This window comes from Pseudophryne corroboree, chromosome 1, assembly GCF_028390025.1.
Source record: "Pseudophryne corroboree isolate aPseCor3 chromosome 1, aPseCor3.hap2, whole genome shotgun sequence".
NCBI lineage: Eukaryota > Metazoa > Chordata > Amphibia > Anura > Myobatrachidae > Pseudophryne > Pseudophryne corroboree.
In genome coordinates, this window is record NC_086444.1 from 422,954,834 (window position 1) to 423,099,012 (window position 144,179).

The window sequence follows — 144,179 nt, forward strand, 5'->3', positions numbered from 1 at the left end:
GTGGTTGCAAAGTGCTCACCTCCTGGAGGGTCGCAGGTTCGGAATTCAGGATTGGATCCTGGTTACCACGGACGTGAGCCTCCGAGGATGGGGAGCGGTCACACAGGGAAAAAAATTTTAGGGTCTTTGGTCAGACCAGGAGTCCTATCTACACATCAATGTGTTGGAACTCAGGGCCATTTACAACGGCCTTCGACAAGCGGAGAGTTTTCTTCGAAACCTTTCTGATTCAATCAGACAATGTCACAGCAGTGGCTCATGTGAACCGCCAAGGCGGGACAAGAAGCAGAGTCGCGATGGCGGAAGCCACAAGGATCCTTCGCTGGGCGGAAAATCATGTAAGCGCTCTGTCGGCTGTCTTCATTCCGGGAGTGGACAACTGGGAAGCAGACTTCCTCAGCAGACACGATCTCCATCCAGGAGAGTGGGGACTTCATCAAGAAATCTTTGCAGACGTAACACGTCTTTGGGGAACTCCTCAAATAGACATGATGGCGTCACGTCTCAACAAAAAACTTCGGAGGTATTGCGCCAGGTCTCGGGACCCTCAGGCAGTAGCAGTAGACGCTCTGGTAACACCGTGGGTGTTCAAATCGGTCTGCGTGTTTCCTCCTCTTCCTCTCATCCCAAAAGTGTTGAGGATCATAAGACGAAGAAGAGTACAGACGATACTCGTTGTCCCAGACTGGCCTCGAAGGGCCTGGTACTCGGATCTACAAGAGATGCTCACAGGAGATCCCAGGCCACTTCCTCTGAGGGAAGACCTGTTGCAGCAGGGGCCCTGTGTATTTCAAGACTTACCGCGGTTACGTTTGACGGCATGGCGGTTGAACACCGAATCCTAGCGAAAAAGGGGATTCCGGAAGAGGTCATCCCTACTTTAATAAAGGCTAGGAAGGAGGTGACGGTAAAACATTATCACCGTATCTGGCGAAAGTATGTGTCTTGGTGTGAGACCAAGAATGCACCTACGGAAGATTTTCATCTGGGTCGTCTTCTCCACTTCCTACAGACAGGAGTGGATATGGGCCTAAAGTTAGGCTCGGTTAAGGTACAGATTTCGGCCCTATCTATATTCTTTCAGAAGGAATTGGCTTCTTTACCAGAAGTCCAGACTTTTGTGAAAGGAGTGCTGCACATCCAGCCTCCTTTTGTGCCCCCAGTGGCACCCTTGGACCTCCGCTTGTCGAAGGCCGTTGTAAATGGCCCTGAGTTCCAACACATTGATGTTGCAGTTCCTAAAATCACACTGGTTTGAACCGCTTAACAAGGTTGAGTTGAAATTTCTTACCTGGAAGGTGGTCATGTTGTTGGCCTTAGCATCAGCAAGGCGAGTGTCAGAATTGGCGGCTTTGTCACACAAGAGCCCCTACTTGATTTTTCATGTGGATCGAGCTGAATTGAGGACACGTCCGCAATTTTTGCCTAAAGTGGTTTCTTCGTTCCATATGAATCCAACCTATTGTGGTGCCTGTGGCTACAAGTGACCTGGAGGATTCCAGATCCCTGAACGTAGTCAGGGCCTTAAAAATGTATGTAGCCAGGACGGCTAGAATTAGGAAAACCCAGAGGCTCTGTGTGTCCTGTATGCGGCCAATAAGATTGGCGCTCCTGCTTCGAAGCAGACTATTGCTCGCTGGATCTGTAATACGATTCAGCAGGCTCACTCTACGGCTGGATTGCCGGTACCAAATTCGGTTAAGACCCATTCCACTAGGAAGGTGGGCTCTTCTTGGGCGGCTGCCCGAGGCGTCTCGGCATTACAACTTTGCCGAGCGGCGACTTGGTCGGGGTCAAACACTTTTGCTAAATTCTACAAGTTTGATACCCTGGCTGATGAGGACCTAGCGTTTGCTCAGTCGGTGCTGCAGAGTCATACGCACTCTCCCGCCCGATTGGATGCTTTGGTATAAACCCCATGGTCCTTACGGAGTCCTCAGCATCCTCTAGGACGTAAGAGAAAATAAGATTTTAAACCTACCGGTAAATCTATTTCTCCTAGTCCGTAGAGGATGCTGGGCGCCCGTCCCAGTGCGGAAACTCTGCAAGACTTGTATATAGTTGTTGCTTACATAAGGGTTATGTTACAGTTGACATCGGTCTTGGACGGTTACTGTCGTTTGTTCATACTGTTAACTGGTTATGTATGTTCCAGGTTACATGGTATGATTGGTGTGGGCTGGTATGAATCTTGCCATTGGATTGCTAAATCCTGCCTTGTATTGTCCATCTCCTCTGGGCACAGTTCTCTAACTGAGGTCTGGAGGAGGGGCATAGAGGGAGGAGCCAGTGCACACCCATAGTCAAAGTTTTTTTTTAGGTGCCCTATCTCCTGCGGAGCCCGTCTATACCCCATGTCCTTACGGAGTCCCCAGCATCCTCTACGGACTAGGAGAAATAGATTTACCGGTAGGTTTAAAATCTTATTATATGTGTGTAATGTGACTGACGGATGCTACCGCGCTGCGTAATGTGACTGACAAGTACTATTGTGCTGCGTAACGTGACTAACGGACACTACTGTGCTGCGTAACGTGACTAATCAGTGCTACTGCGCTTTGTAATGTGAGTAACAGGCGCTACTGTGCGAAGCAATGTGAGTAACGGGCGCTACTGTGTGGTGTAATGCGAGTAACGGATGCTACCATGTAGTTTAACTTGACTAACGGACGCTACCGTGCAGTATAATGTGACTAACAGGCACTACTGTGCAGTGTAATGTCAGTAATGCACGCTACTGTGCGGTGTAATGTGACTAATGGGTGCCCCATGAAGCCGCATCCCTATTTTTTGATGCGCGCAACTAGCGGGGTGTGATTGATTGGGGGGAGGGGGGGAGCGATTAAAGTGAATTTTAAAACATGGCAGGGGGGGGGCGACGATGCTGTTTCTTGCACACAGTGCTAAAATGTCTAGGTACAACACTGCTGTGTATGGATGATCATGACTCGTGGCTCAACCCTCTCACACTTTTTCACTTTTCAGCTGGACTGGTGAGGAGGCATTGTGTCAGTGTGCAGTGTATTTGGCGCTGTGGGAGTGTAGGGGTGGAAGTAGTATTGCATTGCCTTCTGAGGAAGAGCTACAAAGCACGAAACAGTGACCTATTGTGTTAGTAAATTAAAACACGTGCTCCAACTAGTTAATCTGTAAAACATGCATGATTAGGGAAACATGAGAACTGACTTTGAGCAACATTGCTCTAAAGCAGCGGTCGCCAACCTGTCGCTCGTAACGGCTTACTAGGTAGCTCGCGCAGCGGTGGGTGCATAATATGGTGCCGGCCGTCAGCCAATCCGGGCTCGTGATTGGCTGCCAGTCCGCAAGCTTTGATTGGCTCTCGAGCCAGCGCCATATTTCAAATGGCCACTCGGCCAGAGACGTCAGCGCCAGGACTTCAGTGAGGGTCAGGAGACTGAGGCGTGTGCTGTGCTATTGCGCTCTCCTCCCCTCAGACACACAAGCGAGTGGAGGCAGAGCCCAAAAATGGTGAGCACTACTTGTGTCTCACTAATGGGGGCATTACATATATCTGGCACTGCTGAGAGTCATAACTTGTGTATCTGGCACTGCTGGGGGGCATAACATGTATCTGGCACTGCTGGGGGGCATAACATGTATCTGGCACTGCTGGGGGGCATTACTTGTGTATCTGGCACTATGTAGGGGGACATTACTTGTGTATCTGGCACTCTGCTGGGGGCATTACTTGTGTATCTGGTACTATGCAGGTGTACATTACGTGTATCTTGTTACGGTCCTGACTAAATCACTTATGTTCTGTGACTTACCTCGGTATTTTCTGCAAGCCTGCATCTGTTCTGCAGCCCAGTATATTTTGCAAACCTGCTTCACAGTTCAGCACACAAGATGCTGTGTAAACTCCTAATCAACTCGCGTGTTCCTCTGTTCAGCATCTGATTCTCCATAGTGCTCTGCTTACTGGTGTTTAGGCTTCAGTTTTTCCCAGCCTGCTGGGCCTCAATCCACATCAGAGCCTAATCTGGATTACTGCTGTGACAGGTTCTGATCACCCGACCATGATTCATCCATTCCTGAGCCAGAGACTCCCTTGACTCTATCCACCAATCATCAAACACCAATGGGTATAAGTAAGGAGACCTGAGTTTCAGAATCTGCCAGTCCCATGAGTCACACAGCTAAGTGTGTGAGCCTAGTAGCTCAGCTCACCAGAGTTACAGATATTACCTTAATACCTTCAATCTTTTGTACAGTTGCATGCCAATCCGGTTTGTCCTGTTCCAGTCCAGTTGCACTCCAGTCTGGTTGCACTCAAGTCCAGTTCCAGTACAGTTGCATTCCGATCCGGTTTGTCCTGTTCCAGTCCGATTGCATTACAATCTGGTTCCAGTACAGTTCTCCTAGTTCCAGCTCGGTCAGCCCTCCAGTTTGGTTTTTATCCAGAAGTGTCATCATTGGTTCCAGACGAACCTTGGTCCTGTTAACCCTCGCTCATCACCCTGCCGTGTTTCTTACCAAGTAAGGAGAGTGTTGTATTATTACCCACAGTATCCATCCAGTACTCAGTCGGTTAATCCACTACTACACGCCTCCCTACTACATTTACCATTCTGTCATCAACACCAAAGTCCCTGGTGTTCCAGTGGTCAGGAATCTGCTCTCTGCTGAGACACGGGTTCGATTCCTGGTCAGGGATTGCTCTTTACCTCTCCATCGCACTGTTCCCTTCAGACCAGCTAACTCCACACACAGTCCTCCAGTTACCCGCTCAGACTTCACATAGACTCTGGGTTCACAAAACAAACAGTCATGACAGTTGGAACAGGCCGCATGGACTCGGACGAAAGTGTTTGTCACCAGACCGTCTAAGCAATATTGCAGGATTTCTGAAGGGTATGGAGTCTACTCAGCATTAACTGGCAGTGTCTGCAGCAGAACTCTTTCTCCAGATGTTCTCGGACTCTCTGTACTTATTCCAGATCAACTGCGTAATCTTTATCAGATGTTAAGATGGCTACAAGAACGTTTGTCTAGCATTCTTTCTGTGATGCCTGAAGTCCTTAGAACTGTGGATTAAAAAACCCTATTCCGAGTTGAGTATCCGTAAAAGAATGTTTCAATCGCTTAAAGTCACAGAGGCGCCTGTTCCCGCAGCCCAAGGAGGGGCGCCTGTTCCCGCAGCCCAAGGCAGGGAGTCTGTTTCGCAAAAATTAAACAAAAAAACATTTGTTTAGGGACCCCTAGACTCAAGCAAGGATAGCCTGAACTGTACTGCCAGAGTTTGGGAACTTCTGCCCTAGAAATCCTTAAATTATCCTGTCTGACACCAGCAATCATTCAGTGATCCAAGTCACTTAGATCGCCTGTCCTCGACAATCTGGCATTTGGTCTGAACCACATCAGAACCTCTCCACCATGTATTTTGTTCATTGCGTTGCTGCCACTTGATTGGCTGATTGGATATTTGCCGTAATAGTTTGTAACTTTATTAGGTATACTTGCCTGAGTATATTTATATATAATTATGAAATATCAAAATATCTTTATATTAGTTTGAGTTTGATGCCATTACTTTACTCTTAAGCTAGCTATGCACTACACGACTATTGGGCCGATTTATTGTGTATTGGCCCTCATTCCGAGTTGTTCGCTCGCAAGGCGATTTTAGCAGAGTTACACACGCTAAGCCTCCGCCTACTGGGAGTGAATCTTAGCTTCTTAAAATTGCGAACGATGTATTCGCAATATTGCGATTACAAACTACTTAGCAGTTTCAGAGTAGCTTCAGACTTACTCGGCATCTGCGATCAGTTCAGTGCTTGTCGTTCCTGGTTTGACGTCACAAACACACCCAGCGTTCGCCCAGACACTCCCCCGTTTCTCCAGCCACTCCCGCGTTTTTTCCGGAAACGGTAGCGTTTTTATCCACACGCCCATAAAACGCTGTGTTTCCGCCCAGTAACACCCATTTCCTGTCAATCACATTACGATCGCCGGAGCGAAGAAAAAGCCGTGAGTAAAAAAACTATCTTCATAGCAAAATTACTTGGCGCAGTCGCAGTGCGAACATTGCGCATGCGTACTAAGCAGAAAAACACTGCGATGCGAAGAAAATTACCGAGCGAACGACTCGGAATGAGGGCCATTGTGTAGGCATGATGCATTTGCAGAAACCTCAATAAAATGGACCAGATATGCAATGGGCTGATTTCTCCTATCATTTAGAATTCCTGGAACCACTGGCGTAACTACCACCCCCGCAGCCACTGAGGCGCTGCCGAATAGTGTTGCGTGTGAGGCCGGAAAGGAGGGCACAGCGCTCGCCTCTCCTGTGTCTCTGGCAGCAGCTGCGTGTCTGTCAAATGAAGCGCAGGTTCGTAAGCCAGTCAGAGTTCGCGGACCAGCAGCCAGTCAGGAGCTGCAGCTGCCGGTCCGAGAGCTCTGATTGGTTAACGAACCAGCGCTTCATTTGACAGACACGCCGCAGGAGTACGGATACAGTAGAGGCGTGCGCTGTGCCCTCCTTCCCGGACTCTCACACAGCAGCGGTGAGCGGGGGGAGTACCTGGCACTGGGGACATATGTGTATCTGGCACTGGGGGGGGGGGGGTGCATATGTGTAGTATCTGGCACTGGGGGGCATATTTGGCACTGTGGCATATGTGTATCTGGTACTGGGTTGGCATATTTGACACTGGGGGCATGTGTATCTGGCACTGGGGGGGCATATTTTTATCGGCCACTGTGGGGGAATATCTGGCACTGGAAGCACACTCCTAGCAACAAGCATCACCCCCTGGTAACAAACGCGACACCCAGCTCATGAAATCCCTGGCAACAAGCATGACACCCAGCTCATGAAATCCCTGGCAACAAGCATGACACCCAGCGCATGAAACCCCTGGCAACGAGCATGACACCCTGAGCATGAAAACCCCTGGCACCGTGCATGGAACCAAGAGCATGAAATCTCTGGCTACGAGCAGGTAATTTAAAAGTAATTAGAAGCCTTACTGTAGGGCTTAATGTGTAATGGGCATTGTGGTGTGTGGCATAATGTATCATGAACCTTGCGGTGTGTGGCATTATGTTTCACAGGCATTACGGTGTGTGGTATACTATATCACGGGCATTGTGGTATGTTTTATAATGTCTCGGGGGCCTTGCAGTGTGTGGTGTAATGTATAACGGGCATTGCGGTGTGTGTCATAATGTGTCACAGGCAAGACGGTGTGTGGTATAATGTGTCAAAGGGCATTACGGTGTGTGGTATAATGTGTCACAGGCATTACGGTGTGTGGTATACTATATCATGGGCATTGTGGTATAATGTCTCGGGCATTGCAGTGTGTGGCATTATTTATAACGGGCACTGTGTGTGTGTGTGGCATAGTGTGTCACAGGCATTACGGTGTGTGGCATAATGTGTCGGGCATTACGGTGTGTGGCATAATGTGTAAGGGGCATTACTATAAGGAGGAAAAATTACAAATAATGTTAGAGGCATGAATCAGGATTAATTTTTATTTCCTGTGGTGGCCGATGTCTCGGCGTACAGGTTGCAAAACAGGGGTATAAGGTAGTCTCTTCCTGCAATGCCATGCCCCTTTCAGTGAAGCTACACCCATTTTACTGAGGCTATGCCCCTTTTTTGGCGCACGCATATCTTCACTTTTTTTAGTGCCATTTATGCGGGGGGGGGGGGGGGAGACCAGATAATTTTTTGGCTTGGGGGAGAGAAATTTCTAGTTACGCCACTGCCTGGTACTACAAATAATATCTGGGTGCTAGTCTGATGCAGGTTCAAAAATGGGGAATGGACAAATTTATGTGCAGCTACTGCTAAAGGATTACTGCAGTCATTCTTAATGAAGATCACACAATAAGAAATGTTGCAGTGCTTTGCGCAGAATAATTACATATAAGCTTGAGTCGTAGGAATTTAAAAAAGAAAAAACAAAACAATTTAATCTAAAATAGGCCCTACACACTGGGCGACATGAGTGACAGATATGAACGATTTCGTTCATTAATGAACGAGATACTGTTCATATCTTTCAGTGTGGAGGCACCAGCGATGAATGGTGCGCAACTCCCGCACTCGTTCATCGCTGGTGCCCCGTCGCTTGTGCATGCAGGCCAATATGGACGATCTCATCCATATTTGCCTGCAATGCTATGGAGCCGGGTGACTGGGTGAGTGAAGAAACTTCACTGCATCCCCGCCGACGGGTTGCCCGTCGGCCGTAAAGAGTGCACACTTAAAATAAAATATACACATTTAAAAGAGAAGATATTCACTTTAATATCCATTTTAGATTCAAATGCCGGGTCACACCTGACTACAGTTGTGTTTTACTACATTGCTGCAACTGAACATTGTCAGAGCCTGTTCATAACCTATTCTGGGTACAGTGTGCATAGCACATAGACCGCACATGATGTATTGCCAGTAAATCCTGTTGCATCCGATAAACTGTAACGAGGCTGAAGTTAGCTTCTTATTCGGCCAGCTTCTTATTCACTTCTTATTCAAGCTCCAGCTTCTTATTCAGATCATTCAGTTTTGCAAGGGTTAATGTGTCTTGGGCAACACATTTGACGCCTGAAATTCACAGAGTAGGGTCCCTTTCATATGACCCACCTGTATTTTGGCTTGCCCAACGCTGGTTTGGGCATGAAATACGCTGGCAAAGTGGGCACATACACTATAATTCACCATTTTGAATAAGTAGCTGTAGTTGTGCAAGGGTTAACGAGTCTCGGGCAAGAATTTTGACACCTGTAATCAACTGAGTCGGGTCACTTGCATATGACCCACATGTATTTTGCCTTGCCCAACACTGGTTTGGGCATGAAATACGTTGCCCAAGTGGGCACCTCAACACTATCATTTTCTATTATGAATAAGTAGCTGTAGTTTTGCAAGGGTTAACGAGTCTCGGGCAACAATTTTGACACCAGAAATCAATAGAGTCGGGTCACTTGCATATGACCCACATGTATTTTGCCTTGCCCAACACTGGTTTGGGCATGAAATAAGTTGCCCAAGTGGGCACCTTAACACTATCATTTTCTATTATGAATAAGTAGCTGTAGTTTTGCAAGGGTTAAAGAGTCTCGGGCAACAATTTTGACACCAGAAATCAATAGAGTCGGGTCACTTGCATATGACCCACATGGATTTTGCCTTGCCCAACACTGGTTTGGGCATGAAATACGCTGCCCAAGTGGGCACATACACAGTATTATGAATTACTAATTTGAATAAGTAGCTGTAGTTGTGCAAGGGTTAACGAGTCTCGGGCAAGAATTTTGACACCTGAAATCAACTGAGTCGGGTCACTTGCATATGACCCACATGTATTTTGCCTTGCCCAACATTGGTTTGGCCATGAAATAAGTTGCCCAAGTGGGCACCTTAACGCTATCATTTTCTATTATGAATAAGTAGCTGTAGTTTTGCAAGGGTTAACGAGTCTCGGGCAACAATTTTGACACCAGAAATCAATAGAGTCGGGTCACTTGCATATGACCCACATGGATTTTGCCTTGCCCAACACTGGTTTGGGCATGAAATACGCTGCCCAAGTGGGCACATTCACAGTATTATGAATTACTAATTTGAATGTGCCCACTTGGGCAGCGTATTTCATGGCAAAACCAGCGTTGGGCAAGGCAAAATCCATGTGGGTCATATGCAAGTGACCCGATTCAGTTGATTTCAGGTTTCAAAATTCTTGCCCGAGACTAGTTAACCCTTGCAAAACTACAGCTACTTATTCATAATAGAAAATGATAGTGTTAAGGTGCCCACTTGGGCAGCGTATTTCATGCCCAAACCAGTGTTGGGCAAGGCAAAATCCATATGGGTCATATGCAAGTGACCCGACTCTATTGATTTCTGGTGTCAAAATTGTTGCCCCGAGACTTGTTAACCCTTGCAAAACTACAGCTACTTATTCAAATTAGTAATTCATAATACTGTGAATGTGCCCACTTGGGCAACGTATTTCATGCCCAAACCAGTGTTGGGCAAGGCAAAATACATGTGGGTTATATGCAAGTGACCTGACTCAGTTGATTTCAGGTGTCAAAATTCTTGCCCGAGACTCGTTAACCCTTGCAAAACTACAGCTACTTATTCAAATTAGTAATTCATAATACTGTGAATGTGCCCACTTGGGCAGCGTATTTCATGGCAAAACCAGCGTTGGGCAAGGCAAAATCCATGTGGGTCATATGCAAGTGACCCGATTCAGTTGATTTCAGGTTTCAAAATTCTTGCCTGAGACTAGTTAACCCTTGCAAAACTACAGCTACTTATTCATAATAGAAAATGATAGTGTTAAGGTGCCCACTTGGGCAACTTATTTCATGCCCAAACCAGTGTTGGGCAAGGCAAAATACATGTGGGTCATATGCAAGTGACCCGACTCAGTTGATTTCAGGTGTCAAAATTCTTGCCCGAGACTCGTTAACCCTTGCAAAACTACAGCTACTTATTCATAATAGAAAATTATAGTGTTAAGGTGCCCACTTGGGCAACGTATTTCATGCCCAAACCAGTGTTGGGCAAGGCAAAATCCATATGGATCATATGCAAGTAACCCGACTTTATTGATTTCTGGTGTCAAAATTGTTGCCCGAGACTCGTTAACCCTTGCAACACTACAGCTACTTATTCATAATAGAAAATGATAGTGTTAAGGTGCCCACTTGGGCAACGTATTTCATGCCCAAACCAGTGTTGGGCAAGGCAAAATACATGTGGGTCATATGCAAGTGACCTGACTCAGTTGAATTCAGGTGTCAAAATTCTTGCCCGAGACTCGTTAACCCTTGCAAAACTACAGCTACTTATTCAAATTAGTAATTCATAATACTGTGAATGTGCCCACTTGGGCAGCGTATTTCATGGCCAAACCAGTGTTGGGCAAGGCAATATCCATGTGGGTCATATGCAAGTGACCCGACTCTATTGATTTCAGGTGTCAAAATTGTTGCCCGAGACTCGTTAACCCTTGCAAAACTACAGCTACTTATTCATAATAGAAAATGAGAGTGTTAAGGTGCCCACTTGGGCAGCGTATTTCATGCCCAAACCAGTGTTGGGCAAGGCAAAATACATGTGGGTCATATGCAAGTGACCCGACTCTATTGATTTCAGGTGTCAAAATTGTTGCCCGAGACTCGTTAACCATTGCAAAATTACAGCTACTTATTCATAATAGAAATTGAGAGTGTTAAGGTGCCCACTTGGGCAGCGTATTTCATGCCCAAACCAGTGTTGGGCAAGGCAAAATACATGTGGGTCATATGCAAGTGACCCGACTCAGTTGATTACAGGTGTAAAAATTGTTGCCCGAGACTCGTTAACCCTTGCAAAACTACAGCTACTTATTCAAAATGGTGAATTATAGTGTATGTGCCCACTTTGCCAGCGTATTTCATGCCCAAACCAGCGTTGGGCAAGCCAAAATACAGGTGGGTCATATGAAAGGGACCCTACTCTGTGAATTTCAGGCATCAAATGTGTTGCCCAAGACTCATTAACCCTTGCAAAACTGAATGATCTGAATAAGAAGCTGGAGCTTGAATAAGAAGTGAATAAGAAGCTGGAGCTTGAATAAGAAGTGAATAAGAAGCTGGCCGAATAAGAAGCTAACTTCAGCCTCGTTAAACTGTACCTCGCGGTTATACTATATGCATAATCCAATAGACTTTCATTGTCAGTGGTTGGTTAAAATAGTTCTGTACTATGAGTGCACCTGCACGGTAGATGCTAGAATCAAGTGGGCTAAGGGACCTTTTCCGTAAGGGGGAGGAGTTACGACACAAGGGGGAGGAGCTAGGCCAGCGGGATAGTTGCTCTACTATCCTCGCCACCTGATCAACCATGAGTGCACTACACTGGCCGGGGCCGTATTTCCGGGTGTCAGGTACTCAACAGCTGCGTCCTGTGTTGTCATAGTGACCCTGGCCGGGCAGCCGACCTTTAACATGGGTGCCGTGATGGGCGGAATGAAGAAAGGCAGAGTCGCCCAGGTAAAAACTCTCGTGACCTTTTCTCATCAATGGGACATGATCGACCTGTCTGAGGATTTCCAGTACTTAAAGGAAATCAATTAACAAAGTGTTTTCATTACCAACGATACTCAGGCTAACTAGTTTTCATCAGTGGACGATCTCATCTTACTGAGTGAAGCAGAGTGACTTCTGGACTGTAGCTGACATGTACTGCAATGCCCAGCGACGGTCAGGTCCAGTTTTCACCGAATCCCTGCAGAGCGTGTAAAACCACATGCAAAGACTGCATTTGGTTGTTTGTTTGTTTTTAACATAAATTAGCAGTATATTTCGAGTAATATACCACGTGTGTCCCATGAAAAGTGTAGAGATGTAAAATGTCACGTTTCGTACAATGCTTTGTTTCTTTTCATAATCTTCCCAAACTAAGGGGGTGATTCAGACCTGATCACTGGGCTGCTAACTTTGGTCTCCTGCGTTCAGATAGTCGCCGCCCAAAGGGGAGTGTAAATCCGCCATGCAAGTGTGTGATTGCATGTGTACGCCGATCTGCAAAAACCCAGTGTGTGCAGTCTCTGCACAGCGCAGGACTTTACTCCTACAGTGCGATCACATCAGGCTGATCGTGACGGAGCTGACGTCAGACACCCTCCCTGAAAACGCTTGGGCACGCCTGCGTTTTTCCGGACACTCACAGTAAACGGTTATTTACCACCCACAAATGGCCTTCTCCTGTCAATCACCTTGTGAAAGCCCGTGCGATGCCCATTGTTGGCTAAGGCGCGTGTGAATTGCGGTGCATGTGCAGTCTATTGCTGATCGCGATCAGATCTGAATCACCCCCTAAAATCTTTTGCAGTGTCTGTGTTAATAGGATAAAATCAATGATGTGTAACAAGCAACTATAGTGCATTTCTATGGAAGCCCTGTGCCCGTTTTTACTGTTGATGTCAGATTTGTGATAGTTTTTAAATACTTTCATTTCTTACATTAAAATGCCTGCTCTGCTGATATGTTATCTACTGTATCAGGGCTGTAACTAGGGGTGGGCGAGCGGTGCCTCGATACTGCCCTCCAGCACCTGCACATGGCTGGCAGGGATCCTGGAATGGCACCCTGCAGCCAGTAGCGGATCTTGCTACGGGCACATGGGATTTTTGCCCGAGGCGCCGCCATCCGGAGGGCGCCGCCGTGGCAAGATCTGCTACTGGTGGTGCCCCCTGGTGCTGTGCAGTCACTGCTGTGCGGTGCGTGATGACGTCATTGCGCACCACACGGCATTGTGGTACCGGCACATAGACGCTAGAGGTCATAATTGACCTCTAGTGTCTATGCTGTGCTATGGGAGAGACGTCATGACGTCTCTCCCATAGATCAGAGGAGCGGCGCCGGAGACGGAGGGCAGCAGCGGTCGGGAATCAGGAGCGGGGATGGTGAGTATTAATTTATTTATTTTTGTTTTATTTATTTTTTTGGAAGCAGCACAAACTAGGGGGCACAACTCTACAGGGGGCATAACTAACCACGCCCCTTTATGAAGCCACACCCCTATTTTCGCCCGGGGCGCAACAAGGGCTAGAATCGGCCCTGCTTGCAACCAGTAGCACTACTGCAGAGCCGCCTAGAGCTCTACAGGCATGCAGCCTGTGGATCTGCCCAGAGTGTGTTTAGCATTTTCTGGACACAGCTATAGTTCACTTCCCAGGGCTGGCAGCACCACCCCCAAGGCATGACATCATGAGTTTAGGGGGTGGGAGTGGGACTAGTCCGGGCGCACTGTATATAATAGAGCTGACTTATGATAAAAAAAAAAAATGTAATTATGTTGGTATGCAATGGCATACCTCCCAACTTCTGTAATATCTAATGCGGGACATGCCGTGCCGAAGGTGCGACCGCAACCGGAAAAGGGGCGGGAACTCGTGTGAGAGGGCTGGGCATCACATTACGATCCCCGGGTTTTGCCGTTTTGGGGGCGTGCCCTGCGCTCCTTCCTCTCCTCCCTGCACTGTTTAGATGCGCACGGCATCTATTCAGTGATCACCGGCTGCTTTGCAAAGCAGAGCAGCAGTGATCACTGGTTTCCCCAACTGCTCCCCCGCCCGCGGGACACTGCGACCCGCGGGAGGGACAGCGGGACAGTCTCCAAATAGCGGGACTGTCCCGCTGAAATCGGGACAGTTGGGAGGTATGCAATGGCAGTTGGAATAATTTCTCAGGATGAGTGGGGGAGGGAGAAGGGGGGGAGAAGAGGGGCAGTGCTGGAGGCTGAAAGCCATGTAATGCTGGCATTACAGCTAGTTACAGATGTGTTTTGGTTTTTACTTGATTAAGGGGTCTAATTACTAAGCCTTGGATGGAGATAAAGTTACTGGAGATAAAGTACCAGCCAATCACCTCCTAACTGACAAGTCACAGGCTGGGTTTGAAAAATGACAGTTAGGTGCCGATTGGCTGGTACTTTATCGTCAGTGACTTTATCTCCATCCAAGGCTTAGTAAATAGACCCCTAAATGTTTCTCTTACATCCTAGAGGATACTGGGGTTCCATTTAGTACCATGGGGTATAGACGGGTCCACTAGGAGCCATGGGCATTTTAAAAATTTGATAGTGTGGGCTGGCTCCTCCCTCTATGCCCCTCCTACCAGATTCCGTTTAGAACATGTGCCCGGAGGAGCCGGTCACGCTTCTGGAAGCTCCTGAAGAGTTTTCTGCATTTATTTTATATGTTTGTTATTTTCAGGCAGGGCTGGATCACCAGCCTGCCTCCTTCGTAAGACTTAGGGGGGGGGGGGGAGCCCAACCTCTTGAAGGGTTAATGGTCCTGTTCCCCGCGGACAGGACACTGAGCTCCTGAGGGAACTATTCGCAAGCCCCACCACAGCAAGCGTACATTCCCGCAGCACACCACCACCCCTAACAGAGCCAGAAGAATGAAGAGTGGTGAGTACTAAGCCGGCGTCCCGATTAGCGGAGCGCTGGCCATTATGGGGCCATAATGGCAGAATGCGTCTCCAGACACAGTACACAGCTGCGTCTCAGTACACTGTACACAGTATTCACACTGGCAAAAACAGCCTTAAAATGGTTTTCTCTCCATTTTAAGCACCAGATTACCTCAGCCAGTATAAAAAAGAGGGAAGACCGCGCGTCATTGAGGGGGCGGGGTCCTCACTATGAACGGATCCAGTAGCTCACCAGTGCCATTTTCCCTCTGCAGGGGACACAGACGCTGACTGACAGGGACGCTCAGCTCCTCCAGAGTGACTCCAGTTTACCTCAGTGGTACCAGGGGGCCATAGCACATACAGGGGGGGAAGGGGTAGTGATTATTAGTGTACTAAGTCCCCCTATCAGGGTACTTAGTCTGTGACCCGGCTAAGCTTGGCATTAGCGATAAGGACGTGGTGGGGGCTGGCTCCAAATAACTGTCTCCCTGAAGGGCTCTTTGTGGGTTAATTGTGCTTAACCTTTTCCTGTGTGTGCTGTCAAATTTACATTATGTCAGGCAAAGAGTGTGTTTCTTGTACAGTAGAGTGCTCCTCTTCACCAGGGGTCTCATTACTGGGTACTCAGGGCAGTGCACCTTCCCAGAATAGCAGGGCTGAACCGGAGTGGGTTAATTCCATTAAAGGAATGATCTCCAATATTTCTACGAAATTATCCTGCAATGAGAAAGAGACGCAATACTTAAGACAGACTGTGGATGAGTTTATGAATAGAGACTCAGTCCCGAAACCAGCGTCTCAATCCCCTCCCATTTGTCCGCAAAAACGATCTCTGGCCCATATCCTGCAGTCTAACGCTGATGGGGTGAGGTGGATTTGGAGGGGGGGGGGGGGTGCTACTCTGTCACAGGGAATAGAGGCTCTTATAGAGGCTATCAGAGATGTTCTGCAAATTCCTGATAAGGAGTCAGAGGAGTGTGAGAAATCTTATTTTAATGTAAAAAGGAAAGTCCTCAGTCACTTTTCCTGTGTCAACTGAATTGAATACCCTGTTTGAAGAACCGTGGGTTAGTACTGATAAGAAATTTCAAATCCCTAAAAGGTTGCTCTCATCTTTTCCTCTGGAGGATAGGAATAAATGGGAAAATCCACTGATAGTGGACGCATCAGTCTCTAAGCTGTCACGAAAAATTGTATTACCTGTCCCTGGTGCAGCCTCCCTAAAAGACACGGCTGATCGTAAAATTGAGACTACACTCAAATCATTGAACACAGCTGCGGGGGTGGCCCAGAGAACCACTATTGCATGTGCGTGGATCACAAAAGCCATTGCTAAATGGTCAGGTAACCTAATTGAGGGGTTAGATTCCTTGTCTAGGGGGGATGTTGTTTTACTCCTGCAGCATATACAGGACTCTGCGAACTTTATGGTGGAAGCCATAAAAAAGATAGGCTTGCTTAATGCACGCACCACCGCTACGGCAGTGTCAGTACGCAGGGGCTTGTGGCTATGCCAGTGGACTGCTGATGCAGACGCCAGGAAATGCGTGGAAGGCCTACCATTCACAGAAGAAGCCTTGTTTGGAGGTGGCTCAAAGCCTTCAGCATGCCGGTGGACCGCGATGCCTGGAAGGCTGTCAGGTGGGAGCCCGACTAAAATTCTTCAGTCACATCTGGTCAAGTTCATGCCGGTATCCCTGGGTCATAGCTCTTATTTCCCAGGGCTACAGACTGGAGTTCCAAGAGCTCCCACCTCACAGATTCTTCAAATCAGGCTTACCAGTTTCACAAGAGGCAAGTATAACTTTACAGCAGGCCATCCAAAAACTGGTACAGACTGAAGTCATTGTTCCAGTTCCATCTCATCTGCAAAACAAGGGGTACTATTGCAACTTGTTTGTAGTACCGAAACCGGACGGTTCGTTACGGCCGATTCTGAACCTCAAATCCTGGATATCTGTTCTTAAGAGTGTTCAAGTTCAAGATGGAGTCTCTGAGAGCGGTGATCTCAGGTCTGGAGGAGGGGGAATTCCTAGTGTCTCTGGATATTAAGGATGCGTACCTTCACATTCCGATCTGGCCGCCTCATCAGGCTTATCTACAGCTTGCATTGCAGGACTGTACTACCAGTTCCAGGCCCTGCCATTTGGTCTCCCCACGGCACCGAAGGTTTTCACCAAAGTGATGGCAGAGATGATGTTTCTACTCCGCAAACAGGGAGTGAATATAATTCCGTACCTGGACAATCTTCTGATAAAGGCGCCGTCCAGGGAGAGGTTGCTGGACAGCTTTGGTCTCTCAACCAAACTTCTCCAGGATCACAGGTGGATTCTGAATCTTTCAAAATCTCACCTAGAGCCAATACGGAGGCTTCCATTCCTGGGAATGATACCAGACACGGAGTTGCAGAAGGTGTTCCTTCCGTTAGAAAAGGCATTGGTAATCCAGTCGATGGTTCGGGATGTCCTGAAGCCAACCCGGATATCAGTGCATCTATGCATTCGCCTTCTGGGGAAAATGGTGGCCTCTTACGAGGCGCTTCAATACGGAAGGTTTCACGCAAGACTCTTCCAGCTCGATCTGTTGGACAAATTGTCAAGGATCCATCTGTCGCCAAAAGCCAGGATCTTCCGTGGTGGCTACAGACTTCACACCTCATCGAGGGTCGGAGGTTCAGAATTCAGAACTGGATTCTGTTAGCCACAGACGCAAGCCTCAGGGGTTGGGGAGCAGTCACCCAGGTAGTGCAGTTTCAAGGAAGATGGTCAAGTCAGGAAGTCATCCTTCCAATCAACATTCTGGAACTCGGGGCCATATAAAACACCCTTCTGCAGGCCTCATAGCTTCTTCAAGATTGGGCCATTCAGGTCCAGTCGGACATTGTGACGTACATAAACCGACAGGGTGGAATGAAAAGCAGAGCAGCAATGTCAGAGGTGTCAAAAATTCTCCTCTGGGCAGAAAAAAAAACGCTCTGGCGTTGCCAGCGGTCTTAATTCCGGGAGTAGACAACTGAGAAGCAGACTTCCTCAGCAGACACGACCTGCACCCGGGGGAGTGGAGCCTTCACCCGGAAGTGTTCAGGTGCTTGACACGTCGATGGGGATATCCACAAATCGGCATGATGGCCTCTCGTCTCAACAAGAAGCTCAAGCGGTATTGTTCCAGGTCGAGTGACCCACAGGCATTAGCGGTAGACGCTCTGACAACTCCATGGGTCTATCAGATGGTGTACGTGTTTCCTCCACTTCCTCTGATCCCATGATTTCTAAAAGGAATAAAAAGGGAAAAGGTTCAAGCAATACTCATTGGTCCAGACTGGCCAAGAAGGGCCTGGTATGCAGACCTTCTGGAGATGCTCCTCGAAGATCCGTGGCCTCTACCACTTCGCGAGGATCTTCTGCAACAGGGCCCGTTCGTCTATCAGGGCTTACCACGGCTACGTTTGACGGCATGGAAGTTGAACGGCTGATTCGAGCCAGAAGAGGGATCCCTAACAAGGTTATCCCGACTATGATCCAAGCCAGGAAGGGGGTAACGTCTAAACATTACCACCGTATTTGGAAGAAATAAGTCTCTTGGTGTGAGAGCAGAAATTATTCTTCGGTGGAATTTCATCTGGGACGTTTCCTGCTTTTTCTGCAGACAGGTGTGGATGTGGGCCTACGTCTGGGCTCCATAAAAGTCCAGATACCGGCCTTATCCATTTTCTTGGCTTCTCTCCCTGAGGTCCAGACGTTTTTGAAAGTGTTCTGCACATCCAACCTCCCTTTGTGCCTCCCACGGCACCTTGGGATCTGAATTTGGTGCTGCAGTTCCTCCAATCGGACTGGTTTGAACTGTTACAGGAGGTGGACGTAAAATATCTTACGTGGAAGACCGTCACACTGTTGGCCTTGGCTTCAGCAAGACGTGTGTCGGAGCTGGGGGCTTTGTCTCACAAAAGCCCCTATTTAATTTTCCATGAGGACAGTGCTGTACTTAAAACTCGTAGCAATTTCTTCCTAAAGTGGTGTCTGCGTATTACATCAACCAACCTATTGTGGTTCCGGTTATCACTGACACCTCTGCTACTTCAAAGTCTTTGGATGTTGTGAGGGCTTTGAAGGTGTATATAAAGCGAACAGCTCGTCAAAGAAAATCGGACTCGCTGTTTGTTCTTTATGATACTAATAAAATTGGGTGTCCTGCTTCAAAGCAGTCCATTGCACGCTGGATCCGGCTCACTATTCAGCATGCTTATTCCAGGGCAGGTTTGCCGGCTCCAAAATCTGTACAGGCCCACTCTACTAGGTCGGTGGGTTCTTCCTGGGCGGCTGCCCGGGGTGTCTCGGCTTTACAGCTCTGCCGAGCGGCTACTTGGTCTGGTTCGAACACGTTTGCTAAGTTCTACAAGTTCGATACATTGACCAAACTGAAGGTCCTCAGAGGCCTATCAGTTCTGCAGGAACCACTGCACTGTCCCACCCAGTTTAAGAGCTTTGGTACATCCCCATGGTACTAAATGGAACCCCAGTATCCTCTAGGACGTAAGCGAAAATAGGATTTTAATTACCTACCGGTAAATCCTTTTCTCGTAGTCCGTATAGGATACTGGGCGCCCGCCTGGTGCTTCGTTTTGCCTGCAGTGTTACTTGGTTAAGTATTGTTGGTTCAGCTGTTGCTGTTCCTGTTTAAAGTTGGGTTAGCATAGCTTTCCTCTGGTTTGTGTGTGCTGGTTCGGAATCTCATCACTATCCTTTATATCAGGGCTGGCCAAACCGGTCCTCGAGATCTACCAACAGTTCATGTTTTCCAGTCCTCCTGGAGATCTGTAGAATTTTCAGTTAGGAATGAATGCAGCACATCTTAATTAGTAATGGCTACACCTGAGCACCAGCTAGGTGTTCTGGAAAATGTGAACTGTTGGTAGATCTTGAGGACTGGTTTGGCCAGCTCTGCTTTATATTCTTCTCTCAAAGTATGTCCGTCTCCTCGGGCACAGTTTCCTAGACTGAGTCTTGTAGGAGGGGCATAGAGGGAGGAGCTAGCGTACACTATCAAATTCTTAAAGTGCCCATGGCTCCTAGTGGACCCGTCTATACCCCATGGTACTAAATGGAACCCCAGTATCCTCTACGGATTACGAGAAAAGGATTTACCGGTAGGTAATTAAAATCCAATTTTTGCTGTCCTCTATCACATATATTGAGGGTAATGTGCAGCATTTTATTGGTTAACGGGTAGGTTTATGCAGCCCCTGAAATGGGTCCTGCTATATTCATTTGGTATAGGCACGGGATCCGGTCTCTAGGTCAACCACTATTGGTCGACAGGGTCTCTAGGTCGACATGAGTTTTTCACGATTTTTTCTTTTTTTTAACCTTTTCATACTTAACGATCCACGTGGACAACACTTACATTACACTCAGGCACCCTCTACATGCAAGTTTCAGGGTTCCGTTAATTCTCCCTTAATATACCAGCCTCAGAGTCCCCTGTCATGCCCTTGATATGCAAGGATCAGAGTTCCCTGTCATTTCCATTTCATATGCCAACCTTAGAACCCTTCATGCATCCTTAATATTCAAGCCACCTGTCATACCACCTTAAACGCCAGAATCAGAGCCCCCTTGATATGCCAACCACAAATCCCCCTTAGCATGCCAGACTCAAAGCTCCCTCTCATATACCCTTAATATGCCAGCCTCACACCCATTCATTCCCTTATATGCCAGCCACACAGCCCCCTATTATGCCCTTTTATATATGCCAGCCTCAGAGCCCATCATACCCTTTTATGCCTCTTTCAGCCCTCCTGTCATGGTGTTTTTATAGATGTCAGCCTCAGAGCCCTTTATGCCCTTATATACCAGCCTCAGAGTGCATCATTCTCTTATATGCCAATCTCAGAGCCCATCATGCCCTTGTATAACATATTCCGAGTACCCGTCAAGGCTTATTTAATTTCACTGATCACCACTGCAGGCTCTAGCCTCCGTCCCACTCCACAGGGCAGGCTCCAAGCTGAGGCTCCAGTCACACTGCAACCGTAACATTTTCTCAAATGCAGCGGCTTAAGATGGGCTAAAGCAGCAGACAGGGTCCTTCATTGACACGCCAGTACCGCGTTCCATCCTGCAATTCCCGAACACCACCCATGGGATGGCTATGTTGTATATGGCTGGTTTACACCATTGGTCGCCATCACTATACAGCGGCTCTTACTCAATGGGCAATATACCAGTCTGGGAAGGGGTTGACTAAGCACTGCGCCCCCTGTGCTGGAGACTAGAACATTGCAGCATCTCAGACATTGATGGGGGAGAATCATCAGAACTCCCCCATCGATGGCATTCTACTGATGGCTGCTAATCATCGATTGTCCATGACCATCCCTACCTTCTGGATGCCAAGTTAAGCATCACACCTCTTGGTGGATGTAGCAAGTAAAGTTTATTAAAAAAAAACAACAACCAAGTCCCGCCATCAGCCATAACATTAAAACCACAGACAGGTGAAATTAATAATTATCTCTTTACAACAATGACACATGTTATGGGGTGAGTTATATTAGGCAGCAAGTGAATAGTTAGTTCTTGAAGTTGATGCGTTGGAAGTAGGAAAAATTAGCAGGTGTGAAGCTCTCATTGCCTTTAACAAGTACTGAAATGTAATGTGTAGACAACTGGGTCAGAGCTTCTCCATACCGGCAGGTCCTGTGGGGTGTTCCAGGTAAAGTATGCAGTTGTTAGTACCTACCAAAAGTGGTCCAAGGAAGGATAACCAGTTAGGCAGCAACAGGGTCATGGGTGCCCAAGGCTCATTGATGCGCATGGGGAGTGAAGGCTAGCCCGCCTGGTCCTATCCCACAGATGAGCTACTCGAGCACAGTTTGCATAAAAAGTTAATGCTGGCTATAATAGATAAGTGTCAGAACTCAGAGTGCACTGCAGCCGCCAACCGGTTAGAGTGCTCATGCTAATCTCGGTCCACTGCTGAAAGCACCTGCAGTGGGCATGCGATCGTCAGAACCATACCACGGATTTCCCTGTAATTTTGTTTACAGGGAAATGTTGGGTCCTGCCATTCATGTGGATGTTACTTTGACACATACCAACTATCTAAACCTTGTTACAGACCAAGTACACCTCTTCATGCTAACGGTATTCTTTGATGGCAGTGGACACTTGCAGCAGGATAATGCGCCGGACTACACTGCAAAAAAAATAATTCAGGAATGTTATCAGGAACATGGCCGGGTTTAAGGTGTTGATTTGGTCTCAAAATTCCGCAGACCTCAATCTGATCAAGCAGCTCTGAGATGTGCTGGAAAAACAAGTCCGAGCCATGGAGGCCTCACCCATGCGTCGATGGCTCAGAGCTGTTTTGATGTCACGAGGGTGACCACACAATATTAGGCATGTGGTTTTATGTTATGGCTGATGGGTGCATATACAGTATACTGTACACATTTTTTTTACACTGTAGCACACCACACAGATGGCCAAAGTGTAGTGTACACTGGTTATAAGGACATTCTTCCATTGACTGGTCAGCGTCAACATCTTGTGCATCTACAATATAACTCCATGTCCGTGCATATGATGTAAGATCTCAGCTATGCTATAGGCCTATGCCTGGCTAAGGTGGTCATGTTGCCGGCTCAGATTTTTATATACTGAAAAATAAAAACTACCAAGTCCAGTGTTAGTGTTCTCTTGAATTATTGTTCAGTAGTAAGAGTTTGGGACACATTTCCAGATAGTGAGCTTCTGTAGTGAGGCCTAACATAAAATGAATGCATATTTCTGTGCTGGACTATATATAATTCTTCTGTATGTTTTTAGCGCAATGCTGCAGATGTGGCCCAGATGTGGACTGAGATTAATAAATTGCCTCCAGTTGAAAAGACGTCTGAACCCAGTTTCCAGCCAGTGTCTACTGAATGGGTCACCGTAAGAGTATTTGTCTCATCTACATTTGATGATTTCCACTCAGAGCGAGAAATGCTGGTGAAAGAGGTGAGAATGAGGAGAACATAAAGCACAGTCTTCAGTCAGTTCTCCTCAATAATGGGGAACCCTACCGTCCGAGAATTCGATCATCCAGGCTTTTTTTTTTTTGTCTTGTGTACAAGAACAGATAAGCTAAACTCTGTGAATGGGATACAGGTGAATTTTTACGGCAAATCTGTTGTATCTAAGAGCAAAATAAAAACCCACAAATCTGCCTGGACAATACAATTCTGTAAGGGCTCTATTTATAAAGGGTCTAACTATTATTTTCTCTAACGTCCTAGAGGATGCTGGGGACTCAGTAAGGACCATGGGGAATAGACGGGCTCCGCAGGAGACATGGGCACTTTAAGAAAGATTTTGGATTCTGGGTGTGCACTGGCTCCTCCCTCTATGCCCCTCCTCCAGACCTCAGTTTTAGACTGTGCCCAGAGGAGAATGGGTGCACTGCAGGGAGCTCTCCTGAGTTTCCTGCTTAGAAAGCATTTTTGTTAGGATTTTTTCTCTTTTTCAGGGAGCACTGCTGGCAACAGGCTCCCTGCATCGAGGGACTGAGGAGAGAGGAGCAGACCTACTTAAATGATAGGCTCTGCTACCTCGGCTACTGGACACCATTAGCTCCAGAGGGAGTGAACACAGGTTCGTCCTGGGCGTTCACCCCAGAGCCGCGCCGCCGTTCTCCTCACAGAGCCAGAAGAAACGAAGACAGAAGACGTCTCAGGCGGCAGAAGCCTTCGGTGCTTCACTGAGGTAACGCACAGCACCGCAGCTGTGCGTCATTGCTCCCTTACACCTCACACACTCCGGTCACTGTAAGGGTGCAGGGGGGGGGGGGGGGGCGCCCTGGGCAGCAATAAAACACCTCTCCTATGGCAAAAGTCTATATACATGTACAGGTGGGCACTGTACATGTATATAAAAGAGCCCCCGCCATATTTTAGTAAGTTTGAGCGGGACAGAAGCCCGCCGCCGAGGGGGCGGGGCTTCTCCCTCAGCACTCACCAGCGCCATTTTCTCTCCACAGCACCCCTGAGAGGAAGCTCCCCGGACTCTTCCCTGCTTGATACATGGTGAAAAGGGGGTTTTAAAGGAGAGTGGGGGCACATTATTGGCGTTTATACATTAAGCAGCGCTACTGGGTAAACAATCTGTGTTTTTCTCCAGGGTTATATAGCGCTGGGGTGTGTGCTGGGATACTCTCTCTCTGTCTCTCCAGGGGGCCTCAGGGGGAATCTGTCTTCAGAAAAGAGATTCCCTGTGTGTGTGAAGTGTGTTGGTACGTGTGTGTCGACATGTTTGACGAGGAAGGCTCACCTAAGGAGGAGGGGGAGTGCATGATGGTCAGGTCGCCGTCGGCAACGCCGACACCGGACTGGGTGGATATGTGGAATGTCTTGAATGCAAATGTAAATTTACTGCATAAACGATTAGACAAGGCTGAAGCTAGGGATCAGTCAGGTAGTCAGACCATGCCTGTCCGTGTGGCACCAGGACCTTCGGGGTCTCAAAAACGCACCATATCCCAGATCACTGACACAGATACCGACACAGATACTGACTCTAGTGTCGACTATGAGGATGTAAAATTACAGCCAAAGGTGGCGAAAGGTATTCGTTACATGATTATGGCCATTAAAGAGGTTTTGCATATCACTGAGGAACCCCCTGTCCCTGACACGAGGGTACACATGTATAAAAGGAAAAAGCCTGAGGTCACTTTTCCGTCCTCATTTGAACTAAGCGACTTGTGCGAAAAGGCTTGGGAATCTCCAGATAGGAGACTACAAGTTCCCAAAAGGATTCTTATGGCGTATCCCTTTCCACAAAAGGACAGGATACGATGGGAATCTTCGACGAAGGTAGACAAGGCGCTGACACGCTTATCCAAGAAGGTGGCACTGCCTTCTCAGGATACAGCTTCCCTCAAGGATCCTGCTGATCGTAAGCAGGAGGTTACCATGAAGCACATTTACACACATTCCGGTACTAGCGTTAGACCGGCTATGGCATCGGCCTGGGTGTGTAGTGCTGTCGCAGCATGGACAGATTCCTTATCTACGGAACTTGACACCCTAGATAAGGATACCATTCTAATGACCCTAGAGCATATCAAAGATCTGCTTTATATATGAGGGATGCTCAGAGAGACATTTGTTTACTAAGCTCCAGAAATAATGCTATGTCTATTTCTGCTAGGCGACTCCTGTGGACCCGACAGTGGACGGGGGATGCCGACTCAAAGCGGCATATGGAGTCGTTGCCTTACAAGGGTTAGGAGTTGTTTGGAGAAGGCCTCTCGGACCTTGTCTCTACTGCTACGGCCGGTAATTTGAATTTCTTACCTTATGTCCCCCCGCAGCATACTAAAAAGGCACCTCATTATCAAATGCAGTCCTTTCGTTCCAATAAAAACAAGAAGGTACGGGGATCGTCCTTCCTTGCCAGAGGAAAAGGCAAGGGAAAAATCTGCATGCAGCTAGTTCCCAGGAGCAGAAGTCCTCCCCTACATCTGCAAAGTCCACCGCATGACGCTGGGGCTTCCCGGGGGGAGTCAGCTCAAGTGGGGGCACGTCTTCGATTTTTCAGCCAGGCCTGGGTTCACTCACAGGTGGATCCCTGGGCTATAGAGATTGTTTCTCAGGGATACAGGCTGGAATTCGAAGACGTGCCTCCTCGCCGGTTTTTCAAATCGGCTCTGCTAGCTTCCCCGTCAGAGAGGGAGTTAGTGTTGACTGCAATTCAAAAATTGTATAGTGTTCACTCTAGGAGTGAAAAGGGGCAGGGCGCCGGACTCAGGGGGGCACATGTGCTTCGCCGCGCGCGCGTCCGAAATGGGGGCGCGACCACGCAAATTAGGGGGCGTGGCCACGCCTCCGTCATTTTAGGGGGCGGTGCGGCCCACAGACGCTACTATAGAGAGCGTCTGTGGCCGGCGACGTCACTGTTGGGGGCGTGCCCAGCACCTCCGTCGGTGCTGGGCTTCCCCCAGCCCTCTCCCAATGCGTGAATGGATGCTGCGCGCATGCGCACGGCATCTATACACGCCGGGAGGACAGGGAGCGGGCGGCTGTTCTAGCAGGGCGCCGCAAAAGGGGCAGGGCGGGTTTTGCCTGTTGAAAAACGGGCAGGGCGCGGCGCCCTGCTGAAACAGCCTAGAGTGAACACTAATTGTATCTTCAACAGGTGATAGTCAAAGTTCCTCTTCTCCAGCAAGGAAAGGGGTATTACTCAACCCTGTTTGTGGTCCCGAAACCGGACGGTTCGGTCAGGCCCATTTTGAATCTAAAATCCCTGAACTTGTACTTGAAAAAGTTCAAGTTCAAGATGGAATCGCTCAGAGCGGTCATCGCCAGCCTGGAGGGGGGGATTGGATGGTGTCCCTGGACATAAAGGATGCATACCTTCATGTTCCGATTTTCCCTCCTCACCAGGCGTTCCTGAGATTTGCAGTACAGGACTGTCATTACCAATTTCAGACGTTGCCGTTTGGGATTTCCACAGCCCTGAGAATTTTCACCAAGGTAATGGCGGAAATGATGGTGCTCCTGCGCAAGCAGGGTGTCACAATTATCCCATACTTGGATGATCTCCTCATAAAGGCGAGATCTCGGGAGAAGTTGCTGGACAGCGTATCGCTGACGGTGAGGATGTTGCAGGGGCACGGCTGGATTCTCAATATATCGAAGTCCCAGCTAGTCCCTACAACGCGCCTGACCTTTCTGGGTCTGATTCTAGACACAGACCAGAAAAAGGTTTTTCTTCCGATCGAAAAGGCTCGGGAGCTCATAGCCCTGGTCAGGAACCTATTAAAGCTAAAAAAAGGTTTCAGTGCATCACTGCACGCGTGTCCTGGGGAAGATGGTGGCATCGTACGAGGCCATCCCCTTCGGAAGGTTCCATGCGAGGACCTTTCAATGGGATCTACTGGACAAATGGTCCGGGTCCCATTTACATATGCATCAGAGGATCACTCTGTCTCCAAGAGCCAGGGTATCTCTCCTGTGGTGGCTGCACAGTGCTCACCTCCTAGAAGGCCGCAGGTTCGGAATTCAGGAGTGGATCCTGGTGACCACGGACGCAAGCCTCCGAGGTTGGGGAGCAGTCACACTGGGAAGAAATTTCCAAGGTCTCTAGTCGAATCTAGAGACTTGTCTCCACATCAGCGTCCTGGAGTTGAGGGCCATATACAACGCCCTACGCCAGGCGGAGGCATTGCTTCGGGACAAACCAGTTCTGATTCAGTCAGACAATGTCACAGCAGTGGCTCATGTAAACCGCCAAGGCGGCACAAGGAACAAAGCGGCCATGGCAGAAGCGACCAGGATTCTTTGCTGGGCGGAAGGCCATGTAAGCGCCCTATCAGCTGTATTCATCCCGGGGGTGGACAACTGGGAAGCGGACTTCCTCAGCAGGCACGACCTGCATCCGGGAGTGTGGGGACTTCATCAAGACGTCTTCGCACAGATCGTGGGTCGGTGGGGACTGCCTCAGATAGACATGATGGCGTCCCGTCTCAACAAAAAGCTAAAGCGGTATTGCGCCAGGTCAAGAGACCCTCAGGCGGTAGCGGTGGACGCTCTAGTGACACCTTGGGTGTTCAGATCGGTCTATGTGTTCCCTCCTCTACCTCTCATACCCAAGGTGTTGAGAATAATAAGACTAAGAAGGGTGAAAACAGTCCTCATTGTTCCAGATTGGCCACGAAGGACTTGGTATCCGGATCTGCAAGAGTTGCTCACAGAAGATCCATGGCCTCTTCCTCTAAGACAGGACCTGCTGCAGCAGGGTCCCTGTCTGTTCCAAGACTTACCGCGGCTGCGTTTGACGGCATGACGGTTGAACGCCGGATCCTAGCAGAAAAAGGTATTCCGGAGGAAGTCATTCCTACCCTGATCAAGGCTAGGAAGGACGTGACATCGAAACATTATCACCGTATATGGCGAAAATATGTTTCTTGGTGTGAGGCCAGGACTGCTCCTACGGAGGAGTTTAATTTGGGCCGTCTCCTTCACTTCCTACAAACAGGAGTGAATTTGGGCCTAAAATTAGGGTCCATAAAGGTTCAAATTTCGGCCTTATCCATTTTCTTTCAAAAAGAATTGACTTCTCTACCTGAAGTACAGACATTTGTGAAGGGAGTGCTGCATATTCAGCCTCCTTTTGTACCTCCGGTGGCGCCTTGGGATCTTAACGTGGTGTTAAGTTTTCTTAAGTCACATTGGTTTGAACCACTCAAAACGGTGGAGTTAAAATATCTCACTTGGAAGGTGGTCATGTTGCTAGCCTTGGCTTCGGCTAGGCGAGTCTCGGAATTGGCGGCTTTATCACATAAAAGCCCCTATCTGGTTTTTCATGTGGATAGGGCGGAATTGCGGACTCGTCCTCAATTCCTACCTAAAGTGGTTTCATCCTTTCATATGAATCAACCTATTGTTGTGCCTGTGGCTACGCGTGACTTGGAGGATTCCGAGTCCCTGGATGTGGTCAGGGCTTTGAAAATTTACGTGGCCAGAACGGCTAGAGTCAGAAAAACAGAAGCACTATTTGTCCTGTATGCAGCCAACAAGGTTGGCGCTCCTGCTTCAAAGCAGACTATTGCTCGCTGGATCTGTAACACGATTCAGCAGGCACATTCTACGGCAGGATTGCCATTGCCTAAGTCGGTTAAGGCCCATTCCACTAGGAAGGTGGGCTCTTCTTGGGCGGCTGCCCGAGGGGTCTCGGCGTTACAGTTGTGCCGAGCTGCTACTTGGTCGGGGTCAAACACCTTTGCAAAGTTCTATAAGTTTGATACCTTGGCTGAGGAGGACCTCCTGTTTGCTCAATCGGTGCTGCAGAGTCATCCGCTCTCTCCCGCCCGTTTGGGAGCTTTGGTATAATCCCCATGGTCCTTACGGAGTCCCCAGCATCCTCTAGGACGTTAGAGAAAATAAGATTTAGCACTTACCGGTAAATCTATTTCTCGTAGTCCGTAGAGGATGCTGGGCGCCCGTCCCAAGTGCGGACTACTTCTGCAAGACTTGTATATAGTTGTTGCTGACATAAGTGTTATGTGTTGGTTGTTCATACTGTTAACTGGGTAGTTTATCACAAGTTATACGGTGTGGCTGGTATGAATCTTGCCCTTGTATTAACCAAATCCTTTCCTCGTACTGTCCATCTCCTCTGGGCACAGTTTCCCTAACTGAGGTCTGGAGGAGGGGCATAGAGGGAGGAGCCAGTGCACACCCAGAGTCCAAAGTCTTTCTTAAAGTGCCCATGTCTCCTGCAGAGCCTGTCTATTCCCCATGCTCCTTATGGAGTCCCCAGCATCCTCTATGGACTACGAGAAATAGATTTACCGGTAAGTGTAAAATATTATTATTATTATTATTATTATTATTATGTTAGGGATTCAAGACTCCTCTGTCAGCGAGATAGTTAACTTGTAACCCCAGCGCAGCTCCAATCCCAGAGGTATTAAGGTAATGTGATTGGCTGCAAATAATAATTTCCATTGTGCATGCACTGTAGAGCGACAGGCATGTCCATTAGCCTTCTCCGTTCTATGTGAATACATACACTCTGTTAGCAATTATTGGTTATACAACCCTGTACAATTTCTCTTTCCCTAGACCAGTGTTTCTCAGCTCCAGGCCTCAAGTACAGTACCACTAACAGGTAATATTTCTCCGGCAGGGTCCACAGGTTATCCACAGGATAACATTGGGATATGAGGTAGCGACAGCGGATTGGCACCAAACGCTGAAAGCTTTGGGCCTCCCATCATGCAATGGGCCCGTCCCTATATCCCCGCTTCCTGGCTCAGGCATATCAGTTGTTTTTTGTTTGGTGCGGCAGGAGGCAGAGCATGGTCAATGGGCTGCTGGTTTTTAGCAGCCATAAGCTTTTTTTATTTTATTTTTATAGTCTTACTATGTTGTTTGAGCGATCTTTCTAAAAAGCGTCTTATACATTCCTTGGAAAGAGCCGCTCCAACAACTCCAGCATTTGTGTAGGCTGTACTAGCAAGTCCAGCAGACTTTTCCAGGCTGTGGCCGGAGCACGGGGAGAAGGTAAGGCATCGGTTCCGCTTAGTAGGGGAAACGCGAGACACAGACGCACTCTTTCAGGATGGAGACTACAAAAACAGTCACTACGTGGCTGCCACCTCGGGTGCACCAGAGCTAGGCCTGGGGATCATAGGCTCCAGAGGTTGTATGAGGCCGCGATCCCTAGGGTTGATGTCAGCAGTGGGGAGTAAGGCGCTCCCTTGGTCGTCCCTCCTCCTGGTTCATGACCAGTTTCATCCAAGTTTCCCGCCATGAACTGAGTTCCCGCTTCCGTCTGAGACGCTGTGTATCTGAAAGGACCCAGTCGCAGCATAAGCGGCTATGTGGCTGGTGCGTCAGTGTTCACTTGGGCGTCTGTGTTCACTGAAGGTTCACGGGGCGATTGTGTGCACTAATAGCGTCTGGATCCACTCAGCGTTCACTAACATATTGATCGATCCAGGAAGCGAGGTGAAGTCTCCCTGTATCCCACTCTCCTGAGCCGGGTGATACAGCACTAAGTCTCTATCTACCTTTTGGGTACGAATAGTTGGATAAGTGCCTGATGCATATGAGTCTATAAACTATTACTGCTGTTTCTTTCGCTGTGTGACTGAATACGTTTAAACTCCTATATAAGGTAATGCGGTTATATGTTTCTCCTACATACCTAAAATGTATCGGTAGTTGATTATGTGCTCATATTGCTTATTATACTAAAGTATAACCTGTGACTGATTGCTAGTGTGATTGCTGACTTTACTAATAATTCTGTCAGTCTTCTGTGTATTCCGATCCTCAATGCGGGTGCAAAGCAGGGAGGGATTGGATTGTATGTCACTTTAACAAAATTTAAAGTGATTGCAGTCACAAATTGTGTAGTAACACTGTAGAGGTGTGTGATTTATTTATCATGTCTAAGAGAGGCAAGGGTGAGGAGGATACTCTCTCCACAGTAACACCAACACTTGTTTCATGTTTCTCTTGTAAAGCTGGGTTAACCTCTCAGGATCTGGTTCAAAATGAATTATGTGCAAATTGTTTTAGCTTTCACCAAAGCCTCTTAAATAATCCGAGGCAGGCACAGGTTCACATAGAACCCCCATGGGCTACTTTTGCACAGACATTATCCAGTATAGCTGAGCGGATAATGCCAGCTCCTATACCAGGGATAGGTTTACCCTATTAACCCTTACATGCAACATTTCACCTGGAGTTTATTACATCCAGCACAGGAATTGGCAGCCTCTCAACAAAAGCAGGCTGAAAGGCCAGGGGTAAGTAAATCACATAGACATGAAACAACATCTTCACAGTCTACACATGTTTCAGATGAGGACTCGTCGGAGGATGAGGACTCGTCGCACTCCGGGTCTGCATACAGAGACGAGGAGGAAGGCATTAGCTCAGTGGACATACCTGAGCTAATTAGTGCTATGAAAGCCATTCTATCCTTAGAGGATGCAGCAGAGCCTTTGTTAAAATCTAAGGCACCTGTGTTTTCTCTAACGTCCTAAGTGGATGCTGGGACTCCGTAAGGACCATGGGGAATAGCGGCTCCGCAGGAGACAGGGCACAAAATAAAAGCTTGAGATATCAGGTGGTGTGCACTGGCTCCTCCCCCTATGACCCTCCTCCAAGCCAGTTAGATTTTTGTGCCCGGCCGAGAAGGGTGCAAACTAGGTAGCTCTCCAGAGCTGCTTAGAATAAAAGTTTAGTTAGGTTTTTTTTATTTTCAGTGAGTCCTGCTGGCAACAGGCTCACTGCATCGTGGGACTAAGGGGAGAAGAAGCGAACTCACCTGAGTGCAGAGTGGATTGGGCTTCTTAGGCTACTGGACGTTAGCTCCAGAGGGACGATCACAGGTTCAGCCTGGATGGGTCACCGGAGCCGCGCCGCCGTCCCCCTTACAGAGCCAGAAGAGACGAAGGTCCGGTGAAAGCGGCGGCAGAAGACATCCTGTCTTCAAGACTAAGGTAGCGCACAGCACCGCAGCTGTGCGCCATTGCTCTCAGCACACTTCACACTCCGGTCACTGAGGGTGCAGGGCGCTGGGGGGGAGCGCCCTGAGACGCAATATAACACACATATACCTTAGCTGGCAAAAGGAATACATCACATATAGCTCCAGGGCTATATGGATGTATTTTTTCCCCTGCCATTTTACACAAAAAAGCGGGAGTTAAGGACGTCGTGAAGGGGCGGGGCCTATCTCCTCAGCACACTGGCGCCATTATTCCCTCACAGCTCCGCTGGAAGGACGGCTCCCTGATTCTCCCCTGCAGTAGTGCATCTGATTCAGGGTAAAAAAGAGAAGGGGGGGCATTTTGGCAGCAAATAACTAGATTAACAGCAGCTATAAGGGATTAACACTTATATAAGGTTATCCCTGTATATATATAGCGCTGGGTGTGTGCTGGCAGACTCTCCCTCTGTCTCTCCAAAGGGCTAAGTAGGGTCCTGTCCTCTATCAGAGCATTCCCGGTGTGTGTGCTGTGTGTCGGTACGCGTGTGTCGACATGTATGAGGAGGAAAATGAGGTGGAGGCGGAGCAGTTGCCTGTGTTAGTGATGTCACCCCCTAGGGAGTCGACACCTGACTGGATGATTGTGTTTAAGCAATTAAGTGATAATGTCAGCAATTTACAAAAAACTGTTGACGACATGAGAAAGCCGGCAAATCAATTAGTGCCTGTTCAGGCGTCTCAGACACCCTCAGGGGCCCTAAAACGGCCGCTACCTCAGTGGGTCGACACGGATCCAGATACAGATACTGAATCTAGTGTCGACGGTGACGAGACAAACGTAATGTCCAGTAGGGCCACACGTTACATGATCACGGCAATGAAAGAGGCATTGAACCTTTCTGACACTACAAATACCTCAAAGGCGGGTATTATGTGGGGTGTGAAAAAACTGCCAATAGTTTTTCCTGAGTCTGAGGAAATAAATGAGGTGTGTGATAAAGCGTGGGTTTCCCCCGATAAAAAACAGCTAATTTCTAATAAGTTATTAGCACTATACCCTTTCCCGCCAGAGGTTAGGGCACGGTGGGAAACACCCCCTAGGGTAGATAAGGCGCTCACACGTTTATCTAAACAAGTAGCGTTACCGTCCCCTGATACGGCCACCCTCAAAGAACCAGCTGATAGGAGGCTGGAAAATATCCTGAAAAGTATATACACACATACTGGTGTTATACTGCGACCAGCAATCGCATCAGCCTGGATGTGCAGTGCTGGAGTCGCATGGGCGGATTCCCTGACTGAGAATATTGATACCCTGGATAGGGACAATATTCTGTTAACTATAGAACATTTAAAGGATGCATTGCTATATATGCGTGATGCGCAGAGGGATATTTGTACCCTGGCATCAAGAGTAAGCGCAATGTCCATCTCTGCCAGAAGAGCATTATGGACCAGACAGTGGTCAGGGGACGCAGATTCCAAACGGCACATGGAAGTATTGCCGTATAAGGGGGAGGAGTTATTTGGGGCTGGTCTAACAGACCTGGTGGCCACGGCAACGGCTGGAAAATTCACCTTTTTACCCCAGGTTACTTCACATCAACAGAAAAAGACACAGTCTTTTCAAACTCAGTCCTTTCGTTCCCATAAGTACAAGCGAGCAAAAGGTCACTCTTTTCTGCCCAAGGGCAGAGGAAGAGGAAAAAGGCAGCACCATGCAGCCGCTTCCCAGGAGCAGAAGCCCTCCCCTGCTTCTGCCAAGTCTTCAGCATGACGCTGGGGCTTTACAAGCAGACTCAGACAAAACCAAAGTCTCCCTCCGACAGGGAGGCAGTTCTGGAAGCCATTCACAAGCTGTACTCCCAGCAGGTGATAATCAAGGTACCCCTCTTACAACAGGGGAAGGGGTATTATTCCACACTATTTGTGGTACCGAAGCCGGACGGCTCGGTGAGACCAATATTAAATCTAAAATCTTTGAACACTTACATAAAAAGGTTCAAATTCAAGATGGAGTCACTCAGAGCGGTGATAGCGAACCTGGAAGAGGGGGACTATATGGTGTCGCTGGACATCAAGGATGCGTATCTCCACGTCCCAATATATCCTTCTCACCAAGGGTACCTCAGGTTTGTAGTACAAAACTGTCATTATCAGTTTCAGACACTGCCGTTTGGATTGTCCACGGCGCCTCGGGTCTTTACCAAGGTAATGGCCGAAATGATGATTCTTCTACGAAGAAAAGGCATCTTAATTATCCCTTACTTGGACGATCTCCTGATAAGGGCAAGAACCAAGGAACAGTTAGAAGTCGGAGTGGCACTATCTCAGGTAGTGCTAAGTCAGCACGGATGGATTCTAAATATTCCAAAATCGCAGCTGATTCCAACGACACGTCTACTGTTCTTAGGAATGATTCTGGACACTGTCCAGAAGAAGGTGTTTCTCCCGGAGGAGAAGGCCAGGGAGTTATCCGAGCTAGTCAGGAACCTCCTAAAACCAGGACAGGTCTCAGTGCATCAGTGCACAAGGGTCCTGGGAAAAATGGTGGCTTCTTACGAAGCGATTCCATTCGGAAGATTCCATGCAAGAACTTTTCAGTGGGATCTACTGGGAAAATGGTCCGGATCGCATCTTCAGATGCATCAACGGATAACCCTGTCGCCAAGGACAAGGGTGTCTCTCCTGTGGTGGCTTCAGAGGGCTCATCTACTAGAGGGCCGCAGATTTGGCATTCAGGATTGGATCCTGGTAACCACGGATGCCAGCCTGAGAGGCTGGGGAGCAGTCACACAGGGAAGGAATTTCCAGGGCTTGTGGTCAAGCATGGAAACATCTCTTCATATAAACATTCTAGAACTAAGGGCCATTTACGATGCCTTAATTCAAGCAAAACCTCTGCTTCAGGGTCAGGCGGTGTTGATCCAGTCGGACAACATCACGTCAGTCGCCCACATAAACAGACAGGGCGGCACGAGAAGCAGGAGGGCAATGGCAGAAACTGCAAGGATTCTTCGCTGGGCGGAAAATCATGTGATAGCACTGTCAGCAGTGTTCATTCCGGGAGTGGACAACTGGGAAGCAGACTTCCTCAGCAGACACGACCTTCACCCGGGAGAGGGGGGACTTCACCCAGAAGTCTTCCACCAAATTGTAAACCGTTGGGAAAGACCAAAGGTGGACATGATGGCGTCACGTCTAAACAAAAAACTGGACAGATATTGCGCCAGGTCAAGGGACCCTCAGGCAATAGCAGTGGACGCTCTGGTAACGCCGTGGGTGTACCAGTCAGTGTATGTATTCCCTCCTCTGCCCCTCATACCGAAAGTATTGAGAATCATAAGAAGGAGAGGAGTAAGAACTATACTCGTGGTTCCGGATTGGCCAAGAAGGTCTTGGTACCCGGAACTTCAAGAGATGCTCACGGACGAACCGTGGCCTCTACCTCTAAGACAGGACCTGCTACTGCAGGGGCCTTGTCTGTTCCAAGACTTACCGCGGCTGCGTTTGACGGCATGGCGGTTGAACGCCGGATCCTGAAGGACAAGGGCATTCCAGAAGAAGTCATCCCTACTCTGGTAAAAGCCAGAAAGGAAGTAACCGCAAAACATTATCACCGCATTTGGCGTAAATATGTTGCGTGGTGTGAGGCCAAGAAGGCCCCTACACAGGAATTTCAACTGGGTCGTTTCTTGCATTTCCTGCAAACAGGACTGTCTATGGGCCTAAAATTAGGGTCCATTATGGTTCAAATTTCGGCCCTGTCGATATTCTTCCAGAAAGAACTGGCTTCAGTACCTGAAGTTCAGACATTTGTGAAAGGGGTGCTGCACATACAGCCTCCTTTTGTGCCTCCAGTGGCACCTTGGGATCTCAATGTTGTGTTGAGATTTCTAAAATCACACTGGTTTGAACCATTGTCTACGGTAGATTTAAAATATCTCACGTGGAAGGTGTCGATGCTGTTGGCCTTGGCTTCAGCTAGGCGTGTGTCAGAATTGGCGGCTTTATCATGTAAAAGCCCTTACCTAAATTTTCATTCTGACAGGGCGGAATTGAGGACGAGTCCTCAATTTCTACCTAAGGTGGTTTCTGCATTTCACATGAACCAACCTATTGTGGTACCTGCGGCTACTAGGGACTTAGAGGACTCTAAGTTGCTGGACGTTGTCAGGGCCTTGAAAATATATGTTTCCAGGACGGCTGGAGTCAGGAAAACTGACTCGCTGTTTATCCTGTATGCACCCAACAAGCTGGGTGCTCCTGCTTCAAAGCAGACGATTGCTCGTTGGATTTGTAGTACAATTCAGCTTGCACATTCCGTGGCAGGATTGCCACAGCCAAAATCAGTAAAAGCCCATTCCACAAGGAAAGTGGGCTCATCTTGGGCGGCTGCCCGAGGGGTCTCGGCTTTACAACTTTGCCGAGCAGCTACTTGGTCAGGGGCAAACACGTTTGCTAAATTCTACAAATTTGATACCCTGGCTGAGGAGGACCTGGAGTTCTCTCATTCGGTGCTGCAGAGTCATCCGCACTCTCCCGCCCGTTTGGGAGCTTTGGTATAATCCCCATGGTCCTTACGGAGTCCCAGCATCCACTTAGGACGTTAGAGAAAATAAGATTTTACTTACCGATAAATCTATTTCTCGTAGTCCGTAGTGGATGCTGGGCGCCCATCCCTAGTGCGGATTGTCTGCAATACTTGTATATAGTTATTGTTACAAAAAATTCGGGTTATTATTGTTGAGCCATCTTTTCAGAGGCTCCTTTAAAATTATCATACTGTTAACTGGGTTCAGATCACGAGTTGTACGGTGTGATTGGTGTGGCTGGTATGAGTCTTACCCGGGATTCAATATCCTTCCTTATTATGTACGCTCGTCCGGGCACAGTATCCTAACTGGCTTGGAGGAGGGTCATAGGGGGAGGAGCCAGTGCACACCACCTGATATCTCAAGCTTTTATTTTGTGCCCTGTCTCCTGCGGAGCCGCTATTCCCCATGGTCCTTACGGAGTCCCAGCATCCACTACGGACTACGAGAAATAGATTTATCGGTAAGTAAAATCTTATTTAAACGTCCCAAAACAGTTAAGACTGAGTTTCCTGGGTCAGATCAGCTGACAGAAATTATGCAAGAGGCCTGGGTTACGCCCAGTAAGAAGTTTAGGATTCCAAAGAAATGGAATTCCTATTATCCTTTTCCGGCTGGGGACTGTTTAAAAAGGTAGGTGGCTCCCAAAGTAGATACGCATGTCATTCGATTGTTGCGAAAATCTACATTAAATCTGCCTTCAACTTCATTAAATGATGTCACGGATAGGAAAATAGATGGTTTTCTAAAAAAAAAAAACATTTTCTCTTTGTCTGGGGCAATCATAAGACCAGCCATGGCTTCAGCCTGGATGGCAAACGCAGTGGCAGCCAGGGTATCTAGAGAGCAAAAATCCCATATTGCATAGATCAAACAGGTGGCTATTTTTATGGAAAAAGCAACTTTGGATATGGGTACAATTGCCTCTCAGGCCTCAGCAGTAGCAGCTCGCAGAGCGATTTGGCTACGTACATGGAAAGCTGACTCAGAATCTAAGAAGGTTCTGGGGTCTTTGCCTTTAACTGGATCTATTCTTTTTGGTAAGAATTAAACAGTATTTTGGAGTGAGAAGCAGATTCCAAGAAAGTAAAGTTTCCTTCCACACATAAATCCAAGCCTAGATTTCCAGCTTTTTGGCCCTTTCGGACTCAAGGAAAAGCAATAGGAAAGGGTTATGGCAAACAGTCTCAATCTTACAAGTCTGGTAAGACTAAAAAGCACTGGGCTACCAAAGGACTGGCTTCCAAATCAGAAGATAAGCCATCAGTCTGATGGTGCGGGCCTCCACCTAGGGGACCCAGGGTGGGAGGCTGACTTCAGTTTGCACAGATCTGGCAGCAATCTACCATAGATGCCTGGATGCAAGAAGCGATATCTCATGGTTATGCGTTTGCTTTCAAGAAACACCCTCCTCAAAGTTCTTTTTGTACCAGCCAGTCTTCAGTGGAAACGAAGGCCAGGGCTTTGCAAGAGGCAGTTCAGAAGTTGCTTCAGTCAGGAGTCATAATTCCAGTTCCTCCTGCACAATCAGGATAAGGTTTTTATTCCAACCTGTTTCTAGTCCAGAAGCCAAATGTGTAGTTCCGGCCCATACTCAATCTCAAAGTGCTGAACAAGTACATTTGGGTGCCTAGGTTTCATATTGAGACTTTATATTCCATTATTTTGGCAATGGAGCTGGAGGATTTTACGGTATCCCTGGATATCCAGGATGCTTACCTACATGTTCCTATAGCACTGTCCCATCAGCGCTATCTCATGTTTGCTATCCTCTAGCATCATTTTCAGTTTTAGGCTCTACCATTTGGACTGGCCACAGCTCCCAGAGTATTCACCAAAATGATGGTGGTATTGGCATCTTATCTCCATCAGCAAGGGATAAGGATTGTTCTATACCTCGACGAAATAGTAATCCTGGCACAGTCTCAGGAATTGCTTCAGTGTCATCTGCAACAGACGGTAGCTTGTTTACAGAGACACTTTTGGCTCATAAATTGGGCAAAGTCGTCCCTGGATTCAGGTCTTCAGAGAGTAATTCTACCTCTGAACAAAATATCCAAAATTCAGTCGAAGATTCAGGAGCTGCTACACAGTCAAAGGGTAGCTATTCACGCCGTAATGCTTGTGATGGGGTTAATGGTGTTGACATTCGACATGGTGGAGTATGCTCATTTCCATTCAAGGCCTCTGCAACGTCTGATCCTTTCCAAATGGGATGGTTTTCATCAAACAATAAAAACGCAGACTATGGTCCTTCCTCTGGAAGTAAGGAGGTCAGTAACCTGGTGGCTACAGACATCCCATCAGGACAAAGGGAGACCCTTTTGGATATCAGATTGGGAAATTCTGACAACGGATGCCAGTCTCCAGGGCTGGGGAGCAGTGTCAGGAAGGAGCTGCTTCCTGGGGGCAGTGTACCAAGGAATAAAGTTGCCTGCCAATAAATATATTGGAACTTCGGGCCATATATATGGCACTTATTCAGACAAAGGACATCCTTCAGGGGAAACCAGTCCAAATCTGCTCGGACAATGCAACGGTAGTATCGTATCTCAACCATCAGGGAGGAACTCGCAGCCAGAATGCAATGAAGGAGGTAAGTCGCACGTTAAAGTGGGCAGTACTTCATCATCCAGCCTTGTCCGCAGTGTTCATTCCAGGAGTTCTAAACTGGGAAGCGGTTTTTCTAAGTCGACACGCCATTCATGCAAACGAATGGGCTTTACACCCAGAGGTCTTCCAAATTCTGGTAGACAAATGGGGGTTACCGGAGATACAAAGGATCCCAGAGCGATCTTTGTGGATGCCCTGTCGATGAGATGGGACTTTCATCTGTCTTATGTGTTTCCTCCAATCGCCCTGTTACCCAGGGTAATGCGAGAGGTAAAACAAGTAAAGGGCGCTGTGATACTAATAGCTCCAGCTTTGCCCAGAATACATTGATACACAGATCTGCAGAGGATGTCGATGGATGCTCCATTCCTACTCCCTCAATGTTCAGATCGGGTGGTCTTCAGTATGCCGAATGTCGGGATCCCGGCGCACAGTATACCGGCGCCGGGATCCCGACACCTGGCATACCGACAGCTATTCTCCCTCGTGGGGGTCCACGACCCCCCTGGAGGGAGAATAAATAGCGTAGCGCGCCACCGTGCCCGCAAGGGGCTCCTTTGCGCTCGCCACACTGTCTGTATGCCGGCGGTCAGCCTCCCGGCGCCAGTATGCTGGTCGCCGGGAGCCCGGCCGCCGGCATACCATACCACACCCTTCAGATCTACTGTCTCAGGGTCCTTGCTATCACAAGCACCTGGATCGACTGTCTTTGACGGCATGGCTCTTGAGACTTCCATCCTGAGAGCAAGAGGATTCTCACAACAGATAATTCAAATCATAGGCGCCGATTCCGTGGGTACTCCCGAGCACTCACAGAACCAACCGCTTCCCCAGTAGTTACCGCTAGCCACCGCCCGCAGCCCCCACAATGAATTGAGACGCGCTGGGGGCTGCGGAAGCGCTTCCGTACAGTGCAGTGTGAAAAACCCCACCAAAAATGGCTGCCGCCAAGTTGGAGACAGACGCTAGAGGTCACATTTGACCTCTAGCACCTCTCTCCCCGGCGGCGGGCATTTTAAAGTATTATTTTACACTGCAGTATACAGAAGCGCTTCCGCAGCCCCCAGCACTTCTCAATCCACTGCTGGGGCTGCGGAGGCTAGCAGTATATTTAGGAGACCCCTGGCAACGCAAAGGAGACCCCTGGCAACGCGCAGGAGACCCCTGGCAACGCGCATGAAACCCCTGGCAACGCGAAGGAGACCCCTAGCAATGCAAATGAGACCCCTGACAATGCGCATACAATCCCTGGCAATGCGCAGGAGACCCCTGCGAGCATGGAACCCAGAGCATTAAACCCCTGACAGTATTCATGAAACCCTTGTCAACGAGCACGAGACCCCTGACAACAGGCAGGTAATTTAAAAGTTATTAGAAGCCTTACTGTGTGGCATCATTTGTAAGGAGCATTATTGTGTGTGGGGCATAAAATGGTGTCAGGGTCATAACTGTGTGTGGCATAATATGTAATTGATGTTACAGTGGGTGGCATAACACATAATGGGCATTACAGTGTGTGGCATATATCGTAATGGGCATTACGGTGTGTGGCATAATGTGTAATAGGCATTATGTTGCATAATGTGTAATGGGCATTAGTCACTGCTGCGGTCGCCCGTTCATTCCCGCTGCCGCCTCCTGCCGAGCACCCACCAGCAAAAACATAAATCGGCACCTATGATTCAAACAATGCTCAGAGCAAGGAAACCTTCCTCAGCTCGCATTTGTCACCGAATATGGCAAGCCTATATTCAATGGTGCAGTGACCGGAAATTTGACCGTAGGTTCTTCAGAGTTTCCAGAGTCTTAGCATTCTTTCAGGCAGGAATGGACAAAGGTCTACAGGTGGCTTCCTTGAGAGTGCAAGTGTCAGCATTGGCTGTATGGTTCCAAAAGAAAATTACTAACCTACAGGATGCGGGCACTTTTTTCCAGGGAATGCTGCACATTCACCCTCCTTTTGTTCATCCTACATTACCTTGGGATTTAACGTTAGTCCTAAAGGCTTTTCAAGTTGCCCCATTTGAACCATTAAAACAAGTGGATCTTAAATGGTTGACAACTAAAGTTCTCTTTCTACTGGCTATTGCTTCAGCTAGAAGAGTTTTAGATTCAGGGGCTTTGTTATGTCACCCTCCTTTTCTGATATTTTTATCCAGATAGAGTGGTTCTCAGAACCAAATCTGGGTATCTTCCTAAGGTGGTGTCTAATTTCCACCTTAACAAAGAAATTGTAGTCCCGGCCTTCCAGGGGCCGGACCTTTCTGCGGGAGATGCATCATTGGACGTAGTCTGTGCCTTAAGGATCTACATGGCTCGTACCAGTGCCATCAGAAAAATAGATACTAACTTTGTTCTTTACGGATTTCACAAGAGAGGATTGCCTGCTGATAAGCAGACACTGGCGAGGTGGCTTCAGATGACGATTTCAGAAGCATATTCTCAAGCTGATCTCCCTGTTCCGGCTAATGTCTCTGCTCACTCTACTTGTAAGGTAGGTCCATCATGGGCAGCACAACGTGGTGTTTCAGCAAAACAGATATGTAAGGCAGCCACATGGTCTTCCATTAACACATTCATTAGACATTATGACTTTGATACCTTTGCCTCTTAGTACGCTGAATTCGGGCGAAGGATTCTCCTGTCCAATCAGGAGCGTCCTCGCCACTAAATTGCTTTGGGACATCCCAATGTTATCCTGTGGATAACCTGTGGACCCTGACGGAGAAATAATCGTTATGGTAGACTTACCGTTGATAATGCTATTTCTCCTAAGTCCACAGGATCCACAGGGATCCCACACTGATGCACTTGATTTGAGGAGCCTTTCACTCACAAACCAAATCCTTCTTGTACGGAAGGGTGTGCATGTGTGTTCTTATCGCCTGATTAGGGCTCTCTACGATGCTCCTTTGCCTGAGCCAGGAGGCCCGTTGCATGCTGGGAGGACGAAAGCTTTGATTGTTTGGTGCTAATCCGCTGTCGCTACCTCATATCCCAATGTTGTCCTGTGAACTTAGTAGAAATAGCGTTATCAACGGTAAGTCTACCGTAACGATTATTTAATCATGCACAGATGGGGGTTAATCTATTTTGCTGGTTCAGTAATTATCCCCCCTGTTTACCTAGACTGAAATCCTCATAACATGGCCTGTTGGGGGGTACTTGAAGGTTGAGGTTGAGAACCACTGCCACAAATATAACTAAACAAGGAAACGTTATGATCACCTACTTTAGCTCAAACATATACAAATGAAACAGTTTCACAGTGAACCATTTAACCAAATTAGTAATCTCCTGCCTCCTAAAAAAAAAACTATTGTACAACTCCATGGAGTGATCCACAGAAAATCTTTTTTAAATAAATTATATGGGTTATCAATCTTGTCATAAAAAAATGTATGTTTTGATGCACAAAAATACAAATATCTACCACTGCTTCAGCACATGACTCCAATATACCTGATGCAATGTTATGACACTGGAAGGGGGGAGGAGCTACCACTTAGAGCCGGGAGAAAGCAAGAAGATATTACTCCTCACTGCAAGATACAGTACAAAACATTACGCAATCTACAGATGGATAATGATATGGAGAATAGAAAAGGAAAACCCACCTTTCCATTATTCTCTGAATTGCTTTCCCCATCCTGGTGTATGGGCTTTGATTGGGAGACCACTGGATAAATGAGATTTCTCTATGGTAACCCACTTTTTAAATAGATCGAAACAGTGAAAATCCCTGTTATCACAGTAAGTGAATGACCTACCTTTAGTATGGCTCCAGTGGCTCTCCGCACTAGCACCAATAGCAGCTCTGTGGGGGGAAAAATTTCTTCTCATGGCAACTGGAATGGTAATTGGTGGAACACAGAAGCATCACAGAGCCTGCAGATCAGAGGGTTCTCAGTATCGTATGTGTACTATTTAGCTAAGCTATACAATGATATAGTAATCGAAAAGGTGAAACCAAAAAGGACATTATTGATGGAAGAATTAACAAATGGTTTCAATTACCTTTATTATTTATGTACAAGGTAAAATAATGATGCCCAATAATAGTAATAGTCTGATTCTTATAGGCCCTACACACATGCCGATTTGTTTGAAAGATATGAACTATCTCGTTCATAAATGAACGAGAAGTCGTTCATATCTGTCAGTGTGGAGGCTCCAGCGATGAACGATGCGTGGCCCCGTGCTCGTTCATCGCTGGTCCCCCGTCGGCTGTACATGCAGGCCAATATGGACGATCTAGTCCATATTTGCCTGCAGTTCTATGGAGCCGTGTGACGGGGGGAGTGAAGAAACTTCACTCCCCCCCGTCACTGCCCCCCCCCCCCCCTTTGCCGGGTCATCTGTCGGCCGTATCCGCCGTCGGGCAACTCGGCGGCGGATCGGCATGTCTGTAGGGCCCTATAGTGGTGTACTCAGTAATGAAATGCGAAGTAGGTTACAGTAACCCAACACCACACATTTTCCTGCACCGCTGTGGGCTGAGAGAAATGAGATGTGGTGGTTATGAGATGCCAAAGGGATGGTGGGCAGCACTTCTCTGCTCTTTTAGAAAGTTTGATACATTTCCCCATTAATGAAATAGGACATCACCTGATATTTGTGTTTTCTGTTTCCTATTTGCTCTGGGAGTCTTTAAGTCACACAATAGAGATTCGGTAGCTAGATTCTCGTGCCATTCTGAAGGGATGTAATCAATATCCCGACACTCACCATCCCAGCGGTCAGAATCCCGATAAAGAGTATTAGGGTTAGTCTATGGGACGGTTAGGATTAGGCAGTTGAAGGGGTTGATCAGGGATAGGCTGCAGGAGAAGTGGAATAGAATATGCATCAAAAGCCATCAGGATTCTGCTGCTGGGATTCTAACCATCTGGATGATAAGTGCCGGGATATCGCACCCAACACCTTATGAAGATGTCTCCTGTGAGATTACTGAACTCATGCTTAGTTGACCCCTGATAAAGATAGTGTTCACTTTTGGATTACCTCCCATATAACAAATACAGTAATAGGCTCTTTCTCTTCCCAACCCATGCTAATGCCTGACAGCGTGAGATAGATGCAGCTCGCAGCTCATGGGGTCCTAAACTAAGGCCCTAGAAAATAAAGTGTCCTTTTAATTTCTCTTACGTCCTAGAGGATGCTGGGGACTCCAAAAGGACCATGGGGTATAGACGGGATCCGCAGGAGCTTGGGCACACTAAAAAAAGACTTAAGACTGGGTGTGAACTGGCTCCTCCCTCTATGCCCCTCCTCCAGACCTCAGTTAGACTTTGTGCCCAGGAGTGACTGGATGCACACTAGGGGAGCTCTCCTGAGTTTCCCTAGAAAATACTTTTTGATAGTTTTTTTATTTTCAGGGTGACCTGCTGGCTACAGGCTCCCTGCAGCGTGGGAGTGAGGGAAGAGAAGCAGGACCTACTTCTGTGAGTTTCAAGGCTCTACTTCTCGGCTACTGGACACCATTAGCTCCAGAGGGTTCGATCACTTGGTGCGCCTAGCTGCTTGTTCCCGGAGCCACGCCGTCACCCCCTCACAGAAGCCAGAAGACAGAAGTCGGGTAAGTATGAGAAGAACAGAAGACTTCAGTGACAGAAGGTACAGCACAGCGGTCACGCTGTGCTCCATGCTCCCACACACATCACCAACGGTATACACTGGGTGCAGGGCGCTGGGGGGGGGGCGCCCTGGGCAGCATGTAACTGAAGTTTTTTGGGGCGGCATAATGATTGTGGGTGCCTCGGCACCGAACACAGACCCCCGCCGACATATTTTTTACAGGTTTGAATGTGGCGGCCCGGAGCGCGCCGGGAAGGGGGCGGAGCTTCGTCCGCAGCTCACCGGCGCCATTTTCTCTGCACCACGCGGCTGACAGATTGAGACGCTGCGGGGACCTCCACGCTTCCAAACTTTTCCAAGTAAAAGGGGGGCTTTTTACTGAGGGGGGCCGCAGTGTTTGGTGCTTATTAGTGTAGGCAGCGCTGGGTACATATATAGTGTTTGCGATATATGGGCGCTGGGGTGTGAGCTGGCATACTCCCTCTGTGTCCTCTATCTGGGCTTTCTTGTAGGCCTGTCACCTAACAGGGACGTTCTGGGTGTTGTGGTGTGTCGGTACTGTGTGTCGACATGTCTGAGGCGGAAGCTTATTCACCGGAGGAGGTTATTGGGGGAGTGGATGCAGGGCTAGAATTAGGAATGTCGACGCAGCCGACACCAGATTTACTAGCATTACTCAGTACGTTAAACTCGAGTGTAACTTCATTATCAAAGAGGTTAGATAAGTCTGAGGAGCAGACCCAGGTGTGGAAAAGGTCCATGGAAGAGGCTTTGTCTCAGGTTCAAACCCCATCTGGGTCCCAAAAGCGGACGTTTAATCAGGTGAGGGATACGGATACCGACACGGACTCTGATTCTGACGTCGATTTCACTGAGGTAGCGTTACATCCACGTTTAGTTAAGAGTATTCAGTACATGATTGTGGCTATAAAAGATGTTTTACACATTTCTGATGAACCTGCGGTACAGGAAACTAGGATTTGCTTGTTCAAGGGAAAAAAACCTGAGGTAAAATTTCCCCCCTCTCATGAAATGAATACTCTTTGTGAAAAGGCTTGGGAGTCGCCGGATAAGAAATGGCAGATCCCCAAGAGAATTTACATGGCGTATCCTTTCCCCTCTGATGACAGGGAAAAATGGGAGGCATCTCCAACTGTTGACAAAGCTTTATCCCGTTTGTCTAAGAAGGTGGCGCTTCCGTCTCTGAAGTCCATTTTCGCTAATTCGGGTGCATTGCTCAGACCCGCTGTGGCGTCGGTATGGGTGAGTAGTGCCATTGCTAAATGGGCTGAGAATTTAGCTAATGATATAGATACTCTGGATAGAGATAATGTCCTTCTAACTCTTGGTTATATTAAGGACGCTGCAGATTACATAAAAGATGCGGCGAGGGACGTCTGTCTCTTGGGTTCAAGAACCAATGCCATGTCGATATCAGCCAGGAGGGCCCTGTGGATCCATCAATGGAACGCTGATGCCGACTCCAAGAAGGCTATGGAAGCGCTACCCTTCAAAGGTACTGTCTTGTTCGGGGACGGCTTGGCTGACCTGGTCTCGACCGCGACTGTGGGTAAGTCCTCTTTTCTTCCTTATGTTCCCACACAACAGAAAAAGGCACCACATCAACAGATGCAGTCCTTTCGTCACAATAAATACAGGCGTGGAAAAGGCTCATCCTTCCTCGCTTCAAAAGGTAGAGGGAGGGGAAGGAAACCTTCTGCAGGTTCAGGCGCCCAGGACCAAAAGTCCTCCCTTGCTACTACCAAGGCCACCGCATGACGCTGGGGCTTCCCTGGGGGAGTCCGAACCGGTGGGGGGCCGTCTACGAAGTTTGTCAGGTCTGGATTCAATCAGGCCTGGATCCCTGGGTACTAGAGATCGTGTCTCAGGGATACAAACTGGAGTTTCAGGAGATGCCCCCTCACCGGTTCTTCATTTCGGCATTACCAGTAGGTCTTCCGGACAGGGAGGTAGTGCTAGCAGCGATTCAAAAACTGTGTCTACAGAGGGTCATTATTCCCGTTCCCTCGTCTCAGCGGGGGGAGGGGTTCTACTCGAGCCTCTTTGTGGTGCCGAAGCCGGACGGTTCGGTCAGACCAATTCTAAATTTAAAATCCCTCAATCCATACTTGAAAGTTTTCAAGTTCAAGATGGAATCCCTTCGAGCTGTGATCTCCAGCCTAGAAGGGGGGGATTTTATGGCGTCAGTCGACATAAAGGATGCCTACTTACATGTTCCGATATATCCTCCACATCAGGTTTTCCTCAGGTTTGAGATACAGGATTCTCATTACCAATTTCAGACGTTGCCGTTTGGGCTTTCCACGGCTCTGAGGATTTTCACCAAGGTCATGGCGGAAATGATGGTGCTGCTTCGCAAACAAGGGGTTTCAATTATCCCGTACTTGGACGATTTCCTGATAAAGGCCAGGTCCAAGGAACGATTGCTGAGAAGTGTGGAGTTGTCTCTATCGGTCCTGCGACAACACGGATGGGTTCTCAATTTGCCGAAATCCCAGTTGAGTCCGACCACTCGGCTTACGTTTCTGGGCATGATTCTGGACACGGAGTTACAGAAGGTATTCCTTCCTGAAGAAAAGGCTTTGGAATTGCAGGCGATGGTCAGAGAACTTCTGAAGCCGTCGAGTGTGTCGATACATCATTGTACTCAGGTTCTGGGGAAGATGGTGGCGGCGTACGAAGCCATTCCTTACGGCAGATTTCACGCCCGCGTGTTTTAGTGGGACTTGCTGAGCAAATGGTCAGGGTCTCATCTACACATTCACCGGAAGATAAGTTTATCTCCCAGAGCCAGAATTTCTCTCCTGTGGTGGCTACAAGTGAATCACCTCCTGGGGGGACGCCGATTCGGTATCCAGGAGTGGGTACTTCTGACAACAGATGCAAGTCTCCGGGGCTGGGGCGCAGTCACCCAAGGAAGAAATTTCCAGGGAATATGGTCGCCACAGGAAGCCTGTCTCCACATAAATGTTCTAGAGTTAAGAGCCATCTACAACGGCCTGCTCCAAGCACGAAGTCTTCTTCAGGGTCGACCGGTCCTGGTACAGTCAGACAACATCACAGTGGTGGCCCATGTAAACCGGCAAGGCGGAACAAGGAGCAGAGCGGCAATGGCGGAGGCAACAAAGATACTTCGCTGGGCGGAACAACACGTCAGCGCACAGTCAGCAGTTTTCCTACCGGGGGTGGACAACTGGGAAGCGGATTTCCTCAGCAGACACGACCTTCATCCGGGAGAGTGGGCTCTGCACCAAGAGGTTTTTGCAGATGTGACAGGACGCTGGGGAATTCCGATGATAGACATGATGACGTCTCGGCTCAACAAGAAGCTCCCGAGGTATTGTTCCAGGACAAGGGACCCACAGGCCACAGCGGTGGACGCCCTGGTGTCTCCGTGGGTTTTCCGGTCGGTGTATGTGTTCCCTCCTCTTCCTCTCATTCCAAAGGTGCTGGGGATCATTCGTCGAGCAAGGGTTCAGGCGGTTCTCGTCGTTCCAGACTGGCCAAGAAGGGCCTGGTACCCGGATCTTCAGGACTTGCTGGTGGAAGATCCTTGGCCGCTTCCTCTAAGGGAGGATCTGTTGTTACAGGGTCCATGCGTGTTCCCGGACTTACCGCGGCTGCGTTTGACAGCATGGAGGTTGAGCGCCAGATCTTAGCTCGTAAGGGTATTCCCAGGGAGGTCATTCCAACTCTCATTAAGGCTAGGAAAGAGATTACGGCGAAACATTATCACCGTATTTGGAGGAAATACGTTTCCTGGTGTGAGGTTAAAAAGGCCCCTGCGGAGGATATTCACTCGGGCCGTTTCCTTCACTTTTTACAGGCGGGTGTAGATGCAGGCCTGAAATTGGGTTCCATCAAAGTGCAAATTTCGGCTTTGTCTATTTTCTTTCAAAAAGAGTTAGCTACCCTTCCAGAGGTTCAGACTTTTGTGAAGGGTGTAATGCATATCAATCCACCGTTTGTACCGCCTGTAGCGCCGTGGGACCTTGAGGTCGTCTTGCGGTTCCTCATGTCTTCCTGGTTTGAACCTTTGCGGAAGGTTGAATTCAAATTTCTCACTTGGAAGGTGGTTATGCTTTTGGCGCTGGCATCTGCCAGGCGAGTATCGGAATTGGCAGCTTTATCTCATAAAGAGTCCGTACTTGATTTTTCATGCGGATAGGGCGGAATTAAGGACTCGTCAACAATTTCTACCAAAGGTGGTTTCGTCATTTCACATTAACCAGCCTATTGTGGTTCCGGTAGCTTCGGAAGAAGTGGCGATTCCAAAATCTCTGGATGTTGTAAGAGCGTTAAAGGTTTACGTTTCTAGAACAGCTGTTACTAGGAAAACTGAAGCGTTGTTTGTTTTGTATGCGGCCAACAAGGTTGGTCATCCCGCGTCAAAACAGACTATTGCACGCTGGATTTGTAGTACGATCCAACAGGCTCATTCTTCGGTGGGGTTACCGGTGCCGAAGGTGGTTAAAGCCCATTCTACCAGGAAGGTGGGCTCATCTTGGACGGCTGCCCAAAGTGTTTCGGCACTACAGCTTTGCCGAGCGGCTACTTGGTCGGGTTCGAACACTTTTGCTAAATTCTATATAAGTTCGATACCCTAGCCGATGAGGACCTGGCGTTTGCTCAGTCGGTGCTGCAGAGTCGTCCGCACTCTCCCGCCCGTTCTGGAGCTTTGGTATAATCCCCATGGTCCTTTTGGAGTCCCCAGCATCCTCTAGGACGTAAGAGAAAATAGGATTTTGGTACTCACCGTTAAATCCTTTTCTCCTAGTCCGTAGAGGATGCTGGGCGCCCGTCCCAGTGCGGACTATTACTTGCATTATGTGAATTTTCTTACTGGTTAAGTTGGTTATACACGATTTGTGTGTTGGTTTGTTACAGCTGGTTGCTGGAGCTTTATACATACTGTTATCTGGTTTTTGGTGTTATTCCGGTTGTACGGTATGTCTATGGTGTGGGCTGGTATTTTGGTAGCCCTTAGTTAAGACAAAAATCTTTCCTTATAGTGTCTGTCTCTCCTGGGCACAGTTCCTATAACTGAGGTCTGGAGGAGGGGCATAGAGGGAGGAGCCAGTTCACACCCAGTCTTAAGTCTTTTTTTAGTGTGCCCAAGCTCCTGCGGATCCCGTCTATACCCCATGGTCCTTTTGGAGTCCCCAGAATACTCTACGGACTAGGAGAAAAGGATTTAACGGTGAGTACCAAAATCCTATTTTTCAACATACACTCTCTGTAATTAATGATCTTGTCACTATGGGACATTATGAAACGGTTGAGAAATAATGCTAACATATAATTCCTATGGTACATGGTTACAGAATTGCTCTCTACTGCAGGTGTTTCCAGAGCTCAGAGAGTGGTGTGAGGCCCGCAGTATGTGTCTAGTTGAGTGTGACTTAAGATGGGGGATACCTGAGGATACGCCTTCAGGCAAGATTTTTGCCACCTGTTTGGGTGAACTAGATCAATGCTACCAGGACACATTTGGAATGCCCTTTATGGTGGTTCTTCTAGGTGACCGGTAAATATTTGTCGTTCTCTCTCTCTCTCTCTTTCTAGATATATATATATATATATATATATATATATATATTATAATATATAGATAAAACCTTCAACTAAAACACAGATGTCTTTTTAGAAATATGAGATGATTTTGGAATTATTTTCTTATTACTTAGCATTCCATGCTTTGCCAGGCTGCTGGTAGCCTTGGTCTTGAAGAATGTTTCATGTTTCGCATGCATGGCAAACCTGAAAACATTATTCTGAAAATCTACATTTTGTAAAGAAAGTGACTACTTAGCAAAGTGTGATGTATATAAATGTATGTTGTTACAATTACATTTTATACTAGTTTAACCTAATGTTTCTTGATTTGTCAGCATCACAGGTTCCTTTAAGAATCTAAACTGAAGCTTACATAGTCCAACATTGAAGCAGCAGGGGGCTAGTACAGACTAATAAAATTAGCACTGTAGAGTAGCATGGATGGAAGAGGGGCCGATTATAGAGAGCAATGTTAATTAATTTGTCTTATTTTCTTGGGATGCGACACTGACCGTAGATATCCGGGAGGTAAGTATCGGGGTTGGGGGGGAGGGGGTATTAGGCACTAGAGGGGTATAGGGTCAGCCGAAGCCCCCCCCCTCCCCCGCACCCCAAACTGCCGAGTCTTAGCCCAGGTGGGTTAGGGGAGGGGTAAAATAATTACCTCATCCCGTATTCTGATTGTTGGGATAACGGTGTCGGTCATGTGACTGCCGGCCTCCTGTATCACACCCATTTCCTTTAAATGTTTTTTTTGTTTGTTTTTTTTTTTTCCCTTGACCTATGCAATTCATCTATTTTATCCAGTAACAGCAAAGAAGGGACATTGAACAGAAGGCATTAGCATGTGGAGTATACCATCACAAATTTAGGGTGTTTTCATTCACAGTGCCAAGGGTAGAAATCATTATAAATTTAGTCCTGGTTAAGCTGCCCATCCCGTAGAGCTATCCAGTTGCCAAATTGTCCAAATCCAATTGTTCTGGTGATCAACCACAATCTAGTGTGATAGTCTAGCAGTCATTTGCACCGATCAAAATCAAAAGATCATGATTGGTCTTTGACTGTCCAAGTGAGCCGTAATTACAGTAGGCGTGGTGATCATGTTGTACAGCCGGTGACAGTATCTACAGTACGGGATGCATTTCTTTCCTGTCTCCCAGTGCTGGCTGGATACCAGATATAGCGGAGGTGCCTCAGGAGATTGTTGAAGTTTATGACTGGATCAATGGCATGTCTGTAACAGGAACAGAGATCCTGCATGGTGCATACAGAAACTGTAATCCCAATGCTGCCTTTTGCCTGCGAGATTCATCCTTTGTGCCGCAGCTGCCACTCCAAGATCTTCATCGATATCAAGACAAAGGTTGTAAGGCATTATTTATGCAGTCACTCAAGGAGCAAGTGTGTCACCGCTTTCCTGAAGAGCAAATTAAACACTATGAGTGCCAGGTACTTGGCACGGATTGCACAACTGGATTAGAGAAGGTAAGCAACACACTCTTTATGCTTTCATTCTACAGTCCATTATTTCTGGATTTTAGCCAGGATGCTAGAAAAAAACTTACAATGTGCACAGTGTTTGTTGCCAATGGCCAGAAAGAGAAACTATCCAGGAACATTTTTTACCAAAAACCCATATGAATTCATATAGGCCTATTCAGGTTTGTTAGCAAACCAAAAAAGTTAGCAGGTGGGCAAAACCATGGGGGTAATTCTGAGTTGATCGCAGCAGGAACTTTGTTAGCAGTTGGGCAAAACCATGTGCACTGCAGGGGAGGCAGATATAACATGTGCAGAGAGAGTTAGATTTGGGTGGGGTGTGTTCAATCTGCAATCTAAATTGCAGTGTAAAAATAAAGCAGCCAGTATTTACCCAGCACAGAAACAAAATCACCCACCCAAATCTAACTCTCTCTGCACATGTTATATCTGCCACTCCTGCAATGCACATTACCCCCCATGTGCACTGCAGGTGTAGCATATATAACATTTGCAGAGAGAGTTAGTTGTGGGTGGGTTATATTGTTTCTGTGCAGGGTAAATACTGGATGCTTTATTTTTACACTGCAATTTAGATTTCAGTTTGAACACACCTCACCCAAATCTTACTTTCTCTGCCCAACCTGCACTGCACATGGTTTTGCCCAATTGCTTACTTTTTTGGTTTCCTAGCAGACCTGAATAACCCTCTTTGTTAGAAATCCAGAATTCCAAAATGGCAGCTCACTCCTTTCTTGCGTGGGTGTGTCAAGGCCTGTGGACAGCAGTACAGTTCTCTAATAACACAACTAGAAAGTCTCTTCAATATATTAATGCTAAAGGTAAATGTTACAGTAATTCATTGGCCACTGTGGCTTAGATCTTCTGCAGGCCCAGCCCTATACTAAAAGTATAGCAAGTTCTCTCTCTGAATAAGATTGGGACAACAGGAAAATAGAGTTTTCGCTACTTTGCAATGCTCTAGGATCTCTTTGATCATATTGTTACTAGACAGGACTTGCCTACTTTTCCCAACAGTTATATTGCATCTGCCAGATTGATTTTTCTTAGTAATTATTTTACTTGTGCTTCATCTCTGCTCCAGCTATTGCTCCAGCTGTCTATTGGCTCAAAGCTCTCCATGATACAGCACCAACCTACATGTGTTCTTTAGCTACCTCTGAAATTATGCTCCGTGTTCTTCCCACACCACCCAACACACTTTCCTCACAGACTTGTCCCATCCTAAACTTACAGTGGGTGAACTATCAAGTTTCACATTTAATATATGGGGTAATGTTAAATATTGTAGAACATTAAAATTTACAAAAGCTTTACCCCTGACAGGAATGCGGTGTTTACATCTACATGGTTTTATTGGTTAGGATGTAATGCCGCCTTAGTTCGGTGGCCATGCGGGATGCCAGCTGAGTTCGGACGTTTTTTTAAAGGGGTCGTCACTTACAAGACATGTTTTTGTCTTGTAAGTGATTACCGTGTTAAGCAAACGTCCCAGTTCGGCCTGCATCCCGCACGGTCACCGAACTCGGGCACATTACACCCCGTCATATATGTCAGACGTGATACTCTTCCCAACTTCTACCTACTCCTTCTGTTTTACCCCTAGTCTTCTTTTGTCTCATCTTTCACCTCTTCTTGTGAAGTGTCATGCTCATTAAATGTTTATTTTTGTTATGTGGGTTCTGATGCTTTATGTTTGTTATTTCCCACTGTCCCTATTTATATACATGTGAAACCGTACCATTAATTCTTATTGATTTTGTTCTTGTCTTTTGTGCTATTTATTCTGGCACCTAATAAAACCATATTGTAAAAAAAAAAAAGCTAATCTTAAATAGTTTTATGTATATTTAGTGGGGTTGTATGTAACCAATGGGAGAATTTCGCCTATAAAAAGGGTTTCTCATAATAGTCTCTGAAACGTGGTCTCTTAAGCATATCTATATACTGGTATTAGGTTGAAGACCTTCTACAAACACCCTGATAATAACTCCTGAATGCTCCCTTCAGTGCTTCAGAACAGCAGGATTGTTTCAAAGGGACACTTAATTCACATACTGTAGTTTTCATTGACACTGTACTCAGATATAGGTGGTCATTCCGAGTTGTTCGCTCGCAAGCTGCTTTTAGCAGCATTGCACACGCTAAGCCGCCGCCTACTGGGAGTGAATCTTAGCTTAGCAAAATTGCGAACGAAAGATTCTCAAAATTGCGAATAGAAATTTCTTTGCAGTTTCTGAGTAGCTCGGGACTTACTCTGCCACTGCGATCAGTTCAGTCAGTTTCGTTCCTGGTTTGACGTCACAAACACACCCAGCGCACGCCCAGACACTCCTCCATTTCTCCAGCCACTCCCGCGTTTTTCCCAGAAATGGTAGCGTTTTTTCACACACTCCCATAAAACGGACAATTTCCGCCCAGAAACACCCACTTCCTGTCAATCACATTACGATCACCATAACGAAGAAAAAACCTCGTAATGCCGTGAGTAAAATACCAAACTTCTTAGCAAATTTACTTGGCGCAGTCGCAGTGTGAACATTGCGCATGCGCAATTAGCGGAAAATCGCTGCGATGCGAAGAAAATTACCGAGCGAACAACTCTGAATGACCACCATACTGTATGCAAAAGTAATTTTCCTTCCTACCCTCTCCCCACTTCATCTGAACGGGATACGGTTGTTAGGTCGACACAGCTTAGGTCGACAGTCACTAGGTTGACCACTGAAGGTCAACATGCATTAGGTTGACATTGTCAATAGGTCGACATGGTCATTAGGTCGACATGTACTAGTTCGACAGGTCGAAATGTCAACATGAGTTTTTCACTTTTTTTGGGGGGGGGGGATTTTTCCACACTTGACGATCCACTTGGACTACGATTGGAATGGTAACCTGTGCAGAGCGTAGAGGTAGCGGAGCGAGGCACCTTGCCCGAAGTGCGAGCCATGCGAGGGGACACGGGGCACTAATTGGGGTTCACCGTCACTTTACGAAGAAAACTACACCAAAAAAAGTCCAAAAACTCATGTCGACCTTTTCACATATCGACCTAGTACATGTCGACCTAATGCCCATGTCAACATTCAGTGGTTGACCCAATGACTGTCGACCTAAGTTGAGTCGACCCAACGACCCGTACCCATCTGAACTTCCATCTAGCTTCTGGGATAGGATGCAGACTATTGGATAGCCATGTAAAGCCAGAAAGGTTATGGATTGACTTTTTTTACTGTTATTTTCTATGTATGCATTTAGGCTTAACGTTCTTGAGATTATATACCTGCTTTGAGGTTAGGCTGCTGAATAAATTGTGCATACCAACTGGACCTTAAAGCACTCTCAAGTGTCCTATACCCTGCAGTGCTCTCTTCTCTACATGCTAGATAATAAGCATAAGACTATAGTGCAGGTGTACACTCCACAATACCAAGAACTGCTAGTTAGAATAATTATAATAATTTGAGGTTCTTGGTATACTTTTTGGGCAAAAAATACTAGCGAATTCAAACTTAGTGACATGGACCCACCAGAGACGAGGTCACCTAGACGCTGGTTGGTGGGCTAGTATTTTTCTGGCCAAAAGTACTGTATACCAAGAACCTCAAATTTGCTATATGCTAGATTGCAGAGTTTATTATAATTATTCTGACTAGCAGTTCTTGGTATTGTGGAATGTGCACTGGCACTATATTCACTTTATTTGTGGACCTACATGTCCCAGCATGGTAGCACCTCCTACTATATGTGTAATTTGGGTGTGCAGTCCAAGATCCACCTCCTCCATATAAATAATAAGCATACATGGTCCGTAGAAGAGAGTTGCTGACTTGGAAATTACACTTGATAGTGTTTCTAACCCTTGAAATTAGACACCTGCATTGAGCACACATAGTATGGAAGCACATTCAAATCTCATTGCGCTTACTGTTCAACACCTGGACCTCACCCTTAAAGCAGGTCTTCATCTAAAGGGTTGCAGAGATTATCAGGAGCACTTTCCAATGCATCATGATTGCCATTTATGAACCCATGTTAGTTAGTAATTTACATCAAAAATAATTAATGAATTACAACATGTACATCAATGAAATGCATAAATAGAATTTCTCTGACGTCCTAGTGGATGCTGGGGACTCCGTAAGAACCATGGGGAATAGACGGGCTCCGCAGGAGACTGGGCACACTATAAGAAAGATTTGGTACTACCTGGTGTGCACTGGCTCCTCCCTCTATGCCCCTCCTCCAGACCTCAGTTAGATTTCTGTGCCCGGCCGAGCTGGATGCACACTAGGGGCTCTCCTGAGCTCCTAGAAAGAAAGTATATGTTAGGTTTTTTATTTTACAGTGAGACCTGCTGGCAACAGGCTCACTGCAACGAGGGACTAAGGGGAGAAGAAGCGAACCTACCTGCTTGCAGCTAGCTTGGGCTTCTTAGGCTACTGGACACCATTAGCTCCAGAGGGATCGACCGCAGGACCCGTCCTTGGTGTTCGTTCCCGGAGCCGCGCCGCCGTCCCCCTTACAGAGCCAGAAGCAAGAAGATGGTCCGGAAAATCGGCGGCAGAAGACTTCAGTCTTCACCAAGGTAGCGCACAGCACTGCAGCTGTGCGCCATTGCTCCTCATACACACTTCACACTCCGGTCACTGAGGGTGCAGGGCGCTGGGGGGGGGGGGGGGGGCGCCCTGAGCAGCAATAAAATCACCTTGGCTGGCAAAATAACCACAATATATAGCCCCAGAGGCTATATATGTGGTAATTACCCCTGCCAGAATACAGAAAAAAGCGGGAGAAAAGTCAGCCGAAAAAGGGGCGGAGCCATCTCCCTCAGCACACTGGCGCCATTTCTCCCTCACAGTTCCGCTGGAAGGAAGCTCCCTGACTCTCCCCTGCAGTCTACACTACAGAAAAGGGTAAAAAAGAGAGGGGGGGGGGGGCACAAATTTGAGGCGCAGTAAATATTATAGCAGCTATAGGGGACATAATTCAGTTAGTCCCTGCATTATATAGCGCTCTGGTGTGTGCTGGCATACTCTCTCTCTGTCTCCCCAAAGGGCTTTTGTGGGGTCCTGTCTCCTTTAAGAGCATTCCCTGTGTGTGTGTGTGTGTGTGTGTGTGTGTGTGTGTGTGGTGTGTCGGTACGGCTGTGTCGACATGTTTGATGAGGAGACTTATGTTGAGGCGGAGCAGATGCCTATAAATGTGATGTCACCCCCTGCGGGGCAGACACCTGAGTGGATGGACTTATGGAAGGAATTACGTGCAAGTGTCGACTCCTTACATAAAAAATTTGACGACATGCCAAATGCGGGACAGCCGGCTTCTCAGCTCGTGCCTGCCCAGGCAATTCAAAGGCCATCAGGGGCTCTAAAACGCCCACTACCTCAGATGGCAGACACAGATGTCGACACGGATACTGATACCAGTGTCGACGACGATGAGTCAAATTTAATGTCCACTAGGGCCATTCGTTGCATGATTGAGGCAATGAAAGAGGTTTTACACATTTCTGATATAAACCCAGGTACCTCAAAAAAGGGTATTATGTTTGGGGAGAAAAAACTGCCAATAGTTTTTCCCCCATCTGAAGAATTAAATGAAGTGTGTGAAGAAGCGTGGGCTTTTCCTGATAAAAAATTGGTGATTTCAAAAAAATTACTAATGGCGTTCCCTTTCTCGCCAGAGGATAGGTCACGTCGGGAAACTCCCCCTAGGGTGGATAAAGCGCTCACACGTTTGTCTAAAAAGGTGGCACTACCGTCTCCGGATACGGCCGCCCTAAAGGAATCTGCTGATAGAAAGCAGGAGGCTATCCTAAAGTCTATATATACACACACTGGTGTTATACTGAGACCAGCTATTGCTTCAGCGTGGATGTGCAGTGCTGCTGCTGCTTGGTCAGATTCCCTGTCAGAAAATATTGACACCCTGGACAGGGACACTATATTGCTAACCGTAGAGCATATAAAAGACTCAGTCTTGTACATGAGAGATGCACAGAGGGAGATCTGCCGGCTGGCATCTAGAATAAGTGCATTGTCCATTTCTGCTAGGAGAGGCTTATGGACTCGGCAGTGGACAGGGGATGCAGATTCTAAAAGGCACATGGAAGTTTTGCCTTATAAGGGTGAGGAGTTATTCGGGGATGGTCTCTCAGACCTTGTTTCCACAGCAACAGCTGGGAAGTCAGCATTTTTGCCCCATGTCCCCTCACAGCCTAAGAAAGCACCGTATTATCAGGTACAGTCCTTTCGACCCCAGAAAAACAGGCGGGGAAAAGGCGGGTCCTTTCTGTCTAGAGGCAGAGGAAGGGGAAAAAGGCTGCACCACGCAGCAGGTTCCCAGGAACAAAAGTCCTCCCCCGCTTCTTCCAAATCCGCCGCATGATGGTGGGGCTCCACAGGCGGAGCCAGGTACGGTGGGGGACCGCCTCAAAAATTTCAGCGATCAGTGGGTTCGCTCACGGGTGGATCCCTGGATCCTTCAAGTAGTATCTCAGGGGTACAAGCTGGAATTCGAGGCGCCTCCCCCCCGCCGTTTCCTCAAATCGGCCTTACCGACAACTCCCTCGGGCAGGGAGGCTGTACTAGAGGCAATTCACAAGCTGTATTCCCAGCAGGTGATAGTCAAAGTACCCCTACTTCAACAAGGCCGGGGTTACTATTCCACACTGTGTCACAACTGAGGGCCTGAGCTGACGGGAGGCAGCCTCAGTTGTAGGGGCTGAGATGTACCGGAACCTGGGAGGTTGTATCAGACACCTGGACATGTAAGTAACATGAATAATAACTGCCCGAAGGCGTGACCACGACAACTTGGATAAAAGCCAATGATGTTTATTATGACAACTCCGCAACACAGCAGCAGTAAAAGAAAACGTAAAAGTCAGCAAAGAATAAATACAGTTCCTGGGTACTACAGGATGGCAGGAGCCACAGGGCACTGGTAGTGTGAGATAGTTCTTATGATCTTCTAGATGGAAAGTCCTTACCAGGCCCGATTGTAGCAATGGAGATAACCCAGGATTGTGCCAGCTGGTGTTCCAGGAAAAGCTGGGTTGCTGAAGATAAAACAGCTGCTGTGGATACTGGCTGGAACCAGACTGTTGTTAGCACGGAGTGGATACTGGCTGGAACCAGTTAAATAATAAATGAACTTGGGAGCGATGAAATATGAACTGAAATGTAGAACTTGAGAGCGGAGAAATAATAATACCGGTGGAGAGTGGTAAAGTGTAGAAAGGACACCAGCCCTTTAAGGGAAGCTGTACTCTGCTGGAAGCAGGTAATGTTGTAGCTGGAAACAGATGAATCCACAATGGATTGGAGAGTCAGGCTCCACCGCAGGTGGAATGCTGGTGCGGGTCTCTATGGTGGGAGTCTTGAGACAGGAGCTGGAACCTGGAAGACAATCACAGGAGAGAGACAAACAGGAACTAGGTTTGACAACCAAAGCACTGACGCCTTCCTTGCTCAGGCACAGTGTATTTATACCTGCAGCAAGGAAGGGATTGGCTAGGCAATTATGCAGATTATCAATACTGAGAACAGATTGGTGGAAATGATCAGCTGACAGAATCCAAGATGGCTGCGCCCATGCAGACACTTGGAGGGAAGTTTGGTTTGTAATCCATGTGGTAATGAAAACAGTAATGGCGGCGCCGGCCACCGGAGACAGGAGGCGCCAGGCTGACAGATGCACATCCAACCACGCGGACACAGCGGAGGCCGCGGCTGACGTAATCGCCACTCAGACACTCTGCATGCAGAAGTTCAGGGACGGCGGCAGAGGCCGCGGGAGACGCCATGCCAGGTGTAATATGGCGTTTACTGTGACAGCGTCCCAGAGTGACAGGAGAGGATACAGGAATGTACACATCAGGATAACAGATGGGATCCGGTCCTGGAGCGCTGAGCCAGCCTTAGGAGGCATCTGATGGGTAAGAAATGGCGTCCAGATACCCGGATCGTGACACACTGTTTGTGGTACCGAAACCGGACGGTTCGGTGAGACCCATTTTAAATTTGAAATCCTTGAACACATACATAAAAAGATTCAAGTTCAAGATGGAATCGCTCAGGGCGGTTATTGCAAGCCTGGACGAGGGGGATTACATGGTATCCCTGGACATCAAGGATGCTTACCTGCATGTCCCAATTTACCTTCCTCACCAGGAGTACCTCAGATTTGTGGTACAGGATTGCCATTACCAATTCCAGACACTACCATTTGGACTGTCCACGGCACCGAGGGTGTTTACCAAGGTAATGGCAGAAATGATGATACTCCTTCGAAAAAAGGGAGTTTTAATTATCCCGTACTTGGACGATCTCCTAATAAAGGCGAGTTCCAGGGAGCAGTTACTGGTCGGAGTAGCACTATCTCGGGAAGTGCTACAACAGCATGGCTGGATTCTAAACATTCCAAAGTCACAACTGGTTCCTTCCACACGCTTACTGTTCCTGGGGATGATTCTGGACACAGAACAGAAAAAAGTGCTCCCGCAGGAGAAAGCCAAGGAGCTGTCATCTCTAGTCAGAGACCTCCTAAAACCAAAACGGGTATCGGTGCATCACTGCACACGAGTCCTGGGAAAAATGGTGGCTTCATACGAAGCAATTCCATTCGGCAGGTTCCATGCAAGGACCTTCCAGTGGGACCTCTTGGACAAGTGGTCGGGATCGCATCTTCAGATGCATCAACTGATAACCCTGTCTCCAAGGACCAGGGTGTCTCTACTGTGGTGGCTGCAGAGTGCTCATCTTCTAGAGGGCCGCAGATTCGGCATACAGGACTGGGTCCTGGTGACCACGGATGCCAGCCTTCGGGGCTGGGGCGCAGTTACACAGGGAAGAAATTTCCAGGGACTTTGGTCAAGTCAGGAGTCGTCCCTACACATAAACATTCTGGAACTGAGGGCCATTTGCAATGCCCTAAGTCAGGCAAGGCCCCTGCTTCAAAACCAGCCGGTTCTGATCCAATCAGACAACATCACGGCAGTCGCCCATGTAAACCGACAGGGCGGCACAAGAAGCAGGGTGGCGATGGCAGAAGCCACAAGGATTCTCCGATGGGCGGAAAATCACGTACTAGCACTGTCAGCAGTGTTCATTCCGGGAGTGGACAACTGGGAAGCAGACTTCCTCAGCAGACACGACCTACACCCGGGAGAGTGGGGACTTCATCCAGAAGTCTTCCTACTGTTAGTAAACCATTGGGAAAGGCCACAGGTGGACATGAGGGCGTCCCGCCTCAACAAAAAGCTAAAGAGATATTGCGCCAGGTCAAGGGACCCTCAGGCGATAGCTGTGGACGCTCTAGTGACACCGTGGGTGTACCAGTCGGTTTATGTGTTCCCTCCTCTGCCTCTCATACCAAAGGTACTGAGAATAATAAGAAGGCGAGGAGTAAGAATGATACTCGTGGTTCCGGATTGGCCAAGAAGAGCTTGGTACCCGGATCTTCAAGAAATGTTAACAGAGGACCCATGGCCTCTACCGCTCAGACAGGATCTGCTACAGCAGGGGCCCTGTCTGTTCCAAGACTTACCGCGGCTGCGTTTGACGGCATGGCGGTTGAATTCCGGATCCTAAAGGAAAAGGGCATTCGGGAGGAAGTCATTCCTACGCTGATAAAAGCCAGGAAAGAAGTAACCGCAAACCATTATCACCGCATTTGGCGGAAATATGTTGCGTGGTGTGAGGCCAGGCAGGCCCCTACAGAGGAATTTCAGCTGGGTCGTTTTCTGCACTTCCTACAGTCAGGAGTGACTATGGGCCTAAAATTGGGTTCCATTAAGGTCCAGATTTCGGCTCTGTCGATTTTCTTCCAGAAAGAACTGGCTTCACTGCCTGAAGTTCAGACTTTTGTAAAGGGAGTGCTTCATATTCAGCCCCCTTTTGTGCCTCCTGTGGCACCTTGGGATCTCAATGTGGTGTTGAGTTTCCTAAAATCACATTGGTTTGAACCACTTAAAACCGTGGATCTGAAATATCTCACGTGGAAAGTGGTCATGTTATTGGCCTTGGCTTCGGACATGGCGTGTGTCAGAATTGGCGGCTTTGTCATGTAAAAGCCCTTATCTGATTTTCCATATGGATAGGGCAGAATTGAGGACTCGTCCCCAGTTTCTCCCTAAGGTGGTATCAGCTTTTCACTTGAACCAACCTATTGTGGTGCCTGCGGCTACTAGGGACTTGGAGGATTCCAAGTTACTGGACGTAGTCAGGGCCTTGAAAATTTATGTTTCCAGGACGGCTGGAGTCAGGAAAACTGACTCGCTTTTTATCCTGTATGTACCCAACAAAATAGGTGCTCCTGCTTCTAAGCAGACTATTGCTCGCTGGATTTGTAGCACAATTCAGCTGGCGCATTCTGCGGCTGGATTGCCGCATCCTAAATCAGTGAAAGCCCATTCCACGAGGAAGGTGGGCTCATCTTGGGCGGCTGCCCGAGGGGTCTCGGCTTTACAACTTTGCCGAGCTGCAACTTGGTCAGGGGCAAACACGTTTGCTAAATTCTACAAATTTGATACCCTGGCTGAGGAGGACCTTGAGTTCTCTCATTCGGTGCTGCAGAGTCATCCGCACTCTCCCGCCCGTTTGGGAGCTTTGGTATAATCCCCATGGTCCTTACGGAGTCCCCAGCATCCACTAGGACGTCAGAGAAAATAAGAATTTACTCACCGGTAATTCTATTTCTCGTAGTCCGTAGTGGATGCTGGGCGCCCATCCCAAGTGCGGATTGTCTGCAATACTTGTATATAGTTATTGCCTAACTAAAGGGTTATTGTTGAGCCATCTGTTGAGAGGCTCAGTTATATTTCATACTGTTAACTGGGTTTAATATCACGAGTTATACGGTGTGATTGGTGTGGCTGGTATGAGTCTTACCCGGGATTCAAAATCCTTCCTTATTGTGTCAGCTCTTCCGGGCACAGTATCCTAACTGAGGCCTGGAGGAGGGGCATAGAGGGAGGAGCCAGTGCACACCAGGTAGTACCAAATCTTTCTTATAGTGTGCCCAGTCTCCTGCGGAGCCCGTCTATTCCCCATGGTCCTTACGGAGTCCCCAGCATCCACTACGGACTACGAGAAATAGAATTACCGGTGAGTAAATTCTTATTTTTTTTTCCAACATAATATATAGGTTGAGTATCCCTTTTCCAAAATGCTTGGGACCAGAAGTATTTTGGATATCGGATTTTTCCGTATTTTGGAATAATTGCATACTATAATGAGATCATGGTGATAGGACCTAAGTCTAGGCACAGAATGCATTTGTGTTTCATATACACCTTATACACACAGCCTGAAGGTAATTCTAGCCAATATTTTTAATAACTTTGTGCATTAAACAAAGTGTGTACATTCACACAATTCATTTATGTTTCATATACACCTTATACACACAGCCTGAGGGTCATTTAATACAATACTTTTAATAACTTTGTGTATTAAACAAAGTTTGTGTACACTGAGCCATCAGAAAACAAAGCTTTCACTGTTTCACTCTCACTCAAAAAATCCCGTATTTCGGAATATTTGGATATGGGATACTCAACCTGTATTACACAAATCTACCGGTGTCACTCTTTAATCCAGTAAATTGTGCCTCCAGCAGGAAGCTGTGATCAGTGTCGGACTGGGGCATGATGGGCCCACCGGGGGAATGCAGTCCCTATAAATCCTATAAAGGGTGTGTGGCCAGCCTCCACTGAGGCTTGAAATACACAATAGTTTAGTGCAGTGTAATGCAACATATCTACCATGTATAATACAAGTGCACAGTCTTGAACCTGATCCGTAGAGGAAGGATTGGGCCCTCAGGCAGTGGGGCCCACCGGTGGTTTCCCTGTACCCGAAGGTGGTATCACGGTACAGGTTAGGGCTTGGGAGATGTTTGGGTAGGTCACTAGGGAGGGGGAGTTAAGGTTAGGTACAAAGAGGAGGGGGGGTGTACAACTGTTACAATTATCTCTCTAATGTCTTAAAACAGCTCTAATGGTGTTTGGGGAGGCTATACTATCACATTAAACCACCTTCTTGCAAAGTTTAGTAATTAATTAACTGCTAAACCTGTAACATTGGTTGACATTTATTTGATTATGAAATCAAAATATGTATAGAGAGAGAGTATTCAATTGTTACTCTGTTTTTATGTTTAGGTAAAACTGGGTTTTCCTGGAGAATTTCCCTTGTGGATTCTGCAGTTCCTAAAGACAAGAATCCTGAAGACGTTCCCGGGGCATTCCGAGGTTGTGACACAAGGGGACAAGTTTTCCTGGTAATGCTAAGTATCTGCATATACTCTAAGGGGTATATTTACTAAGGTGTGAGTTTTTAGAAGTGGAGATGTTGTCCATAGCAACCAATAACATGCCACTTAATATTTATCTAGCTGCTTCTAGATGATAATAGCTAGAATCTGATTGGTTGCTATGCGCATAGTCTCCAATTCTCAAAAAACCTCACAGCTTCGTAAGTACAGATGGGTGTTATCTTGGCCTCTCTGCTGCACCTAGTCACACCATGGTTTATTAGCATAAGCCCTTCATCTATTGTTTTCAGCTGCAATACAATACAGAGAGAACAATACAGCAGGGTATTAAGTCATTACAGCAGGGGATTAAGTCCGATTGCCCATTCTCAGTTAATCCTATTAAAGGTCAAGATAAATATGGACTCATTTGTATACCGCTTAATGACAAGACTCTGAGTATCACTGTCCAAGTAGCCTGACCCTGGAGATGATGGCGGGAAGCCCACTATGTTCATTTTCACAGCTCATGTGTTTCTCTGTAGGGAACAGTCAGAATTAGCTCAGCATCAACTCTTCCTTCACCAAAAGAAGCAGCTGTTCCTGGGCCGTGATCTGGAGATACAGAGGATTCTGGAGTTCCTACACATGGAAACGAATGAATCAGCCAAACAGATGAGTTCTCTATTCCAGGTTATATCGGAACCTGGCTTGGGTAAATCCTCTCTACTAACTGCCTGCATAACCAGAGCACTCCAGGTGAGAGACTGGTATATTATGTAACCTAGTATAAAGGTATGGGCACAGCTAGCCTGAAAGCCACTCAGGCTACCATATTCTGTCATTTGCTCTTGGTTGTACCCACAGCTTCCTCACAGCAACGTGTTTTACCATTTCATTGGCTGCTGTCCTTCATCTGTTCAACTTTCCAACATAGTGATGCGTCTATGCTGCCACTTCATGCCAGCTGGACCAGGTATGGTTTATGTAGGCTCAGCATGTCTGCCCGTCTGCATTTATCCTGATTAGGAAACTCCCACCGGATCTAAAGGAAAATATGGCAAATATACAATAACAGATCCTAACTTATTCATGTTAAATTGTATTGATCTGTATATTTGCATGTAATAATGAGTGAGAGAGATGGTATATTGATGCATAGCTTTACTAATTGACCCCAGTATCCAGATTGCCCTGAGTAGGCAGTAGAATCTATAAGATATACCCCTGAACTGTTGATACCCCTCAGTTTACTCAGCCACAAGGGATTACCAAATCTGTTTTGTCAGAAAGTTTTATGTTCAGTATCTTTTCCTTTGTGTATCGAGAGAGTGTATTCTGTGTAACTTGTACACAGCAGCAAAACCTATTATACTATGTAATGTCTCTCACCCACGCCGTTGCGGTTTGCAGATCGTGAGGATATTCTCTTGAAGCTGGGAAACTGTTGGAGAAATGAAGAAATGAAAGATATCCTGCAGCGGGTTCTGCAAGATACTGCAACCCTTGATGATAGTCCTGCTTTTATATTTATTGATGCTGTAAACCAGGTTAGCTAAATGTATGAAGGCTGTGCTGTCTCCTTATACTCCACACCTTTATGCCACCACTTTCCTCGGTTGACTGATACAGATGTGTCCTCATACATCTTTGCTGCAGTTGTGCCAAACAGCGACTCTCTGCGCATCATGTCACGTGAGCAGGGCTTAAAGTGGTCCTGGAGAGGTGGGGGAACTCCTCTCCCCCCATGACCTCTCCCCACTAGCTCACCGCAACGGGGTTGTGGCCTCACAAGGAAGGGGCATGGCCACACAAAAGTACCCCTAATTCAAAATGATGCCTCACAGTAGCACAATCTTATTCACATTGCCCACCCCACATACTAGTGCCCTTTACACACAATGCCCACAATAGCAGAGCCACTTACACACACAAAGCCCACAGCAGTGCCCCCCTCCTAATTTTAGATTCGATTCACAATATAGCAGTATATGTTGAACAACCTTTGCTCACCTCTCTTATGTCTTCTATGTGTCCTTTCTGCTTTCTTGTTTCCTTTGTATGTCACTCTCCTCATGTGTCCATATCTTCATCCTAGGTATCCCATACTCCCTATACTGTATGCTCTCCTTTGTATCTGATCATCTGAATCTTTCTCTCCTTTTCTTACCCCCTACACCTCTCACTCCCTGTTCCTCACTCCCCCATCTCACCCCTGTACCTCTCACTCCCTGCGACCCTTTCAGCCTCTGCTTCTATCTCACCCCTGCTCCTCTCACTCCCCCATCTCACCCCTTGCACTTCTCACTCCCTCCCCCTCTCACTCCCCCATCTCACCCTGGCGGCTCTCACTCCCCCATCTCACTGCCTGCTACTCTAACTCCCTCCCCATCTCACCGCCTGCTCCTCTCACTCCCCCATCTCACCCCTTGCACCTCTCACTCCCTCCCCATCTCACCCCCTACTCCACTCACTCCCCCATCTCACCCTGGCGCCTCTCACTCCCCCATCTCATTGCCTGTTCCTCTCACTCCCTCCCCATCTCACCACCTGCTCCTCTCACTCCCTCCCCATCTCACCCCCTGCTCCTTTCACTCCCCCAACTCACTCTCTGCTCTTCTCACTCCCCCAACTCACTCTCTGCTCTTCTCACTCCCCCAACTCACTCTCTGCTCTTCTCACTCCCCCAACTCACTCCCTGCTCTTCTCACTCCCCCAACTCACTCCCTGCTCTTCTCACTCCTCCAACTCACTCCTTGCTCTTCTCACTCCCCCAACTCACTCCTTGCTCCTCTCACTCCCCCATCTCACCCTGGTGCCTCTCACTCCCCCATCTCACCCTGGTGCCTCTCACTCCCCCATCTCACCCTGGTGCCTCTCACTCCCCCATCTCACCCCCTGGTACCTCTCACTTCCCCATCTCACCCCCTGGTGCCTCTCACTCCCCCATCTCACCCCCTGGTGCCTCTCACTCCCCCATCTCACCCTGTTCCTCTCCCCCATCTTACCCTGTTCCTCTCCCCCATCTCACCCCCTGGTGCCTCTCACTCCCCCATCTCACCCCCTGGTGCCTCTCACTCCCCCATCTCACCCCCTGGTGCCTCTCACCCCCCCCCCCCCCCCCCCAACTCACCCCCTGGTGCCTCTCACTCCCCCATCTCACCCCCTGGTGCCTCTCACTCCCCCATCTCACCCCCTGGTGCCTCTCACTCCCCCATCTCACCCCCTGTTCCTCTCACTCTCCCATCTCACCCCCTGCTCCTCACCCCCTCCCCATCTCACCCCCTGCTTCTCTCACTCCCTCCCCATCTCACGACCTGCTTCTTTCACCCCCTCCCCCATCTCACCCCATGCTTCTCTCTCACCCCCTGCATCCTGAAAGCCTGGACTCTGAAGCATCAGGTCTCCTGCATCAGTGGCTGTGACCTGGATCATCAGGTCCTGGCTGCGGTATAAAGCTGGCAGTGGCTGCCAGATAGTCCTGGCTCACGGAACGGCTGCTATTCAAAAGAAGTTAGGCTGCACTTTGAATCTGGCGCCAATGTGCGCCATTCATGGCTCTCGGACTGCCAGCTAATGAGAAGCTGCCAGTCCACGAGCCGTGATTGGCTCATGCCAGATTTTTAAATAGCCGCCCCTTCTATTGATTGGTGCTGCAGCTGGTCCGCGGGCCGAGATTGGCTGGCGGCCACTGCCAACTTTACAATGCAGCCGGGACCTGATGCTGTGACCGGGCGTAGGCGGAACTGCAATTAGTGGTGATGGAAAGCAGTTCTGCCCCGTTCCGGCCCACTTTAATCACTGGTCCCGAGGCACAGTACACAGTTGAGAACCACTGCGCTAGTCACTGCTGCCCCCAACAGACACTTTATATCAGTTTTGTTTAATTTGTCAGCTAAGCAGATCCATAATAACCTGACCTAACACACCCCAATCCACCATTCCTTCATTAATATCTCAGGAGCACCCACCCGCCTCATTCATTAAAAACACCCCAAAGTACCCAACACCCTCATTCATTAATAAAATCCCCAGAGCATCCACACCCTCAGTCATTAAAGAGCACCCACACCCTTATTCACTAATAACACCCCTGGAAATCCTCAATGAGTACTAACAACACCCCCCCCCCCCCCCCCCAAAAAAAAAAACAAGAAACCCCCCAAACCTCAGATTACTATTTAGAGACGTGTGATATAAGTAGAACCCCCACCACCCCACCCCCTCCGTCCCCCAATACCTCCCTTCAGCATTCACTCACTGTACCTGTGGGCTGCTGTGTGCACCTCCCACAGCCTGAACAGAGTGGGTGCAGCTGCGTGTAAGGTAGAGGCTGGCCGGGTACTCCTATCTGCGTGCCCGCTCCTAATCTGTGCAGCGGCGGCATACTTTCCTCCTAGCTCCTCTGCTCTCTCTGTGCGGCCTCTCCCCGCTGGGAATGACACAGACGTCGCTTCATGACGTCACCGCGTCTCATTCCCAGCCTGCCATAGGAGGGGGGAGGTGGGACAAGTCACTGTAGTGCCGCCCGCGTCCCTCATCTATTTAGATATGCAGCGCGGCACATCTCCAGCAGGTGTTCGGTTGTAACCAGGGGAAGGTGGGCTGGCGGAGGCGGAATGGTTCCGCCTCCAGAAGGAGGTGACGGAACTCAGTTCTGCCCTGTTACAGCCTACTTTAACCCCTGCACGTGAGTCTCTAGCACCGGGCGTCATTTATTCCAAAAATGCACCTACGTTGCACCAGGTGATTGTGCTGATTCATTTTATATGCAACACTTGTGTATATCTGTATACGACTGTGTCTCTGAATCTGTATACCAAGTGCTGTGATGCAGCAGCGGTGGCTTTTTTCCATGCCAATTTCTGTTGTGCTTCTGTCACACAAAATATGCAACTGTTACTTATCAAATGAATCGGCACATTCTCCTGGTGTGTCCTAGTAACATTGTGTTGTAATACACATTTTCAGCATAAAAAGACTCCTGACGCTAGCGGAGTAGCACAGGACCTGTCACCTCACTCACGCTAGACATCTCCCGTGGTGTGCCATATTAAGGCTAGATGTACAGATGTGTCCTCTTTCATCTTTGCTCCGTGCGCTACAAGTCGTGTTACACATAATGCATGAGTGCCGTGTAACATGGTAGCGCCAAGTGTCTTTTTTTGCATTTCTTCTATAAAATGCAACTTAGATGGAAAGTAATATAATAGGACACACGAGCAGCTTCTGCTGATTAAAATGATATGCATCATGCCTATATTCTGTGTGTGACTGCAACTGTAATTACATACAGAATGCTATGTTAGAGTTCCTTCATGGAAAACACTGTAACGTGGCATTTTGGATGCAGATAGAGCCGTAATTACACACAGACTATAGGCATGTTGTATATCATTTTAATCAGCAGAGGCTGCTTGTGCATTCTATTTCATTATTTTCACTGAAACAAACGCAAAAAAGACGCTTGGCTTTACAGAGTTACACAGCACTCACGCGTTGTGGGGGTAATTCCAAGTTGATCGCAGCAGGAATTTTGTTAGCAGTTGGGCAAAACCATGTGCACTGCAGGGGAGGCAGATATGTGCAGAGAGAGTTAGATTTGGGTGCGGTGTGTTCAATCTGCAATCTAATTTGCAGTGTAAAAATAAAGCAGCCAGTATTTATCCTGCACAGAAACAAAATAACCCACCCAAATCTAACTCTTTCTGCACATGTTATATCTGCCTCCCCTGCAGTGCACATGGTTTTGCTCAACTGCTAACAAAACTCCTGCTGCGATCAACTTGGAATTACCTCCTATGTCTACCACGACTTGTAGCACACGGAGCAAAGATGTAAGAGGAAACATATATACATCTAGCTTAGCGTCTAAGATGCATTTTTTGCAGAAAAAATACGCTCAGCGATAAAGAGTCCCGCCACGACATGGCGCGACTTCAAGGGCTGTTTCGCGTGGCTGCAGCAAGGATGTAAAAGGACTGTAGTATCTCTTGTGCCTTTAGAAGGCAGTATTTGCAGTGACCCTTTTTTGTGTGTTTGGATAACTGCACTATGAAAACTGTGCCTGGGGAGGTCCATGACTTGCATGTCAGTGCAAGTTGATTTTTTTATTTTTTTATTATCATTTTATTGATGTACAGTAAGTCACTGACTCGGGATGGCTTTTCATTTTACTATGGCCCACAATTCACGTTATGCCACACAATAGTACCCCTTTTACACATTATGCCACAGTAGTGCCTCTTATACACATTATGCCACCGTAATGCCCCCCAAACCACTCAAGCTCATCCCAGTTATGGACACTGCTACCCAGGCTACCAGCAGCAGCTTAGGCCTCCGCTCAGCAGTGAGGACATAGCCACCATGTTCTCTCCTCCTGTGTGACTGATGTTCAGCCAGTATGACCTGGGTGAGGTGGGACCCAGCTCTGAGTAGGCAAAGTGGAGGAGCTGGGGCTAATGTAAGGGGACTGTCTCCATGCCCAGTAGAGTAGCTGGCGCCTGAGGCACAAGTTCTGGTTGATCACAATCTGCTAAGGGCCATGTATAAACATGCTACTTGTGTCTGACATTGCTATTGCACTATGGGATTTATGGAGAAAGTGTAGGTGGGACTTCTATAGAGCACAACACATTTATATAATTTTTTATTAAAATGTTGCAGTTGTGCATGCGTTCACTCTGCTCACGTACATACAGCACCTATGTTTTTATCCTTTTTTTCCCATTAAAAAAAAAAAAAAAAAAAAATGATCCCTTAGTAAATGTTTAGGGTGTTTGGAAACCTTTCTTTCCCCTCATCTCCTTTCTATATTATGTCACCCACACATGGGACAATCTGGCCACAGAGTGCTGAGCCTATGGTTAATGTCCACGCACTTAAGGAAGTCACTTCTGGTGCTGGGGTCTGTTAATGTCAGAGAATACCCACATGCATAGCATATGTCTGTAGGAACTATCTGCAGTCATTTTCTAAAGATCCTGTACATTTCTACAGGATCCTTATTTGGCATTATAAGTGTTTATGCGGCATACATGCTGCAATATTGGGCCAGCATTGCGAATAGTGGAAGGAGATGCTAAAGTGGATTGCTGTCTGGAGAAGCAGTGTACGTGTACAAGGCCATTTTGGGATGACATTTGACAGGCACATACAAGAAAAATATTCAGCACTATGAAAATTTCTAATAATATACTGTGTGTGCATGAATTCCTATGTATGCCAGCAGAGCTATTTACCAGTCTGTAAATTCTAAACGTCTGTGTGTTTAGCAGTATTTTATTTTTCTTACAGCTGTCTCTCCGATCTGATGTCTCTGACCTTCTCTCTTGGCTAAGCACCCAAGACTTTCTTCCTCTTCATTATAAGTGTGTCATCAGCTGTACCCCAACCTCTGCACTCCAGAATGGGCCGTCACCTTATTGTCTAGATCTGGATCATCTTTCTCTAGAGACCGCACAAAGTCTTGCAATCTTATACCTGTCTCGCTATAGCAAGGTGACAGCAGCACTGTGATGTATAGAGATCAGAGAACTATTAACATGGAGTAAAACAGGTCATTGCAGAGCGTACAAAAAGCAACATTGAAAAAAAAACATGACTAATATGGCACAGACATTATAGCAGGGGTGTACTGCAAAAGAGCTTCATATTATTCAATGCAAATGCATGCCTTGAAATACTACCTTCTTTTCCATGTATACGCAAATTATTGACAGCTTTGGTTTACCATTGCAATTTATCATTGGGCTAGAATGTGTCCATTCACACTTCTGTATTGACAGGTCATTTTAAATTTGCCCTCCCTACATACTTTTACCTCTTAGTGAGGTCCTATACTGTAAGTGCAATTCTGAGAACAAGTCCATAGAGGAGATCATTTGGTGCAGTGTCTAGTTTGTGATGTAGCTGACGTGGTGAAAGCTTGGGAAACCCTGATATACTGTATGTTACATAGAAACACTTATATGCGCAAATTACAGTACAGTGAAGTGACCGTCATTTCAATGGTTTTTAGTAGAGGTGTGCACCGGACATTTTTCGTGTTTTGGTTTTGGATTCGGTTCCGCAGCCGTGTTTTGGATTCGGACGCGTTTTGGCAAAACCTCCCTGAAATTTTTGGGTCGGATTTGGGTGTGTTTTGGATTCGGGTGTTTTTTTTTTCAAAAACCCCTCAAAAACAGCTTAAATCATAGAATTTGGGGGTCATTTTGATCCCATAGTATTATTAACCTCAATAACCATAATTTCCACTCATTTCCAGTCTATTCTGAACACCTCACAATATTATTTTTAGTCCTAAAATTTGCACCAAGGTCGCTGGATGACTAAGCTAAGCAACCCAAGTGGCCGGCACAAACACCTGGCCCATCTACGAGTGGCACTGTAGTGTCAGACAGGATGGCACTTAAAAAAAATTGGCCACAAACATCACATGATGCAAAGATAAATTAAAGAAAAAAGAGATGCAAGATGGAATTGTCCTTGGGCCCTCCCACCCACCCTTATGTTGGTTAAACAGGACATGCACACTTTAACAAACCCATCATTTCAGCGACAGGGTCTGCCACACGACTGTGACTGAAATGACTGGTTGGTTTGGGCCCCCCCCAAAAAAGAAGCAATCAATCTCTCCTTGCACAAACTGGCTCTACAGAGGCAAGATGTCCACCTCCTCCTCATCGTCCGATTCCTCACCCCTTTCACTGTGTACATCCCCCTCATCACAGATTATTAGTTCGTCCCCACTGGAATCCACCATCTCAGGTCCCTGTGTACTTTCTGGGGGCAATTGCTGGTGAATGTCTCCACGGAGGAATTGATTATAATTAATTTTGATTGCTGACAAGGTGAGCGGCTGCACTAAACACTCTTTCGGAGTACACACTGGAGGGGGGGGGGGCAACTTAGGTAAAATAAAGCCAGTTTGTGCAAGGGCCTCCAAATTGCCTATTTTTCCTGCCAGTATACGTACGGACTGTCTGACATGCCTACTTGGATGCGGTCACTCATATAATCCTCCACCATTCTTTCAATGGTGACAGAATCATATGCAGTGACAGTAGACGACATGTCAGTAATCGTTGGCAGGTCCTTCAGTCCGGACCAGATGTCAGCACTCGCTCCAGACTGCCCTGCATCACCGCCAGTGGGTGGGCTCGAAATTCTTAGCCTTTTCCTCGCAGCCCCAGTTGCGGGAGAATGTGAAGGAGGAGTTGTTGACGGGTCACGTTCTGCTTGACTTGACAAGTGTCTCACCAGCAGGTCTTTGCACCTCTGCAGACTTGTGTCTGCCGGAAAGAGAGATACAACGTAGGCTTTAAACCTAGGATCGAGCACGGTGGCCAAAAATGTAGTGCTCTGATTTCAACAGATTGACCACCCGTGAATCCTGGTTAAGCGAATTAAGGGCTCCATCCACAAGTCCCACATGCCTAGCGGAATCGCTCCTCCTTCAATCTCTCCAGCTTCTTCTGCAAAAGCCTGATGAGGGGAATGACCTGACTCAGGCTGGCAGTGTCTGAACTGACTTCACGTGTGGCAAGTTCAAAGGGTTGCAGAACCTTGCACAACGTTGAAATCATTCTCCACTGCGCTTGAGTCAGGTGCATTCCCCCTCCTTTGCCTATATCGTAGGCAGATGTATAGGCTTGAATGGCCTTTTTCTGCTCCTCCATCCTCTGAAGCATATAGAGGGTTGAATTCTACCTCGTTACCACCTCTTGCTTCAGATGATGGCGGGGCAGGTTCAGGAGTGTTTGCTGGTGCTCCAGTCTTCGGCACGCGGTGGCTGAATGCCGAAAGTAGTCCGCAATTCTTCGGGCCACCGACAGCATCTCTTGCACGCCCCTGTCGTTTTTTTAAAAATTCTGCACCACCAAATTGAATGTATGTGCAAAACATGGGTCATGCTGGAATTTGCCCACATGTAATGCACGCACAATGGTGGTCATTCCGAGTTGTTCGCTCGGTAATTTTCTTCGCATCGCAGCGATTTTACGCTAATTGCGCATGCGCAATGTTCGCACTGCGACTGCGCCAAGTAAATTTGCTATGCAGTTAGGAATTTTACTCACGGCATTACGAGGTTTTTTCTTCGTTCTGGTGATCGTAATGTGATTGACAGGAAGTGGGTGTTTCTGGGCGGAAACTGGCCGTTTTATGGGTGTGTGTGAAAAAACGCTGGCGTTTCTGGGAAAACGCGGGAGTGTCTGAAGAAACGGGGGAGGGTCTGGGCGAACGCTGGGAGTGTTTGTGACGTCAAACCAGGAACGAAAATGACTGAACTGATCGCAGTTGCCGAGTAAGTGTGGAGCTACTCAGAAACTGCTAAGAAGTGTCTATTCGCAATTCTGCTAATCTTTCGTTCGCAATTTTACTATGCTAAGATTCACTCCCAGTAGGCGGCGGCTTAGCGTGTGCAATGCTGCTAAAAGCAGCTTGCGAGCGAACTACTCGGAATGAGGGCCAATATTGGTGGCATTGTCCGATGTCACAAATCCCCAGGAGAGTCCAATTGGGGTAAGCCATTCTGCGATGATGTTCCTCAGTTTCCGTAAGAGGTTGTCAGCTGTGTGCCTCTTATGGAAAGCGGTGATACAAAGCGTAGCCTGCCTAGGAACGAGTTGGCGTTTGCGAGATGCTGCTACTGGTGCCGCCGCTGCTGTTCTTGCTGCGGGAGGCAATACATCTACCCAGTGGGCTGTCACAGTCATATAGTCCTGAGTCTGCCATGCTCCACTTGTCCACATGTCCATGGTTAAGTGGACATTGGGTACAACTGCATTTTTTAGGACACTGGTGACTCTTTTTCTGACGTCTGTGTACATTCTCGGTATCGCCTGCCTAGAGAAATGGAACCTAGATGGTATTTGGTACCGGGGACACAGTACCTCAATCAATTATCTAATTCCCTGTGAATTAACGGTGGATACCGGACACACGTTTACCACCACCGCAGCTGCCAAAACCTGAGTTATCCGCTTTGCAGCAGGATGACTGCTGTGATATTTCATCTTCCTCGCAAAGGACGGTTGGACAGTCAATTGCTTACTGGAAGTAGTACAAGTGGTCTTCCGACTTCCCCTCTGGGATGACGATCGACTCCCAGCAGCAACAACAGCAGTGCCAGCAGCAGTAGGCGTTACACTCAAGGATGCATCGGAGGAATCCCAGGCAGGAGAGGACTCGTCAGACTTGCCAGTGACATGGCCTGCAGGACTATTGGCTTTCCTGTCTAAGGAGGAAATTGACACTGAGGGAGTTGGTGGTGTGGTTTGCAGGAGCTTGGTTACAAGAGGAAGGGATTTAGTTGTCAGTGGACTGCTTCCGCTGTCACCCAAAGTTTTTGAACTTGTCAATGACTTCTGATGAATGCGCTCCAGGTGGTGTATAAGGGAGGATGTTCCTAGATGGTTAACGTCCTTACCCCTACTTATTACAGCTTGACAAAGGCAACACACGGCTTGACACCTGTTGTCCGCATTTCTGTTAAAATAATTCCACACCGAAGAGGTGATTTTTTTTGTAATTTGACCAGGCATGTCAATGGCCATATTCGTCCCACGGACAACAGGTGTCTCCCCGGGTGCCTGACTTAAACAAACCACCTCACCATCAGAATCCTCCTTGTCAATTTCCTCCTCAGCGCCAGCAACACCCATATCCTCATCCTGGTGTACTTCAACACTGACATCTTCAATTTGACTATCAGGAACTGGACTGTGGATGCTCCTTCCAGCACTTGCGGGGGGCGTGCAAATGGTGGAAGGCGCCACCTCTTCCCGTCCAGTGTTGGGAAGGTCAGGCATCGCAACCGACACAATTGGACTCTCGGGGATTTGTGATTTAGAAGAACGTACAGTTCTTTGCTGTGCTTTTGCCAGCTTAAGTCTTTTCATTTTTCTAGCGGGAGGATGAGTGCTTCCATCCTCATGTGAAGCTATACCACTAGCCATGAACATAGGCCAGGGCCTCAGCCGTTCCTTGCCACTCCGTGTCGTAAATGGCATATTGGCAAGTTTACGCTTCTCATCAGACGCTTTTAATTTAGATTTTTGGGTCATTTTACTGAACTTTTGTTTTTTGGATTTTACATGCTCTCTACTATGACATTGGGCATCGGCCTTGGCAGACGACGTTGATGGCATTTCATCGTCTCGGCCATGACTAGTGGCAGCAGCTTCAGCACGAGGTGGAAGTGGATCTTGATCTTTCCTTATTATACCCTCCACATTTTTGTTCTCCATTTTTTAACGTGTGGAATTATATGCCAGTAATATATCAATAGCAATGGCCTACTGTACCGTACTGCTATATATATATATATATATATATATATATATATATAATCATGGAAGGAGTGCACTCACCAGACGATTCATGTAGTCAAGCAGGGTTTTAATGTAGCACAGACATCATAGTCACACCGACGTTTCGGTCCTTACTGGGCCATTTTCAAGGTTCAAATGATACATACATAGTTCACCCTTATATAGTCACAGTAATGATCAGAAAGTTAAACATAAAACCCGGAGTGCTCGTGCACCACACCATATGTTAAAATAAACTACTATCTAGTAGAGATTATGCCAATAGAAAAGCTCCCACCAATTATCATTTTAAAATCCGTTCCATGTAGTGCCAGAACATATTCAACTTACCCAGCCGCGCTGTATTCCATTACCGCTCGTGACACGCACGCCAGCGGAAGCTATTATTTTTACTTTTTTATTTTTATACTTTTTTCATATTTGTTTATGGTGTGTTGCGCACAGTGATTCTTCCTGTTACTCGATCCATATACTATACTTGTTTAAAAGAGTTTTATTATTATTGCTATTATCGCTAATGGTAATGTGAGAAGGGTCGGATACTAAATGTGTCATCACTTAACCTTACGTTAGTCAGATACATTTCTCACTTAACGTGATCATAGATGATTGATGACCTGATTATGTTTAGTCAAACTTATTAGTCTCCTTTGATTTATGTAAACGACACAATGCTGCTAATGTGTGTACTCCGAGCTTGTGGGTCATCTGACGCGTCTATATGTATCATGGGGTTACTATGGGGATGATTTGCCTCTATGACGTCGTGTTTATTATACACGTGACTCTACACGTGTTTGCGTTCCATCTCGGCCGAGCGGTCACTTCCGCTTCCGCTGGCGTGCGTGTCACGAGCGGTAATGGAATACAGCGCGGCTGGGTAAGTTGAATATGTTCTGGCACTACATGGAACGGATTTTAAAATGATAATTGGTGGGAGCTTTTCTATTGGCATAATCTCTACTAGATAGTAGTTTATTTTAACATATGGTGTGGTGCACGAGCACTCCGGGTTTTATGTTTAACTTTCTGATCATTACTGTGACTATATAAGGGTGAACTATGTATGTATCATTTGAACCTTGAAAATGGCCCAGTAAGGACCGAAACGTCGGTGTGACTATGATGTCTGTGCTACATTAAAACCCTGCTTGACTACATGAATCGTCTGGTGAGTGCACTCCTTCCATGATTATATGCATTCACGGGACCAATAGGGTGCATACCCCTAGTCTCATGAACATTGAGTGACACCCCAGCAAGTGTTGAATTTGGAGAGTGCCAACAACCTGTGACTCTTTATATATATATATATATATATATATATATATATATATATATATATACTGGTCAGCAAAATTCTGCACTGTCCTCCTACTATATACTGCGCACAACTACAATGCAGCACAGATATGGATAGTATACTTGACGACACAGAGGTAGAGCAATGGACTACTGTACCGTACTGCTATATATATACTGGTGGTCAGCAAAATTCTGCACTGTCATCCTACTATATACTGCGCACAACTACAATGCAGCACAGATATGGAGCGTTTTCAGGCAGAGAACGTAGATATTTGCAGCACACTGAGCACAGATATTTGCAGCACACTGAGCACAGATATTTGCAGCACACTGAGCACAGATATTTGCAGCACACTGAACACAGAAACTGAGAGAACGCAGCCACGTCCTTTCGCTATCATCTCCAATGCACGAGTGAAAATGGCGGCGACGCGCGGCTCTTTATATGCAATACGAATCTCGCGAGAATACGACAGCGGGATTATGACGTTCGGGCGCGTTCGTGATAACCGAGCAAGGCGGGAAGATCCGAGGCTGCCTCGGAACCGTGTAAAATAGGTGAAGTTCGGGGGGGTTCGGATCTCGAGGAACCGAACCCGCTCATCTCTAGTTTTTAGTAATAGATATTGATGTGAACATCTAACAGAATAGTATAGAAATGTGGGTGTGGTGGGAGGTTTTCTTAGGAAAGTTTTTTTTTTTTTTTAATACCAAATAATACAACCCATGTCCACTTCCAGTAGTTAGAATAAGCAGCTATATATAGCAGTGGTAGGAAAGGAAGTGTATGATGAAAGTGAGCAAATTCCACTTCTATTACCATTGATTTAGTATTAGCTAAATTGAATCCTTTTTTGTTTTTAACATATTTAGTGGTCTGTTGCATGACTACTATTAGCCATTAATAATAATATGAACTTACTGTCACTTTGCTGTTGCCATATTACTTACATTCACTGTCCCATGTAGACCCTGAGCTCCGAACAGCTTCACCAGCTACTGCAGAAATCCTCCTCCTCCAACCCTCTGTGGCTGTCACTTGCCTGTGAGGAGCTGCGTGTCTTTGGTGTGTTTGAAATGCTCACCAAGAAGATTATGGGGATTCCTGATACACTGCAAGGGCTTCTGGGAAGTATTGTCCAGAGACTGGTAGAGGAAGATCAGAGTTGTCGGGTTAAAAAGGTAAAGGAATGACATTTTGTATGTGTTTTCGCCGACAGGACAGTATGGAGCAAATTAAGGGCCCGATTCAGCTTCATTTGTAAAAGTGCGGAAATGGCTATTCAACGATTTCCGCACTTCTGCACATGCGCACACACCGCTGCGTATATGCGCAAAGACTTAGATTGCAATCACATTCTAAGTCCCGGGGAGGGGGAAAAGCAGTGATGGGGCGTCGTTGCAGCATTTTGTGGGTGGCGTCACGGAGTTGGGGGTGCGCAGTTCAGACAATGGTGTGTCCAGACCGTTTGCAGGGCGAGACACAGCGGTTCGTGACATCACATGCAGCCGCTGCAACCCAAAACATGGCGGCCCAACGACTGCCTTCGCAGCTAGGCTGTGGGCTACTCTAAAAATGCAAGCACTTCGCTGTTTAGCTGGGAGGTAGGACCCGGCATGCGGGGTGGCCTTGCCCTGTGCTGGGCACCCCCACATGTTATGGAAGGAGTTGTAGTTTTGCTAATTTTTGCAAAAGTACAACTCATGCTGGATTAGGCCCTAAGCACTGCCACAAATTCACAACTTTGCTAATAGCATTATTTTTGGTGTTTTTTTTTTTTTTTTTATAGCTTCTTTGCCTGGTGAAATGCTGTCAGGAGGGCGTAGCTGAGAGAGACTTACAGGGAGCAATGTCTTCTCTAGAAGGTGGTGTAGAAATACCCACCATGTATTGGGCTGCTCTCCGTAGAACATTGAGATGTCTTCTTCGAACAAGCCGGGACTATCGTGGGAGAGACACACTCAGCTTCTTTCATAGCAGTGTTACAAAGGTAATATTGGCTAAGTGAGGAAAGACATAGGAGATACTTCGAGGATATTATATGTATTGGTTTGGTGGGTTTTTAAATACACAAAGATCTTTGGTTTGAATTGATACTAAGGCATACATTTACTAAAGCTTTTAAAAATGAACAGTGGTGTTGTCCTTAGCAACCAAACCAATAGTAGTTATTTCTTCGGCTGGGTCCACAGGTTATCCACAGGATAACATTGGGATATGCTAGAGCGACAGCGGAAATGGCACCAAATAGTCACGAGCTTTCTGGCCTCCCAGGATGCATCGGGCTCCTCCATATAATCCCGCCCACCGACTCAGTTAAATCAGTTTTTTGTTTGGTGCGGCAGGAGCCGGACCATGGTCACAGGGCTGCTGCTAATGGCAGCCCTAAGCTTTTGTTATTTTATTTTTATAGTCTTACTAAGTTTTGGGTGATCTTTCCTAACAGCGTCTTAAACGCATGCTGAATAGAGTCTCTCCAACAACTCCCCACCGGCTCGCAACAACGCTTACCCGCGGGTATTAGTGCTGTCTCGACGGTCGTCTGTGTCGGATGTTCTAGCAGGTCCAGCAGACGTTACCAGGCTGTGGCCGGAGCATGGGGAGAAGGTAAGGCATCGGTTCCATTTTCTAGAGGAATTCGGACACAGCCGCACTGTATTGGTAGAGACTACCAAACAGTGGCTGATGCGCCGCCACTCTTAAGTGCAACAGCGCTATGCTTTAGGGATCATAGGTGCCAGGATTAGGCTGAGGCTGCGATCCTTGTGGTTTATGTCAGCAGGGGGAGTCGGACGCTCTCCTGGTCGCCCCTCCCCCCAGTTCATGACCAGTTTCCATGCGTCTCCCGTCCATGAACTGGTGACCTCACTTCCGTCTCAGATGCTACCACGTGGGTACTCGGTCACAGCTTAGACGTTGCGATTGTGTAAACTAGAGTTGCCGCCGAGACCGGGTCGCAGACAGGAGCGTCTGCATACACTCATCGCTCACTGAGCGTCTGGGTCCGTTATTGAGCGTCTGTGTCTCTCATCAGTTACCGGAGCGGCAGTGTACACCAGTAGCGTCTGAATCCACTCAGCGTCTGTCGGGCGTATTGATTGATTCTGGAAGTGGGGTGAGTCTCCCTGTATCCCACTCTAACTGAGTAAGGGTTATACAGTACTAAAATTCTTTCTACTTGTTAGTATGAATAGTTAATTTTGGTACACAATGCATATGAGACCTGTACAGTACTGTTGTTTTCTGCATAACATGTCTGAGAAAACTTGTGATAATAGCTGTTTAAAAACAGAAAGTGCAGTAATTGTAATCCTACATACTAGAAAAGTATTCTGTGGTTGATTATATTCTCATATGACAATGATTCCAGTCATTCCGAGTTGGTCGCTCGGTAAATTTCTTTGCATCGCAGCGATTTTCCGCTTAGTGCGCATGCGCAATGTCCGCACTGCGACTGTGCCAAGTAAATTTGCTATGCAGTTAGGAATTTTACTCACGGTTTTTTCCTCGTTCTGGTGATCGTAGTGTGATTGACAGGAAGTGGGTGTTTCTGGGCGGAAACTGACCGTTTTATGGGAGTGTGTGAAAAAACGCTACAGTTTCTGGGAAAAACGCGGGAGTGGCTGGAGAAACGGAGGAGTGTCTGGCCGAACGCTGGGTGTGTTTGTGACGTCAAACCAGGAACAACAAGCACTGAACTGATCGCAGATGCCGAGTAAGTCTCGAGTTACTCAGAAACTGCACAGAGATGTCTTATCGCAATATTGCAAATCTTTCGTTCGCAATTTTAAGAAGCTAAGATTCACTCCCAGTAGGCGGCGGCTTAGCGTGTGCAAAGCTGCTAAAAGCAGCTTGCGAGCGAACAACTCGGAATGACCCCCAATGTCTAATAATTAACATGTGACTGACTGCTAGTGTGATTGCTGACTTTTATATGTTTGTCAAGCATGGTTTCTGATACTCAATTTAGGTGCACGGATTGTGGTCAGATTGAGATCACTTCTATATCTATATAGGTGATTTTCAGTCACAGAGAGTGTAGTATTTGTAAAAAAAACCCATGTCTGTGAGCGGCAAAAGACGAGGATACTTTATCAGGGACACCCTTAACATGCTTATCTGGTAAAAGGATTTTGCATGGAATAGCCCAGTATCTTACTTATGAGGGGCAATGCCCTGCAAGAAGGGGTTTGGTCGCACAGACCTTGTCTACAATAGCTAACAGATTAGCACCTGCAGTTCCACCCCCGGGAATAGGTTACACTATTAACCCATACATGCAGCTCCCTCCTTATGGTTTGATGCCAACAGCTTCTACAGGTTGCCAGGCTATTAATACCAGGGTAGATACATCCATGTTACAGACTACACAAGATGATACAACAGATGAGGATACAGTGTATTCATATACCCCATATGACGACCAGTCGGAGGGCTTCAGCACAGAGGATATAGCTGAGCTCATTGATGCCATGAAAGCTATTGTGTCTGGAGGAACCAGCCAAGGCAGTGACAAAATCTAAGGCACCTAAGTTTAAACGTCCAAAATTGGTTAAGACTGAGTTTACGGAGTCAGAGGATCTGACGGAAATTATGGAAGGACCGTGGGCTACTCCTAATAAAAAGTATAAGATTCCGAAGAAATGGGATTCTTATTATCCTTTTTCAGCTGGGGACTGTTCAAAAAGGGAGGTTCCTCCTAAAGTAGATGCACATGTTGTACGACTTGTGCGTAATTCTGCTTTACCATTACCGTCTACCTCACTGGATGATGTCACAGATAGAAGAGTAGATGGTTTCTTGAAAAATATTTTCTCTCTCTCAGGGGCTGTGGTAAGGCCAGCTATGGCTTCAGCCTGGATGGCGAAAGCAGTGGTAGAATGGGTGGAGGAATTAGAGAGTGGCCTTGCCATACCTACCAGGGAGCAGGAGTCTCAGCTAGGCTATATAAAACAAGCTGCGCAATATTTGGAAGAAGCAGCAATTGATATGGGTTCGATTGCTTCTAAAGCATCAGCCTTAACGGTAGCCGTTCGTAGAGCAGTCTGGCTACGTACTTGGAAAGCGGATGCAGAATCCAAGAAAGCTCTTGAAGCGTTGCCTTTCACTGGGAATATTATGTTCGGAAAGCAATTGACAGATATCCTGGAGTCGGAAGCTGAATCCAAGAAAGTTAAGTTTCCGGCTAGCTATGCCCCTAAATCGAGGGGAGCAAAATTTCGGCCGTTTCGATGGCAAGGTAGATCTAAAGGAAAGGTTGAGACTAACCAACCCCAGTACAATAAATCAGCTAGTGGCAAGAAGCAGTGGGCCAGTAGACGGCCAGCTTCCAAACCAGAGCAGAAGCCATCAGTTTGAGGGTACGGGCCTCCGCCTGGAGGATTCCAGGTTTGGGGGCCGACTCCTTCACTTTGCACACATTTGGCGCCAGTCGACGACAGATGCTTGGGTGCAGAAGGTGGTATCTCTCGGTTATGGTTTCCCTTTCAGGAAGCAGCCTACTCAAAGGTTCTTTTGCACCAGCCCGTATCGTATAGAGTTGAAGGCCAGGGATTTGCAAGAAGCAGTTCAGAAATTGCTTCAGTCTGGGGTAATTATCCTGGTACCCCTGACACAAAGGGGACGGGGGTTTTACTCAAACCTGTTTTTGATCCAGAAGCCAAATGGATCATTCTGACCAATTCTCAACCTCAAAGGGTTAAACGAATACATTTGGGTTCCAAAGTTTCACATGGAGACGTTACGCTCCATAGTATTGGCCATGGAACCAGGAGATTACATGTTATCTCTGGATGTACAGGATGCTTACCTGCATGTGCCCATAGCACGGTCACATCAGTGTTACCTCAGGTTTGCCATCCTCCAGCAGCATTATCAGTTCCAGGCTTTGCCCTTTGGGCTAGCAACAGCCCCCAGGGTATTTACCAAAATTATGGTGGTTATGGCAGCTTATCTCCGCAAACAGAGAATAAGAATTTCTCTAACGTCCTAAGTGGATGCTGGGGACTCCGTCAGGACCATGGGGAATAGCGGCTCCGCAGGAGACAGGGCACAAAATAAAGCTTTAGGATTAGGTGGTGTGTACTGGCTCCTCCCCCTATGACCCTCCTCCAAGCCTCAGTTAGGTTTTTGTGCCCGTCCGAGCAGGGTGCAATCTAGGTGGCTCTCTTAAAGAGCTGCTTAGAAAAAGTTTTTTAGGTTTTTTATTTTCAGTGAGTCCTGCTGGCAACAGGCTCACTGCATCGAGGGACTTAGGGGAGAGAATTTCAACTCACCTGCGTGCAGGATGGATTGGATTCTTAGGCTACTGGACACCATTAGCTCCAGAGGGAGTCGGAACACAGGTCTCACCCTGGGGTTCGTCCCGGAGCCGCGCCGCCGACCCCCCTTACAGATGCTGAAGATTGAAGGTCCGGAAACAGGCGGCAGAAGGCTCTTCAGTCTTCATGAAGGTAGCGCACAGCACTGCAGCTGTGCGCCATTGTTGTCACACACTTCACACCAAGCGGTCACGGAGGGTGCAGGGCGCTGCTGGGGGCGCCCTGGGCAGCAATATTTTAATACCTTAAGGCAAAAGAATACATCACATATAGCCATTAAGGCTATATGTATGTATTTAACCCATGCCAGTTATCTAAATCTACGGGAGGAAAGCCCGCCGAAATAGGGGGCGGGGCTTATTCTCCTCAGCACACAGCGCCATTTTCCTGCTCAGCTCCGCTGTGAGGAAGGCTCCCAGGACTCTCCCCTGCACTGCACTACAGAAACAGGGTAAAACAGAGAGGGGGGGCATTTTTTGGCGATATATTGGATATATTTAAGCTGCTATAAGGAACAACACTTATATAAGGTTGTTCCCATATATATTATAGCGCTTGGGTGTGTGCTGGCAAACTCTCCCTCTGTCTCCCCAAAGGGCTAGTGGGGTCCTGTCTTCGATAAGAGCATTCCCTGTGTGTCTGCTGTGTGTCGGTACGTGTGTGTCGACATGTATGAGGACGATGTTGGCGTGGAGGCAGAGCAATTGCCGATAATGGTGATGTCACCCCCCAGGGAGTCGACACCGGAATGGATGGCTTTGTTTATGGAATTACGTGATAATGTCAGCACATTACAAAAATCAGTTGACGACATGAGACGGCCGGCAAACCAGTTAGTACCTGCCCAGGCGTCTCAGACACCGTCAGGGGCTGTAAAGCGCCCTTTACCTCAGTCGGTCGACACAGACCCAGACACAGACACTGAATCTAGTGTCGACGGTGATGAAACAAACGTATTTTCAAGTAGGGCCACACGTTATATGATCACGGCAATGAAGGAGGCTTTGCATATCTCTGATACTGCAAGTACCACAAAAAGGGGTATTATGTGGGGGGTAAAAAAACTACCTGTAGTTTTTCCTGAATCAGAGGAATTAAATGATGTATGTGATGAAGCGCGGGTAAACCCAGATAGAAAAATGCTAATTTCAAAAAAGTTATTAGCATTATACCCTTTCCCGCCAGAGGTTAGGGCGCGCTGGGAAACACCCCCTAGGGTGGATAAGGCGCTCACACGCTTATCAAAACAAGTGGCGTTACCGTCTCCTGATACGGCCGCCCTCAAGGATCCAGCGGATAGGAGACTGGAAACTACCCTAAAAAGTATATACACACATACTGGTGTTATACTGCGACCGGCCATCGCCTCAGCCTGGATGTGCAGTGCTGGGGTCGTCTGGTTGGATTCCCTGACTGAAAATATTGATACCCTGGATAGGGACAGTATTTTATTGACTATAGAGCAATTAAAGGATGCTTTCCTTTATATGCGAGATGCGCAGAGAGATATTTGCACTCTGGCATCGAGAGTAAATGCGATGTCCATATCTGCCAGAAGGAGTTTATGGACGCGACAGTGGTCAGGTGATGCGGATTCCAAACGACATATGGAAGTATTGCCGTATAAAGGGGAGGAATTATTTGGCGTCGGTCTATCGGATCTGGTGGCCACGGCAACTGCCGGAAAATCCACCTTTTTACCTCAGACCCCCTCCCAACAGAAAAAGACACCGTCTTTTCAGCCGCAGTCCTTTCGTTCCTATAAGAACAAGCGGACAAAAGGACAGTCATATCTGCCTCGGGGCAGAGGAAGGGGTAAGAGAGGGCAGCAAGCAGCCCCTGCCCAGGAACAGAAGCCTTCCCAGGGTTCTGCAAAGCCCTCAGCATGACGCTGGGGCCTTACAAGCGGACTCAGGAACGGTGGGGGGTCGACTCAAGAATTTCAGCGCACAGTGGGCTTGCTCACAGGTGGACCCCTTGATTCTGCAGGTAGTATCTCAGGGTTACAGGTTGGAATTCGAGAAGTCTCCCCCTCGCCGGTTCCTAAAGTCTGCTTTGCCAACGTCTCCCTCAGACAGGGCGACGGTATTGGAAGCCATTCACAAGCTGTTTTCTCAGCAGGTGATAGTCAAGGTACCCCTCCTACAACAGGGAAAGGGGTATTACTCCACGCTATTTGTGGTACCGAAGCCGGACGGCTCGGTAAGACCTATTCTAAATCTGAAATCTTTGAACCTGTACATACAAAAATTCAAGTTCAAGATGGAGTCACTCAGAGCAGTGATAGCGAATCTGGAAGAAGGGGACTTTATGGTGTCCCTGGACATAAAGGATGCTTACCTGCATGTCCCAATTTGCCCTTCACATCAAGGGTACCTCAGGTTCGTGGTGCAAAACTGTCATTATCAGTTTCAGACGCTGCCGTTTGGATTGTCCACGGCACCTCGGGTCTTTACCAAGGTAATGGCCGAAATGATGATTCTTCTGCGAAGAAGAGGCGTATTAATTATCACTTACTTGGACGATCTCCTGATAAGGGCAAGGTCCAGAGAACAGCTGGAGGACGGAGTAGCACTAACCCAAGTAGTGCTGCAACAACACGGGTGGATTCTGAATTTTCCAAAATCTCAGTTGACCCCGACAACACGTCTGCTGTTCCTGGGAATGATTCTGGACACGGTTCAGAAAAAGGTGTTTCTTCCGGAGGAGAAAGCCAGGGAGTTATCCGAACTTGTCAGGAACCTCCTAAAACCAGGGACAGTGTCTGTGCATCAATGCACAAGAGTCCTGGGAAAGATGGTGGCTTCTTACGAAGCGATTCCATTCGGCAGATTCCACGCACGAACTTTTCAGTGGGATCTGCTGGACAAATGGTCCGGATCGCATCTGCAGATGCATCAGCGGATAACCTTATCGCCACGGACAAGGGTGTCTCTTCTGTGGTGGTTACAGAGTGCTCATCTGTTAGAGGGCCGCAGATTCGGCATACAGGACTGGGTCCTGGTGACCACGGATGCCAGTCTGAGAGGCTGGGGAGCGGTCACACAAGGAAGAAACTTCCAGGGAGTATGGTCAAGCCTGGAGATGTCTCTTCACATAAATATACTGGAGCTAAGAGCGATTTACAATGCTCTAAGTCTGGCAAAACCCCTGCTTCAGGATCAGCCGGTGTTGATCCAGTCGGACAACATCACGGCAGTCGCCCACGTAAACAGACAGGGCGGCACAAGAAGCAGGACAGCAATGGCAGAAGCTGCAAGGATTCTTCGCTGGGCGGAAGATCATGTGATAGCACTGTCAGCAGTATTCATTCCGGGAGTGGACAACTGGGAAGCAGACTTCCTCAGCAGACACGATCTACACCCGGGAGAGTGGGGACTTCATCCAGAAGTCTTCCACATGATTGTGAACCGTTGGGAAAAAACAATGGTGGATATGATGGCGTCCCGCCTCAACAAAAAACTGGACAGGTATTGCGCCAGGTCAAGAGATCCTCAGGCAATAGCTGTGGACGCTCTGGTAACACCGTGGGTGTTCCAGTCAGTGTATGTGTTCCCTCCTCTGCCTCTCATACCAAAAGTACTGAGAATTATACGGCAAAAGGGAGTAAGAACGATACTAGTGGCTCCGGATTGGCCAAGAAGAACTTGGTACCCGGAACTTCAAGAGATGCTCACGGAGGATCCGTGGCCTCTACCTCTAAGACGGGACCTGCTTCAGCAGGGACCGTGTCTATTCCAAGACTTACCGCGGCTGCGTTTGACGGCATGGCGGTTGAACGCCGAATTCTAAAGGAAAAAGGCATTCCGGAAGAGGTCATTCCTACACTGGTAAAAGCCAGGAAGGAGGTGACTGCACAACATTATCACCGCATTTGGAGAAAATATGTTGCGTGGTGTGAGGCCAGGAAGGCCCCCACGGAGGAATTTCAACTGGGTCGATTCCTACATTTCCTGCAAACAGGATTGTCTATGGGCCTCAAATTGGGGTCCATTAAGGTTCAAATTTCGGCCCTGTCGATTTTCTTCCAGAAAGAATTGGCTTCAGTTCCTGAAGTCCAGACTTTTGTAAAAGGAGTACTACATATACAGCCCCCGGTTGTGCCCCCAGTGGCACCGTGGGATCTTAATGTAGTCTTGGATTTTCTCAAATCCCATTGGTTTGAGCCGCTCAAATCGGTGGAGCTGAAGTATCTTACATGGAAAGTAACCATGCTACTGGCCCTGGCTTCAGCCAGGAGAGTATCAGAATTGGCGGCTTTGTCATATAAGAGCCCATATCTGATTTTCCATACGGACAGGGCAGAACTGCGGACGCGTCCTCATTTTCTGCCTAAGGTGGTGTCAGCGTTTCACCTGAACCAGCCTATTGTGGTGCCTGCGGCTACTAACGAGTTGGAGGATTCCAAGTTGTTGGACGTGGTCCGGGCATTGAAAATATATATTTCAAGAACGGCGGGAGTCAGAAAGTCTGACTCACTGCTTATATTGTATGCACCCAACAAGATGGGTGCTCCTGCTTCTAAGCAGACGATTGCTCGTTGGATTTGTAGCACAATTCAACTTGCACATTCTGTGGCAGGCTTGCCACAACCTAAATCTGTCCAGGCCCATTCCACAAGGAAAGTGGGCTCATCCTGGGCGGCTGCCCGGGGAGTCTCGGCATTACAACTCTGCCGAGCTGCTACTTGGTCAGGGGCAAACACGTTTGCAAAATTCTACAAATTTGATACCCTGGCTGAGGAGGACCTTGAGTTCTCTCATTCGGTGCTGCAGAGTCATCCGCACTCTCCCGCCCGTTTGGGAGCTTTGGTATAATCCCCATGGTCCTGACGGAGTCCCCAGCATCCACTTAGGACGTTAGAGAAAATAAGAATTTACTTACCGATAATTCTATTTCTCGTAGTCCGTAGTGGATGCTGGGCGCCCATCCCAAGTGCGGATTGTCTGCAATACTTGTACATAGTTATTGTTACAAAAAAATCGGGTTGTTATTTGTTGTGAGCCGTCTGTTCAGAGGCTCCTACGTTTGTCATACTGTTAACTGGGTTCAGATCACAAGTTGTACGGTGTGATTGGTGTGGCTGGTATGAGTCTTACCCGGGGTTCAATATCCTTCCTTATTGTGTACGCTCGTCCGGGCACAGTATCCTAACTGAGGCTTGGAGGAGGGTCATAGGGGGAGGAGCCAGTACACACCACCTAATCCTAAAGCTTTATTTTGTGCCCTGTCTCCTGCGGAGCCGCTATTCCCCATGGTCCTGACGGAGTCCCCAGCATCCACTACGGACTACGAGAAATAGAATTATCGGTAAGTAAATTCTTATTTTTTCCATACCTAGACGATCTGTTAATCCTGGCTCAATCCCAGGAGTTACTCTTGGGCCATCTCCAACAGACAATAGCTTGTCTACAAAGACATGGATGGCTCATAAATTGGAAGAAGTCGTCCCTGAATCCATCACAATGGATGGTTCACTTGGGGGCCATATTGGATTCAAGTCTACAAAGGATTATTTTACCGGAGAAGAAGATCTCCAAGGTACAGGTAATGACTCAGGAATTGTTGCACAGTCAGACAGTTTCAGTCCATGCAGCAATGCGACTGATGGGTCTGATGGTGTCAACATTCGACATGGTGGAATATGAGCAATTCCACTCCAGACCCTTACAGCACCTCATTCTAACCAGATGGGATGGAAGACATCAGACAATAAAGAGACAGATGAAAAAAGCTTCCAGTAAGCGTAAAAAGGTCACTAGCTTGGTGGCTACAGACGGACCATCTAGACAAGGGGAGACCCTTTTGGATAGCAGATTGGCAAGTACTGACCATGGATGCCAGTCTTCAAGGCTGGGGAGCAGTGTTCAAAAATGTTTGGTTCCAGGGAAAATGGACCACGAAGGAAAGTTGCCTGCCAATAAATTTGTTGGAAATAAGGGCCATATATATGGCTCTAGTTCAGGCAAAGGACATTCTGCGGGGAAGACCAGTCCAGATCCATTCAGACAATGCAACAGCAGTAGCGTACCTCAACCATCAGGGAGGATGTCACAGCAAAGTACTGATGGAAGAAGTAACTCACATACTAAGGTGGGCAGAACTTCATCTTCCGGCATTGTCCGCAGTGTTTGTACCGAGAGTGCTAAACTGGGAAACAGATTTTCTCAGTCGACACACCATTCAGGAGACCGAATGGGCATTACACCTGGAGGTATTTCAAACTCTAGTAGACAGATGGGGTCTGCCAGAGAGAGATCTCATGGCGTTCCGTTGGAACAACAAAGTTCCAGCATACGGGTCGAGAACAAAGGATCCCGGGGCGATCCTTGTAGAAGCACTGTCAGTGAAATGGGAATTTCATCTGGCATATCTATTTCCTCCTATCTCCCTGTTGCCCAGGGTAGTGAGGAAAGTAAAGCAGGCAAAGGGAGCCATAATTCTAATAGCTCCAGCCTGGCCCAGAAGACATTGGTACATAGATCTGCTAAGGATGTCCCTGGAAGCTCAAATTCTGCTTCCTCAACGTCCAGATCTACTGACGCAGGGGCCTTGTTGTCACAGCCACCTGGAACGGCTGTCTTTGACGGCGTGGCTGTTGAAACCTCTATCCTGAAATCAAGAGGTTTTTCCCAACAGGTAATTCAAACCATGCTTAGAGCAAGAAAGCCTTCTTCAGCTCGGATTTATCATCGAATATGGCAGGCCTATTTTCTTTGGGGTAACAAGGGAGGTATGAATCCAGGATTTTGGATTTTCTCCAAGCAGGAATGGATAAGGGTTTAAAAGTAGCTTCTTTGAGAGTTCAAGTATCAACATTAACTGTATGGTTTCAGGGAAAGATTGCGAACCTGCAGGATGTGCGTACTTTCTTTCAGGGAATGTTGCACATTCAACCACCGTTTGTTCCTCCTGCAGTACCCTGGGTTTTAAATCTGGTTCTTAAATTCCTTCAGGGGGCTCCGTTTGAACCACTTAAGAGAGCAGATCTTAAATGGTTAACGGCTAAAGTTCTTTTTCTACTGGCAATGGCGTCAGCTAGAAGAGTGTCAGATTTAGGGGCACTATCGTGTAAGTCTCCTTTTCTGATCTTTTATAGATAAAGCAGTTCTCAGAACTAGATCTGGTTATCTTCCGAAGGTGGTCTCAAAGTTTCACCTGAATAAAGAAATTGTAGTCCCGGCTTTTCAGGTATTGGGACTGTCTGCGGGAGAAGCGTCGCTGGATGTAGTCCGTGCATTAAGAATTTACGTGGATCATACTAGTGCCATCAGAAAGACAGATTCTCCTTTCATTCTTTACGGATTTCTTAAAAGAGGATGGCCTGCTACTAAACAGACGCTAGCAAGATGGCTTCGAATGACAATTTCAGAAGCATATTCTCGTGCTGATCTCCCTGTTCCGGGTAATGTCTCTGCACACTCTACACGTAGGGTAGGTCCTTCATGGGCAGCACAGCATGGTGTTTAAGCAGAACAGATTTGTAAGGCAGCCACATGGTCTTCCATTAACACATTCATTAGACATTATGCCTTGGATACTTTTGCCTCTCATGACGCAGAATTCGGGCGAAAGGTTCTCCTGGCTAATCAGGAGCGTCCCCACCACTAATAATGGCTTTGGAAAATCCCAATGTTATCCTGTGGATAACCCGTGGACCCAGCCGGAGAAATATACCTTTATGGTAAGAACTTACCGTTGATAATGGGATTTCTCCTATGTCCACAGGTATCCACAGGGATCCCACCCTGACGCACCTGATTTGGGAATCACTAAACCTCTTCCCTCTTGTATGGAAGGGTGTGCATGTGTGTTCTTATCGCCTGAATAGGGTTCTACATGATACTCCTGCCTAATTGCTGTGAAAACAACTGATTTGACTGAGTCGGTGGGCGGGATTATATGGAGGAGCCCGATGCATCCTGGGAGGCCAGAAAGCTCGTGACTATTTGGTGCCATTTCCGCTGTCGCTCCGGCATATCCCAATGTTATCCTGTGGATACCTGTGGACATAGGAGAAATCCCGTTATCAATGATAAGTTCTTACCATAACGGTATATTTGTCTATTGTATCCTAAAAAAATTATAGACAGAATCTGATTGGTTGCTATGGGAAACATCACCACTTTTCATTTTTATATATTGTGCCATCTAAATGTATGTATATGGACACTTTAGTTCATGTGCACTGTGTACTGCTTACACAACCACAATGAAACCTGACAAAAATGTGAACATTGTCTTGGCTATGAAGAAGCAAAATTACAGTCAGTAAGCTTTGTGTATCCAGGTCAGTAATATTATTGTGATAAAAGGGAAAAGGAAATATCATGGGACATACGCGTACCTCCCAACATGACCCTTTCCATTAGGTACAAAATGCTGTTCCTTCTTAACTTATGCTGCATTCAGATCGCAAATGCCGGATCCTACCCGGTAAGAGAAACGTGTACTTACCGGGTGGGATCCGGCATTTGCGCTCCGTTGCTGGCTTTCCGACCCGGCAATATACCGGGTCGGTTGCCATAGCAGCGGAGGGCACAGCAGCAGCGGGGGTGGAGGCGGCGCCGGGAGATGAGCTCATCTCCTGCGCCGCCTCTGCCTATGCTGTGAATGGGAGCCGTGTCGCATCGGAACGGCTCCCATTCACACTGCGCCTGACCCGGTAATAACCCTTCTTTTTTACCGGGTTGAATTACCGGGTCAGGCGACCCGCTAATTCACCAAAGGACTTTTCACATCGCACACGGACCCGTTTCGACACGGCAATATGCCGTGTAGATACCGGTTTTTTAGTGCGATGTGAAAGGGGTTTTATGATTGCCCTCACAAACTAGTGAATTGATCAGAAAGGTGTTTCACCACAGGTGATGGCAATCATACATTAAGCGGGACTTCCAGGAGCAGAGTATTTTGTCCCTCCTGGAATCGGTTATATTGGGTTGCCTTACCATCACAGGGTCTCTCAGCTGTTCCATATTGTCTTCTTTTCTAGTGCAATACACTGTCCACTATCCCTCTGCTATTGTCAGGCAGTGGGTAGAAAGTAACATCATCCGCAGCCAGAAAACAACACCAGCAGTGCCAGCTACACAATTAAGACCCGCAGCCACTTAGTCATGAAAAGCACCTTAGGATCCCTGCTCGACTTGCTGGCTAAAAAACACCAGCCGTGTGACCTGACTGTATACATCGGAAAAGAGCTGGGCACCAGTGACGTAGGAGGATGGCACGGGGGCAGCAGACTCTGAGCACTGAGCCAGACGCAGTGGGGACACAGCGGGGAGAGATCCCTTTTTAGCACAAGCTGCCCTGTAAAAGGCAGCTTGTGAATATGTTTGGGAGCTGTATGCTAGTTTAACACACAAGTTCGAAAAATAATGCTGTTTTGGAATTCCATGAATGGTATTATTTGTAGATCCCCACCAAGGCCGGTTCTGGGGCTTTGCGCGCCCCGGGCGGCGATGGGGGGCGTGGCTTCATACAGGGGGCGTGGTCATTTACGCCCCCTGTACAGACTAATGTAGCGCTCTGAAATGTGCTGCCCGCTGGGAAGCCCTTCGTGGAGAGGTCCTTTAATGTGCGGTGCGCGATGACGTCATCGCGCACAGCACAGCAAAGGTCCTCTTCACGAAGGGAAACTAGACGCGTAGCGTCTAGTTCCCTACGTGGAGAGGACCTTTGCTGTGCGGTGCGCTATGACGTCATCGCGCACTGCACAGTAAAGGACCTTTCCACAAAGGGAAACTGTAGTTTCCCTTCACAGCAGCAGCGGATCTTGCCCTGGTGCGGCGCCCTCCGGAAGGCGGCGCCCCGGGCAAAAGTCCTGCTTGCCCGTGGCAAGATCCGCTACTGATCCCCACACTAAAGTATGGTGTGCTGTGGAAACTATCGGGGGGAGAATTGTAACCAGGAGATATCAGTGATATCTCCTGTGTTACATGATAAATGACTGGGTATGATACTTTAAAGTGACATTTAGATATGAAAATATTATAAAAATGAGGTTTTCAGTGATGATGAATAGGCCCTTAGGATTAAATGTATTATAGTGGATGTGGATCGTGCTGCTATAACACTTCATCAGGGACATCAACAAGATGTATAAACATTTTGTCTGCAGAAGCGGGGGAGTGGAAGTTCCCACCTTTGGTGTTGCCACCCTGAGCACACAGCACATCAGCTCAGTGCTAATGGCCTATGTCTCCCTGTCCTGCCAGCTCCACTGCGCATGCTCAAGATCCCCTGCGCAGTCTGGAGCCAGCACCCGCCACAGCCAGGGACAGCTCTGTACCTCGCTGTGGTCTATGGGCATCGCCACCTGCAGTTGTCAAAATCAACAGCTGCAGGTGCCGGAACGCTCAGTGATGCTGACCATTCATACATTGCCCCCTCATATCGGTGTGCTATCTGTTAGATAGCAGTGGCCGATATGGACAGTGGCACATAGCAGCTGTCATACATGGGGGAGAAGCAGTATCGGTGCACATAACGTGCAGATACTGCTTCTCCCCCATAATGGAGGGTAATACATTTACCCCTTGGTCACATATCTATGCAGGTTGACAACAAGAAGATAAATAGCCCAGGAGATTATTTTCATTCCAAGCACATTTCTGCATTAATGAGTTGCCCCTGCTGCTATTATTATTATTATTAGTAGTAGTAGTAGCCAACTTGAAATAATGAATAACTAGGTGTGTGCAGATGGTTCTCAGCACACAGCGCATTTGCCCTGTGGGGGCACCATCCACATCCACCTGCGATCGCCCACCTATGTATGTATGTGCCGCTGCCCGCTGTAATGTCTATATTAGTGGTGCGCCCAGCTCCTTTGCCGGATGCACCACTGTTAATATACATTACATAGGGTAGTGCTGAGCAGTCTCCCCCAGTGTGCTCTGCCCCTTCCCCCCTTCACTCCTTGTCTACTGCAATAGCTGGGAGTGAGGGAATCCCCGACTCACCCAGTGCCCATTCAGTGACATTCTGTATGGCCTCAGCAGCTGTCATGATGGGAGAGGCATGGCCTGAAGTGACACCCCCTTCCAACTCTGGATCGTGGAGGATTATCATCCTCCTTCTTCCCTACACGGCCAAGGACATGCTGCACCCCGCGGGGAGCTCCATGTGGCTGCAAAGTCTGCAGGAAGGGGAGAGTGGACTCTGATACACAGATCCCAGGATCTGCAGCCCTGGTGAGCTGCTGCTGCTGTCATTTCTGTGCCAACTTTGGCTACTACTGCTTCCTCCCCCACGTTCAGTCTTTTGCCTGCAGGAAGTGGCTGGGCGCACAGAGCAAGAGGCTGACTGCACAGTTGGGCTGGGACTCCAAACACCTGATACCCTGGCTCCTTTGGATGCTGACATGTCAAGAGGTAAGGGCATGGGCAAGAGTGTGTAGGGGAGTTTGCCATAACCCTCAGTCAGTAGCGGATCTTGCCACAGGCAAGCAGGACTTTTGCCGGGGCACCGCCTTCCGGAGGGCGCCGCACCATGGCAAGATCCGCTAGTGCTGTGCCCTCCGCTGCCCGCTGTGTCCCCCTGTGAGGCGTCTAGTTTCCCTTCGTGGAGAGGACCTTTGCGGTGCGGTGCGCGATGACGTCATCGCGCACCGCTCAGCATTTCAGGAGCGCTATTCTACTGTACAGGGGGGCGTAACTGACCATGCCCCCTGTATGAAGCCACGCCCCTATTTCCCGCCTGGGGCGCAAAAAGGGCTCAAAACCAGCCCTGCCCTCAGTAATTGTGATCTGCAACAGGTAGGAAGATCCAGTACCTTGCGTGGCATGGATTGCAGCTCCACGCTGCCTGCTGTCAAATACATAGCTTGTGGGGCTTCATCCAGTGCCGCAACTACGTGTGAGCCGAGTGTGCTTGGCCTTAACGCATAGGCACTGTGGGCAGATACCCAACACACCAACCCCATCTCCCCACGTGCCCCACCGAGGCCTCCTGCAAGCCGGCCAGCACCCACGATCGCTGCCGCCGCCGCCCACCTGTCTGCAGCTGGCCTGACTCCCTTAAAGGAAGTCCTGTCTGTCAGCTCAGCTGTCAGCTTTGTTACATGCAGAGCTCCGGAACTCTGCCTTCCACACGGCGCCGTAGGAGGGAGAGTCCAGCGCAGTACCGGACAGAGGCAGTAGGAGGGGGAGTTACAGCAGGCAGCGGGACCACACATTGGACTCAGCAACTAGTCACTGATCATCCCTCAGTGTTCCCTACATTCACCCTCATTGCACCCTACACTCACCTCACTGCTTCCTACTCCCACCCTCCCTGCTCCCCTCACTTACTGCTCCCTACACCCTTCCTCCCTGTTCCCTACACTCACCCACCCTCACTGCTCCCTACACCCACCATCACTGCTTCCTACTCCCACCCTCCCTGCTCCCCTCACTTACTGCTCCCTACACCCTTCCTCACTGTTCCCTACACTCACTCACCCTCACTGCTTCCTACTCCCACCCTCCCTTACTGCTCTCTACAACCTTCACTCACTGCTCCCTATGCTCACTCTCACTGCTCCCTACACCCAACTACACTGCTGCATACAGCCACCTTCTCTGCTCCTCACACTCACTGCTCCATACACTCACGCTCACTACTCCTTACACCCACTCTCTCTGCTCCCCTCACTCACTGCTCCCTATACTCCCCTTCACTGCTCCCTACACTCACTGCTCCCTACTCCTCTCACGCACTGCTACTTACACCCACTCTCCCTGCTCCCCTCACTGCTCCCTACACCTACTCTCTCTGCTCCCCTCACTCACTGCTCCCTTCACTGCTCCCTACACCCACTCTCTCTGCTACCCACCCTCACTGCTCCCTACACCCACCCTCACTGCTTCCTACTCCCACCCACCCTTACTGCTCTCCATAACAACCTTCACTTACTGCTCCCTACACCCACTCTCTCTGCACCCCTCAGTCACTGCTCCCCACACTCACCCACCCTCTGTTCCCTACACCCACCCTCACTGTTTTATAAACTCTCACTCACTCACAGCTCCCTACTGTATACTCCCCTTCACTGCTCCCTACACTCACTGCTCCCTACTCCTCTCACGCACTGCTCCTTACACCCACTCTCACTGCTCCCCTCACTGCTCCCTGCACCCACTCTCTCTGCTCCCCTCACTCACTGCTCCCTACACCCACTCTCTCTGCTACCCTCCCTCACTGCTCCCTACACCCACCCTCACTGCTTCCTACTCCCACCCGCCCTTACTGCTCTCCATAACAACCTTCACTTACTGCTCCCTACACCCACTCTCTCTGCACCCCTCAGTCACTGCTTCCCACACTCACCCACCATTCTGTTCCTTACACCCACCCTCACTGTTTTATAAACTCTTACTCACTCACTGCTCCCTACACCCTTCCATAATGTACCTGGCATTATGTGCATCAGGGGCTCTACCTGGCATAATGTGGGCTCTACCTGCCATATTGTGTATCAGGGGATTTACCTGGAATAATGTGGACCCTACCTGGCATAATGTGTATCAGGGGCTCTATCTGGCATAATTATTATTAGTAGTAGTAATAACAGTTTCTTATATAGCACAGAATATTCCATTGCGCTTTACATTTAGAGATGTGTATCAGGGCCTCTACTGTGGTGTAATGTGTTTAAGGGGTACTATGCAATGTAATGTGAATTGGTAGTGTTCTGTGGCCATGCACCTTCCCCAAAAAGGTTTGAATATGGTGGGAGAGGGACCACTAATTCTTTTCTGGCACAGGGCACCAAAATGTCTAGTTATGGCACTGGAAAAACTATCCCCTACACAGTAGTTGAAGTGAAAATCTGCAAATGCAAACACTCCACAGGCCATTGTCAAAACACATCACAATGATATTTGTGTGCCTATTTATCATGTACTAGTTGTGGGATAAACCTGAATATCACCCATTTTTTGGGGGGGATAAGTAAAATGGTGTCATAAGGGGGGTGCGGGCCGCACCCGGGTGACACCAAAATGACGGCTCATGCTCTGGCTGCACTTTAACATTACGTGCAGCACCTGGCTTCTGTCACCTTGTAGGAGCCACCACTGCAGACATAGCATTCCCCGGATGCAGCCCGTTTCACCCAAACCCCCGGTATGCCAAAAACAGGAGTTCGGAATGTGAGGCCATGCCCCACCACAAAGCCATGTGTTCCCCCCCCCCCCCCATTTTTCAATAGCCTGCATCGGGTGTAATCAGGCAGTGACGCCCCTGAATAAGTATCCCCTGAATGTATGTAGTCGGGTAGTGCAGATCTGTATGGTGGCTTCCATTTAGCTGAATTTATCAAGTTACAGAATGCAATATACAGTATTCTGGAGGTTAGCCCTTCTACCAAACACCATCTAAAGATGGCAATAGACATTTCTCTGGCTTGGTCCACAGGATAACATTGGGATATTGTCGAGCGACAGAGAAAATGGCACCAACACGGTCACGAGCTTTCTGGCCTCCCAGGATGCATTGGGGCCTCCACTATATAGTCCCGCCCACTGACTCAGTCAGATCAGTTTTTTGCTTGGTACGGCAGGAAGCCGCATGGTCACAGGGCTGCTGTGAAAGCACTCCCCACCAAGTCGCAACAACGCTTACCTTCAGGTATCAGTGCTGTCTCGACGGGCGTCTGTGTCGGATGTTCTAGCAGGTCCAGCAGACGTAACCAGGCTGTGGCCGGAGCATGGGGAGACGGTGAGTCTATGGACTTCCTCTTACTAGAGGGGTCAGGACACAGCTACACTGATTTGGGGGAGACTACAAACAGCGTGTTGATGCGCCGAACATCCCGGTGTGACAGCGCTACGCTCTGGGGATCATAGGCGCCAGGACTAGGTGAGGCCGCGATCCTGGGAGTTTAAGTCAACAGGGGGTTTCAGACGCTCTCCTGGCCGTCCCTCCTCCGAGTTCATGGCCAGTTCCCGCGTGTCTCTCGTTTCATGAACTGAATGACCTCACTTCCGGCTCAGACGCTACCACGAGGGTACTCGGTCGCAGCTTAGACGCTGCGGTTGTGTACACTGGATATAAACCCGCCCAGACCGAGTCGCAGGCCTTTAGTGTCTGCATACACGTGGAGTCGCTCAGCGTCCGTGTCCGTTGGTGAGCGTCCGTGTCCGTTATCAGTTACCAAGAGCGGCAGTGTACACCAGTAGCGTCTGAATCCACTCGGCGTCTTACGAGCGTATTTGCTTGGATATGGAAGTGTGGTGAGTCTCCCTGTATCCCGCTCTCTGGAGGCAGGGTATACAGTACTAAAAATTCCTTCTACTTTTTAGTATGCATTGTTAATTTTTAGTACCTATTGCATATGAGACCTGTATATTACTGTGTTTTCTGCATGTTATGTTGAAATTAGAACCAGTTAAAACAGAAGTACAATTTTCCTACTTATGTATAAGTTATTATGGAGGTTGTATTCTCATATGACAATGTCTAATGCTTTAACATGTTACTGACTGCTAGTATGTGTGCTGACTTTTCTGTGTAATGTCAGTCCTGTTCTGACCCTCAAATCAGGTGCACTGTGGTCAGATTGATCTCACCTCTATATACTGACATATAGGGTGTTTTTCAGTCACAAAGTGTGTAGTTGATATCAGGTTAATATCATGTCTATGAGCGGCAAAAGTGATGAGGAGAATTTTCCAAGCACTTCTATAACCCTAACATGCTTATCTTGTAAGTCAGGGGTAATTGATATGAATCAATTGGTCACTTATGAGGGTTTGTGTGCAAACTGTTTCGCTTTTCAGCGAAGTAAAAAACAGGAGTTAGTTCAACCTCCAGTAGAGCCACCATGGAATATGTTCGCATACATGCAGCTCCCTTCCTATGGTTTGGTTCCAGTAGCTTCTACAAGCAACCAAGGGGCAGGTAAGACTAAGACAGATACGTCTGTATGGCAGACTACACAGGATGATACATCGGATGATGATGCGGAAACAATAGATTCAACTCCGTATGATGTGGAGTCGCAGAGCTTTAGTTCAGAAGATGTAGCTGAACTTATTAATGCAGTGAAGGCTGTGCTTTCTCTGGAAGAGCCAGCCAAGACAGCGTTAAAAGCAAAAGCACCTGTATTTAAACGAACAAATCAGTGAAAGCTGAATTTCCAGCGTCAGATGAGTTGACGGAAATGATGGATGAGTCTTGGGCAGCGCCCAGTAAAAAGTATAAGATTCCTAAGAGATGGGATTCTTATTATCCATTTCCTGCTGTGGATTGTTCGAAGAGAAAAGTTCCTCCAAAAGTAGATGCACATGTTCTGCGACTCGTGCATAAATCTGCTTTACCACTGTCATCTACCTCATTGAATGATGTCAGACAGAAGGGTAGAGAGCCTATTGAAAAATATTTTTTCTCTTGTAGGAGCAGTGGTAAGACCTGCTATGGCTTCGGCCTGGGTAGCAAAGGCAATGGGCGAATGGATAGAGGAACTAGAGAATGACATCCCCTCTCCTACTAGGGAGCAAGAGGATCGTCTTTGCCGTTTAAGACAATCTGCCCAGTATTTAGAAGAAGCAGCAATTGATGTAGGCACTGTTGCTTCTAAAGCTTCATCCTTGACAGTAGTCGCTCGCAGAGCAGTTTGGCTACGGACCTGGAAGGCGGATGCGGAGTCCAAGAAAGAATTGGAAGCATTGCCTTTCGGGGGTAATATATTATTTGGAAAACCTTTATCGGATATCCTAGAATCAGAGGCTGAATCGAAAAAGGTCAGATTTCCGGCTACCTATAACCCTAAGTCCAAGGGTTTAAAATTTTGCTCATTTCGCTGGCAAAGCAAAAGCTAAAGAGGAGCCTAAACAACCCCAGTTTAAATCCAGGGGTAGGAAGCAGTGGGCTAGCAAAAAGCCAGCTTCCAAACCTGAACAGAAACCCTCAGCCTGAAGAGACGGGCCTCCGCCTGGAGGATTCCAGGGTTGGGGGTTGACTCCTGCAATTTGCACACATATGGCAACAGTCAACAGCAGATGCCTGGGTGCAGAAGGTAGTATCTCAGGGGTATGGGTTCCCATTCAGGAGGCAGCCTCCTCAAAGATTTTTTTGCACCAGCCCGTCTCGTATAGAGTCGAAGGCCAATGCCCTGCAAGAAGCAGTCCAAAAATTACTGCAGTCAGGTGTGATTGTCCCAGTACCTCCATCACAAAAGGGACAGGGGTATTACTCCAATCTATTTCTAATCCAGAAACCAAATGGGTCATATCGACCAATTCTAAATCTGAAGATGTTGAACAACTACATATGGATCCCGAAGTTCCACATGGAGACGTTACGCTCCATAATGTTGGCTATGGAACCGGGAGACTATATGGTATCTCTGAATGTACGGGATGCTTACCTACATGTGCCTATAGCACTATCACATCAGTGTTACCTCAGGCTTGCCATCCTCAAGGAACACTTCCAGTTCCAAGCTCTGCCCTTCGGGCTAGCTACAGCACCGAGGGTGTTTACCAAGATCATGGTGGTTATGGCAGTTTGTCTGCGCAAACAAGGTATAAGAATATTCCCATATCTAGACGACCTATTAATCTTAGCACAGTCGCAAGATTTACTGTTGAGCCATCTCCAACAGACGATAGTTTGTTTACAGAGACACGGGTGGCTCATAAATTGGGAGAAGTCATTTGGGAGCCATATTGAATTCAGACCTACAGAAGGTTCTCTTGCCAGAGAAAAAGATAGTCAAGGTGCAGGTCATGGCTCAGGAAGCGTTGCAAGCTCAGACAATGTCAGTCCATGCAGCAATGCGACTGTTGGGTCTGATGGTATCAACCTTCGACATGGTGGAATATGCGCAGTTCCACTCCAGACCATTGCAGCACCTGATTTTGACCAAATGGAACGGAAATCATCAAACGATAAAGAAGCAGATGATAAAGATTCCAGTAAATGTAAAAAGGTCTCTAGCGTGGTGGCTACAGACAGACCATTTAAATAAGGGGAGACCCTTTTGGATAAAAGAGTGGCAAGTCCTGACAACAGATGCCAGCCTGCAAGGCTGGGGGGCGGTACTCGGAAGCCTATGGTTCCAGGGAAAATGGACCGCAAGGGAAAGTCGCCTGCCGATAAATCTGTTAGAAATAAGAGCCATTTACTTGGCTCTGGTTCAGGCAAAGGACAATCTACAAGGAAGACCAGTCCAGATCCGCTCAGACAATGCGACGGCAGTAGCATACCTCAATCATCAAGGAGGAACTCACAGCAAGAGTCTGATGGAGGAAGTAACCCCCATTCTAAAATGGGCAGAACTCCATCTCCCGGCATTGTCAGCAGTATTTGTCCCGGGTGTACTAAATTGGGAAGCGGATTTTCTCAGTCGGCACACCATTCAGGAAACCGAATGGGCACTACACCCAGAAGTGTTTCAGACACTGGTGAACAGATGGGGTCTACCGGAGATAGACCTTATGGCGTCTCGTCTAAACAACAAAGTTCCGAGGTACGGATCAAGAACAAGGGACTCAGGAGTGGTCCTGGTAGACGCACTGTCAGTGGAATGGAGGTTTCAGCTGGCGTATCTGTTCCCTCCAATATCTCTGTTACCCAGAGTAGTGAGAAAGATAAAACAGGCAAAAGGAGCAATCATTCTAATAGCTCCAGCTTGGCCAAGAAGGCATTGGTACACAGATCTGTTGAGAATGTCCATGGAAGCACCGATACTGCTCCCTCAACGTCCAGATCTGTTAATCCAGGGTCCTTGTTGTCACAGTCATCTGGATCGCCTATCTTTGACGGCGTGGCTGTTGAAACCTCTATCTTAGAGGCTAAAGGATTTTCAAAGCAAGTAATCCAAACCATGCTTAGAGCAAGAAAGCCTTCTTCGGCCCGTGTATATCATAGAATATGGCAAGCCTATATTCATTGGTGTTCTGGAAAAAATTACAATCCGAGATCTTTTAAAGTAGCTAGAATTTTGGATTTCCTGCAGGCAGGATTGGATAAAGGGTTGAAGGTTGCTTCCTTGAGGGTGCAAGTCTCAGCGTTGACTGTATGGTTTCAGCAGAAGATTGCTGACCTACATTTTTCCAAGGAGTAGTACATATTCAACCTCCATTTGTTCCTCCTGCAGCTCCCTGGGATTTGAATTTAGGTCTTAAATTTTTCCAGGGTCCTTTGTTTGAACCACTTGAGAGAACAGATCTTAAGTGGTTAACGGTTAAAGTTCTCTTTTTACTGGCAATGGCGTCAGCCAGAAGAGTGTCAGATTTAGGAGCATTATCATGTAAGTCTCCTTTCCTAAGTTTTTTTCCAGACAGAGCAGTTCTCAGAACGAGATCTAGTTATCTTCCAAAGGTGGTATCAAAGTTTCACCTGAATGAAGAGATTGTAGTCCCAGCTTTTCAGGTATCGTGACTATCTGCGGGAGAAGCGTCACTGGACGTGGTCCGGGCTTTAAAAATCTACATAGATCGTACTAGTGCCATCAGGAAAACAGATTCCCTCTTCATCCTCTACGGATTCCATAGAAGAGGATGGCCTGCTAGTAAATAGACGCTGGCGAGATGGCTCCGAATGGTAATATCAGAAGCTTTATTCTCATGCAGATCTCCCTATTCCGGCTAATGTCTCTGCACACTCTACACGTTAGGTAGGTCCTTCTTGGGTAGCACAACAGGGTGCATCAGCAGAACAGATATGTAGGGCAGCCACATGGTCTTCCATAAACACATTCATCAGACATTATGCCTTGGATACTTTTGCCTCTCATGGCGCAGACTTTGGGCGAAAGGTCCTCCTGTGCAATCAGGAGCGTCCCCACCACTAAAATGGCTTTGGGAATCCCAATGTTATCCTGTGGATAATCCTGTGGACCCAGCCAGAGGAATGAACGTTATGGTAAGAACTTACCGTTGATAACGTGATTTCTCTTATGTCCACAGGTATCCACAGGGATCCCACCCTGACGCATCTGATTTGAGGATCTAGACAATCACTAAAACCTCTTCCTTCTTGTATGGAAGGGTGTGCATGTGTGTTCTTATCGCCTGTACAGGTCTCTACCTAATGTTCCTGCCTAAAATCGCTGTGGAAAGAACTGATCTGACTGAGTCAGTGGGCGGGACTATATAGTGGAGGCCCCAATGCATCCTGGGAGGCCAGAAAGCTCGTGACCGTGTTGGTGCCATTTTCGCTGTCGCTCGACAATATCCCAATGTTATCCTGTGGATACCTGTGGACATAAGAGAAATCATGTTATCAACGGTAAGTTCTTACCATAACGTTAATTTTGCAATACTACCACCTCTAGTGTATGAGTGGTCAGCAAACCATGCATGTACAGTACTGCACACAGCTCCTAAAGAAATAGTGAAGGGAGCCCTTGTCCCTGCAGAAGTATTTTAATACATTCTGGGGAATCATAATTTCTTATTTCTGCAGCGGGGTACACTGGTATTCCACAGGGAATAACATCGGGGGGTGTAGAGTTGGATCTTGATCCGGGGCACCAACAGGCTAAAGCTTTGACTGTTCCCAGGATGCACTGCACCGCCTTCTCTATAGCCCCGCCTCCAGGCATTGGAGCTCAGTTTGTAAGTTAGTACCCCACTATATCCACCAGGGCAGGGAGCAGAGGCCGGATTTACTAAAATCCGTTTAACATAGGCTCCATAGAACCCGGTGGTGAAGTCCAGCAAAGGGGATAAGGCGCTGACCTGTAGCCCCTCCGCCAGCTCCAGGCGCCATCTACAGCTGGTGTTCCCTCCCTGGAGCTGCATCTTTCTCTCTCCCTCACTCCCTGTCAGCGTTTGGGCACCATTTCACAGAGCTGCGCTGATCCTGGGACTGCTGGGCACTGTCTCCTCCTGTAAATGCACAGCGCTGATGAGACAGGCGGCTCATCAGCGCTGTGCATTTACAGGACACTTAAGTATTCTACATGTCGTTTAGACAGCGTTAATTAAGAACAAGTGCACTCTATATGAATATTTAGTACAAGTATTCTGTGATATACATCCAGTGTTTACAGTGCATTGTTATATCTGTAAACATACATAGCTATATATAGTATTAATAGTCCAGTGCAGTTTTAGTGATTATATGTAATCATTTCTGCATTGTACCTGTGACTGTGTGTGCCTATAGCTGCTGTGTGAATTCTTTTCTGTGTATCACACATATTGCTATCACTATATTCTGTACCCTGGGGATCTAAGTGCGTCAGGGTCTCGTATACCATATAGTGTTCCACAGGATATACGGTTTAGTATTTTTCACTGTGTGTTTCAGTCACTTGATACCACTTAAATCCTCTGTGCTGTGAATTTGCAGTCACATAACACAAGGTTTTTTTTTGTCAGGTATAGGGGGTAATTCCGAGTTGTTCGCTCGCAAGCTGCTTTTAGCAGCTTTGCACACGCTAAGCCGCCGCCTACTGGGAGTGAATCTTAGCTTATCAAAATTGCGAACGAAAGATTAGCAGAATTGCGAATAGACACTACTTAGCAGTTTCTGAGTAGCTCCAGACTTACTCGGCATCTTCGAACAGTTCAGTCAGTTTCGTTCCTGGTTTGACGTCACAAACACACCCAGCGTTCGCCCAGACACTCCTCCGTTTCTCCAGCCACTCCCGCGTTTTTCCCAGAAACGGTAGCGTTTTTTCACACACACCCATAAAACGGCCAGTTTCCGCCCAGAAACACCCACTGCCTGTCAATCACACTACGATCACCAGAACGAAGAAAAAACCTCGTAATGCCGTGAGTAAAATTCCTAACTGTATAGCAAATTTACTTGGCGCAGTCGCACTGCGGACATTGCGCATGCGCATTAGCGACTAATCGCTCCGTTGCGGAAAAAAAATAACGAGCGAACAACTCGGAATGACCCCCATTGTGTTTGTCTGGCTATATTGAACTGTTACGCCCTATGGCTACATTCCCAATAATGTCTGCTGCACAGGGCGGGAAATCCACAGACGCTCCTGCATCATGCAAGTGCTGACATCACGGATTTATCTGAGGAAAAGATTTCTGCTGAGGGTTCAGGTAGTGGGTGTTCTGCTCCCCCTAGTCAGCCCGCAGTACCTGTGGCATCAAGGCCCACCTTGGGCTGCATTTTCCAATATGCTGACTACGCTTGTAACACGGCTTACGCCCCCTGTGGGACCTCCTGTGCCATTACAGCCACATATTGTCCCTGTAGTTAATCCACCATGGGCGGATACTCTGTCAACTCAGTTACAGCAATTAACTCAGTCCTTGGTTAAACAAAAACCTAACCCTCGCCAATCTGGGACCAAAGGGTTATCTAAGCGGGCCATTTCTTCCTCACAATCTACTAATATTTCAGGTGATTCTTCCGATTCGAATGGGGAATATACTGATCCATCAGATGCTGATACTGCTGCTTCTGATGATGATTCTACAACACAGGTTGATGTCCCTGACCTAGTGGAGGCTATCAAGCTGATTCTTCAGACTGATGATGACGTTGACCCTCCTCACACGTCTAAGAAACCTGATAAGTTAAAACGTCAGAAGGTTACTAAATTAGTTTTACCACATTCTGACCATTTAATTGACATACGTCAAGAATCCTGGTCTTCCCCAGGAAATAAATTTTCCCTGTCTAAAAAAAATGCTAGCTCGTTATCCTATTTCTGCGGAGTTGAGTAACAAGTGGGAAACCCCGCCACCAGTGGACTCACATGGAGCCCGTCTTGTGGTGTCATCTACTCTTCTGATCACCACCGTCACCTCTTTGAAGGAACCAACGGATAAACATGTGGAAGGTTGCCTGAAGTCTATTTACACCCTTACAGGTGCTGTACATAGACCCACTATGGCAGCCTCTTGGGCTGCAAAAAGCATTGAAGCATGGGTTCAAGCTGTTGAGGAAGAGCTACCTCTTAATTTTTCTGACACTGCCAGACAATATCTGTCATATATTACCACAGCCTCCCATAATATCAGGAGGCGGCCTCTGATGCAGGCGTTATGGCGGCTAAGGCATCTACTATGTCTATCCTAGTTTGCCGAATTCTGTGGTTACGGTCCTGGTTGGTGAACCTGAACTCTAAGAAGACCTTGGAGGTGCTCCCTTTTATGGGAGATATACTATTTGGGGAGGTTCTGAGCAAAATTGTGACCGACTTGGCGTCGGCCAAGACTGCGTTTCACCCAAGTACTAATCCTTCGGCTACGAAGGCTAAGAGCACTACTTTTCGTTCCTTTTGCCCTCCAGGTAAAGCAAAGGGTCAGGCGTACCGAGACAGTCTTGCACTTCCAAATCCTCTAAGCCCATACCTAAATGTTCTTGGGCCGCTTCCAAACCAGACAAGCCTGCTGCATGACAGGGCGGGTCTCCCCCTGGTGGACCCCAGGGTGGGAGGCCGACTTCTGCAGTTCGCCCAGGTATGGTTAAAGACCACTTCGGACGCCTGGGTGCAGGAAGTGGTCTCTCACGGGTACGCAATCTCCTTCAGGAGACGTCCCCCTTGCCAGTTTTGCTCTGCGGTTATCCCTTCGGAATCGTCAAAAACACAAACTCTACATTTGGGTGTACAATCCCTCCTGGATACTGGAGTGATTGTGCCGGTGCCTCTGTCTCAGAGAGGCAGGGATACTATTCGACCCTGTTTCTGGTTCCGAAGCCGAATGGGTCTTCCTGGCCTATAATCAACCTCAAATCTTTGAACAAATTTGTCAGGGTATCCAAATTCCGTATGGAAACCCTGCGCTCTATTCTGCTGGCTTTGGAACCCAAGGATTATATGGCATCCCTGGACATACAGGATGCTTACCTACACATACCTATTGCCATGTCGCATTAGCAATATCTGCTGTTTGCTATTGGCAACCTACATTATCGATTCCACAATAAGAGTTCACAATTTGCTGACGTGTGCTCCTTCTGGAATCACTCAGGATGTATAACTTTCAACAATCCTACAGTCTTTAGATCAAATGTAATTCGTCTCTAGAATTTTATCTTCCCTTGTCCATATTCCTTAAACAGAACAAAGATGGGGATAATAGTGAAGTACAGTTTATTAAGATAATACAGTAAAACAGTTCCAATAAAATCAAATCCAAAAGCAAATACACCACAATTCTAGGCCAAGGTGTGCGTACCAAAATACGTGGGGTGTCATAAGATGCCCACCCAATGGCACTTAAATAGCGTTGCTCTGGTACCTCCCGGGATATCAGCACCCTTTTACCACTGGCCAGGCACCTTTGTTCTTGTAGTTGATCTGCAATCAGTCTGTCCTAGATACCACCAACGCGTTTCTGCTCCTGAGAGCATTTTTTTGAAAAAGGCTTTCAGGAGCAGAAACGCGTTGGTGGTATCTAGGACAGACTGATTGCAGACCAACTACGAGAGAGTTATTTAAGTGCCATTGGGTGGGCATCTTATGACACCCCACGTATTTTGTTTGGTACGCACACCTTGACCTAGAATTGTGGTGGATTTGCTTTTAGACTTCCTCAACGACCAGACCTCCTCATTCAGGGCTCTTGTGTCTACCAGGACCTGGCACGGCTGGCTTTGACGGCGTGGCTCTTGAAGCTTCACTCCTGAGGGCCAAAGGATTCTCTGAGGCAGTCATTTAAACTATGTTAAAAACCCGTAAACCGGCTTTGGCTCGGATTTATTAGAGGGTCTGGAATTCTTACTTCACCTGGTGTGCTACTAAGAATTATGATGCATACAAGTTCAGCACTGCCAGACTTTTGGCTTTTCTTCAACAAGGCCTGGACTTAGGCCTTTGTTTGGCCTCCCTCAAGGTTCATATATCTGCCTTGTCGGTGTGGTTTCAGAGAAAAATTGTGTCTCTTCCTGACGTTCATACTTTCACTCAGGGTGTTTTACAGATTCAGCCTCCCTGTGTCCCTCCTGTGGCTCCATGGGATCTGTCTGTTGTTCTGAATGCCCTGCAAGAGTCTCCATTTGAACCTCTTGACTCTGTGGATCTTAAATGCCTTACGCTTAAGGTCATTTTTCTGTTGGCTATTGCCTCTGCTAGGAGGGTGTCGGACTTAGGCGCTTTGTCCTGTCGTCCACCCTTTCTGATTTTTCACCGTGACCGTGCAGTTCTTAGAACTTGCCCTGGTTATCTACCCAAGGTGGTGTCATCTTTCCACCCTAATCAAGAGATTGGTTCGGGCCTTTATCTCTCCTGGTTTGTCTTCCAAAGAGCGGTCTTTGGATGTGGTACGGGCTCTCCATATATATGTGGAGAGGACTGCCTCCATCCGGAGGTCAGATTCTCTTTTTGTCCTTTTTGGTTTTCACAAACATGGCTGGTCTGCAAATAAGCAAACTTTGGCCAGATGGATTATAATGGTGATTGCACAAGCTTAGGCGCAGGCTGGGCTGCCAGTTCCTTCTGCTATTAAGGCCCATTCTACTCTGCCTGTTGGACCTTCATGGGCAGCCTGCCGTGGCGCGTCCCTGGAACAATTGTGCAAGGCCGCTATGTGGTCTTCAGTGAACACGTTCATCAGGTTCTATGCCTTTGATACTTCCGCCTCCCAGGATGCTTCCTTTGGACGCCAGGTTCTTGTACCCGCTACAGTGTGTCCCCTCCCATGAGGAACTGCTGTAGGACATCCCCAATGTTATTCCCTGTGGAATACCAGTGTACCCCGCTGCAGAAAAGGAGATTTATGGTAGACTTACTATAGTTAAATTTCTTTCTGCGAGGTACACTGGATTACACTGGGCGTCCACCCTGACGCACTTAGCTTCTTTGGGTTTGCATGGCATTAGCCACTGGTACCTTCTCCTGTTGTGAGAATGTGGTTCTATGTGGCTAACATCTACCGTCTCTATTTTACCTGCTACTGCATTGGACTGGTGAACGAAACTGAACTCCAGTGCCTGGGGGCAGGGCTATAGAGGAGGCGGTGCAGTGCATCCTGGGTACAGTCAAAGCTTTAGCCTGTTGGTGCCTCGGATTAAGATCTAACTCTACACCCCCCAGTGTTATTCCCTGTGGAATCCAGTGTACCTCGCAGAAAGAGATTTAACAATGGTAAGTCTACCATAAATCTCCTTTTCTGCGGCAATCAATAAATATGCACCTTGGAGTTATCCACTCCTGGCAAGCTTGATGCAAGATGAACATCTCATTATTTGATTCCTCCTGTGTCTTGGTCAGGTCTCCATAGTATTGCCATTTGTCTGCTGGTTTTTTGTTTTTTTTCCTTCATTCATATTGTTTCTGTGTAGTAAGCATACATTATGATCCTTCCAACATATGTCATATAACACATACTGTACATCAGAAGCAGAACTACAATTGGTGCAGCATGTGCATTGCACCGGGGCCCCTGAGAACTAAGGGGCCCACTGTGGCCAAGACCAGCAAGGAGTTATCCCCTGCCCCCCCCCCCCCCCCCATCCTCCCCAAAAGACCCCCACCACGCATACCGTTTTGAGCAATGTCAGATGAATGGCCCAGTGCAGAGAGGCAGGGCTGACCTTGTGTGTGGCAGACTGATAGATGAGCCCTGCCACCTATCAATGCTGATATTTCACAGCATTGAAACACAGCCAGATACTGCCTCTAATAGCTGGAAAATTTTTTTGATTCGCTGCTGTCTGTGAATTACAGGCAGTTCACAATCGGTGAGCCCCCACCAAGGTACATGCCCCTTGTTCTCCACACTGCGCAGGACATTGTGCTTGTACCCCTGTCACCCAATTCCTCCCCATCACCCTCTGCCTCCCCCTGCCTTATGCTGTCACCTTTTGCCTCTTCCTGTCACCCACTGCCTTGTGGCATATTGTGAACTTGGTTTGGGGTGAAAGTGGGGGGCTCAAATTATATTTTTGCACCTGGGCCCACCAGACACAAGTTCCGCCTCTGCTGTACACACACACATATATATATATATATATATATATATATATATATATAGTATTATCCTTTAAGGTTAAAAGTGCAAATGATGCCATTTCACAATTCAGATATTTGCAAATCCAAAGTCACGTGAATTGCTTTCAGTATATGGAATTTGTTAGTCTTTAAGCTTGTATTTCACTACATACTGTACATAGTTTTTATGTACAATTGATAAAAAGAGTTGTCTTTATTCCATTTGCTAATTGCCCCTTTTTCCTGGTTATAGGCAGTGGAGCAGTGTCTGTTTAATGCGGAAAATTCTCCTCAGTTGTATTTAGTCAGTTTGGCTGATTATTATGAATACAGCTGCACAGATGATGCCACGGTGGTGTACCAGCTACCACGCCTGCTGCAGCAAGCCACACTGAATGGCCGGCTAGTGAATTTTTTGAGAAAGGACCCTCGGGCACGCGCCATCCAAGCTCACACCCGAGCACAGTACCTAAAGGTAATCAAAGACCATGATCTTTCCCATTTGCAAGATGAGTTTCATTTTTAAAGAAAGGTCAGAAGAAGGCTCATATAAAGCAAATGCCACAGAATGGGGTATGTTGTGATATAGGCATGGCCATTACAAACTGACGGGTAACAACCAACAATGTTCTGGATCCAATGGAAATGCTTTGTCAATTTAATGCCAGGATTATGTTGGTGACGACCATCGCATGCTTCTTTTCGATGGCTGCTGATGTCCTTTCTGCTGAAGCCCCTAGGATGGCGTGTTCAGTGCAGAGCTCCTTTGTGCATACACAAGCTTCAGGTGTCTACTTCACATGTGCACTAGCAGACCATCAATGGTTAAACTGTTGAATGGTTAATATGCAATAGCTACATGCCCAGTTGAAATGGCTATGGTAGTGTCGCTGGGTATGGTTGATGCTAGCTCACCTGTGGCACAGAGGTCTCTGCAAGTACATCATGGACTGCAAGACACCCTACATATCACAACCCCAGGACAGCAGTTGGCAGTGCTTGGACCTGGAGACAATAGGACGAGACATAGACGTCATTAAGACTGGCCATTGTTCAGGAGAGTAAGCACAAATTCCAGGTCTGAATACAAGCTGTAGTTAAAGGTCACAGTGATGGGCAGTAACAATCCATGTCCGTAATAATCAGATAAGCATGTGGACAGCAGCATAAAATAGCAAAAAAAACCTGTTCCTTTGTTGTGTGCATTCAGTGGTGCAAATAGACATATTTTCTTAGTGGCACTGAGTGCCGGAAATGGGTGTGGCCATGTGTTGTGAGGGGGCGTGGTCACATGCTGCTAGTGGAAGTGGCTACATGACACTATCGGCGTGGCCACACGACACAGCCCCTTTTGGGGGGGTAATCTGGAGGCAAGGCTAAAAATATATAGTAATGTCCCCAGTATAATAGAAAATAATATATATAGTAATGCCTCCAGTATAATAGAAATAATAGAAATATATAGTGATACCTCCAGTTTAATAGAAATATATAGTAATGTCCCCAATTTAATAACAATATATAGTAATGCCTCCAGTATAACAGGAAAATACAGCCAATGTCACACTCCCAGTAACTCTGACAAAGTGGGAGGAGCAGTCATGCTGCCAAGCACCATGGTCTTGTTGCTTTGTGGCCCATTATAATTGTGGTAATGGCAAAGTGTATGGCAGGTGGTACTGAATACCCGCTGCTAAATTCTTGAGGGTACTCCGTACCCGCATACTTGCACCGCTGTGTGCATTGAATATACATATGAGTGCAGCAACACATTCAGACTACAAACAGGAAGCAACATAGGCTCACTTCTGGGACCTGTGCAAGAGCAAGGACCTAACTGTTTGCTTTTATTTGCTGCCATTGTCAGGCATGTGTAAGAGAAGCTAATTATTTAATGTGTGTTGTGTAGGCGCTACGTTGCTTCCACATGTGCAGGGATGGCTTCCTCAGGTCTCCAGCTATGATCTGTGGCATGTGTTCAATGAAGACTGGAGCATTTGGGCAGGTGAGTTAAATACATAGACATAGCATACATAGACATTTCCTCCACCTTATTGTGGTGATTCTATTGTTGATGCACATTTCCAACCACATTACTAAAATATGTTATAGGGTTTAATACCTTGTCCAGCTGCCTAATGTGTGTCAGTAAGCAATACCAGCACTTCTGTCTCCCTGTAGCTGTTTCTGAACAAGCAGAGCTGTGTCTTGTGTGGGGGACATGTCGCCATCATGGGTAGAGAGGCCTTCTTGTGTCCTCAACATTCCAGGTATCTACCGAGCGGTTATCACTTTGCATTGCTTGCGCTCACCTAGGGCCCTAACAATCTCCTCTTATTTCAGAATGGGCAGGACTGAATGTCTGGTATGCAGATCACCTATTTTCGGGATCCCACCACCATCTCCAGCTCTCCTCTGCCACATGTGCGGCTTTTCTGAAACCTGCATTGCCATGAATGTGTGATGGTTTCCATTTCTCCCTTTTTGTGTCTTTCTTCATCAACTTATTTCTATTTGAAGAGTTACTATTACAGTATAAGAGTGCACCGGTCATCTGCACACAGGGGGGCAGCCATGTTGAGAGTGTAGTTTTCTAGGGTGTCACTGTCAATTCTTAGGTTGCATTTACATGGCTATGTTTCCGGTCACAGAAATAACTGCTTTCACTATGTGGAGGTGGCAGGTTCGTAATCCTCTTCATTATTATTTTTGGTTTGATATTTTATGGCACATATCCGAATTAAAATGAGACTACAGTGGTAATTATGATTAGTTAATGTAATTTATATGTTTAATAAACTTTTCATTTATCCTTTTCTGTCTGTGCGATAGTTATATGACAGCTGCACCTCACTGCTCTTATAGAATCTTGCAATACAGTATAAGCAAACACATCTTCCTTCATGTCATGTACAGCCAAAATGTGGAAGACTTGTGAAGAAGACACTGAGCAGGACCTCCAAGCTAAAGTGCATCTGCCTTCAGCCAGTGCTGATTACGTTTTGTATTACTGCAGTATGTTATAACATTGTTTGTTGTGACCGGATGAGCTTAGTGTGGCAGGAGAGGTGTTAGAGCTAGAGCTTTGTATTAGGGTCTCTCATACCATTAGTAACTTGCTATTACTGATAACTCCTCCTGGTGTTTCTGGGCAATCAGGCTTGTAAGCGTCAACTGTGTATCAGGTTGTAGGAGAGTAGTCCCACCACCAAACTTTCTTCACCGGCACCAGGAACCATTCACTTTTGGCTGGTGTGTATAGGTGCTGCAACCAGGGCCATATTAACAATGAGGCGGATGGGACTACAGCTCAGGGCTTCCACATAAACATAGGTCCGTCATCGTGACAGCATGATGATGACGAGTCAATAGCTGGCCTCATAAATCGTAAGTATTAAAATTATATTTCTATTTTTAGAATCATACAATTTTTATACTGTTACATATATAGGGAGACTTTATGGCTGATAATGTACAAGGTGTACGTGCCTACATGGCATTGGCTACTCCCATACCTCATCCACTTCTCTTAATAGGCCCTTGAACATTTGCAGCCCAAGACAGATGTGGCCCATAATCCGGCCCTGCGTCTATTCAGAGTGAAAAGACTGTAGGGTCCGTGACATGTATTCAGTCCCTTGGTGCCAATGGAAGAAACTTGAAGTTCATCTTGTCGAAGTCAGAAAAATGTCTCAATGCACACTGCCATATTTGCACCGCACACTGGTCCGTGCTGCGCATGCGTACGCTCTCCCGTGGAAGCGCATACCCGCAATAGCGTGCACTCGCACGCGCAGTATGCGCATTTACGGTAGAGTTTATGTGATCGTAGCGTGCGACTCATTCGTTACAAAAGTTCACAATTAATGTCGTTTATAGATCATGTTCCCCTCAATAGTTTCTGTAAGTTTGGTTTAGATAGAATGTCCCTGAGCGGAGGAATCCCTCTTTGTATTGTACGAAGGGTCTAACAGGAGTCATACAGCAGTATTTGGTACCCATCGGAAGAGTATTTAATTAGCAATATTCCGGTGTTGGTTTGGAGCGTATTAATCGCTCGTGCGAATAGTTATGAACATAAGAAGTTTATGTCCATTTCTATTATTTACCCATACTCAGGTATGCGGCGGGAAACCCAGTTTCCCACCCACCTGAGCCGTTTAAACTCAGCACAGCCCACCTGTATGAATCAACCTATGACCTTTGGTTACAGTACAGGGCCGAATTCCTGTGTCCAATAAACTGAAGGATTGTAGGACCAGGAGATTGCATTGTGTGTGGGGTATAAATAGGCAGGCCGACCACATCCAGCTCACTCTCTCATCAACGGTTATCTGCTGATAATCGGGAGCTGGATATCGAGGCGCAGGCGATCATACCCTTTGTGCGTAAGTTCTCTCCGTAATCATTGTCTTTCTGTGAGCCAATTCCTCTCTCTCCCTCTGTGTCTATTTCTCTCTCTCTATTTTCTCTTCTCTCTCGTAACTCCCCTAGACTAAACTTTATAGTATTGTATTGTATTGTGTTAGGCCAGGATAGTATTGTAGTTTATCCCTTAGTTAGGTGTTTGGTTAGGAAGTCTTTGTTATATTGTAGTGTATCATTTGTACTGTGTTACTCTTTTACAAGTATACTAGATATAATACAGATAATAGGCTTTGGAACCCTAAAACAGTATCTGTGTATTTACTATAGTGTTAAGTGTTCACTTGAGCGTCGGTGACGCTCAAACAGCTTTGTAGGTAGTCAGGCTACACAAAGTTGCATTTACACCCTGTACTCACATTAAAGGTATTCTGTGTGTTTCGTCGGTATAAGGTTTAATATCAAGGTATAGTGTTGTGAGCGTCTGCATCGCTGGTGACCTCCTCGTGGTCTCGAGTGTATGCTACGCCATAGCGAATCATTCCCCTAGACATAACCATTAACGTGTCCTGTGATCGCTGGGCCGTGAGCGAACGTGACGCTTGAGCGTCTCGCCTACGGCTGAGCGATCGTTACGCAAATAGCGTACCATTACGGTATTTCTTAAGTAAACAGCGTACAGTGTTCTTAGCTTCATTAGGGTTGTTTATACGACATAGGAACTTAGCATTGTCAATTGCGGGCTCGCCCGGTCCTTTTCACATCTGCACTAGGTAGATCAGCAGACTTTATCCCCCAGCAAAAGGGTGGGAGGTTGTCTCACAGTTGCTGACGGGATAAGCGTCTGCTTCGCTTAGGTAAAGAGTGCTGAAGGAACCCGGTAACCGGAAGTAAGAACAAAACGCTTGTGTCTTTTAAAAACTGTTTATTTGTCTTTTGTCTTGCGTACGCACGCATATATCTGCATTTCTGTTCCATTTTTCGTATATCACTATTCCTGTTTGCCAAATTTTATAGTTGATAGAAAGTGCTAAAAGGAGATTTGCTGTTATTTAATAAATAGAGGTAATAGTTAAAGTATAGAACAACACACGGCTTGTCCGAGAGACGAGGCAGCCAGTGTGCAGTGTGGATTGCGGTAGATGATCAGGGATCATCTACATTGATAAAATATATATTGTGTTACGGTGGATCCTTTGCATTGCGTACACGTGTCGCTAACAAAGACTAGCGTACGCAATCCGAAAGGCAGACGCACGCAGCGTACATTACGCAACGTAGCGTCTGGTTACGCCCACGTAGCTCAAGTTGTGATAAAGTTGAATTAGCGCAAAAGCGATAAGTAGCGCAAAAGCGATAAGTAACGCACAGCGGTAGATAACGTGACGCGGTAAATAACGCAAATCAATTTTTGGAAAACCCGAAATTTAGTTTAACAGATCCTGCTCCTAATTAGTAACACACTTGGGCTGAAGACAAATTTCTGCGCAGAAATAGAGGTAGAAACAAAAGTGTACATGTGTTGAGTGAGTGTGTTTATACAATTTTAAAGGGGGAACCAAAAGGAAAGCCGAGTACTCGTCAAGGAACATACGTGTAAGTGACATATACGGTGGCTAGGGAGGCATCTCTGGTTAAATAAATATTTGAGCATTAGAGTATAGCGGACCATAAGGTGTAACAAGACCAGGAGGTCATAAGGTAACAAGACCAGGAGGTCATAAGGTAAAAAGGTCCGCTATAAAAGTCCAGTGGCACAACGCCTGGGGTGTTGGTGCAGAACCCATATAGGCCATTAAGCTCTGGCTGAAGGAATTCGCAGCCGAAATTTTCGATTCCACTGGTCGCTCCGCACATAAGATTAGTTGCTTATGTGCTGAACGATTGTACCGCACGTAATTGTGTGCATTAGTAAACCTGACCGGTACTATTTGTGTACGAAGGTCATAAACGCTATTTGTACATTCTGACGTGATTTGTGTAATTTTTTATTTTTGGAAGGGAAGTTCGCTGGTCACTCAGGAACTATCTAACAACCCCAACGTTTACTGGAAAGAGTAAGTGTCCTGCGGGTATCCCTCATATGTTCCAGTAAACTGAAGGTTCCATAGGGGCCCTGTATCGAGTACGCCAGCACCATATCGGTGTGATCAGGTCGTATTGGTCGAGGTGGGCGAGTGAGTGGGGTACTCGGTAAACCGCCACCGCCGGCCTACTGTGGAGTAATTTGGTTGTCTGTAAAGGCTTGCTGAAAACCTTGATACAGAAAATCCAAGGAGGACTAAGCAACACCTACAGACGATGGGGGCCAGTTGCTCAGGTAGGGGGCGATCAACCCAGGTTCAGGTTGATTCGGAGAACCGACCAGTTGGGTCGGCAAGATACATTATGTGTGAAAAATACGGTAGTCACACAGAGGTTTTATGTGATGAATGGGAACGAATGACTGTACAAGACAGGGACAAATTCCCAAGAATAGGTAGTTTCAGCCCGGAAGTGTTACAAAATTTAAGGAGGAGGATATGTCTCGTAAAACCAACAAAGAGACGAATTCAGCATTATGATTATTTACAGTTGTGGCACCAGGAAGGTGAGATACAGAGAGGTTTGGCTCTGGCGGCAGGATCTGGGGCAGTAAGGAAACTGATAGCCACAGCTCCTCCTCCACCATATATATCAGGAGAGAAGTTGATTACGGAGAAAGACGCACTGGGTTGTAAAACTAAAACTCTTAGTAACCATGTTAATGTTAATGATGTTAACCAAATAACCCATGCAAGTATTAACCCGTGCAAGTTGTACCCTGTTTTGAACCTTCCCCAGGAGTGTGATCAAGAAGACGATCCATCAACAATTTCAGCTCTCTCTCTTGCAGCCACCATTTCAGAGACTACAGTAGGCACATCAACAGCCACGAGATTAGTGAAGGCCCCTAGCGGAGGGATAGGTGAGGTCGTGTCATCAGGTAAGTACGGCACCATGCATTACACTGAAACACTTACACCCCAAGCTGTAGAATCTACACAGAGTGAAGTTATAAGAGTTAATCCAGTTAAGGTGATAGTAGTTCCCAATGGGAAAACAGATGCATCAGGAGTCACACCCATCAGGAACATCGCCATGTATTGCCCGTTCACTAGAATGGAATTAAGGACCATAGTGTCTGAATTCCCAGACCCCAGAAAGGATTTAGTGGCAAGCCAAAAATATATCAGGGATCTAGGAAACACTTTAGAGCCCAATAATAAGGATTGGCAGGTAGTGCTAAGAGCTTGCTTACCCCCCAGTGTCGACCCAGTTAAATTCTTGGCTGATTGTGGACTAGACAAAGAGGTACCACTTACAGATGTGTACGACCAGGATAATGTAAAAAGGATAAATTTGCAGCTAAAAGAATATTTCCCAGCCGTTGCTAAATGGAATAAACTATTCTCCATTAAACAAAAGGAGTCTGAAACGGCAGCAGAATATTTCCACCGGGCATTATCAGAAATGGCAAAATACACTGGTATAGAAGACATAAAGACCAACCCAAACCATCGAGAAGTAGCAGTATCTGTACTGATGGATGGTTTGAAAGAAACATTAAAGGCTAGGGTACAGACCACGCAGCCATGCTGGCGAGGTCTGTCAGTGTCCACTTTGAGAGAGGCTGCTGTTGATCACGACAAAAACATCACTAGGCACAGGGAGTCGCAAAGTGATAAGTTGATGTCCGTAAGTATACAGGCGCTGACCACAAGGCAGCCTGCGTATGTACCACCGAATCCTGTGGGTAAGGCAAGTGGAATAACATGTTTTTCTTGTAACAGACCAGGACATTTTGCACGAGAATGTAGATCAAAGAATGTACAAAGATCTTTTCAACCCCCTAGACAACAACACCACACACGACATTGGGAGCAGGGTCCACAGAGGCGGAGTTTTGAGCCACATACAGGGGAAACAAAAAGATATCCCCCAAACAGAGATTGGCATGCCTCTGGTAGTTCCCAGCTAACCCCCGCACAAGTAGTTGCTGCCAATGGGATTCAGGGCGGTCAGCATACCCAATAGGGGTGTGGCCATACCTGTAATCTGCAACCAGTTAAATTGATTGCCAGTCTTGGAAGCGAACCAGAGATTGCAATCAATGTGGCTGGTAAAACTTTAAACTTTCTTGTAGACACAGGGGCGGCCAAGTCAGTGATAAATTCGACAGTGGGCATGAGAACCACTGGTAGGACAGTTCCAGCCATGGGAGTAACAGGAGTAGTCCAGCATTACCCTGTTAGCAAACCAGCAGAGATTACAATAGGACCTTTGCATACCAAGCATTCCTTTTTGCTGGCTGCATCGGCACCTACCAATCTCCTGGGAAGAGACTTACTATGCAAAATGGGTTGCGTCATCTATTGTACTCCTGAAGGTGTATTCTTGGACATACCTGAGAATCACGCTCAGGAAGTACGAGACATGTTAGACTCCCCATCAAAATTAATGTCACACACCATTATGACAAATAGGAACCCATCCCAGGTAGAAGAGATGACATCTCAGATACCAGAGTCACTTTGGACAAAAGATGGACAGGACACTGGATTAATGGCAAACGTAGCTCCAGTAGTAGTACAAGTAAAAGATGGTAGGATAGCTCCAAAAATCCCACAGTATCCTCTGAAGCCAGAGGTGGAGTTAGGAGTTTTTCCCGTAATAGAGCGCTTGCTACAACAGGGCATTCTAGTAAGAACGTCCAGCACAGCAAATAGTCCCATCTTCCCTGTTAAAAAGAGTGGGGGGAGGGGTTACAGGCTAGTGCAGGATCTAAGGGGGATTAACAAAATAGTTGAGAGTCAATTCCCTGTAGTGCCTAATCCAGCTGTCATCCTAATGCAAATTCCTCCCACTGCCAAATTTTTCACTGTCATTGACCTCTGCTCCGCTTTCTTTTCGGTACCTCTGCACCCTGACAGCCAATATTTGTTTGCATTTACATACAGAGGAGTCCAATACACGTGGACTCGATTACCCCAAGGTTTCATAGATAGTCCAAGTATATTTTCTCAGGCTTTGCATGATTGTTTACAGTCTTTTCAACCAGAAAGTGGATCAGTGTTGATACAGTATGTGGATGATCTACTACTGTGTTCTGATTCATTGGAGGCATCCCTGAAAGATACGAAACAGCTCCTGTTTCATCTTTCAGACACAGGTCACAAGGTCTCCAAAGACAAGTTGCAATTATGCCAAGCTAAGGTAAAATATTTGGGACACTGTCTAACACAAGGACTGAGACACCTGACCGCGGATAGAATCCAAGCCATTAGAGACATGACACTACCACAAACCCAGCAACAGATCAGAACGTTTTTAGGAATGTGTGGGTATTGCCGTAATTGGATCCCAGGGTTTTCCATATTGGCACTACCTCTGCAGGAAATGGTCTCCTCAAACAAACCTGATCGGATTTCGCATACAGACGAATCTGAAACGGCATTTGAGAGACTCAAACAGTGTCTAACGCAGGCACCTGCACTAGGTATGCCAGACTATGGGAAACCCTTTGAACTATACGGAACAGAAAGTGCTGGGTGCGCAGCAGGTGTACTAACACAAAAACACGGTGACGCCAGCAGGCCAGTTGCATACTACAGCGCTCAGCTAGATACGGTAGCGCGGTCCCTCCCCACATGCTTGCGTAGCGTTGCGGCGATAGCATTGCTAGTGACGAAAAGCGAAGATGTCGTGCTAGGCCACAACCTCACAATCCATACACCACATGCAGTATCTGCCTTATTAAATTCTGCCCAAACCAGACATGTCTCATCAGCAAGGTTTACAAGATGGGAATTGGCATTAATGGCCCCAGTAAACATCACCATAAGGAGATGCAGCGCATTAAACCCTGCAACATTTCTCCCAGGTGTGCCTGGACAGGCACAAAGGGTGGGAGGTGAGAGTGATGGGGAAGGAGGATTTTATACAAAGGAGGATGCACATGATTGTATGGAATATTTGACCCAAAATTTTACCGCAAGGCCTGACATCAGTGACAATCCACTAGAAGATGCAGAACTCACGTTCTACACGGACGGTAGTTGTCACAGACAGTCAGACTCGGGAGACTTGTGTACTGGATACGCAGTCGTAGATGACCAAGACACCATAGAAGCGGAACCGCTAGGCCCACCTCACTCAGCCCAGGTTGCTGAACTGGTCGCCCTAACCAGAGCATGTGAATTGGCTAAGGGTAAGTCTGCCAATATCTACACCGATTCTAGATACGCGTTCGGGGTAGTCCATGATTTCGGAGCCCTATGGCGGCTCAGAAATTTCATGACGGCAGCTGGCACACCGATAGCGCATGCAGCGTATATAAAAAGGCTTCTAACAGCGATACAGGAACCCGACAGAGTGGCTGTTATCAAATGTAAAGCACATACGTATAGCCAAGACCCAGTATCCCTTGGTAACAGCCGAGCAGACGAAGCTGCAAAGCTTGCAGCTGCTACCCCCATACGGACAGACACCACACAGTTGATGGTATTTAATACCATCAACACACAGAAGTTGTGTGAGATGCAGAATTTGTGTTCCACTCAAGAGAGAGCAGTCTGGAAGGCAAAGGGATATGGCCAGGAGCCCTCAGGGCTCTGGACGGATGGACATGGTAAACCAGTGGCCCCCAGGGCATACCTTCCATGTCTGGCTGAAGCAGCTCACGGGCTGACTCATCTAGGCAAGGAGGGGATGTGCAAATTGGTAAGAGCATACTGGTGCGCCCCAGGATTCTCCTCTCATGCTGGTAAAAGAGCAATGTCATGCCTTACCTGTCTGAGAAAGAATATTGGAAAGGCAATACCTACAGAACCCTCCCATATCCCACCTGCCGGCGGCCCTTTCCAAGTAATACAAATTGACTTCATCCAATTGCCCCCATGTAGAAACTTAAAGTATGTACTTGTTTGTATAGATGTTTTCTCGAATTGGGTCGAAGCTTTTCCAGCAGCTACAAATACCGCTATGTTTACAGCTAAGAAAATTGTGCAGGAATTTGTATGTAGATATGGTATCCCTAGAATCATTGAAAGTGATAGGGGTACCCATTTTACAGGTGATGTCTTTCAAGGAATGTGTAAGTTGATGGGAATTGATAGCAAGCTGCACACTCCGTACCGTCCACAGGCGAGTGCGAAGGTCGAAAGAGTGAACAGCACTATTAAAAATAAATTGAGTAAAGTAATGGCAGAGACAGGATTGACGTGGCCAGAAGCTTTACCCATTGTTTTGTATAGCATCAGAACCACTCCCAGGTCCCCTCTTAATCTGTCTCCTTTTGAAATTCTGTTTGGTCGACAACCGCATGTCATGATTAACCCTCAGGATGATTTGAAATGTAACAATGAAGTAACTGTAAAGTACTTGATTAACATGAGTAAGCAGTTGAGGAGTCAAAATGATAATCTGAAGTTGGTGATTCCTGATTTACCAGATAGTAATTGTCATGACATTGAACCTGGGGATTATGTAATGATACGAAATTTTCTACGCTCAGGTTGTCTTATTGATAGATGGGAAGGACCATACCAGGTCTTATTGACTAGCACCACAGCATTGAAGGTTGCTGAGAGAGAGACTTGGGTCCATTCATCCCACTGCAAGAAGGTTGCTGACCCAGAGAAGTCCCGTGATAAGGAACAGACGGTAGAGGTTGTATCACTGGAGTGTCTGTTCCAGGAGGACTGAGGCGGCACCTGAGCCTTGAAGATCGAAAGCAGTTGTCGACTCCCTTCTCCCTTTTATTGTTTTTCTCCACTTCCCATCCCTTCTCCCTTGATATTTCTTTTTCCCCTTTCTCATTCTTCTCCATTTCCTCCTCAAAGATGGACTTGCCCAAAGAGACTGTGATCCGGATTTTGATGTTAACCATGATGTTGACCAGAGCAGTCTGTTCCGGCGAGAGTACCATAGAGGTCGAGAGAGGTTCTGGAATGGGTTCCGATTATGATGATGGAGGCGTAGTTTTCCAAGATCAACCAATCCAACAAGCAAAGGCGAGTATCAGAAAACGATCCGATAGAAGAAATTGTGATGGATTGTTAGCTGAGGAAAATTGTATCTGTAGGCTCTGTGGTAATCTGGTTGAAGATGGATGCATAAAGAAATGCCAATCTAGTTTTAATATCCATATGGACCGGCATCCATTGAGTGACTATCACTCTCTAGTGGGTAACGTGTTGAACCAAACAGATTGTTGGGTATGCTCTCAAGTACCTCAGGGTCACAGCAAATCAGGGCTAGTACCATTTCCTTTAACGTTAGGGGAGGTACTTGAGCTAAGTGGTGGGAGACCGGTGGACCGGAGGTTTAACATCTCCAGCCCTCCCAGTTTGAAGCTCCACCAATACCATGTGGATAGGTCCCTCTTATGTTTTAACATCTCCAATCCTAGAAAACCGGGAAATTGGGAAGTGTCATGGAGCAACCTTACCATGACCTTTTCACACAGAGCAGATAGAATGCCTACAGATACAGAGCTTGTACGCCACATAGCCAGTAGAGGAAAATCTTTCCGGTATAGGTATACCTTAGGAAATAGAATTACTAAAGTTGGAGAGGTATCACCAGGATACTGTGCACATATCGTACAAACCGATACATGTATTAGACAGATGGAAGAATTAGGGTCAGGAGATTTCACCTGGAAGGTTTGTAACATGGTCATGTCCTTCTCCGTCCCTTATGTTCTCCCCGATGATGCATATTTCATATGCGGGAGAAAGGCGTACAAGTGGCTTGCCCCAAACTCTGAAGGATTGTGTTATATTGGAAAAGTATTGCCTGAAGTGATGACTGTAACACATGACAAAATGAAGGACATACACCGTGGTGCCCAAGCTCCTTATACTCACACTCACTACGAGCACCTTGTTAAAAGACAACTGTCAGAAAGGTTAGAGCATCCGGCCTCTGATCTTATCCATGAATCCACCGGGATTCAGGTTCTGGTAGCGTTAGATTTCACTCGTACCGCTCGAGGAGTGATGAATTATAAATACATTTCCGCACTCGCCAATTTGTTAGACAATATCACTGAAATGTATGATGACACGTTTAGATACACTGGAAGAGAACTTCAAGCGTATAAAACAGAACTAGTTCAGCATAGGATGGTTCTTAATTACCTTACAGCAGTAACAGGCGGATATTGTGTTACATTGGCAACACAGTACGGTATAAAGTGTTGCACGTATATCACAAATAACACCGAGGATCCGGTAGAGGTCATAGACCAAAAGATGGACGATATTCTGCAATTAAAGTGGGAATTTCGTCGGAAACACAATCTCACCCTTGCTGCTGTAGGTAATGAGCTGACTGGTTGGGTGTCATGGTTGAACCCGCGAAATTGGTTCTCCGGTTTAGGAGACTGGGCTCAAGGAGTCATAATGGATGTTGGAAAGTTTCTCCTATGTATTTTGGGTGTCGTTATATCTATTGGATTGATATTTAGATGCGGGCAGGCTTTAATGAGGTGCAAACAAAGTACGAAAGTGATGAGCTTGAGGAGTGAGGAAACTGTAATTAACCTGGATTTGATTTATGACCCAATGCTAGAAACCATGACGTAATGATGTAATGAGTATACGGTCCGTCTTTCACCCATTTCTATGTTTTCCTCCGAGGTACAAAGACCCACGTAGACGAAGGACCTGATGAGCCAAGGGGCCGACAACGGAAAGATGGAAAGAAGAAGAGCAGACGACCTGATATACAAGATTTTATGGACAATGCCATGGGTACCCCAGTTTCCCTAGGAACTTTAAAATCACGCTAGCCCAACATTTTTTGTAAATCCATGGACGTTGTTTGCTTTACTCACGATTTATGAGCAAAAGCACAAAGAAGAAGACTGCAATCAAACGACACCAATCAAGACCTCAATCGACGAACGTACATTAACCTGACATAGAATATCATTGCATTTTTCGTAAGTGTTCTTTATCTTCATCTCTGCAACCCTCAGGTAATAACACACATAGTCGATAGGGAATACAGGCACAGATAGCAGCAACCACATACCCCCCCAATTCATGTATCATCAACTAAAATGTGCATCCCCATTGTGTTACAACCACAGCCGAAATGAGCTCGGTAGAGTTTGACAGCCCATCCACAGACCTGTACCACAGGATAAGAAGGAATTCAAATGTATACTTCGCAATACCTCGAAGCTTGATTTACCACACGTACGGCACGATGATACATGACCCCCCCAAACATGGACTCATACACACATGCTCCTGCTTTCTCACTAGGTCATACTCTCTTCACACCTACTCCATTCTTCCTCCTTTCCCCACCATGGAAATCAATTAACCCCTGACTTACATTTTTCTCCTTAAATATTTTGTGGCAGTTATTATTGACTGCCAAAGGGTGGACTGTCGAAGTCAGAAAAATGTCTCAATGCACACTGCCATATTTGCACCGCACACTGGTCCGTGCTGCGCATGCGTACGCTCTCCCGTGGAAGCGCATACCCGCAATAGCGTGCACTCGCACGCGCAGTATGCGCATTTACGGTAGAGTTTATGTGATCGTAGCGTGCGACTCATTCGTTACAAAAGTTCACAATTAATGTCGTTTATAGATCATGTTCCCCTCAATAGTTTCTGTAAGTTTGGTTTAGATAGAATGTCCCTGAGCGGAGGAATCCCTCTTTGTATTGTACGAAGGGTCTAACAGGAGTCATACAGCAGTATTTGGTACCCATCGGAAGAGTATTTAATTAGCAATATTCCGGTGTTGGTTTGGAGCGTATTAATCGCTCGTGCGAATAGTTATGAACATAAGAAGTTTATGTCCATTTCTATTATTTACCCATACTCAGGTATGCGGCGGGAAACCCAGTTTCCCACCCACCTGAGCCGTTTAAACTCAGCACAGCCCACCTGTATGAATCAACCTATGACCTTTGGTTACAGTACAGGGCCGAATTCCTGTGTCCAATAAACTGAAGGATTGTAGGACCAGGAGATTGCATTGTGTGTGGGGTATAAATAGGCAGGCCGACCACATCCAGCTCACTCTCTCATCAACGGTTATCTGCTGATAATCGGGAGCTGGATATCGAGGCGCAGGCGATCATACCCTTTGTGCGTAAGTTCTCTCCGTAATCATTGTCTTTCTGTGAGCCAATTCCTCTCTCTCCCTCTGTGTCTATTTCTCTCTCTCTATTTTCTCTTCTCTCTCGTAACTCCCCTAGACTAAACTTTATAGTATTGTATTGTATTGTGTTAGGCCAGGATAGTATTGTAGTTTATCCCTTAGTTAGGTGTTTGGTTAGGAAGTCTTTGTTATATTGTAGTGTATCATTTGTACTGTGTTACTCTTTTACAAGTATACTAGATATAATACAGATAATAGGCTTTGGAACCCTAAAACAGTATCTGTGTATTTACTATAGTGTTAAGTGTTCACTTGAGCGTCGGTGACGCTCAAACAGCTTTGTAGGTAGTCAGGCTACACAAAGTTGCATTTACACCCTGTACTCACATTAAAGGTATTCTGTGTGTTTCGTCGGTATAAGGTTTAATATCAAGGTATAGTGTTGTGAGCGTCGTGGTCTCGAGTGTCGTGGTCTCGAGTGTATGCTACGCCATAGCGAATCATTCCCCTAGACATAACCATTAACGTGTCCTGTGATCGCTGGGCCGTGAGCGAACGTGACGCTTGAGCGTCTCGCCTACGGCTGAGCGATCGTTACGCAAATAGCGTACCATTACGGTATTTCTTAAGTAAACAGCGTACAGTGTTCTTAGCTTCATTAGGGTTGTTTATACGACATAGGAACTTAGCATTGTCAATCTACCATTATGAACAGAAAATGTAAGAAAAACAAGTAATGTACAGTGATACTTAGACGTAAATTTACTAAGGTGGGAGTTGTTGTTTTTTAGAACTGGTGATGTTGCCCATAGCAACCAATCAGATTCTACTTAACATTTATCTAGCTACTTTTAGAAGATAATAGATAAAATCTGATTGGTTGCTATGGGCAACATCACAAGTTCTAAAAAGCTCACACCTTAGTAAATTGACCCCTTAAACTCAATGAAGTGGATAAATTCCCTATCCAATATGCGTAAGTATTGTAGGCAACTAGAAGAGGGTAGTGAGTGTGGTAAAGAGTAAGGACAAGGAAAGTGAAACAATAAGAAATATAAAGATAAACAGATGACATCCTGGGCTAAGTGTTAGCATTTCAAGTGCACAGGAGCTATAGACAGCAAGAGCCCAAAATAACGACAACTAAGCAAGAATAAATGACATAAGATAAATAGAATAAAATAACAAATGAAACCTCGTGTATCAATTTCCTTGTTAAATACAAGTTGGATATAATAATCCATAATTTTGAAAGTCACAGCAAACATTAAAGAAATATAAAGCAATTGTAGAAAAGATCCTTATTACCTAATAGGACGTGATCAGTATTGGAGAGGAGTGCGCTCCTGCTCTGTCTCCCATCTCTCGGTGTGCAGTGCCCTCGGTGGGATGACATCAGGCCATTGTGTTGAGTGTTACAGTCTGTACGGCTCTGCAGTACTCCGCTCCTTTGATGAGACTGTTGCTATTACCTGTATTACCATGGTTGGTGCTACTGCAGAAACCGCCTCTGTGTACCACTGGTATCACTCTGTTACCACCCTTACCAATAAACCTGAAAGCATGAGTAAGGACCCACTGTGTGTACGAACCTTTTTTTCCCGTTCTGCTGGTACCTATTAAAACCACCCAGGCAATGGCGACACAAGGGAGTGTGGGCCACACCCAGGCTTCACCTGCCAAGGGGTGCCACGAAAGTGCCGGCTCCAGCCAGCGTGCAATAGTCTGCTTGGAAGCAGGCGCCCCAATCTTGTTGGGAGCATACAGGATAAACAGATCCTCCGTTTTCCTAATCTGAGCCATTCTGGCTACATAAATATTCAAACTCTGACCACATTGAGAGACTTCAATTCCGCCAAGGTGTCAGTAGCCACCAGCACCACAATAAAGGTTGGTTCATGTGAAACGATGAAACCACTTTTGGCAGAAATTGCTGACGAGTTCTCAACTCCGCTTCATCTTCATGGAAGATTAACGGGCTCTTGTGAGTCAAAGCCGCTAATTCAGACACCCGCCTTGCGGATGTCAAGGCCAACCGCATGACCACTTTCCAAGTGAGGAATTTCAACTCAACCTTATGTAAAGGTTTAACCAATGAGATTGCAGGAACTGCAACTCCACGTTAAGATCCCATGGTGCCACAGGGGGCACACAAAGGGAGGTTGGATGTGTAACACTCCTTTTAAGAAAGTATGAACTTCTGGAAAGGAGGCCTATTGTTTTTGGAAGAAACCCGATAAGGCTGAAATCAGAACCTTAACCGAGCCCAACTTAAGACCCGCATCCACTCGATCTTGTAATAAAATTGGAGAAAATTACCCAACTGGAATTCTTCCATAGGAGCCTTCTTGGATTCACACCAAGACACATACTTTCTCCAAATACGATGGTAATGTTTTGACGGGTACGCCTTTTCTGCCTGAAGAAGAGTAGGGATGACTTCACTGGGAATACCCTTTCGGGCTAGGATCCGGCGTGCAACCTCCAAGCCGTCAAATGAAGCCGCGGTAATTCTTGGTACACGCACAGCCCCTGCTGCAGCAGATCCTCTCGTAGAGGAAGAGGCCAGGGATCTCCTATGAGGAATTCCTGAATATCCGGATACCAGCCCTCCTTGACCAGTCTGGAACAATGAGGATCACCTGAACCTTTTGTTCTTCTTATGATCTTTATCATCTTTGGAAAGAGCGGAAGTGGAGGGAACACATAGATCGACAGAAAAAACCCACTAGGGCGTCCACCGCTATTGCTTGAGGGTCCCTCGACCTGGAACAATATCTCTGAAGTTTCTTATTGAGGCGAGACGCCATCATGTCTATTTGAGGAATTCCCCAATGACTTGTCACTTCTGTGAAAACCTCTTGATGAAGACTCCACTCTCCTGGATGGAGAACGTGTCTGCCGAGGAAGTCTGCTTCCCAGTTGTTTACACTTGGAACAAACATCGCTGACAGGGCACGTATATGTTTCATTGCGCAGCGGAAAATCTTTCTGGCTTCTGCCATTCCTGCTCCGTTTTTCGTTTGTAGAAAACCGTTATAAACGGCCCTTAACTCTAGACCGTTAATGTGGTGACAAGTATCGGAGGCATGGATCCGTGGTCACTAGGATTCAGTCCTGGGACCCGAACCTGCGCTTAAGAAATGAGAACTGCGCCGCCACCACAGGAGTGAGATTCTGGTCTTGAAAAATAGGATTATCCCAGGTGGGAATCAGACCACTTGTCCAACTGGTCCCGCTAAAAACACCCTGGCATGTAACCTGCCCACTGAACGACCTCGTAGGCCGCAACCATCTTTTTTAGCAACTGAATGTATTGATGGATTGACACTGTTGCAGGTCTGAGCAGACTCTGGATCCTCAGAGCCTTTTCCACTGGAAGAAAACAACCACTTGGTTACTTGACCTTGCCGTAATCAGGCGAGCGTCCCTGTACAGAATAATAATGACTCCTTACTATCGAAGGACAATCATCATACCGCCCTCACCTTGGTGAAATTGGTAATGACACTCCTGAATTGCAAACCTCAGGTAAGCCTAATGCGAAAGGAAACCGTAATTAGACCTCCTTCCTCCTTTTTCAGATTGGAGATCCCTGCCATGAGAGATTCCATCATGGATTTTAACTTCTTTTAGCAGAAATTTTTTTGGAATTTCAGATATAGGATTGGTCTGACCGAGCCATCCGGCCTTGGGAGCACGAAAAAGCTTGGATAACAGTCCCTTTTTTTTTTTTTGTGTGTGTGACCATGACACCAGGACAATGGCCTGATCCTAACACAACTCTCATATTGCGTTGTATACTACCTCCCCGTCCGGAGGAGAATCGATAAGGTCGATTTGAAAAATCGGTGAGGGGAAATGTCTGGAAACTCCAGTACGTCCCCCTAGGGACTCTATTCTTAAAACTCACTGGTCCATGTCCTTTCCAGGACTGACTGAGAAGTTTTAGACATGGTCCCACTGGTGTGGGCTTCCGCAAGATAGACCCAACGTCATGCGGTGAATCTTACCTGCAAAGAAAAAGGGAAATCCGTATCTATTCGGACGAAATGACTGCATCCTTCAATAATGCGCCACCAACCATTGTGAGGGAACATAGGGCACGAAGGTAGACTTACCAGTGGCATCTGCCAAGATCAACTTAACAAGGCCAACACCAAACCAGGCTTCAGCTTCATAGGGAAGAGACTCCATTTCTTCTCGGAGTCAGCATCAGCATTCCATTGGTGAATCCACAACGCCCTCCTAGCCGAGACCGTCATGGAATTGTCCCACGATCCCAAGAGTCCCATACCTCTTGTAGTCGCACGGCAGTATGCTGCAAAGTTCTAGATATGACCCAACTTAAGGAGTATCCCATCTCTCCCCAGGGTAATTATATCGGATGACAAGGTAACCGACCATTTCTGAATACAAGCACTCCCCCATGCGCATGTAATGCGCATGCAAGTATAATCAAAGCATATAATTAAAATATCACATAGCTTCCTGTATACGATCCTTTGTGACCTTGCCCCGTGCAGAACAGGGGTTGACTCTCACTTTATTCTATCCACGGCAGGAAAAGAATAAACACTCGGACTCCTCGTGAGGATTTGAAACCATATTGACACGGCTGACCTAGAGCTTTTTCAACAGAGCGACCAGCACATGAGAAGGAATAACTTTACTTCAGCATTCATTATAAATTTTTATATGAATATACACATTTAAATACACATATACACACATATATATATATATATATATATATATCTCATATAGATATTTTTGTCAGGAACAGCAGGGTCCCTAGTGACGTTAATACGTTCTTAATGTGTATGAAACATGTACTGAATGCCGATGTTGTGGATCTAATCAGGAAACATCATGGTCGACATAAGAAATAGTATTCGTGTCGAAATCAGGTAGTAGTAACTGTGAAAAATAACATTTTTGCGACCCCGAGGGGTCTGAGGGAAATATATTATTATTACGCCCTCCACAAAAATTACTACGTCTGTGTTCGAGACACAGATCTATGTAACCGTACCATACATATATTTTATATATATATATATATATATATATATACGTACAGGTATAGCTTTCTGAAATGCATCACATTATCATGTCAATTTTTTTTACCCAGTCAGATTTGTTGGTGCCGACAGGGTTACCCACACACGTCTGTGTCTCCCATATAGTTTTCTCTTTGGAAAAGCATACATCTACTGACATGTTGACACTTATTTACATGAACCAAGTACCATCAGGAGTCGGCGGTTCCGACAGAGACATTCCCGTAGCCGTTTGTGGCAGAGCACGGACCCCAGTACTTTCTGTCAGGGAAACACCGAAGACGTTTACCAGCTCTTTTACACCACGCTCATTATATATTGTGCTTTATTTTTAACATATATTGCACTAAACAACAGTGCCCCCCCAGGGCCGGCACTACCATTAGGCAGCTTTAGGCGGCTGCCTAGGGGCGCCGGACACTGGAGGGCACCACTGAGTTCGTCTAGCAAAAAACTGAAGGATGTCTCTGTATGTTAGTAAGTTAGTAATGAACTTACAGATGGGGGAATGGAACACAATATTGAGCATACAAATGTGTGTGTGTGTGTGTGTGTGTGTGTTTGTTTAAGGGGATGTAGATGGCACCTTGAAGGATGGGTGTTGGCGTTCAGAATACTGGCGCCAGAATCCCGACACCTGTCAGAATGCTGATGCTGGAATTCTGACAGCCGGCATCCTAAATGTTAGTGTGCCAGGAAGGGTTAGGGTTAGGCTGTGGGGAGGGAGAGTTAGGGGAAGGGTAAGGTTAATTAATTTCATTCAAAATGTCAGTATTATGGTGGTTGGGATGCTGCTGTCTGTATTCTGACCGGTGGTATCCTGTACCCAACCCCTATTAAATATCCCCCGCAGACCCCATATACAGTATTATACAGTATATAAAGAATAGACGGCACTCAAGGACTTTTAAAGCAACGGCATATTGTGTGAACAAAATAACTTGTTTACAATATACTTTATCACTTTAAAAGTGTTGTCCCTTTTCTCTGTATATGTATAATGAAGCATAATTCACCCCAGCACATCTAGTGGCCCCCTGCATCTCCCCTCCGGGAGGTGGGGGGTTTAGCAGGTTAGGGGGCGCTAGGCTGAAGCTTTGCCTAGAGTGCAGAGAGACCTTGCACCGGCCCTGAAGTCTGGAGGAGGGGCATAGAGGGAGAAACCAGTGCACACCCATTCAAAGTCTTAAAGTGCCCATGTCTCCTGCGGATCCCGTCTATACCCCATGGTTCTTGAAGCATCCCCATCATCCTCTAGGACGTATGAGAAAAGTGTCAACATTTTGAAAGACTGCATACCCTGTGAAGGAAGATTATTTCTGGATTGTCTAGGTACCTAGGGTCTTAAAGAATTGACTTCTCTTTATTGCTTACTACAAGACAAAGTGGAAAACTCCATTGCTACTTACAATTCTTTTTCCTTGACTCTGCTAGTAGTAGTTTTAGTTGACAGCACTGCTATAAACTATGCCAGTATCAGTCCTGGAATATATGTAATAGTTATTACCTCTCTCTGTATATAGTACAGTAGGTGACAGATATTATCTTTAGGCTGCTCTGACTGAACACTTTTTGGCCTTATGACACAGGGGAGATGTACTAAGCCTGAAAAGTGATACATTTCACTGTGATAAAGTGCCTGCCAAACTGCTCATAATTGACATGTCACTGGTTGTGTTTGAAAAAATAGGATTTTAATACCTACCGGTAAATCCTTTTCTCTTAGTCCGTAGAGGATGCTGGGGACTCCAAAAGGACCATGGGGGGTATAGACGGGATCTGCAGGAGACATGGGCACACTATAAGACTTTGAATGGGTGTGAACTGGCTCCTCCCTCTATGCCCCTCCTCCAAACTCCAGTTAGAACTGTGCCCAGGGAGATGGACATTTCGAGGAAAGAATTTATTGTTTAAACACGGTGAGTGTCATACCAGCTCACACCTCAAACATGCCGCAGAACATGGCATTCAATAGGGCACCAGCCGACGGCATGAAATATATATATAAACAGCAACATGCTGACCGAAAATGTAACACAACCTGTGTGTAAACACGACCAATAAAAGCATACCGCATGCCATGGCATGAATAACGTCAGCAACAGACTGACTGAAAAGAAACACAACATGTGTAACCATAACCAATAACTGCAGATAAAGTACGCACTGGGACGGGCGCCCAGCATCCTCTATGGACTAAGAGAAAAGGATTTACCGGTAGGTATTAAAATCCTATTTTCTCATACATCCTAGAGGATGCTGGGGACTCCAAAAGGACCATGGGGTCTATACCAAAGCTCTAGAACGGGCGGGAGAGTGCGGATGACTCTGCAGCACCGATTGCCCAAACAAGAGGGCCTCAACAGCCAGGGTATCAAACTTGTAGAATATTTGCAAAATTGTTTGAACCCAACGAAGCCGCTGCTCTGCCAGGCTATACACCTGAGACCCATCGGTTAGCCGCCCAGGATGAAGCCCACCTTTCTGGTAGAATGGGCCTTCACCGATTTTGGTAACTGCAATCCAGCCGTAACACGAGCAAGCTTAATCGTAATTCAGATCCAGCGTGCATCCAATCTTGTTGGGAGCATATAGGATACAGATCTTCCGTTTTCCTGATCCGAGTCAATCTGGCAACCCAAATTTTCAAAATTCCGACCACATCGAGATACTCCAGTAGGAGCGTCAGTAGCCACCGGCACCACAATAGGTTGGTTCAAGTAAAACCGATGAAACCACTTTTGGCAGAAACTGCTGCCGAGTTCTCAACTCCGCTCTATCTTCATGGAAGATTAAACAGGGCTCTTGTGAGACCAAACCGCCAACTCAGACATCCGCCTTGCGGATGCCAAGGTCAACCGCATGACCACTTTCCAATTGAGGAATTTCAACTTAACCATACTGAAAAGTTCAACCAAATAAATTGCAGGAACTGCAACACCACGTAAAGATCCCATGGTGTCACAGAGGCACAAAGGGAGGATGGACGTTTTAGACTCCTTTTACGAAAGTATTAAACTCTGGAAAGGAGGCAAATTGTTTCTTGGAAGAAACCCGATTAAAGCTGAAATCTGAACCGTAATCGAGCCCAGCAAAGATCGCCTCCACACGAACTTGTAAGAAAAGAAAGGAGAAAACGATCCAACTGGAATTCTTCCGTAGGAACCTTCTTGGATTCTCACCAAGATCCAACATTTTCCCCCAAATATGGTGGTAATGTTATTACGTTACTTCTTTTCTGACTGAAGAGAGTAGGGAAGACTTCACTGGAAATACCCTTCCGGGCTGGGATCCGACGTTCAATCTCCAAGTCGTCAATGGAAATCGCGGTAAGCCTTGGACCACCCACGGCCCCTGCCATAACAGATCCTCTCACAGAGGAAAAGGGACAGGGATCCCCTATGAGTAAAATGTTGAAGATCCGGATACCAGCCCTCCCTGACCAGTCTGGAACAAGAATTATCATCTGAACTCTTGTTCCTCTTATAATCTTTAACAATTTTGTAAAGAGCGGAAGTGGAGGGAACACACAGACCGACCGAAACACCCACGGTGTCACTAGGGTGTCCACCGCTATTGCTTGAGGGAACCCCCAACTCGTAACAAAATTTCTGAAGTTTCTTGTCGAGGCGAGATGCCATCTTGTCTATTTGCGAAAGACTTATCACTTCTGTGAAAAAAACGCTTGATGAAGACTCAACCTTCCTGAACGGAGAACGTGTCCGCCGAGGAAGTCTGCTTCCCAGTTGTCCACACTTGGAACGAACATTGCTGATATAGCGCGTAGATGTTTTTGTTGCCTAGCGGAAAATTTTTCTGGCTGCTGCCCTTTCTTCTCCTTGTTCTGTCTGTAGAAAACCGTTATAATGGCCCTTAACTCTAGACTGTTAATGGTGGCAACAAGTATCCTAACAATGACACTTGTTCTCAGTGAGAATTGCGCCGCTACCACAGGATCAACATACTGGTCTTGAAACCATGATTATCCCAGGTGGACACCGGACCACTTGTCCAACAGGTCCCGCTAAACCCTCAGGTCTGGAACCTGTCCACTGAATGGCCTCGTAGGCCCCAACCATCTTTTTTAGCAACTGACTGTATCGACGGATTGACACTGGTATAGGTCTGTCAGCGCTTCTTTTGAAAGCAAATAAACTCTTCTCAGTACTGCCTCTAATAATATTACCCAAGCCGATCACCACGTCGCTGGGACCAACAGGGATTCCGACCAGTCCTGTTGTTGAAGAACAGTCAAGGAGAAAACAACGTTTCGCACCATTTGGCTTCCTGATCTCTCCATAAGTCGGAGAGCGATCCAGTACAGAATAAATATGACTCCTTACTATCGAAGGAAACCGATCCCACCGGCATCACCCTGGTGAAATGGCAACAACAATCCTGAATCGCAAACCTCAGGTAAGCCTAAAGCGGAAGAAACCATACTTAGACCTTCCTACTCCACTTTCAGAGTGGAGAACCCTGTCATGAGATATTCCCACATGAAGATTAAGTAGGAAAATTGGGATTTGTCTGACCGAGTCGTCCGGCCTCGGGAGTACAAAAAAGCTTGAACCACAGCTTCTTTTTTTTTTCATTTTATTTTTATGACCGGAGCAGCAGGACAATGACTTGATCCAGACACAACTCTTGTATTGCGTCACATACTACCTCCCTGTCATGAGGAGGATCGGTAAGGTTGATTTGAAAAAAATCAGTGAGCGGAACGTCTGGAACTCCCGCATGTCACCCTAGGGACTCTATCCTTAACTCACTGGTCCATGTTCTTTCCAGAACTGACTGAAGAGTTTTAGACGAGGTTCCACCTGTGTGGGCCCCCGCAAGAGAGACCCAACGTCCCACGGTGTACGTGGCAGAAAACAACGGATGATTTCTGCTCCTGTGAACGTGAAAAGGCAGCTGACCTCTTACCTTCTTTACCTTCCTTTACCTGCAAAGAAAGGGGAATCCTTAACTATTTGGTCGAAATGACTGCATCCTACAACAATGCGTCACCAACCGTTGTGAAGGGAACATAGGGCAAGAAAGGTAACTTACCCGTGGCACCTGCCTAGAGCATATGAACCAAGGCCATCACCAACCAGGCTTCCCTTCATGGGAAAGAGACTCCACTTCTTTTCGGATTCAGCATTTGCATCTCTTTGGTGAATCCACAACGCCCTCCTAGCCAAGACCGCCATGGAAGTGGTCCGCGCACCCAAGAGTCCCATCCCTTGTAGTTGCACCGTATGTTGCAATGTCCTAGACATGACCCACCTCAAGGGGTAACACCTCTCTCCTCAGGGTAATTATATCGGACGACCAAGTAACCGACCATTTCTGAATACAATTACACCCCCCCTGCGCATGCAATGCAACTATAATCAAAGCGTATCATTAAAAAATCACTTGGCTTCCTGTAAACGATCCTTTGTGACAGGGCCCCGTGCAGAACAGGGGTTGACTCTCACTTTATTCTATCCATGGCAGGAAAAGAATAAACACTCGGAATCCTCGTGATGATTTGAAACCATCTTGTCACGGCTGACCTGACTTATTCAACAGAGCGACCAGCACATGAGAAGGAATAACTTTACTTCAGCATTCATTATAAATTCTTTTGTATAAAAGTACACATTTAAATACACATAAACACACGTATATCTATATATACATATCTCATATACATATATATTTTTTTGTCAGGAACAGCAGGGTCCCTAATGATATTAATGCGTTCTTAATGCGTATGAACATGTACTGAATGCCGATGTTGTGTGATCTAATCAGGAAACATTATGGTCGACAAAAGACATAGTATTCGTGTCAACAACAGGGAGTAGTAACTGGGCAAAATAACATTCTTGGTGCCCCCGAGGGGTCTGCGGGAAATATATTTATAATTTTAATATTACTCCCCCGCAAATATTACCACTTCTGTTCTCGAGCTACAGCTCAATGTAACCGCACCATACATATACATATATATATATATATACATATATACACATACACACAGGTATAGCTTTTTTACATTATCATGTTCACTTATACCCAGTCACATTAGTTGGTGCCGACAGGGTCACCCACATACATCTGTGTCTCCCATATAGTGTTTTCTTTGATAAAGCTTACCACTACTGACATGCTGACACTTAATCTCATGAATCAAGTACCATCAGGAGTCGGCAGAGGGATCCCCATAGCTGTTTGCGGCAGAGCACTCACACCTGCCGACACACGTGTACTAAACACTATAATGGGTAGATCCCAGTATCTGACAGGGAAACACAGAAATCGTTTACCAACCTATTTACCACACGCTCATTATATATATAGATATATATATATAAAAATGGAGAATAGCGCCAAGGCTAATCCTGAATTTAGACACACAAAATGAAATATAGTGGATGTGATCAAATGAACAATATTTTGACACCCCCCATAGGTCAATGGGTGGCAGCTCGTGCCCAGTATATGGATAAAATGTAAAAAATGAAGTGCAATAGAGCGCCTAATGGTGTTAGCAAAATTCTAAAATTATAGGATTTCTATGTAACCAATTCACCATGTGAAAAGTGCAAAAGTGTAAATTAAAAAGGATCGACTTAGCTTCTTTGGGACACAGCTTCAGTCTGATGACACTTTTAGAACATGTAAAACAGAAATAAAAACCATCATAGTGTGTACTGTTTAGATGATAGACAATGCTCCACACTTTAGGGACCTTGCTAGTCCCAATATAGATATATGGGCTGGATAAGAAATGCTGGTTTCAGTATACGAGGGCTGGACAAAGTTATAAAACAAACAATATTTAATATAACAAATCCTGAAGCAAATGTAGGTAGCATACGTACAAGATAAAAACGTATAAACAGCTTATCTGTCCACAATCGGAATCACAAGGTGAGCAGCAGCCCAATCCTGTTAATATATATAAAAATGTCCTGAAGCAAATGCAGGTAACATACGTATACTGAAACCAGCATTTCTTATCCAGCCCATATATCTATATTGGGACTAGCAAGGTACCTCAGAGACACTGAAGTCTTCTGCCGTCACTGAAGTCTTCTGTTCTTCTAATACTCAACCGGCTTCTTTCTTCTGGCTCTGTGAGGGGGGTGAGGGCGCGGCTCCGGGAACGAGCAGCTAGGCGAACTAAGTGATCAGACCCTCTGGAGCTAATGGTGTCCAGTAGCCTAAGAAGCAGAACCTTGAAACTCACAGAAGTAGGTCTGCTTCTCTCCCCTCAGTCCCACGATGCAGGGAGCCTGTTGCCAGCAGTGCTCCCTGAAAACAATAAACCTAAAAAAGTATTTTCTCAGAGAAACTCAGGAGAGCTCCCCTGTTGTGTGTCCAGTCTCTCTGGGCACAGAATCTAACTGGAGTCTGGAGGAGGAGCCAGTTCACACCCATTCAAAGTCTTATAGTGTGCCCATGTCTCGTGCGGATCCCGTCTATACCCCCCATGGTCCTTTTGGAGTCCCCAGCATCCTCTAGGACATATGAGAAATTACAGTTAGGAGCCGATTGGCTAGTGCTTTATCACCATGATATTTATCACTTTTCAAGGCTTAGTACATCTGGCCCACTGCGAGAGAAATGCTCCACATGCAGTAGCATGCGGTAATTCTTCAAATGTGCATTTTATGAAGTAGTCGGTAGAAAGAAGTGGGAATGGTAATGTTGATGTTTTGCAGTCAGACTGACTAGATACAGTGAGAGTTAAGGGGGGTACTCACGGAGAGAGATCCATGGTTAAAATCTAAGCACTCTGACTAGATTGCTTAGATTTTAAGCACAGATCACTCGTGTGAAGCCCCCTCAGCGATAGCGATGCGCGGCCCCGCACATCGCTATCGCCGCTGCTAGATTGAGCCAATCTAGCAGGTCGCTCATTTCACCCGCTGGGTGAAATAGGCGGCCCCGTCCTCCCCCAGCATCGCTCAGCACACATCGCGCTGTGCTGAGCGGCGGGAGAGAAGTGTGCTGAGCGGTTCGCTCAGCACACATCTCTCCCGTGTATACCCCCCTTTAAGCTGGGTACACACCTTTTCAATCACTCAACTGATCAAGTAAACGCTCCTGATCAGCCGAGTGCTACAGTATGTCCCCAACTTGACCCCCTGCGAGCTCGGTGTGTACAGGCTTCTATGGAATCGGGAGGTTGGCCTGACAATTATTATGCAGCACATAAGATGCAACCTCCTGAACCTGACCTGCACACACCTATAGAACTGACAGCCTGTTCACCCGATATCAGATGATTGGGCCATGGATTGTATAGGTGTGTACCCAGATGATTGGGCCATGGATTGTAGAAGTGTGTACCCAGATGATTGTGCCATGGAATGATTGGGCCATGGATTGTATAGGTGTGTACCCAGATGATTGGGCCATGGATTGTAGAAGTGTGTACCCAGATGCAGGGGTGTATCTACCCATTGGCCAAGATGGCACTCGCCAGGGGTGCCAGCCGAGGAGGGGGCGCCGCCCAGCAGTGCAACCCTCAGCCGATGGGTGGAGAAACTTAGTAGTGGCATCGCCTGGGCTGGGGGATTGCACAGTAGGCAGGAACAGACGCCAATGTTCGGCACCGCAATGAAGAGGTGAAAATAAACCACAGCACCCAGCAGCCCTTGCTGTCGGGAGCTCCTGGCAGAAATGGTTGCTGGGAGCTGTAGTTTACTTTTACTTTCTTCACGGATTGTGGTGCGGTGCCGAAGTGTGGTGTTCCTGCCTACGGTGTGATCCTCCAGCCCAAAATATTATGGATACAATATGTGCTTCAAAGGGTGAGACTATGTGCTGGGAGTGGAGATGACTAAATGCAGGGAGGGGGGAGACTATGTGCTGGGAGTGGAGATGACTATATGCAGGGAGGTGAGAGATTATGTGCTGGGAGGGGGTTGGAGACTACGGCTATGTGCTGGGAGGGGGATGGAGACTACAGCTATGTTCTGGGAGGGGAATGTGGACTACTTCTATGTGATGGGAGGGGGATGGGGCCTGCTTCTATGTGATGGTAGGGTGACGGAGACTACGGCTATGTGCTGGGAGGGGAATGGGGACTATGGAAATGTGCTGGGAGGGGGATGGGGACTATGGATATGTGCTGTGAGGGGGATGGGGACTATGGCTATGTGCTGGGAGGGGGATGGAGACTACTATGTGATGGAAGGGGGATGGGGACTTATGGCTATGTGTTGGGAGGGGGATGGAGACTACGGCTATATGCTGGGAGGGGGATGGGGACTACTTCTATGTGATGGGAGGGGGAGTGGGCCTGCTTCTATGTGATGGTAGGGGGATGGGGACTATGGCTATGTGCTGGGATTGGGGCTGTGGCTATGTCCTTGGAGGGGGATGGAGACTACGGCTATGTGCTGGAGTACTATTGTGTGGTCATGTCCCTTTCCCACAAGATAATGCCCCATTTTTGCACATGCTCCTTCCCTATTAAAAAATATGGGGGGGGAAGGGGCGCCAGTCCCTTACTTTGCCAGGGGCGCCAGGACCCCTAGATACACCTCTGCCCAGATGATTGTGCCATGGAATGATTGGGCCATGGATTGTGTAGGTAAGTATCCAGCTTTATTTTGAGTTAACGAGGCTGAGGCCAAATGTGAACAATATTTATATTGAGATTATAAGTAAAAATAAGGATATATTGTGACCACTAGATGACAGCAAAACCATATAGACTTCAGAGACTACTATAACAGATCAAAGGAATCCATTAATAGTTAGAGATACAGATAACAGCACACTCTCATAAGTACCTTCACAGGGATTTATAACAGGCTTCTTCAAAGGACTTTAGTTGTATCTTACAAACGGCTAAATACTCTGTATTTATATTAAACAGCTATATTTCTTTCTTAATTAAAAAAAAAGAATTCTGTTAAATAATGCTACATGGAGCCAACCATCCCAAATAATGACATGGAAAATATGGGATCTATATTAGTGGAATTAACATTTCCAAGATAATTCTAAAGGAACTTCTCCCACCCATTTTCAGCTTCTTATGAGTCTGGTCAGGGGCTGCAATAATTACTTACATCCCTTAGGTTTTTTGTGTTGAGAATATATTTTACTAATTCTTCCCTCCTTTATATTATTCATTATAAATTACCTGTATGTACCTGTGCTTTCACAATGAGTAGGATTTTGCACTAGTGCAAGGACGTCATATTGTGTACACTATATACGACCTCGTTTTACCCCATATATTGATTTTAGTTTAAAGAACCAGTAGACACATCTTGGATACTGGCCCTCATTCCGAGTTGTTCGCTCGGTAATTTTCTTCGCATCGCAGCGATTTTCCGCTAATTGCGCATGCGCAATGTTCGCACTGCGACTGCGCCAAGTAAATTTGCTATGCAGTTAGGTATTTTACTCACGGCATTACGAGGTTTTTTCTTTGTTCTGGTGATCGTAATGTGATTGACAGGAAGTGGGTGTTTCTGGGCGGAAACTGACCGTTTTATGGGAGTGTGTGAAAAAACGCTACAGTTTCTGGGAAAAACGCAGGAGTGGCTGGAGAAACGGAGGAGTGTCTGGGCGAACGCTGGGTGTGTTTGTGACGTCAAACCAGGAACGACAAGCACTGAACTGATCGCACTGGAAGAGTAAGTCTCGAGCTACTCAGAAACTGCTAAGAAATTTCTATTCGCAATTTTGAGAATCTTTCGTTCGCAATTCTGCTAAGCTAAGATTCACTCCCAGTAGGCGGCGGCTTAGCGTGTGCAATGCTGCTAAAAGCAGATTGTGAGCGAACAACTCGGAATGAGGGCCACTGTTGTAAGCTTAAGGCACACATCAGTTGTTGACAGAGTCATGTACTATTACATGCATACCGCATGGCTGACTGGGCCTGGGGCCTATTTATCAAAGCCTATTTATGAAAAACTGACATGGGGCCTATTTATCAAAGCAGTTTTGCGGAATATCCCCCAAAATGCAGCCAACATTAGGTACCAAATGAATATACTGTATCAACAGGGGAGATATCGAAGGTACAGTACCTGCTGCAATCCCCCGTTTTCCATCACAAAAGCCCGCCCCCATAGGTTTCTATGGGGTTTGTTTTTATGCCGAATTTACCAAGCACCCCGTTACCTAATGCTATCATAGCCTATAGGCTACACATAGCAACAGTTGCCACTCGCACATGCGCAGACAGCAGACCGCGTGTATGCAGTAACACACTGGGATCAGGTAGTGACGTGGTTATCGGAGCCCCTTTGCCTGCATTTGTTTTTTAATGCATTCAACATTACTTAATTTCTTATTACAGGACTAGGATGTGATAAATTATAATTACTGGGTCTAAAACACGATAATAAATATGTTCCTTAGATATACTAACACCTGAATGTTTCAATAATCATTAGGTTGACATGTTTTTTACCCTTTTTTTTTTTTGTCGTTTTCTTCGTAAAGTTACCGGGAACCCCAATTAGTGCACTGTGTCCCCGCACATAGCTTACTTCGCTTGCCATGCTTCGGGCAAGGTGCATCGCTCCACTACCGCTGCGCTCGGCAGGTTACCGCTACCAATCGTAGTCCACGTGGATCGTAAACTATGAAAAAGTCCAAAATTTGAAGAAAAAAAATGTGAAAAACTCATGTCGACCTTTTGAACTGTTGACCTAATGACCATGTCGACCTAGTGACCCTGCCGACCTAATGCATGTCGGCCAATAGTGGTCGACCTAGTGACCCTGTCGACCTAATGCATGTCGACCAATAGTGGTCGACCTAATGACTGTCGACCTAATGACCGTATCCCGTCGCTATGACCTTCATTGCTGATGGAGTTGTTTTATGGCCTCCTATCCGGCCATGATTCTTACAGTATATCCATTCAGCACTCTATGACAGGGTCGAGAAGGATAAATCAGAGGGAGGGCTACGGAGTATTTAAAATAACAACAATACGTGCAAACAACTTGTTTGATATGCTTAAGATGTCACAACATTATTCCATGTGCACTAAATGTAAAATATCATATGTGTGATCAAGATACGAATGTCATCCCTGGCTAATGTCCCCTCTGTTATATCCACACAACCCTGACGAGCATGCCAATGCCCATTATATAATGCAAAGATAATATTGGTGACCAATTTACAATTCACAGAGCATTCTACTGAAAAATGTACCTTATACAGAACTTATTATTATTATTATTCAGCCTATATTGCAATATTTATATAATTCATTAGGGAAACACTTATATTTAAAAACAACAGTATGTACAGTATATACTAGACAGAACCAAATGACCTGTATCTTAATCCTGCTGATAACTTGCCTGGTGGAAGACGTGTACTCCAGTGTAGAGAAGGATGATACTGTTACGGTCTTGAGTCAAGATGAGGTTGGGATTCTGGGCGGTCAAAATCCTGCCATCGGAATCCCTACGGATCCCCAAGGTGAGTTTGAGGGTTTGGGTAATGGTTAGGCACTAGGGGAAGGGTTAAGGTTAGACAGAGGGTGTGGGGGAGGGTAGGGTTAGGATGCGGGAGGGGATTGTTAGGGTTAGGCTGTGGGAGGATTGGGTTAGGGGTATAAATGTCGTTGGCATTCTCAGTGTCGGGAATCCAATGGTCAGGATCCTGATCGCTGGGATTTCGTACCCATCCCCTTCATTCACTCAGAATACGCAGTATTGTAGTTTATTATATAC

General features: G+C 47.0%; 1 protein-coding gene across 1 annotated transcript; it reads left to right on the forward strand.

The window, feature by feature from the left end:
• The first annotated feature begins 11,830 nt into the window (after window positions 1–11,830).
• Window positions 11,831–113,714, forward strand: LOC134889702 (telomerase protein component 1-like). Its single transcript, XM_063913396.1, has 15 exons — window positions 11,831–12,030; window positions 22,791–22,964; window positions 50,104–50,288; window positions 51,481–51,805; window positions 63,990–64,108; window positions 64,627–64,840; window positions 64,949–65,057; window positions 65,495–65,631; window positions 71,381–71,584; window positions 78,697–78,909; window positions 79,518–79,718; window positions 111,150–111,371; window positions 112,806–112,901; window positions 113,078–113,166; window positions 113,240–113,714. The coding sequence occupies exons 1-15, from the start codon at window positions 11,986–11,988 to the stop codon at window positions 113,358–113,360; spliced, it is 2,454 nt and encodes an 817-aa protein (XP_063769466.1). The 5' UTR covers window positions 11,831–11,985; the 3' UTR covers window positions 113,361–113,714.
• Window positions 113,715–144,179: the final 30,465 nt, after the last annotated feature.

Excerpts from the sequence above, each read along its gene's own strand:
- LOC134889702 (XM_063913396.1), top strand. The coding sequence starts at position 11,986 with ATGGGTGCCGTGATGGGCGGAATGAAGAAAGGCAGAGTCGCCCAG. Across the intron at positions 51,806-63,989 it reads GCACAACTGGATTAGAGAAG|GTAAAACTGGGTTTTCCTGG; the intron begins GTAAGCAACACA and ends TTTTATGTTTAG. Across the intron at positions 111,372-112,805 it reads CCCGAGCACAGTACCTAAAG|GCGCTACGTTGCTTCCACAT; the intron begins GTAATCAAAGAC and ends TGTGTTGTGTAG.